General features: G+C 38.7%; 1 protein-coding gene across 1 annotated transcript; it reads left to right on the top strand.

The window, feature by feature from the left end:
• The first annotated feature begins 804 nt into the window (after positions 1–804).
• On the top strand, positions 805–63,052 carry LOC126484305 (probable ATP-dependent DNA helicase HFM1). The gene is made up of 5 exons (XM_050107779.1): positions 805–808; positions 894–977; positions 29,343–29,468; positions 29,599–29,831; positions 59,978–63,052. Exons 1-5 carry the CDS (start codon positions 805–807, stop codon positions 63,050–63,052), a joined length of 3,522 nt encoding a protein of 1,173 aa, XP_049963736.1.
• The last annotated feature ends 52,926 nt before the right edge of the window (positions 63,053–115,978 follow it).

Genomic DNA, 115,978 nt, shown 5'->3' with positions numbered 1-115,978 from the left:
AGACATGTACCTGAAAACATGCTCAGAGTTAATTATGCAACTTCATTTTTTGAAAGTGGTAATAAAACTTCATGACTTTATTTATTCATATAGAGTAATGTTTCATATATTTCATGCATTCACTGGGTGGATAATGGAGTAAAAGAGATCCAAACAAAAATCAGTGAGTCAATGAAAATGGTTAAAAAACAATAGGGCATCAATAACAACAATACATCTATCAGTATTATATCAACATTGCCAAGCTTCCAGTTACGATTACAAAGTCTTTATTATGCACAGCAACTAGCAAACAACACATATTGAGCAGATACAAAACATAGTTCAAAATAAGATCAAAAGTTCACCATATTCGAAGATAGAGCAGTGCTCATTCTATCATCAATGGTGATCTATGGTTGTCACACATCCATTGTTATCTATGCATCAAAGAGCTTGTGTTTTGTTTTCAGTGAGGATTCACCATCTGATCAGACACTAACAGTAACCTCCATGACTCCACCATAAGGTGTACAGAAACATGTCACATGGCCTGCAGGAAGAAGAGGATAAATTTATGAAATGGACATAAAAAAGGAAAAATGATAAATTTTAGAGCCAAAGTCTCTCTATTTCTAGCAAAATAGAGGAAAGAATTGTAAGCAACTGGAGTATAATATCCTCACAACTGATGAAAAGTTTCATTTTTTTCAACTTTTTCCATCTGTTTTCTGGTTGTGAAAGCCTCTATTTCCAAAATCTATAATTTTTTACCATATTTCTTTCTCTTGTCAGCTTGTTAGTATATTTTTTTTGTTAATTGAGATGTGTAAATACATTCCATGATAAGATACTCTGTAGGAAGTCTGTTTGAAATTAACCAATTATATAATCCATTCCTTAACAATATTCAGCTGAACAATATCAACAAATATTTTCATCATACCCTTCCTTCAATGTAATGCAATCAAAGCTCCTGGAAGATGTCCTATATACAGGTAAGTAATATAAAATGCTCTGAAAATCCAAATTAAATTTCATATATTTGCTTTGCAAATTCTGTAATCAAGGATGTTACTATGTGACACATACCTCATTTGGAAGTGAGAAATCACATATTGAGGAAAACTGACCTTTCTCAGATAGAACTAAGGTGAATAGCTCAAGCCTATGAAACTGCTCACACAGCCTGAAATGTGTTTACAACATAAGAAGATGAAGTGGCAGTCAGATCTCTGGCGCCAGTCACATGGGCTTTATGCCATCTCTGTCAAGGCCTTCATCTGCTCCCCGGTTATGGCAGTCCCATTAAGAACCTCACCAGTGATGATTAGCAACACCAGGAATAATGACATTGCCTCACTGTAAATATTGCTGCCTTCACCACATACACAGCATAAAGTCCCACTCATGTGCAATTTCCCACAGGGCAACAAAAAGAGATACTTGCAAAGAGCTATGTTTTAGTGGTTCTGCAGCAAACACATCCCAAGTTGCAGAAGTTAATGAGCAGTTTATGGAATTTCTGACTTCTCAAGCCACAACCCAGAAAATTTAGTTGAATACATTCGCTAGCAAACACCCATTGAGGTTCCTTTTGGACACCAGTGTTTCTGCATGATTGCTAAACAATCTTCTTACTAAAGTTTAGGTTCACCACCATTGCAGGCAGCCAAGACAAATCTTTGGGCTTATGAATGAAACCATGTGCCTTTGTGGGGAAAGTTTCCAGTATTAGTCCCTTATCTATCTGACCCCAAAGTGGACCATGTTCTTGGGATAAACTCTTTCAAGACTTTTGAATTCATGGTTCATGAGGTAGCATGTGCTGTGCAATATCAAGGGTCTTGTACTACCTTAAGTTAGTTAGTTAGTTACGTGTTCCATTGATCAATAGCATGGAAAAACTATTGTGATGTGGAACATGTCAAACGCACAAGAAAGGCACACAGGAAACAAGTTTTTTCCTTTCTTTTTTGCATTATAGTGTTATATCTAAATATTTCTATTATCTATCTCATTCCCTCAAATGGCACAAAATGCATGTATTATAACTCCAGATTTATTTACTCATATTCAAGAATTCATCTATGGTGTGAAAGGAGTTGTCAAGGAGGTATGATTTCAATTTACTTTTGCAACTGTTACTGCTTTCTGTCAGACATTTTATTTCATCTGGTAATTTATCAAAAAGTTTTATAGCAGCATATTTTACCCCTTTCTGTGCCAAAGATAAGTTAAGTAAAGGATAGTGTAGGTCTTTCTTTTTTCTGGTATTGTAATCATGAATGTCACTGTTGATTTTAAACTGGTCCATGTTGTTGAGAAATAATTTCATTACTGTGAAGCAGTTGTAAGAATTCCTAACCTTTTAAACAGATGCCTACAAGATGTGCGACTATGAACCCCACACATTATTCTAACTACTTCCTTTTGAGCAGTGAATACCTTTTGCCTAAGTGTTGAGTTGCCCCAGAATATTATTCCTTATGACATCAGAGAGTGGAAATATGCAAAGTATGTTAGCTTACTAATTTCTACATCCTCAAAATTGGCAATTATTCTGATTGCAAAGTTGCTGAACCTAGTCACTTTAGGAGATCCAAAATATGACTTTTCCAATTAAGATTCTCATCTATATGTACAACCAAAAACTTAGTATGCTCTACCCTGGCTATTGACTTCTTTTGATGTGTTATGTTTATTGAAAGAATCATACTTTTTGCAGCCAAAAATTGGATGTACTGTGTTTTTTCAAAGTTCAGAGCAAGCCCATTTGCAGAAAACCAATTAATAACATTTCCAAAGACCTTATTTCTATCATTTTCTATCAGACTTTCTTTTACTGGATTAATAATTATACTTGTATCATCACCAAACATTGTCAGTTCAGCATCTTGTTTCACATGAGAAGGGAGGTCATTCATATATATCAAGAACAGGAGGGGACCCATGATCAGACCTTGTGGAACACTTAATGTAATTTCACCCCAGTTAGATGAAGTGGCAAATTCCTTTGAATCACTTGAAGCATATAAAGAGACTTATTGCTTCCTGTTCTGTAGATATGACTTAAACCACTCATATGCTGTTCCATTTATACCATAGAATTGTAATTTCTCTAACATAATGTCATGGTTCACACAATCAAATGCTTTGGGTAAGTCACAGAATATTCCTACTGGTGACATTTTATTATTTAAAGACTCTATCATGTGGACAGTGAAATTGTATATTGCTGTCTCAGTGGAACAGTATTTCTGAAATCCAAACTGTGATTTATTAAGTATCCCATTACTGTTGAGATGGCTAACCACTCTTGAGTACATTACTTTCTCAAAGATTTTTGAAAATGCTGTAAGCAAGGATACTGGCCAGTAATTACTGACATCTATGGTTTCCCCCTTTTTGTAGAGAGGCCTGACAATGGCAGATTTTAACCTGTCTGGATAAATACCCTGAGTCAGTGATACATTACATATGTGACTCAAAACATCAGCTGTAATTGCTCCACATTGTTTTAATAAATTGTTAGAGATGTCATCTACTCCAACAGAAAATTTATTTTTCAAAGATTAAATAATTTTCCTTATTTCACAAGAGGTTGTTAGATGAAACTTAATCTGCCTAAAAATTTTCAAAACTGACTCTTCCATGTACTGCCTGGCTTTTTCTTGTGAACTATTCTCACCAATTTTTTCTCTTACACTTAAGAAGTGATGGTTAAATACATTGGCTACCTGTGTACTGTTGGTGAAGATGGTCTCATTCACTTTAACGGTAATACTACCTACCCCAGTGGTTGCTTTTCCTGTCTCCCTTCTAAAAACATTTCATATTGATATGATTTTATGGCTGGAGTTGTTAATTTCTTTTCTAACATACATATTTCTTGATTTCCTTACAACTTTTCTAAGTATGTTACAATAATCTTTATAGTGTAAAATTACTCCTGGATCTTTACTAGTTCTTGCTGTCTCATACAGTTTTCTTTTTCTTTTTGAAGACACTTTAATACCTGTAGTAATACAAGGTTTCTTTCAAAAGACTGTCTATGCTAATTTGTGAAACCTGATATTATCAGGAAAAGAGACAGCAGTCTTACAGAAATTTATTAAAATACAAAAAAAAGTTGTACAAAAATCCTTTAGTGTCTAGAGCACATTTTATATTAGACAACTAAAATATGATAAGTATTTTTGGTTCTGTATAACTACATTCATATCTGTAAACAGGCAGAAAAAGAAATTGCCTTAGAGAAATTCTTAACATTCTAATATATGGTCTGTGGGGATCGAGATGTTATGTGCGGTAATATTGAGCCTAACATTAAGTATTCACTCGTTTATAATGAATTAACTTTATTTTGATAACGTTGGAACAAACACATCCACTCAAATACAGAGTTTGGAACATACTGAGATCAACAGTTTTCAAAGAAGTTCATTCTCAAAGATGAGGCAGTTGGCTCTTGCAGTCGATAACCACCACAGAGCCCCCACCAGTAGTGCGGAGCACGGTAAGAATGATGAGAGGCGTGTGTGCACTCGGCCGGCTGATGGCGCAGGTGCGCGTGACCGATCGTGTCACAGCAGGCACTAATGTGAGGCGTGATTGGACCATTTCTCAATGTCTTGGTAGGCATGACCAGCAGAGGGAAGGAGGTATGGAAGGTGTCCACAGGTTGACCGTGTCATGCTGCTGATGGCACGGTGGAAGCAGAAAGCGGCGGCGTGTTGGTGGGGAGAACATCGTCATGCTGAGGCCATATGGCACAGCAGGGTTTTGATCCGATCAAAGGCACGGAGTGCGTCAAAGATGCAATGCGATGTATTGCCAAAGTATTTGCCAGCAAGTGCCACGGTAAGTGCAACGTGTCCGGTGACAGTTTGTTATTGGCCGTATGACATAAAGGAGCAAGCATCCTGTGGCTTAACAGGTTACGTAAGAGATGCCAGATGAGCAACACTCGCAGTAATGACGGAGTTATAGAGGCACTTGATGTTGCAGCACGGGAGAAAACAGCAAGCTGCACATGACTGACCTTGGCGGTGGATGACTTTGGTGTAGACAGAAGTGTCACCTCAGAGTCCATGGACGGTGAGTCTGTTACAGCGTTAGATGGCAGGATGTTCCAAGCGGAGTTGACAGTGTTGGTGTTTTGATGTGCGAAACAGCCATGAACGAAGGCTTGGGGGTGTGGCCGTGAGCCCTGTGCATGAGGCATGGTGATGGCGAGAGGTGGTGGAAGGCGGACATGGTCGGCGAAACCATGGTCGGAGCAGGAAGGCAATGAGACGTAATGTGAACGTGAAGACGTCGAATTGGTGGATGAACTACTGGTCCGTGGCGGAGAGGCGACACAGTTTGATGGAACTGGAGCTGGGTGTGTGCTGTCGCTGTCGGCACTGTGGTCGAGTCGTAAGGCTGCAAGCTGCTCGCATGAAACTGCTGCACAGTCGTGTGTCGGAGCAGAAAGATGCTCACTCGTCGAAGTAGAAACGGCAGATGTGTTGGTCGTACATTGCGGAGGTAGTGAAGAGGGCAGCAAAGGAAGCGGCACTGGAATTCAGCTGGTTGTGCTGTGGCAGAGAAATGAAGTGTCTGGAACTACCAAGGAAAGGTGGCAGCAGTGTAAATAAGTTGCTTGCATCACATCAGTAACGTAGAATTTCCACTTGAGGCGGCATGATGATGACAGGTGTGACATCTTGGACATAGATCCATGTAGCATGATTGTCAGGGTTTTAGTTGCAGCTGGTAGCAACTGCAAAGGATCGCCAGCAGTCAAAGGCGGAACAATGTCAGGAGCATCTCGTTGCATGTCGTGCTCGGTCGGTGTCAGCTGCAGCATGTGTAACTGATCTTATACCAACAAGTTGTATGTCACAATTTGCTCACGTAGCTGTTGCAGTTGTTCAGGGAAAAATGTATGTCGTGAAACAGTCTGCTGTGTATCACTGAATAAGATGGGGTCAAAATCATAATCTATCTCTATCAAAGGTAACCTGGCGCACAAGACAAGGTTGGCGGCACAGTATAGACGTAACAGTTTGAGTAGAAGAGATCTTGTGTGCAATTGCGAATGTGAAACTCAGTACTCAGCGGCAGCGGAGTGAGAGCACGTTCAATGCTGTATGTAGCATTGATATGGCTGAAATTGTCTTCTGGGGTGGGTGAACAAGTTGCGGGCGTGACCCAGTAGTGAATGGCCGGGCGGTAAGCGTGCTTAGTCTCAGCGAGTTGTTGACAAGATGCGGGTGCGGTAGCCATGGCGGGATTATATGTCATGTAGCTGTTTGTTTTGACTGGGTCGAGGTGAGTGAGCCAGCAGGCGGCGGCCTTGATGTCGCTGTTGGTAGTGGTCAAGCAGAGTCGGTGCGGCTCAGGTGCTGTGTAGAGGGAGGCGTGGAACATCCAGTGTTGCACTGAGAAACAGCTGGCATTGTCGTCAGTGTAATTGGTGCATTGTTGTTGATCGGTAGGATGTACTTGATGAAATTGTTCCTGTGAATTCGACCAGGCCTGCAATTTAGCCGTAGTTTGGTGTTCGTGTGAACTGGGACTTGCAACATAGTCCCCGTTTGTTGCAGTCCATTGTCTGGCATGATTGTCTGATGTTGAAGCACTGCACAAAGTTAACTCATTGCACAAAAGCAAGTCAAAATTGTCCAAATTAATCAGCGAAGGAGCACTGCACTGTAAGGAAGTGAAATTATCGACACGTTGAGCGGGTTTCGATGGACGACGTGTGTGCCTCGGTTGCATTGTCGATGTGTGAGAAGGTGAAGAAAGTTACCAAAAAGCACGATTCACACAAAGTCAGGAATTTACACACTAATTACACTTCCTGTACACTGCATCCAGATGCGGCACGATGCAAAGTCGATGGACGTAGAAATGCGACAAAGGGTTGCTGCATTGTTTGTCCATGGCGATGTTCCAGTACACATTTCGGGCGTCATTAGCATCATTTATGAGCGTCGGGGTCACCAGTGTGGGGATTGAGATGTTATGTGCGGTAATATTGAACCTAACATTGAGTATTTGCTCGTTTATAATGAATTAACTTTATTTTCATCATGTTGGAACAAACACATCCGCTCGAATACAGAGTTTGGAACACACTGAGATCAACTGTTTTCAAAGAAGTTCATTCTCAAAGATGAGGCGGTCAACTCTTGCAGTCGATAACCGCCACAAGTCTAAAAATGTTAAGCCGACGCAATACATACAGGGAGAGCCTACTCCATTAGTAAAATGAATAGACATCAAAACTAACTTTATAGCATTTTATGAATAACAATTTACTTCTTTCAAAGTAACATATGGCTCAAATTGTAAATGCAGATGAATATGCACTGAACAGTATCAAGAGTGAACATCATGCAAAAACAAGCATTTGTACTAAAAAACAACCACACTAATACAATTTTAATATTCAAAGCATCATGATGGTTGAGCCAGGTCATTACCCTGCAGATATAAACAACAATTATCTTACCAACAAAAATATTGTACATGAACCCAAATAATCTTGAAATTTCAAAATAACAGAAGGAAATATAATTAAAAGAGTGGGACTCTATCTTTATGACGATATGCTACATATAAAAGACATATGCTATGTAACTGTCAAATGACGTGAATGCATTAAAATTCTAGTGTAACACCAAAAATATGGACACATATTGCAATTTTGTGACACAGTTAAGAAAGAGGTGAGATAGTTGCACAGGTGAAACTGCATCACTCATCCATTATACACATTTGTAAAACAGGTAATACAATTGGAAAGCATAATGCAATGGAAACAAGAATTACAAACTGTTCCACACTTGTAAAACAATACACAACAATATTAAAATACAAACTATGTTAACACCATTAATAAAAGAAGGGAGAAAACCATACCGTAAATGACACAAGAGTAATCCATCGCAACATATAGAATAGTCATCGTTACCTTATATGTACTTATTGTTTACAGAAATTAAATAAAACCAGCACAGCCAGACTGGCAAGACGTTCCCATTTTAAGAATGACTGAACTACTCAAGTAATCACACTGGCCTGATAACAGTAATCAACAAATGGCACATGAGTACACACATTTACATAGATTGAGATGAATGAATAAAGAATTTTAATGCATGTTCTGCAGTTACACATTGCAGGATAATGAGTGATTAATAAGAAAAAATTAATTTTTATTTTTTCTTATTGAAATTAACTTTATTCTTATTAATGAAGTACGCAATTCCTTGCATAATACAGTTAAAGTGCGTATGACTTGCCAATCTGGTAGCGCTGATTTTGTGTGATTTCTGTCAGTAACAAGTACATATGGCTATTTTGTATGTTATTATGGATTGCTCCCATCTCAACCAGTGTATTGTTTTCTCCTTTTTTTTGGTGACTGTTGTTAACATAGGTTCAACTCTCACTATTACTACATACCATTTTACAGGTGTGGAACAGTTTGTAACTCTTGCTGCCATTGCATAAATCTTTATCATTGCATTAACTGCTTTACAAATGCTTATGATTAATGCAACTTTACTTATGCAACTAACCCTGCTTTTTTATATCTGTGTCTCTCAAGATTATGGTATGCATTTATATTTATTAACTGTTTTACAAATGCTTATGATTAATGCAACTTTACTTATGCAACTAACCCTCCTCTTTTATATCTGTGTCTCTCAAGATTATGGTCTGTGTTTATATTTTATACATTACACTAAAATTTTAATGCTTTCATGTCATTTGACAGTTACATAGGATATATTTTTTAAACATGGTATGTTGTTGTAAAGGATAGGTTCTCAGTCATATAATTGTGTTTCCTCCTGTTATTTTAAAATTTCATGATTATCTGGATTAATGTGCAACATTTTTGTTGCTAAGATAGTTGTTGTTTGTTACTGTGGAGTTATAAGTACATTACTTTGAAAGATTTAAATTGTTATTCATAGAGTGCTATAAAGTCAATTGTGATATATTATAAGAGTGCATGGTTTTGATATGCATTGATAAAATTCACTTGAGCTTCCAGCTGCACCAAATGGTTTAAAATCCGTAAGCTTTTGCTGGAGTACTCCCTGGTCATTGTCAAATGGTGACTGTCTTTTGATTGCTGTTACTGTCCTTATATAGCCGCACTGACGTCTGTGATGTCATAGCTGCTTGTTCCAGCGCCAGTGACACCATGTAAGGAAGGGCAGCTACATAAGGGTGATAGCAGCAACCAAAAGACGTCACCACTTGACAATGGTCGAGGAGTACCCTGTCGAAAGCTCATTGACTTTAAATCATTTGTCATGGCTGGTAGCTCAAGACAATTTTATCAAATTGTGTTGTATGTTCATTTTACTAAAGCTGTAGGCTCTCCCTCCATACACTGTGTAGGCTGTAACAGTTTTAAACTACATATTATTATGGTAAGAATTTTTCTGTGGTGATTCCTTTTTCTGCTTGCTTATAAATATGAAGAGGGTTGTTATACGGAACCAAAACTGGTCATCATGATTTAACTGTCTGATGTTTTATGTATAATTTTCTTTTAATTTTAATTAATCTCTGTGATAAAAATGCCCAAATTTTCTCACCTGGACTAGGGAAGAGAATTGATTTTAGTGTTCATGTCATTCTTAAAGGAATGAAGACTCCACATTTTTTTCAAAGCCCGTCTGGTTCCCTTGGCTCTTAAAGATGCCCTCAAACTAGAGTTGGAAAGACTATCTCATGAAAATATGTTAATGTCTATTTAATACAGACAATGTGCCTCCTCCCTGGTAACAGTAGTTACATATTAAATCATCTGAATGATCCTTATATCACAGTGATGAGGAATGAATCAGTTTACAGTATACGTCTATATGTTGTCTGTAAAAAATTAATGAACACATTATTTATTAAGTCCTAATCATGTAACTATACTAAAAATCTACTTAAAAAAAGGAAAAGGATACCAGTTAAATAGAAATTCACCCCCTGAATAGAAGGAGTTGTCTGGGGACAGTGATTATGGGCTTAGATTTAAAATGTGCTTTGCTACCTGTCAGACATTTTATGTTATTGGGTACACAATCAAAAATTTTTGTCACCACATACTGAACTTCTTTCTGAGCCATTGACAGCTTTAACAATAGGTAACAAAGGTCATTTTTCCTCTAGAGTTGTGGGTGTGGACATCGCATTCTTCATAAATTGTGATGGATTCTTTATGAAAAATTTCACTAGCAAATGTGCTGCTGCAGTTAATATGCTTTGATGCGTTACCTACATGATGACTGCAGATAAACTACACATATTATTCTTGCTCGTTTCTTCTGTGCAATCAATGCTCTTTTTCTAAGTGATGAAGTACTCTGGAAAATTATTTCACAAGATATTATTGACTGGAAATGTGTAGAATATGTCAGGATATTGATTTGTTTTTTTCCAAGACAGCAATTCTATGAAGAGCAAAAGTAGCTGAACTTAGTTGTTTGAGAAGCTCAGTAATATGCTTCTTCCAGTTCAAGTTTTCATCAATGAGTACACTAAAAAATTTAGAGCATTCTACCCTATTATTGACTCCTGTTCATGTGATACATCAATTGTCAGTATGAACCTATGTGTTGTTCAGAGCTGAATACAATCTGGTTTCTCAAAATTAAGGGAGAGTCCACTTTCAGATAACCATTTAATCACCTGAAAAACAACATTAAAAATTTATTCAGTTTTGAAACCCAATACGTTAAGGGCACAGATAATGTAGTTGCTAATGCTTTGTCTAGGCTATCTTTAGGAAGTGAATCATCTAACAACTTTGGGAAAGGAGAAAAAGAATTTAAAATTATGTACATGAGAGGTGTGAAAGAGGAAAAAGAGATCTTGAAAATTTGAAAAGACATCTTTAGGTGTCAAAATCATGATAAAAATTGGAAATTGGTTAAGACCATGTTGGGTAAGAATGGAGGAGAAAAGACAGGACAGTATTATAAGGTACACAAGGGTATTTCATTTAGGAGATATAAGACTGACTCAGAGGATTGTAAATTATGTTAGCCAGAACAGTGTATTGATACTTTAGTTACTTATTCACATGAGAGTTTTGGTCATTGTTAATCAACCAAATGCTCAGAAAAGATTCTGGAAAACATCTATTTTTATAACACAGGTAGGAGAGTCAAGAAGAAGATTGCCAGCTGTGATAGATGGGGGATTCCATTGTCACGGGTGGGACAGTTGCACTACGTTTTTCAACAGTCAGGTGCTGATATAACATAAAGTATAAATAGAAATAAAGTAAAAATTGACTGGTTGCCTTACAAATAATTGTTTTACCTTCCCTTTAAATCTGAATGTCAGAAGTTTACAAATTGAGCTGTTATTCATCTTTAAAACTTTGTCACGGGTGGGACAGCAAATAGACGCAGCATTGAATAACCACCAACATTTTAGAAGAATTCTGTGATTTATGCACTTATTTTCTTTTTAAAATATTGAATTCACATTAATAAAACAATTCTCTACATAACATAATATCAATAAATATTAGATTAGTAATACTTACGTACAATAATTGCAATCAAAGACTGTCACGGGTGGGACAAGGAATTGTCACGGGTGGGACTCATGTGAAGTACAATCTTTTTTTTAATTTAAACTGATTTTATTATGTCAGTTAGCTATGAATCGGTAGGTAACATATACTTAGAGGGCACGTTAAGTTTTAATAACTTTGTAGAACATTTTTGTTGCTTATAAATAATATAAATTTTGGTATAGTATTGGTTTACAGTTCTGAGTACTTAATTATTTCACTTGAAGAATGTACCACTTTGAAAAAATACGCTTGACCTCTCACCCACTTTCGAAAATGTCTAAATTGCCGGGAAACTCATAATATAAGGTGTCCCTAACATGTTTGACATTTGGATTCGGGAGAATAGCAAGAACTTGTTTAAACTCTACGTAGGATACATTCTGCTTGTCAGCTTTAAATACCTTTGCTGGGTCCCCAACAGATCGCATACACATAATCTGTATTTCCCCATTGTCTTCTACACTTCTCTGTGCAATTGCATCATATCTGTATGTAGTGGATTTCTTTCTTGCAGTTTGGAACTCGACTAAAATAAATGTTCCTGGCATGATTTGTTCCACAGCTGGTTCTGAACCTGTAACTTCTTGGGAATTGGGTGTCAACAGGACATCAGGATATGATTCCTCATCACTCATCTCAGAATCTGTGTAGATTAGTGAATGTATGTTGGGCGAAAGTGGGAAAACCTCCACTTTCTCTAAATCTGATTTTAGGAAAGTTCTACCACATACTAGGTTACAGGTATTGTAACCATTGAAGTAATGCTTGCTGCGAATATCTTTTATTTTTTTAACAGCTTTCCAGCGACCATCCAGAAGGTCTCTGTTTTCATCAATATGATCTTTTGTCAGAAGAAGAAAGTTTATTCCAGAAACAGATGATTTGGCACAGTCTAAAAATTCCTGTGTATTGCTGATGATGACTTTTCTTTGCTTAACTTTATTCCAAACAGACCTTTTTGTTACAGCTCCAATGCCATTCGCTGCACCTTTCCCATGTGATGTTGCCAAAAAAAAAAAAAAAAAAAAAAAAAAAACTCCAGACACTCCAAAGTCTTGCATCATGTAGCAAAGGTTGGAAATGGTGAATTTGTTCTTAAATTGACCTGCACAACCATCAGAAAAAATTCGTATCGAGGTCAAATTGGGAAGCTCTTGTTTCAGGTTACTTATTATGCTCTTCAAACATGCATAAACTGAGTACTTGTCGTGACACAGTTCATCGCTCACAATTGCAAATGACTGTAGGCCTGTTTTCATCCAAACACAAATAGTGACCACTGTAATCTGTGTATGACTCCAGTGGGCACTTTGTATCTCATCTTGTGCCAGTGCTACATAGCTTTCTGCAAAATCTATTTGCAATATCACTTCATCATCACTAACTGATGCTTTCACAGTCTTGAAAGCTCCAGATTGCATCCTTTTGACAAAGAAGTGCTCCTTGAATGTTTTTAGTTGAGACTGAAGTTCAGAGAGAGCTTCACAGTGTTCCACTGGTAGTAGTCTGTTTAGGGAGACACTCATGTTCGGTCCATTTTCTCCAAGATATTATGTCACACAAATCAAACTTTCCATCTATTAATGTGTATAAATTCATGATGCATTTCTTGCATTGACTTGTCATGCATATTTCACTTTCTACATCACAGCAAACAAGATTCCTAAGGTGAGTGTGAGTAGCAGGGAAACTAGCTATTTCTTTGTGAATGGCTTCAATGATGGAGTTGAAGCTAGCATGATATCTGCACACACATACATTGTGAGGCATTTGAGACGTTAGAACAACATTTTTAGGCCGCAACTCGTAGAATTTTGAAATCTTGATATCAATATCTGGATTGTCTTGCTTAAAAAGAAAAAATGCTTCCTTAACTGTCATATTCATGTGACGTTTCTGCAAGCTAACTATTTTCCCAGTTTCATGGTCTACAATAGACTTTACATCCTTTATACCAGGTGTCTGCCTGCTGATTTCATCATTTGTGAAAAAATTTTGTATTTTGAGCAGATTATCACCTGTAAGTTTACGAGATGTTTTCTTCACTACTGGGAAAATCTGCTTTACTACCTTTTTAGGTAAGCTTTCACTTACAAACTTTTTTACTGCTGCTGATTTTTTTGAGGGGCTTGAAGGAAGCACCTTCTTTACCCGAGAAACAGCTTTGCCAAGAGACTGAGGACAGTGATATGATCCTAACTGGGAAATACAGGTCTCAGACTGATCTTTAATTAATACGGATTTTAGTTTAAGTCTGTACTTCCTTTTTCTTTCAGCTTCCTTCTTTCGATATTCTAATAAAGATTTTTCACTGGAGGATACCTTCATCTTCATATTTTCCCTTCTTCTTTTATCCCGCTCTCTTTCTTTTTCTTTATGGACATTGTACTTGCTGGTATCTTTCTTCAGTTTTTCGCGAAGTTTTCTCATACACTCTGCTGATGTTTTCCCCGTTTTCTGAATAAACAGTAAGTTTTTATTTATTGTAAACCATCAAAGCACTTGTTATATCAACCAATTTAACTTAACAATAACAAGAAGTGTCAAATGGTTTAGATTTGAGTAACATCAAAAACCTGCCACTGGTGGGACACAATTTCTTTTAACATTTATAAATGATCATTTACAACTTAGAAGGTGCCTTGTGGTTCATTGGATGTTTTTATTTGTTTTTCTTACTTCTAACCTAAAATGCATAGAATTACTATAAATACTGAGTTAGAAGGTAAACTTTTTCATGTTTTTTGTCACGGGTGGGACACTAAATACATAGTAACTTTTGTGAATTAGCTGCATACTTAATAACTTACCTTTCTTTAAAAACTGAAGTTTGTCAGAAAGATAAGATTCTGATCTTGAAATTTAACAATTAAAACATCAACAATCACTGCAACCCAAATTTAAACAGCTGCCAACACAAAAAGCAAACCTTTTCTTTTCCATCCTCATCTGTAGAATCACCAACTTTGTTTAACTATATTTCCTCAGCTAATCATGTAATTTTTATAATTTGTTCAGGACAGTAAAATTCAACTTTTGTAGATTCAAAAAACTATAACATTGTTAAATTTGGCATTTTTTCAAAAAATAAGCCTCAGGCTCAGTTTGGCATGGAATGACCCAGATGTCAAAAGGCGATGGTAAGTAACCAAACAAGGAGAGACCAAATGCAAAACATACTGCCTAATAGTAACCTTGATCTAGTGTCTGTGGAGGTTTATGAACCTTCACCTAAGTCTAAGAATGGATTTTGTTATGCTTTTGTGGTGGTTGATGTATTTTCGAAGTTCGTGAAGCTGTTTCCTTTTAAGAAAGCTACCAGTAAGCAAATCATCTTTAAGTTTGAAAACACATATTTTCATTGGGTAGGTATTCCTAAAACAATTTTATCTGATAATGATCCTCAGTCTACATCACAAGCTTGGAAATATTTTGGTGATCACACAAAAATAAGGCATATTCTAACCTTGGCATACCATCCTTCAAGAAAACCTACAGAAAGATATATGAGACAGATTGGAAGAGTGTTTAGAACATGCTGTAGAAAGTATCATATCAGTTGGATAGATTAGGTCGGTGATTTTGAGGATATTATGAACACCTTACAACATTCTTCAGCGGGTTTTTCACCATTAAAAATCATATTTAATTACAGACGAGCTAGCTTTATTTCTGAAAATGTTGAATTTCCACCATGTGAAATTATGCCACTGCAAGAGAGGGAAGAATGTGTTGGGGAGTTGATGAAAAAATGGGGGGATAGGAAAAAGCAGAGACATGATGGTGAAGATAGGTTTTCTAAGTTTGAAGCAGAATAGGAGATGTTGTGTTGGTGAAAGCTAAATAGAAGTCTAAAGTGCTGACATCTCAAATAAAGAAATTTTTCGATATTTGTATTTGACCATTCAAAATTCTTGAAAATCCATATCCTAATGCATACAGACTTGTGTATCCTAAATCTAAGAAGTTGTCTGGATTGTGCAATATCACTGAACTGAAAGCATATAGAGGTGATCCATAAGTATCTAATTTTTGCTTTTTTGTTCTTTTTCCATTGTCATGAATTTAGTATATAGGAACATATGATTTCTAGAGCTCTATCTTATCCATTGACTGAAATGAAATTACATAATTTTATTTTAATTGTCTGGAATTTAGTATGTAAGATGAACTGATTTATAAAGCTTTGTCTTATCTGTTGACTGAATTAAAATCTATGATACACAATATAGTTGTGTTCTGTAATAGATTTGTGCTTTAGAATTTGATACATATTTGCCATGGGAATAAATTAGTGCTTTTTGCAATTTTGAAGTGGACAATGTTCATAATACGTACTGCAAAGATTAGGAATAGTATGTGAGCATATCTGTGTGTATTACCTTATGATATGATTATGAACTTTATTCATTTTTTGTATTGAAACTTTTTTGCTGCTCTTGGTGTGGTTTGGATTCAGGGGTTGATCCCTACATCGTAAACTTAGGCCCTAATATTTTTCCATTATTTTGTTCATTCATGATTCAACATATCCTTGAATACTCTGGTTTATGTGGCTGATTGATTCCTACTCATGGTTGAGTATGTTCTTCTGGTTTGTACCTGATGTGAAAATTTTGAAGGTTTTGTTGTATGATTAAACTTAAAATTTATAATTCTAGTAATTAACCATGTGTCTGTAATTATTTCTATAGTTTAGGGGTGTAATGTTGTAGTTTTGATTTTGTAGTATTTTCTTTTGACAGTATGTTCCACAGTTCTGAAAATGTGAATGCCATATCCTGATATATGTATACATTATGATTTGTATAGTAGATATGTTTCTTATGTTTTCTTTAGTATGGTATGTATCAGATACTTCTATACATCCATATGCAATCCTGGGCACCATTTCGTTCACTGTTTGGCAAACCTTATAGTCTGACACAAAATATTGTAAACACCCTGTTTCCAAATTTTGTGATCAGGATATTAAAATGGGAAACCCTCCCCGACAGTACCTTTTTTTTTATATAGAAATAACCGATACCATTTATACTGTTGATTCTTGTTTAGGTGAACATTCTTGTATGTTTCAGGCTAAAATGTATAAAAAGAAATTAATTTGTTACACTCTATGTGTACTAATGTTTAGAATTATTCTTGTTTTAGAAATATTTGGAATTAGAAATTTTGGCATACTTAAAATTCATCTTATTCGTTGCACAGTCTAACACTAATTATTAAATATATTTCTGGATTCATTTATAAAATAATGATATGGCTAAATAAAGATTCTTCTTTTGTGAAGAATGTATGTAAACTCTGTTGCTATGTAAAACTCTTTGGAATACTGTTAGCACCACAGAATCTATTACTAGTGGGCATGCCCTTGATGGAAATGCATGTATTTTTTAATTTTGTCTACAACGATGTATTTGATGGCTTTATGAAAATGGTGATTGTGAAGTCAGTGTGATATTTAATAATGTAACAAAGAACAAAATTCAAGAAATATACAGGAAAACATTCATCAGTTATTTAGTCATCAGGAACCCACAACTTTAAATAAAAATTTCAGCCACAAGAATGTATTTCTAGACTTAAGTCTTGAAGCCAACAACAAGAGAAAATGAAGATAAGTAAAAAGTTTTTCTTTTGCATATGTTATGCCTCTCAAAGCTTTTGAAGTTAATGAAGGCACTAAGATAAATTTAATGGTGATGTGTGGGAGGGTGAGATTACAAATGCAAGACATCTATAACAAGATATTAAAACAATGTGGAGCAGTTACAGTAGATGTTCTGAGCCACATCTGTAATGCATCACTAACTCAAGGTTTTTTCCCACACAGTTTAAAATATGTCATTGTTGAGCCTCTCTACAAAAAAGGGGACACCACAGATGTCAATAATTACCAGCCAGTATCCTTGCTTACCACATTTTTCAAAAATCATTGAGAAAGTAATGTACCCAAGAGTGGTTAGCCATCTCAACAGTAATGGGATACTTAGTAAATCCCAGTTTGGATTTCAAAAATGCTGTGCTACTTAAACAGCAATATATAATTTCACAGCCCCAATAATAGAATCTTTAAATAGTAAAATATTACCAATAAGTATTTTCTGTGACTTATACAAAGCATTTGATTATGTGAACCACGACATTATGTTAGAGAAATTTCTGTTCCATGGTATAAATGAAACAGCATATGAGTGGTTTAAGTCATATCTACAGAACGGAAGCAAAAAATTTCTTTATATGGTTTAAGTGATTTAACGTAGTTTCCCACTTCATCTAACTGGGGTGAAAAATACATTATGGGTCCCCTTCTGTTCTTGATATATGTGGATGACCTCTCTTCTTATTGGAAACAAGAAGATAAACTGATACTGTTTGCTAATGGTACAAGCATCACTATTAGTCCCGTAAAAGAAACTCCAATAGAAAATGACGCAAATAATGTCTTTGGAAAAGTTATTGATTGGTTTTCTGCAAAAGTAGTTGCCCTGAACTTTTCAAAAAATACAGTACATTCAATTTTCTACTGGTAGGACTACAGTTCCTTCAATAAATATAAAACATCAACAGAAGTCAGTAGCCTGGGTAGAGCATACTAGGTTTTAGGATGTATGTATAGATGAGAATCTTAAATGGAAATTTCATATTTTGAGTCTCCTAAAGTGACTAGGTTCAGCAACTTTTGCAATCAGAATAATTGATAATTTTGAGGATATAGAAATTAGCAAGCTAACATACTTTGTATACTTTCACTCTCTGATGTAATATGGAATAATATTTTGTGGTAACTCAACTCTTAAGCGAAAAGTATTCACTGCTCGAAATAAAGTGGTTAGAATAATGTGTGGGGCTCATAGTCCCACATCTTGTAGGCATCTGTTTAACAGATTAGGAATTCTTACAACAGTGCACAGTACATTTACTCAGTAAAGAAATTTGTTCTCAACAACATGGACCAGTTTAAAAACAAAAGTGACATTCATGATTACAATACCAGATGAAAGAAAGGTTACACTATCCTCTACTTAACCTATCTTTGGCACAGAAAGGGGGTAAAATTTTCTGATGTAAAACTTTTCGATAAATTACCATAAGAAATAAAATATCTGACAGACAGTACTAATAGATTCAAAAACAAACTGAAATCATGTATCCTTGACAACTCCTTCTGTACCATAGATGAATTCTTCAATAGGAATAAATAAATCTGTAGGTAAAATATCTAAATTTTGTGCCATTTAAGGGAATATGGTAGGTAATAAAAATTTTAAGCTTTAAAAAAGAAAAAAACCTTGAGTCATGTGTGCATTTCTTATGCACTTGTCATGTTTCACATCATAATGGTTACCATGAGTTTGATTAATGGAACATGTAACTAACTAACTAACAACTTCACAAATTATTCTTACTTTAGACTTCTGTAAATTAAATCCTTTTTTGACTTAGCTGCATTGTAACCAAGGATTATGCCATAGGGCAGTACTGTAAGCCAACACAATTAAAAAGATTGTTAATTACAAAATAGTCAGAGTTCAGGTTTTTGGTTAACTTATTTCCATACTGATACTATAAGAGATCTACACTTCTGATTAATTAAGATTTTTAAATGACATATGTACCTAATATTGTCTGCTGTTTGGGAAAGTTCCCTATTCCGAAGAATAATGCATATGCAGATAAGTGCAGGTACAGTTATAGCCAAATTGTTATTGCATAACTACTTTCACGCAATAACAATTGAAAGAAATATCTACAAAAACAATGTCAAAATAGGAAATAGTTAGTGAAATTTGGAATAAATAAGCTAAATCTGCCAAAATTTTAGACTGCAAATTATTTAAGAACAGTTGCTGGCTTACTGTGTGAGTAAAAATTGCAGTATGGTTATTACATTTTTAGAGCTTGTAATTACAAACTAATCACTGAACTGTAATCTGGTGAGAACAGAACCAAAGCCACTGACTTGAGTTCAGATGTAAAAACTCAGTTAATACCATGAATTTAAGTCTATCAGAGAATCAGCAGAATTAATAGAGGGAAACATTCCACATGGGAAAAATATACCTAAAAACAAAGATGATGTGACTTACCAGACGAAAGCGCTGGCATGTCGATAGACACACAAACACAAACACACACACAAAATTCAAGCTTTCGCAACAAACTATTGCCTCATCAGGAAAGAGGGAAGGAGAGGGAAAGACGAAAGGATGTGGGTTTTAAGGGAGAGGGTAAGGAGTCATTCCAATCCCGGGAGCGAAAAGACTTACCTTAGGGGGAAAAAAGGACAGGTATACACTCGCACACACCCTCATATCCATCCGCACATACACAGACACAAGCAGACATTTGTAAAGGCAAAGAGTTTGGGCAGAGATCAGAGAATCGGCAGAATATTTTTACTAAACACGTGCACGTAAAAGTTAACTGTTTGCAAAACAGTTCACATAATGAATAGCTTTGTATCTCTGATTGTAATGTTAGCTGTTACTTATCTTTCATAAATACTTATTTTCTATTATAATAAGTTATTTTTGGAATGTTCATAATATTTTGTTTACTGAAGAGTAAGTAATTTTATACTGCACAATTACGTAATTACGTAATTTGCAAATGAGAAGAAGAGTTTGAAATATATACAAAAAACATTAAATGTATTATTCTTAAGTAATATTTTGTCATCCCTCATTTAACTGATGCTTTTACTCTTTCACTGTTAGTCATTATTCCTTAATTAGTAGTTCTATCAAGCAACAAAGTTCACAGATGTTAAATGACAGTTTTATATAGTCCCCAGTATCTTAGCTACCAAAATTAAATAAGCTCATTACTTTCAATATTTTACTTTTCTTTCACTAATGGTATCCTTGGAGTCAAGGATAGGATCCTGTTAGGTACAAATTGAGGTGAAGTTCATTTACACTGTAGCAGTTGCTGCACTAAACATTTTGTTATTTAATTGACTCCAAGAATACCATTAGTGAATGAAAAGTAAAATATTGAAAGTAATGAGCTTATTTAATTTTGGTAGCTAAGATACTGAGAACTATATAAAACTTTCATTTAACATCTGTGAACTTTGTTGCTTGATAGAACTACTAATTAAGGAATAATGACTAACAGTGAAAGAGTAAAAGCATCAGTTAAATGAAGGATGACAAAATATTACTTAAGAATAATACATTTAATGTTTTTTGTATATATTTCAAACTCTTCTTCTCATTTGCAAATTATGTAATTGTGCAGAGTAAAATTACTTATCCTTCAATAAACAAAATATTATGAACATTCCAAAAATAACTTATTATAATAGAAAATAAGTATTTATGAAAGATAAGTAACAGTTAACATTACAATCAGAGATACAAAGCTATTCGTTATGTGAACTGTTTTGCAAACAGTTAACTTTTATGTGCACGTGTTTAGTAAAAATATTCTGCAGATTCTCTGATAGACTTAAATTCATAAAGAGCCCCAACACACCCGTACTAGACACTGCTAGGAGAACAATGGAATTGTTTATGAATTTACATGTCACAGCAAACATTGCAGTTTTCATTTTAAGAAACCTCCAAAGTCCCAGATAAATCATTTATATAGGTCAAGAACAGGAGTAAGCCAAGCACTGAACCTTGTGGAATATCTAATTTAATGTTTCCCCATATACAATTTGCACTTCTTCCTGTCACAACATTTGCTAATGTGACCCTCTGTTTTCTGCTGCTAAGATAAGTTTCCATCCATTCAATAGTAATGATCCACACAACTGAAGACCTTGGAAAAATAACAGTAGATGTCAATAGGGTAATTTTTCTTTCAGTTCTAAAAGAACCATGTCTGTAATCATTAAAAAATCTTTACTGAAGTCAACGTCAGCTTCCGTTAAAATGTTATTTCCATAAATGTGATACAAAATTTTATTGTATGTTACCTCCTCAAACCTTTTTGAGAATAATGTATAGAGAAAGATGAGTCTACAATTACAGGTCATTTGCCTATCACAACTTTTGTAAAAGGGTGTTACAACTGCACACTTCATTATTTCAGGAGATACACTTTGACCCATCAACTGAATACAAAGGTATTAAAAGGGGGAACTACCTAGTAGCACAAGATTTAGGTACTTTGGTTGAAATACCATCATAACCAGAAGATTTTCTCGTGTTTACTTACCTAATGATTTTTATGATGATTTGTCAAAAATGATATCTAGTGGCAGAATGTGGAATGCCTGTCTAAGTAGGTCAAATAGATTGCCTTTCAATGCTACTGTGGGGAATTAACCAATGATGGACATCAGTAACTGTGGATGGCCTCAACAATAACTTTTAGTGATGAAATCAGTACTGAAATCTCCACATACAGTCTGTTCCTAGTTATTTATTTTAAATGTTATTAAGATCCTTAATGAGGTTTATAAAATTTCCTGTTGGATGCATGTATACTGTCAGAACTGCTATCTTGTGTGTTTACCAGTCCTTTAATGACGTGCAGCAATCAAAGAACTATCAATGGAGTACTCACTGAAGTCTATGATCTCACCCTTTGTCCTACTTTTTATGTACAGTGCCACTCTCCCCATCCTGTTGTTATGGCTACCATGTGGTGCTAGCTTTTATCCATTTAGGAGCATTTACTTAATATCTGTGGCTTCCAAGAGATGTTTGCCATGCACAGCGTATCTGCAGAAATAACTTTAGGTTTTTCTGTGGCCTCTACTGACAAAAGAAGCCCATCTTTCTTATTTAACTAGCTTTTTATATTTTGATGGAAATTTCCAAAGGCGTCACGACTGTTACCTTTCTTATTATCCAAGCTGACATTTTTGTTTCTCCATTGCCAATTGTAATTATATCCATAGTCATTAGGGATCTCTGTATTTTGGAAGTATTTACCCTAAAGAAGGTCCTAGTGAATATCTTTGAAATAACAGTGACTGGGCAGACAGTATTCTGTTTCACTGAATGTTTCTGTAAATTTGTTGTGCTCTTGCTAGAAACATTCAGCAGTAGGCCATGAGTGTGTGATGTTACTGTGTAAGGATCAACACATTAAACACACCCAAGTGTGGTTGTATCTCTCTATTGAGTGACTCCTGAAGCTTTGCATTTACACGTTCAATAGAACACTTCATCCAGTGTTTGTCATATCATTCAAAGATGACACTATCTTCAAATTTGTGTCATTAGCATTCCCAGAAATGTGTCTGATGTCAACCCTCAATTGCACAGTGGTCCAAGCTGTTCCCATCCCCATATGATGTCTTTACCAAGATATTTTATCAGGAAGCTTATATCGCTATTGACATAATTGAGTCCTCCACTTGGCTTAAAAATATTAGATCCCATTTATTACCTAGATATAGAATTCTGTATTTGTTCAAGCATTCCCCTCCAATGACTACTCCCTAACAGAAGAATCTTCTTGGCTTTTTAACACTCTGATTAATATTAGAATTACCTTCGAACCTACTCCATGTATTGCTAGAGTGTGTATGAATTCCTTGGGTTATCTGCACATTTTTCTTCAGAGTCTCCAGGGCAGTGAATCTGTTTGAGATTTTTTGACTAAATCTAGCAAATAACTTGTTCTTGGGCTTTTTCCTCCAAAGTGACACAAACCTACATCTCTTCAGGCATATCATCAATGAAGGCTCTAAGCATGTGCTTGTCTTTTTGCCCAAAACAGTGATGGGCTATATCCTTCATGCATCTCTTCAGTCACACATGTGGAGGTTCATGTATCTATGTAAAAAAAGGTATGTCATTTAAAGTAAGATATAATCTTTTAGATCTAGGTGTGGACAAACATTTCAAACTTTCCGCTGTTGAAATAATAGGACCTGGCATAGCAAAAAAATTAGTCATATTTTGTGTGTACCGCTCTCCCGCTCTCCCAGTGGAGACATTGATATATTCTTCTCAAAACTGAATCAAAGCTTAGACAAGGTTTCTGGACCAAAAGCAAATGTAATTATCTGTGGTGACTTAAACATTAATATGATGAAGCCTGATAAGGGTAGCAACATATGTGTGAATATTCTAAGCTGTTATGGAATATCCTCCCTTGTTAATTGTCCAACTAGAATAATGAAAGAATCCTACTCATCTATGGATCATGTAGCTACAGATATTGATAGTAAAAATGTCCTATTGTTGTCCAAAACCTGGGCCTAGCAGACCACCTCTGCCAGATCTTAAAAACTAACATTCATGTAGAAACTCCTCCTAAACTTTGTACATACAAAAGAATGTTTTCCAAATCAGTCCTGCATCAGTTTAAATCCCAGCTAGAATATGAAGATTGGAGGGAAGTCTATGCAGAAACCAACGCAAATCAAAAATTTATCAAGTTCGTGTCAATTTTTAAACTCAGATTTGAAGAGATGTTTCCCAAAACTCTTTATCAAATTAAAACTACAGAGAAATCAGTGGGTGACTACAGGTATCAAAAAATTCTCAGAAACTCTTAGATATCTCAACTCCATAAAAAATAATCAATCTAACCCAGAAGTTCTGCAATCCTACAAAAAGTACAGGAAAATTTACAGAAAGGTGTAGCTAGCCGCAAAAAAACTTTCAAACAACAAAATATTACTTGAAGCTGAAAACAAGAGCAAAGCAGCCTGGAACATCGTCAAACAGGAAACATCTAACTCTGCTAAAAAGGACCTCAATTCACATATTAAAAACAAAGATGTAACAGTAGGCAACCCTAAAAAATTAGCTCATTTTGTAAACTCATATTTCAGTAGTATTGCAAAAAAATTACAGTAGAAATTTCCAGATACATATGATTTACCTACTCAGAACCAGCCAACAAACTCAATGGTGCTCTTGCCAACTATAGAAAGGGAAGTGGCACTAGTAGTACACCAACTAAAAAATAAAACTTCAGTAGGACTTGATGAAATCCCAGTCTGCGTAATTAAAGATTGTATAGACTCCATAAAGGGCCCATTAACAGACATAATTAATGAATCTTTCGAATCTGGATACTTTCCAGAGTACCTAAAACAAGCAAAAGTTTTACCTATCCTTAAAAACGAAGATGTGGAAAATGTAGAGAACTACAGGCCGATCTCTATACTGTCTATCATTTCTAAAATAATAGAAATACTAGTCAAAAAGAGACTGCTAAATTACCTGAATAAATATAATCTTCTTTCCAATGACCAATTTGGTTTTAGGCCCGGAAAAGGCACACAATATGCTATAGCACAGTTCACTAAAGTAATTTTAGAAGCACCGGGCAAAGGTGAAAATGTAAGTGGTATCTTTTTAGACTTGTCCAAGGCCTTTGATACAGTTGACCACAAAATCTTACTTCATAAATTAGGGCAAATAGGAATAAGAGGTGTGACAAAGAAGTGGTTCAAATCATACTTGGAAAACAGAGTTCAACGAGTTGAGATATCACAAGTTTCAAACAATTCCCTTATAAAACACCTGTCTGACCCAGAAAATGTGAATATAGGCGTCCCACAGGGAAGTGTATTAGGCCCAATATTGTTTCTTATATACATTAACGACTTCCCACAAAGTATCAGACATGGCGAAAAAATACTTTTTGCTGATGACAGCAACATAGTAATAACAGGTGAAAATCCAACACAACTGTCAGAAAGAGCAAACGAGGCACTCAATGATGTCCACAACTGGTCATTAAAAAATAAAGTAGCCCTAAATGTAAAGAAAACTAACTATATTAACTTCCAATTGAACAAAAAACACAATGCCACTAGAATAAAAATTAATAATAATGAATTAGAATGTGTAACAAGTACCAAATTCTTAGGGATGAATGTAGACAGCCAACTGAAATGGACAAACCATGTCAACATTTTGGCAAAGAAATTATCCACAGCATGCTATGCTCTTAGAATCCTTGCACCGGTATGCAATAATACCTGTCTTAAAATAACATATTACGGATATCTACACTCAGTCCTCAGCTATGGGATCATGTTTTGGGGAACAAGTGCCAGTAACATACAAACTGTGTTCAAAGTACAAAAAAGAGCCATAAGGATAATAACAAATAGCAACAACAGGGCCCACTGTCTAGAATTATTTAGAAAGCTAGGAATTCTAACTGTTTCTTGTGAGTATATCTTTCAGAACATAATGTTCATTAAGAAAAATCTCAACATGTACAACACAAACAGCCTAATACACGACCATGAAACAAGAGCTTGTCACCACCTCCATCTAGATAGAAAGAACAAGGCAAAGACGCAAAAAAGTATATTTTATAATGGGATAAAACTGTATAACAAATTACCACAAGAAATTAAAGAAACAAATGAGCCCCTCACTTTCAGACAAAAGCTTAAAACCTTTTTAGTAAGTAAAAGTTGTTATACTGTAAAAGAATATTTAACATAGATGTAGATTATTAGCAACGTATGACATTATCACCAAAATATTATGTAATTATAAATATGTGTATGACTAGTTATAAAAACTACACAAAATATGAGAAACCTGTTTAACTGTAAATGTATGTGTGCTCATGTGTTGTAATCTGACGACATCCATACAATATTTATTGTTCCACGGATGAATAAATAAATAAATAAATACTATTCTGGAACAGAATAATCAATGTTTGATAAAAAGTTTACCTGTAATCTTGACTAAAATGTGAGAGATGCATAAAGTCATCATTTCAAAATAACAGTTTTACAACTGTGGTAGCTGTTAATCTGTGAACCAACTTTTCCTTGTACAATCTCTTTCTGTAAAAAACGAACAATCTGTCTGAAGCTGGAAATGCCTATCCCTCATTTGCTTCTTCAGTAAACTTAAACATTATTCATTCCCTATTATGTAAGACTCAAGACTATGTAATACACAAAGTACTTCAGTCATCTTGCCAGCTAGCTCCATGTATTCTGTTTTTAGATGTACTGATTTTCACAGAAGCCATTTACAATGTGCAGTGAGTAGTACTGGCTCAATCCAATTGTCATTGATTAATTTTTCACTATACCTCCCAACAACCACATGTTTTTCTTAGATGTGTTCCTCTAATGAGCAATGTTGATACATTACTTAAATGATATATTTAAGTTATTTACTTAAACCACTTCTAAGTTCTTGTTTTACACCTTATACACTGCCTCTCTACTGCAAATGAAAGACAAAAGAACCAGTTTCTTACACAGTTGTATTTGTATATGCTTCTATTTTTCATACAAAGGTGGTACAGTTAATGAAACATGAAACACCAGTTTCTTGCGAGTAAGGGTATAATATGAGTTACAGCACAAAGTAAGTACATTTTGAAAGTAGTTCACTTCAAATACTTTCGTTCTGTAGTGTCATTTGGGGTAATGTCTGACATAAGTCAGCACAGACAGAATGTGACTGATAATAATAACATGTTTTAAAGCAACAACAGAGCCCCTACACTGAACGTAAGAGAGAGAAATAATCTTTATGTTGCAAGCACATCCTTAACCATTGCTCAAAGAAGTATAGTTAAATAATGGAAAATCTTACTCCAGTCTGGTCACAAACATCATATATCCAATCAAAAGCAGGGCTACCTGTGAAACCCATCATGTGATCTACAAGCTAAGCTGCAGTCTCTGTGGCATTGAAAAACAACAAGCTGTCTGTCCACGTGAATAGCCATTGACAAACTGTGGCTAGCAAAACAGCTGGACCACCCCATTGCTGAGCACACTGCCCAACACAAAGTTCCTCAATTCAATGGCTGGTTCACACCCTGTGCCATGTGGATCCTTCCCACCAACACCAGCTTTTCTGATCTGCGCAGGTGGGAAGTCTCCCTATAATACATCCTACATTCCTGTAACCCTCCTGGCCTCAACCTTCGTTACCCACCTATTCTCTTCTGTGCTCCCATTCCCACACTGCACAGCCCTGTATTCCACCAATACACCCGCTGTCTTTTACTTCTCTCCTTTTCCCCGCTACCTCCCCCCTCACCCCCCACCCCCCAACCCCCCACCCCTCCCTGCACTTCACTCTCCGTCAAACCTCCTGACTGCACCAACTGCTCTATGCTGTCTCCTCCCCATCCCTGTATGCTCCCAGAAGTGGCACTTTACTGTCCTCCACCCCAACCCATCTATCCCTCCCCTTCCATGCCCCAGCCTTCTCCTTACCACCATCACCCAGGTTGCCTCTCTCATCATGCACTGCTGCTTGCAGTTTGGCTCCAGCTTCCAGAGACTGTGATTATGTGCATGTGAGTTGCATTTGCATAAGTATGTGTGCATATGTTGTCTGTTTAGACAAAGGCCTTCTTGGCTGAAAGCTCACTTTCTGATTGTCTTTTTGATGTGCCTATCTGTGACCCAGTATCTCTACCACATGGTGAGTAATAATATTATTATGCTCGAAGAGGTATAGGAGAGTCTAGGTAGAAGTGTTTATAGCACTCTGCAACATACATTTTTAACAGGCATCCAGAAGAGTTGAAGCCCTTCCTCTTGGAAAACTTCATTCTGGATTAATACTTTACACACAGTTAATGAATAATATGATTGACAACAACCTGCCCAAATATCTGACCACATTAAAGTACCCATTTCTGAAACATAGGGAGGAATCCGGACAGATCAAATCCTCCTCGTGAATTAATACTGGGAGCCTGTGTGCTGGCCAGCCTAGATGTGGCTTCAGGTGGTTTTTCACATACATCTAGATAAATATTCAACAAGTTCCCATGTCCTACTTTAGATATATGATGTAGAAACAGTTTGAAAAATGATATGACATTTTATGCTAGATATAAACAAAAGGCGGGTGGGGGAGGGGGTGGGAGGAGAGGTGGCAGTAGCTGTAAAATGCCTTTGCAAGTGGAGAACTAATTGTAATAATAGCCCATATATGGCATAGTTAGTTCTCTGTGAAACTGTAACAGTACCATGCCAGTCCAAACATGGCTTTGGCCAGATAAAAGGCACCAGAAAGGAAGGAAGGATAGTTGACAAAAATGTTCACACATGAGTGCTTAAGGTCTTTAATCAACAGTGGTACCTGTTAGTCCTTAAACTGCACAGGAATGAACAAAAGCTGTTCATGGAAACTTATCTGTTTACTTGATCCGATGTCTTTTAATTTGATTTTACATGTTTTCCTCAAATCATTATGAGTGAATTTCAAGATACTAAAAGATAAAGTTCACATTCTACCCCTAGATCTGCCTATCAGACCTGACTGCCTGCCATGTCATCTTCTACCAATGGCATCATTAGGTGTAGTCTGCAGGACCATGTGGGAAGCACACCACTATCCTAGTTATTGTTGGGGTTCTTGATCTTGAAATCCTTACTGACCAGTCAACTAGCTTCCCAGCTGGCCTCAAGAGACCGAGTGCATCCCATACCAGTCCTTGTAGCAAGTAAAAATCCTTGTTAACACTGGGAATTGAACCCCTCACTCCCATAAGGCAGTTACTACTTTTCTTGATCATCTTTAAGTTTTCTTAAATGAAATAAATTCTTACATTGTGTGTTTATTGTTGTTGTTGTCTTCACTTTCATTCCTTAAAATTATACTTCCAGATTTCAGTACTCTCTTTTGTTTTCTTTCAGTAAGTTCTGTGAATGTTATGATGTGTTCAAGGTGTTGTGTCATGAACACAGATGTTCAGTTGAATTAAAATTAAATAAACAAATCCTATCCACATTAGGTTCATACTCATGTTTCACTGGGTTACTATGTCAACAGTTCCATTAAAACAGCTCATGGCAACATCAGGAAGACCATAACAACCTTTTTTTTTCCAGACAGATCTATTGTAGTTGCAGCTCCTACTGGCTCTGGAAAAACAGTTATATTTGAGCTAGGCATAATATGGTTATTAATGAAGATAAAAGAACAGACCCGTGACGCAAATTTCAAGATAGTGTACAGTAAGTATGTTTCATACAATTCTCACCTTTAATTACTATAGAAAAGTGTAACAATGTAAGCATTGTAGTTTATTTCCTAATACTTGCTCTTCATAAGATCATTTACTATAATTTTAAACTCATATTCTAGTGGCTCCTATTAAGGCATTATGTAGAGAAAGGGTTCAAGACTGGACCTCAAAGTTTTCCTACCTGGGCCTGAAGTGTCAAGAGGTCACTGGGGACTCAGATGCCACTGATTTATACCATTTATTAGATTATCATATATTATTTACAACACCAGAGAAATGGGATTCACTGACAAGAAAATGGAGAGATAATCACATGCTTGTAGAAGTTGTTAAACTATTTTTGATTGATGAGGTAGGTATTTAATTTTCATTTCAATTTAGCAAACTGTAGAGCGACAGAAAACATGTTTATAAATCAGATTTGTGGCTTTAAGCCCCCAATTCAACAACCAATGTCTTAAAATGGTTCTCATACATTACTATTTCTTACATCTAATTAGTGCTTTATTTGGTATGGTGCTAAGATGGAGTATACCTTTCAGAAACAATGCTGCATTAGTCTGCTCTGTTGTACGTTATTTGTTTGTATACCACTGTGTAGGGATACATTATGAAAGGTGCAGTGACTATTGTTCATGAATTTCTGTTTTCCAATAATAAAATATTTTAACATGTATATAAGTGGAAGTGGTGGAATTTTATTTTCTCTAAATAGATGTCTGCGCAGTGTTATTTAACTTACTCCTTCAATTAGTATGATTATCTTGTTCTATAATCTAAATGATTTCTAATTTACTTCACAATTTTCCCAAAATATTACATCACATTTCAATAAAGACTGACCACATGCAAAATATGAGCCCTGATATTATTATATGAGATACAGTTCATTAGTATTCAGATTATGAAACTTGCTGTGCTCATTGTTCTATATATTTAGTCTATAAGTGTATCCCAGTTCACATTTAGTTGTATCCAAATATAGATAAAATTTGCGCCCTCAGTTGTGCCAATACTTTCTCAAACTTCATATGGACAGATTTATGATTAAGTTGTTTGTGTGAAAGTACTCTACTATTTACTTAGTGAGAACATAAATATTCCTTTGCCTCTTGCTGCTACTAAAACATTAGCATCACATGCAGGCTGATACATTTCACTATTACTGTTATGTATGTTTAACTCATTTACCTACAATAAAAACATTACTTGGCTCAATATGGAAACTTCAAAGACCTCATCTTTTTACCTACTTGATCCTCTGCTGCCTTCACTGTTTCATGTCTCTAAGCTACCCATTCTTCTTCTAGTGTATTTCTTTCTTCTGTACTTGTCAGTCATTCCCTAATGTCTCTGTGAAACTCTCTACAACCTCTGGTCCTTTCAGTTTACCTAGGTTTCACCAAAATACACCACCAAATTTCAATATTAAGAGAATGCAACCAAGTGTATGGTCCTGAGATTATTATGTGATACACTACTACTTGATAGTTGTGTTATGAAACATGTTTTGTTCAGTTTTCTGTTTATGTAGTATAGTGTGCACATGTATTTAACAAAAGCATAGCAACAGATGTTATAAATGCCTGCCCTATCTGATGGTACAGAGCAAACAGGGAAAATAATTCTTTTGTAAATTTTTGAAAAAATAGATAATAACTTAACTGAAGGCTACACATTCATTTTTTTCCACTGTGATCAATCTGAGCATTTATCATCTCAAGTAACTGCCAATCCAGATAAAAGTCAATACAAAGCACACTATAAACAGTTTAAAAGTATTTTCAGTTATTTGATTTTCAAACTCTTTTGCTTTGTTTGATAAATGTTACACAGTGTGGAAGAGTATGAGAATGCAGTATGCACATATAACTTTTAACACAATTATGATTTATTACTTTGAACATACTTGTACCTTTCCCCAATAACAGAAGTAAAATGAGAATTTAAGATGGCCATACACACTTTTGTTAATACTTTTCTGGGACCAGCAAGTCATGTCCAAACATGACAGAAATTCATAATTCACCCTTCAAGGTCTTATGCTTATATGCATGATCTCTGACCAAATCCAGAGGCAACCTGAATTACAAACATTGTGTGATGTGTACTACAGCAGTCAATGTGTGTATCCTCTTTTATTTTCTGTTGAACCATATACTAAGTAGTTTAGTATTCTTTGTTTTTCCAATGTTTGTCCATTTGTTTCAGTATGAAGATTAGTTGGTGTCCTACTCTGGGTGGTGAACAAGACCACTGCACCAGTTTATCCCAGATTCATAATCAAAGTGTTTGCATCAAAGTACTCTACTATATTCTGTGTGATTTGTTTGGTACTTTCCGTAATTAATATGCTCACATCATCTGTAAATTGGCATAGTTTTGTGTCACCATTTCTTATATCTAAATCATTCACATTGCTCCTGCCGTTTGCCCATAGGTGTCAACAACGAATGGTAAGTAGTACTCGAAAGAAACAGACTGCAGATGTCAGGCAGTTAGCTTGGACCTCAGTCAACATAACCTCACTCAAACATTAGTTGATTTGTGTCTCCATCGTAATGCTGTTCTTGATTGAAAATGGCAGTTTACGAGCCTAATTCTCGTCGTTTGTGGGAAGTGTTACTGTTTTGATTTAATATGAAGAAAATAGCAGCTGAATCACATCAAATGCTCTTAAGTACATACGGTAAGGATGCTACTAGTGAAAGAATGTGTCGTGAGTGGTTTCAATGCTTCAATATCCTAGACCGGCATAGCGGTGGAAGAGAGGATGTTTTCAAAGATGCAGAATTAGAGACGTTGCTGAGTGAAGACTCGCATCAAACTCATGAAGAATTGGCATGATTAGTGCGAGTGACACAGCAAGCCATTTCAAAATGTCTCAAGTCTGTGGGTATGATTCAGAAAGAAGGAACTTGGGTCCCGTGTGAGCTGAAACCAAGAGACATTGAACGGCGTTTTTGTTTGTGAACAGTTGCTTCAGAGGCAAATATAGAAGGGATTTCTGCATCAAATTGTGACCAGGGACAAAAAATGCATTCATTACAATAATCCTAAATGCAAAAAATCATGGGGATATCCTGGCCATGCTTCCACATCAACAGCCAAACCGAATATTCACGGTTCCAAGATCATGCTCTGCATTTGGCGGGACCAGCTCGGCGTTGTGTACTATGAGGTATTAAAACCAAGTGAAACAATCACAGGTGCTCATTATCGAACACAGTTAATCTGTTTGACCAGAGCATTAAAAGACAAACGGCCGCAATACAGTGAGAGGCACGACAAAGTGATTTTGCAGCATGACAACACTCGACCCCACATTGAAAAAGAGGTCAAAACGTTCTTGGAAATGTTAAAATGGGAAGTCCTACCCAACACGCCGTATTCTCCAGACATTGCTCCCTCTGACTATCACCTGTTTAGATCAATGGCGCATGGCCTGTCTGACCAACACTTCTGATCTCATGAAGAAGTCACAAATTGGATCAATTCGTAGATTGCTTCAAAAGGTGAACAATTTTTTTGACGTGGGATTCTTACACTGCCCAAAAGATGGGAGAAAGTTGTGGCCAACAATGGAAAATACTTTGAATGACAAATGTGTAACCAATTTGTTTCATTAAATCCTCAAATGTTGGGGAAGAAATGGTGGAAGCGAAGTTGTACACCTTGTAAAATAAGACTGGATCCAATTTGGAACCTTGAGGAACTCCTTGTTTGACCACAAACAAATCTAACTGATGAGTACCAACTGAGCCATTTACTTCATGTGTTGTCTCTCCTCTTTTGTGGATTTATGATATAATCCAGTTTCATGTTTCTCCACTGACACACCAATTCTGAATGTTAATACGTAATTTATCATGAATATGGTGGAGGTATGTCCTACCTATCAACAGCCTGTAGTATTTCAAAACAGAAGCTCTTGTCACTGTAAAGAAACAACTAAAGAAACAGAGATTACTGAATAATAGATGTAAAACAAAGTATAGGGCTATACAAAGAGAAATGCTGAATGAAACGCATTTGGCTGTCAAGAGAGCAATGCGAGATGCTATCAATGACTACCATAGCAGAATACTATCAACTGATCTTTCACAGAGCCCAAAGAAATTCTGGTAATATGTAAATACTGTTATTGGCTCCGAAGTTAGTGTCCAGTCCTTAGCAAATGAGACAAGAACTAAAACTAAGGGCACCAAAGCAAAAGTAGGAATGCTACACTCCATCTTCAAATGTTCCTTTGCAAAGGAAAAACAACGGAATTGCACCAATTTAATCCTCAGACCACTGAAAATATGAACGAAATAAGTATTAGTGTCAGTAGTATTGAGAAACAGCTAAAATTGTTAAAACTGAACAAAGTTCCAGGCCCCAGAGGAATCCCTATCAGATTCTATTCTGAATTTGCGGATAAGGTAGCCCTCTTCTAACTCTAATCTGTTGTTGAACCCCCAAACAAAACACCATGACCAGTTCTTGAAAAAGGCATAGATCACACCTGTCTGCAAGAATGGTAGTAGAAGTGATCCCCCAATTTCTGTCCAATATTGTTGACATCAATTTGTTGTAGAATCTTATAACATATTCTGAGCTAGCTCAAACATAATGATGTACCTAGCACAATTTGACCTCCTCAATGCCAGCCAGCACGGATTTTGAAAGCATCGATCATTTGAAACTCAACTCACAATTTTTTCGCAACATACTGAAAGCTTTGGATCAAGACAACCAAGCACATGCAATATTCCTTGATTCCAAAAAGTATTTGACATAGTACCACACCTCGGCTTATTGTCAAAATTATGATCGTATGGGGTATCAAGTGAAATTTGTGACTGGATTGAGAATTTTTGGTAGGGAGGACACAGCATGTTATCTTGGAGAGTCATCGTCAGACGTAGAAGTAACTTTTGGTGTGCCACAGGGGAATGTGTTGGGACCCTTGCTATTTGTGTTGTATGTTAATGACTAAAATTGAACTGCTGATGGTGAAGAAGTCAGCATGGATGTGTATAAAATATCTGCAGACTCACAAACGTGGTACGTTTGTGCCAAAAGTTTCACAGCCGCAATAACAACATAAACCACTAGAATATAAAAAAATTGGCCTCCACCAGCTGAGATGCAACTATCTCAACAAATTGGCTGAACTGAAAAATACAGAACTATTCATTAATTTAGAGAGAGTTTGTCTTTTAATGCTCTGGTCAAACAGATTAACTGTGTTCGATAATGAGCACCTGTGATTGTTTCACTTGGTTTTAATACCTCATAGTACACAACGCTGAGCTGGTCCCGCCAAATGCAGAGCATGATCTTGGAACCGTGAATATTTGGTTTGACCGTCGATGTGGAAGCATGGCCAGGATATTCCCATGATTTTTTGCATTTAGGATTATTGTAATGAACGCATTTTTCGTCCCTGGTCACAATTTGATGCAGAAATCCCTTCTATTTTTGCCTCTGAAGCAACTCTTCACAAACAAAAACGCCGTTCAATGTCTCTTGGTTTCAGCTCACATGGGACCCAAGTTCCTTCTTTCTAAATCATACCCATAGCCTCGAGACATTTTGAAATGGCTTGCTGTGTCACTCACACTAATCATGCCAATTCTTCACGAGTTTGATGTGAGTCTTCACTCAGCAATGTCTCTAATTCAGCATCTTCGAAAACATCCTCTCTTCCACCGCTATGCCGGTCTATGACGTTGAAGCATTGATACCACTCACGACACATTCTTTCACTAATAGCATCCTTACCGTATGTACTTAAGAGCATTTGATGTGATTCAGCTGCTGTTTTCTTCATATTGAATCAAAACAGTAACTCCTCCCACAAACGAAGAGAATTAGGCTCATAGTGACGAGCATGATCATCGTTTTCTTTGATACCAAGGGAATTGTCCACAAAGAATTCATCCCACCCAACCAAACAGTGAATTCCATGTACTACTGTGATGTTTGGCGACAGCTCTGTGAAAACATGTGGTGATGATGGCCCAGACTTTGGCATCAAGGGAACTGACTGCTGTATCACGACAGCACAGCCTGTCACACGTCCTTGCTCACCAGAACCTTTTTGGCAAAAAACAACATGGCAGATGTACTCACCAGATTTGGCACCTTGTGACTTTGTGCTATTCCCAAAACTGAAACTCAAGTTAAAAAGCTGTCGGTTCATCACTCTAGAAGGGGTTCAACAAGTATCACTGGCGGTGATAAACACCCTCAAAGAACAGGACTTAAAGACAATGTTTGACGAGTGGCAGAAGTGCTGGGACTGGTACGGATTGGAGCTACTTCGAGGGTGATGGTGACCATTAGACCAAAGGTAAGGTTTTCAACTGATGGCAGCACCAGTCTCGAAAATTTTGGATAGCAACTCCTATACAATAAATGTACATTTGTATGAATGTCAGCTTCACTCTCTGGATCTCAACACTGAAAGAATTAATAAAAAAACAGGAGATTCGTGTATAATTTATTCTGAAAGCTAAACAACTCCGCTACTACCACATCAACAAAAATAATCATTTTTTGAAAATATAATGTATTTTTGAAAACTTTTTGTTACAATAAATTACAAGTATGTATCAAATCAACATGAAGCTCCAAATCACGTCTTTCAGCCACACACTTTGAATCAGGACTGTCAACTGCAGGCTCTTACTTCTTCTCCCAATTGCGACTACAAACTATATCTGCAATAATATGCAGTGGCATTTTCTCTAATGCAGATGTTGCTGACAATTAATTACTGTACCATAAGCAATTAAGAGGACTAAAAAAACTTCATTTCTCTTGTCCTTGCTCAAAATTAACAGTATAAGAAGCAAATTACTTTGTTCAATGGCAGGTAATTCCCATTTTTATCAAGTTTTAGCAATTTATCAATCCCAAATGACTTCGTGAATATACCTTACTACAGTTCAAGACAGCATTGCTATTTCTATAATTTCATTCTCTCATATCTCATAAAATAGTAGTACTTCTTTCAAAATTGTTGCTAGCACATCATCATCATCACATTTTACATCATTAACTTCAGCATTACAACAATAAATTCACAAATAAACCTTAACATATTATTATATTTAAAAACAAAGATGATGTGACTTACCATACGAAAGCAATGGCAGGTCAATAGAAACACAAACAAACACATACATACACACAAAGTTCTAGCTTTCGCAACCAATGGTTGCTTCGTCAGGAAAGAGGGAAGGAGAGAGAAAGATGAAAGGATGTGGATTTTAAGAGAGAGGGTAAGGAGTCATTCCAATCCCGGGAGCGGAAACACTTACCTTAGGGGGAAAAAAGGACAGGCATACACTCGCACACACACACATATCCATCCGCACATACACCGACACAAGCAGACTGCTTGTGTCTGTGTATGTGCGGATGGATAAAAGGACAGGTATACACTCGCACACACACACACACACACATATCCATCCGCACATACACAGACACAAATAATCTGCTTGTGTCTGTGTATGTGCGGATGGATATGTGTGTGTGTGCGAGTGTATACCTGTCCTTTTTTCCCCCTAAGGTAAGTCTTTCCGCTCCCGGGATTGGAATGACTCCTTACCCTCTCCCTTAAAACCCACATCCTTTCGTCTTCCCCTCTCCTTCCCTCTCTCCTGACGAAGCAACCACTGGTTGCGAAGGCTAGAATTTTGTGTGTATGTATGTGTTTGTTTGTGTTTCTATTGACCTGCCAGCGCTTTTGTGTGGTAAGTTACATCATCTTTGTTTTTAAATATATTTTTCCCACGTGGAATGTTTCCCTCTATTATATTAACATATTATTATTATTATTATTATTATTATTATTACAATAATAATACAATAATAACATTTTATTCAACACCAAATGATACACTGCATATGTACAACAACAGGTTACAATTCTTGCTACATAACACAATAATACATTCTTCTGAATATGTCATTGATTAACAAAATGGTCAGAGTACAAGTAATATGATTTGCTTAACACAATTTACATATTTTTTCAAAGCTCTTCTTGTTCTACATTTAAGTATGATATTCTTCTAATGTCTAAAAGGGATTTTGTAACAGGACTTTCTTTAGCTTAATTAAGCTTCTATTGTGGGAAGGATCATAACTGTACTGGGCAGTGCATTAACTAATTTTAAACCTCAATATTGTAGACTCTTTCAACAGAGTGCTATTCTGTGGCTGCTGTGCAAAATTTTGCTTTATTTCTTGTATTGTACTGGGGCAAATCATAACAAATGTTGGGCTGCAGTCTTTTAAGGAGTAATACAGCTTTCAGAAGGTACGCATTTATTATAGTTAGCACCCCAGTTTTTGGAAAGAAGCTTTCCTTTGGTTGTTGCTCCCCAAATTTCTATTCTGTAATTCATATGAGCGGAAGATAAAGTATGGTATGCTGTCTTTAGGACAACAATGTGTTTGCAGAATTTGCTAACTGTATTAACTGCAAATATGACTCACATGGAAGGGTGTCAACATGTGTGGCCAATTTTAGATTGCTTTGAATTGTTAGACCAAGGAATTTTATACTAAACTCTTTGTTTAATGATTCATTGCTTGGTATAGTTCAATTTTATCATTAAAACTACTGTTGTGGAACTCCTTGATAGATGTTTTACTGGTGTTTACATTTAACTAGCTTCATCAAAGCACTGAACAGTTTCATTTGTCACACTATTAAAGTAAGTCATTAGTTTGTTATATGATTCCTTTTTCCATATTATGACTATATCATCTGCATACAGGACTACTTAGGAACTTTGAGTTCAATATTTTATATCATTTAAAAAATTCAAAAACAGAAAAGGACCCAGTACCGAGCCTCGGGGCGTTCGATATTTTATATTAGTGATTTTGGATTTGTGAATATCACTTTCAGATTTAAGCAGTTCAAACTGTATCCAGCTCCTCATGTATGACTTTATTATGTCATAAGCAGTGCCTCTGATGTCAATGATCCCTAGCTTATCTAATACAATAACAGCATTCACATAGTCAAAAACTTTCTCAAGGTAGGAGTATATACCTGCAACATGTTGTTTGTTCTTGATGCCACTTATTACCTCTTCAATTAATTGAGCAGCTGCTGTGCTAGTTGATTTATATTTTAGAATCCATTTTGATTTTCAAACATTAAGTTGTCTTTGTTGAGAAAATTTATAATTCTGTTTGATGCAATTTTTTTTAACTATTTTGGAAAAGACAGGAAGTATTGAGATTGGCCTTTACTTTTCAAATTTCCATTTGTCACATTTTTTAAAGATCAATGTTACTAGAGTTAGTTTTAGTCTGTCTGGGAGTCTGTCTGATTCTGTTTTATTATTTATTGCTACAGATAGAAGTACAGACACATTTTGTCTATACCCTTTTAATACATTAATACTGATGTGATCATGCCCTGCAGAACTGGAAGATCAAAGAATGAATGATGTTCATTATTTCTTTTCATTATTTGTAGGGGCTAGATAGGTGCTATGCTCAGATGGATTGCCTTTAAAATTGTGGTGCAGGCTATTATGTTTGTCACTGACAGCCGAAGAAAAATGTTCATTGAAAATATATGCAATTTCAAGTGGGTCTTTTATGACAATCCCACTGTGGGCAATAATAGAGTACATACGTGATTTGTATTTTCCTGTTCTAAAACTGTTTATTATTTCCCAAACACCAGTTGTTACATTGTGTGAAGGCTGAAGCTTGTTTGAAACATAGTTGCTTGTGGTCTATATTAATAAATCTTTATAGTATTCTCGAAAAATGTTGAACGCCTCCTTTAGCTTGATATTGTCTTTGTTACTCAAGATTGCTGTTTCACAGAGGAAGACCACACTGCAGTTCCTTCTCTAAATCCTTGCACAAACGGAAAAATGGCTGACATTGAAATAAGTGTCCAAGGAATAGAAAAGCAACTGAAATCACTCAACACAGGAAAGTCCACTGGACCTGGTGGGATACCAGTTTGATTCTACACAGAGTACGCAAAAGAACTTTCCCCCCTTCTAACAGCTGTGTACCGCAAGTCTCTATAGGAATGGAAGGTTCCAAATGATTTGAAAAGAGCAGAGGCAGTTCCAGTTTTCAAGAAGGGTTGTCGAGCAGATGCATAAAACTATAGGCCTATATCTCTGACATCGATCTGTTGTTGAATTTTAGAACATGTTTTTTGCTCATGTATCATGTCATTTCTGGAAACCCAGAATCTACTCTGTAGGAATCAACATGGATTCCGGAAACAGCGATCGTGTGAGACCCAACTCGCTTTATTTGTTCATGAGACTCAGAAAATATTAGATACAGGCTCCAAGGTAGATGCCATTTTCCTTGACTTCTGGAAGGAATTCGATACAGTTCCGCACTGTTGCCTGATAAACAAAGTAAGAGCCTATGGAATATCAGACCAGCTGTGTGGCTTGATTGAAGAGTTTTTAGCAAATAGAACACAGCATGTTGTTCTCAATGGAGAGACGTCTATAGACATTAAAGTAACCTCTGGTGTGCCACAGGGGAGTGTTATGAGACCATTGCTTTTCACAATATATATAAATGACCTAGTAGATAGTGTCGGAAGTTCCATGCGGCTTATCACGGATGATGCTGTAGAATACAGAGAAGTTGCAGCATTAGAAAATTGTAGTGAAATGCAGGAAGATCTGCAGCGGATAGGCACATAGACATATATAATGTATTGCAAATACATAGAAAGAAGGATCCTTTATTGTATGATTATATGATAGCAGAACAAACACTGGTAGCAGTTACTTCTGTAAAATATCTGGGAGTATGCGTGCACAACGATTTGAAGTGGAATGATCACATAAAATTAATTGTTGGTAAGGCGGGTGCCAAATTGAGATTCATTGGGAGAGTCCTTAGAAAATGTAGTCCACCAACGAAGGAGGTGGCTTACAAAACACTCGTTCGACCTATACTTGAGTATTGCTCATCAGTGTGGGATCCGTACCAGGTTGGGTTGACAGAGCAGATAGATAAGATCCAAAGAAGAGCAGCGCGTTTTGTTGCAGGGTTATTTGGTAAGCATAATAGCGTTATGGAAATGTTTAGTGAACCCAAGTGGCAGACTCTGCAAGAGAGGTGCTCTGGTGTAGCTTGCTGTCCAGGTTTCGATAGGGTGCGTTTCTGGATGAGGTATTGAATATATTGCTTTCCCCTACTTATACCTCCCAAGGAGATCAAGAATGTAAAATTAGAGAGATTCAAGTGCACACAGAGGCTTTCCGGCAGTCCTTCCCACGAACTATACGCGACTGGAACAGGAAAGGGAGGTAACGACAGTGGCACGTAAAGTGCCCTCTATCACACACCATTGGTGTAGCTTGCTGTCCAGGTTTTGCGAGGGTGCGATTCTGGATGAGGTATTGAATATATTGCTTTCCCCTACTTATACCTCCCAAGGAGATCAAGAATGTAAAATTAGAGAGATTCGAGCCCACACAGGGGCTTTCCGGCAGTCCTTCCCACGAACTATACGCGACTGGAACAGGAAAGGGAAGTAATGACAGTGGCACGTAAAGTGCCCTCTGCCACACACCATTGGGTGGCTTGTGGAGTATAAATGTAAATGTAGATGTAGATGCACTATGGAATAATTTTAATTTTTCCCTTGCTTCAATGACACCATTATTTTTCCAGATACTGTTGTTTATACTTGTTGTTTGTTTAACTTTTGTGGCTAAATCGGGGTGTGTGACATAAAAACAGTACACTATCACAGGAAAAACTATCATTCTCAGGCCATGGTATGTGTGCTAAGATGCAGTTCTCAATTTGTTGATGTTATCATTATACATCATTCATCTGCTTACATACAGTTTCTTTTTATGGACAGAGGGTATCTCATTTGCCTCCTGCTGAAGTTGTAGTGCATGGTGATTAGAGATGGCTTGTTTTAGAACAGATGTACTGTAGGAAAGATGGGTAATGTTTGTTATTTTGTTGTCCAGATATGTTTTGCTGTTGCCAATTTCTCTAGATGGGCCATGGATGAGTGGGGTCAGACTGAATTCATCGAATAGGTGGTGTAGCTTTTTGGGGTAGGCGTCACTGGTTAATAAGTCTGTATTTATATCCCAATTTATTATAATATTTACATGGCCATTTAACCCAGAAAATTTATAAAATCAGCAAGAGTTTGACAGATTTTAAAAAAGGCATCCACACATCAGGTGACCTGTACACGGCAATAATTGCTATATATTCTCTGTCCCATTTTAGATATACTGCAGTAAATGCTGTGACTCCTTCTATGCAAAATGCACACTCACAAAGCATCCTCACTTCTTTCTAACAGTAACAGTATTTCATCTTAATCATCTCTCACCCAATTGGAATATTCATTACATCATAGCTCCACTAAATTAACACAATAGTTCTTTTGATAAGCTAATTAGCTCTCAACAACTTTACACTTTCATATTGTTTGTACTTTATTAACATGAACGTACTTCTTTCTTTCATATACAATAACTTTTTCAAAGACAAAGTGAAATATTTAAACACAAGATGCAAAGAAAAAATGCATCACGGGCAGTGACATATCTGATTCATAAGAAATATGACCAATGAATTGCTGTTGCAGTTAGAGACAGACCACTGAAAGCTTTCAAATTCATCCCTCTTGTTCATTCTTACATGTACCATTAATTATAGCTTTGCTGTTCCCAAAGTAAATATGCAATCAACATAATTGCCACAAGACACATTCCCTTCTCAGTGACAGAAAATGTAGTATAATATCCAATGTATGGGCAGTTATTTACAAAAACACAAATGTACTTAATACATAAAATGGAAAGATTATGTTGACGTATTTTGGTTTGTGCTTTTCACATTTTATTCCTTCCTCTGATTTATTCTTTTCCTTAAGCAACCAGATATCCTAATCAACTCAGCAAGAAAATTATAATAATAAAAATACAAAATATGATTGTAAGTATGAAAATTACTCACAAATAGTGTAAAGCTTTCCTAACTTCAGATTAACGTCCTCTGCAGGTAACATTAGCTTCCTTTCCACAGTCACTATCAAATCATTATCTTTAATGAATTTGGCATTTTCATTTTTCTTTAATGTAAGTTTCACTTGGTCTTGATTTAGTGGAAGTTTGATTAATTAATGACACTATCAGTGAATAGTAATACACTTTCCTAAATGTCAATCATCACATAGTTGAAGTCATCACTGTGACAATATAATGCTATAAAATCCCTAACACTAACAATTGCAGCAAAAATCATCACCTATATGTTACCGTAACAAGTATCACAGTCTTGTACAAATCATAATATTAATGCCAATTTAATATCATAGTAAATCATCAAGTCAACAATATGTACATTAAAGAGTCCCTTACTCTACCTGTAACCTACCATAATCACTAAGTACAGTAAAAGAATAAATTCTTCAGACTGCATATCTAAAATACTCTCTAACATAAAATCCTTCACCTTTCTCAGCATAATTTACAAGTAACACAAAAGTGCAAGGCACTCAATGTTTATATCTCTACTTTACCTGCATCACAAAATACTGAAAACCAGTAAAGCAGGAATTAGTAATAAATCATTAGCATTCACAATATACAAACGTAAATGTTATGCTGCAGAGCAGTAAGGAGACTTTTCTCAACAAGACATAGTATGTCTTTCTTGACAACTTGTTGGTCTGAATAGTCACAGATCAGGAAAAATTGCCTGCATAGCCTTCATGTAATTAGCCTCACATTTCATAAAGAACTTCCAAAATGGCATCCTGAGTAACAGTAATATCAGTAAAACAATGTTCTGAAAACATCTTTAAGTCGTGTCTGGGTACATTAATATGAATCATATGATCAGAAGAATAGTTACTCAAGGCTGATAACTAAGAACAGATGGCTGGAATGATAGTAGAAGGTAACTTTAACAGGTTGACAGAAGAAAAGAGGATGCAGCACGAAAGACAAAAGTGGAAACAGTGCTACAAAAGCTCAAGACTGCGTATGACATACAAAGAACGTATGTCCCTCTGGCAGTTAGCAAAAAAGTGTAACCTGTGAATAAAGCAATCACAAAATAGTTAACGCCAAATCCTAGCTAAATATGTCATGTAGCCTGGTTTTTAAATTATAAAATCATCATAACACGACCTAATTCTGACATTAATCACTACACAGTGTAATATCAAAGGCATTCTGCAACTTCAAATCATATTTCCAGTATTGAATATTAAGTAAGGCAACAAGCATTCAGGAGACAGATGCTCAACATATAATTGTACTAGACAACAAGCAAAACATATGAAATAATTAAAATAGAGTACAATAATTAATCAGCTAAACAACAAAACCAAAAATATTTTCATAAAGTCTAGAAATTTATTTCAGTTCTTCACTAAACATCACTTTTATTTTCTGTGCAATAACAACTCATCTAAAACTTTAAATTTTACAAAAAATAACATACCTTTCTGACTTTTGATTTTAATAGCCCTTCGAAGAGTATACTAATGTTTGTAGTAGAATGCTGCTTATCTTAGATGTTAATCAAACAAGGAAACTCCAGATAGGAAGATCAGCAATGTAGCAAAAGATAGATTTCTTCTTATCATAAAGAAGACATGTCAAGATGCAGACAGGCATGATTGAAACCGGCCCAAGATTATGGAGTTGGTGGTTGTGTGTGCGTGATGTATGTGTGGGAATGTTGTGTATGTGTCTCTGTTTACTGATGAAGGCCATGGCCAAAAGCTATATGTGAGTGTCTTTTAATCATGCCTGTCTGGAACTTGACATGTCTCCTTTATGGTAAGTAGCAGTCTATCTTTTCCTACATTGTTGCTATCTTAGATGTTTGTCATTGTTGTAGGGGTGAGTATTGATGATCTTGCTTCACTGCAATGCAATTATTTAATTGGGTTCATTATGCAAGTAGGAACAGGAAAAGTGCCACTCTGAATACTAACAATGTGTACTAACAACTTTGAAAATCATTTCCATTATATTGACAAAATCCAATAAAGTATATTGATTTTAACATATCCTGCTGTACTGAATGCAGCTTAACTCCAACAACTTTCCACGAGGCCTAGCTCCATAACAACTCTCCACAAGAACTAACCTGTGGGGTCACTGCCATGCCACATTAAATAATACAACACAATTACAGGCACCAAATTTCATTCTTGTCAGTGTCACATTATAAAATTACAATCAAAAATTTATGAAAAGTAAAGTTGCTACTCATCATACGGGGAGATGCTGAGTCATAGAGAGACACAACAAAAGGACTGTCACAAATAAGCTTTTAGTCAGTAAGGCCTTCGTCAAAACTAGATAACATACACACACACACACACACACACACACACACACACACACACACACACACATGCAAACGCAGTTCACACACACGACTGCAGTCTCTGGCAACTGAAGCCACACTGTGAGCAGCAGCACCAGTGCATGGTGGAGTAGCAACTGGTTGGGGGTAAGGAGGAGGCTGGGCAGAAAGGAGGAGGAATAGTAGGGTAGTAGTGACTGACAGTGAAGTGCTGCTGGAGAGTGTGCAGGGACGAGTTGGAGAGAGGGTAGAGCAGCTATGTGCAGTTGGGAGGTTAGATGGAGTGCAGGGGACAGATGAGAAGAGGAGTGGGGGTGAGGGGGAGGGGGGATAGCAGTAAAGGAAAGAAGTAAAAAGACTATGTGTGACAGTGGAATGAGGGCTGTGTACTGCTGGAATGGCAACAGGGAAGGGACTGGATGGGTGAGGACAGTGACCAACAAAGGTTGAGGCCGGGAGGGTTATGGAAACATGAGATATATTGCAGCCAAAGTTCCCACCTGCACAATTCAGAAAAGCTGGTGTTTGTGGAAAGGATAAATATGGCACAGGCAGTGAACCAGACATTGAAATGAAGGATGACGTGTTGGGCAGCATGCTCAGCAAAAGAGTAGTCCACTTGTTTCTTGACCACAGTTTGTCGGTGGCCATTCATGTGGACAGTCAGCTTGTTGGTTGTCTGTCCATGTACAATGCAGCACAGTCTCTGCAGCTTAGCTTTTGATCACATGTCTGGTTTCACAGATAGTTCTGCCTCTGAAGGGGTAGGTGATGTTTGTAACCGGTCTGGACTAGGTGGTGGTGGGAGGATGTATGGGACAGGTCTTGGATCTAGGTCTATTACAGGGATATGAGCCATGAGGTAAGGTGGTGGGAGCAGTGGCTGCGTAGAGATGGATGAGTATATTGTGTAGATTTGGCAGATGGTGGAATACCACTGTGGGCAGAACACTTCTTATTTCAGGGCATGATGAGAGGTAGTCAAAAATCTGATGGAAAGTGTAATTTAGTTGAGTAAATCAGAGTGTAATTCAAGGTTGGGAGGGTAATTATGTTCTGTGAAGGCTTCAGTGAGACCCTTAGTATATTTTGAGAGGGACTGCTTGTCACTGCAGATGCGACAACCACAAGTGGCTAGGCTGTATGGAAGGGACTTCTTGTTATGGAATGGGGGACAGCTGTCGAAGTGGAGATACTGCTGGTGGTTAGTAGGTTTGATATGGACAGAGGTACTGATGTAGCCATCTTTGAGGTCAAGGTCAACTTCTAAGAAGGTGGCTTGTTGGGTTGAGTAGGACCAGGTGAAGCAAATGGGGAGAAGCTATTGAGGTTTTGGAGGAATGTGGATTTGATGCCCTCGCCCTTGATCCACATCGCAAAGGTTTCATCAATGAATCTGAACCAGGTGATGGGTTTATGATTATGGGTGTTTAGGAGAGATTCCTCTAGATGGCCCATGAACAGGTTGGCATAGGATGGTGCCATGTGGGTGCCCACAGCCATACCCCAGATTTGTTTGTAGGTAATGCTTTCAAAGGAGAAGTATTTGTGGGTGAAGATGTAGTTGGTCATGGCGACAAAGAAGAAGGTTGTTGGTTTGGAATCCACTGGGCATTTGGAAAGGTAGTGTTCAATAGCAGTAATGCCATGCACATTAGGGATGTTAGTGTAAAGGGAGGTGGCATCAATAGTGATGAGCTGGTACCATGTGGTAAAGGGACAGGAACTGTGGAGCATCAGTGGAGGAAATGGTTGGAATCTTTCATATAGGAGGGTGTTTGGGATTATGGACTTTAGAAAGCTTGTAGAAGGTAAGAGTGCAGGGAGTGATAGGGGTGAGAAGAGAAATGGAGTCTGGGGGGAGATCTTGGGATGGGCCTGAGGTTCTGGGATGGACTTAAGGATGTGAGGAGTGACTGGAGGTCTTGCTGGATTTCTGGAATGGGGTCATTGTGGCAAGGTTTTATATGAAGGTGTCTGACAGCTGGCAGAGTCCTTCTGCCAGGTAATCCTCATGATTCAAGACAATAGTGGTGGAGCCTTTGTCTTGAGATAGAATTATAAGGTCAGGATCAGTTTTTAGCTGTTGGACTGTGGTTCTTTCTGCAGATGTAAGGTTAGTTTGCATTTTGAGGGATTTGGGGAATGATCATGAGGCAAGGTTTGAAGATAAGAAATTCTGAAAAGTCAACAGGGGGTGATTTGGGGAAAGTGGGGCACAATTGGATGGAGGAGTGAACTGAGTTAGACTGGGTTCAACATTGGTCTTTGGTTGAGTCTGAGTGGTAGGTTTGGTGGCAAAAAAGTGTTTCTACTGTAGGGTCCAGGAGAAGGAGAGAAGGTCATTTACAAGTGATGCATGATTGAATTTGGGAGTGGGGAAAAAGTTGAGACCTTTGGAAAGAACTGATATTTCTGTGGGGCTAAGGCTTCTGGAGAAAGGTTCATGACCATTTTCTGGGTCTGTTTAGGTTCTGGATTCTTTGTGGTTGTGGGAGGAAGCTTTCTGAGGGTGGGATAAATGTAGTAGGTTTACAAGACAGGGTTTATCGGCTAAGTGGGCATGTGGTGGAGGTTTAGAGTTTGTTATTGAGGTGGCGGAGAGTGATACGTGAAGGTGGGAGTAGGAAGTGTGCAGGGTGGAGAGTTTTTTTGAGTTGGCATTGTGCATGTTGCTCTAGTTCCTGGAGGGCAAGAATTTCAATGTGTGTTATGGGTTCCAGGAATTTGGGATTGAATAGCAGGAGAATCTTGCAGATGGAGAGAAGATATTGCACGGAGATTTGGGCTTGGTTGATGTGGTTTTACAGGACTATGTAGGTGAGGGCTAAGGATTGGCAGAATCTGAACATATGGAGGTCATTTTGGAAGGAGGGATGACAGCTGGAGATGGCTAACTTGGTGAGGCCATATGGGGGATTCCATGAACCAAGCAATAATGCAGGAACAGTATGTTGAACACTACCTTTGCAGCACATAATTATCCTACCAACCCTGACAAAAACAAATCTCCCATGCCTAACCCTTCTGATCTCCCACCACCTTCCAAAGTCTCACCGTCTAGCCACAGAGGAGCAAACCCCATATAACTCAGTAGCACCCAGGTCTGGAGCAACTGAACTACAGTCTCCACCAGGGTTTTGACACCTCTCATTGTGCGCTGAAATGAGAAATGTCCTGCCCATCATCCTTCCCACCCCTCTTACCTATGTAATATACTCATCCATCCCTACACAACCACTGTTCCCAAACCCTTACTTCATGGCTCATATCCCTGTAATAGGCCTAGATGCAAGACCTGTCTCATACATCCTCCCACTACCACCTACTCCAGACCAATTACAAACATCACCTATCCCATCAAAGACAGGTCATGTGATCTAAAAACTGAGCTGCAACCACTATGCTGCATTCTATGTGGACATGACAACCAACAAGCTGTCTGTCCACATGAATGGCCACCGACAAACTGTGTCCAAGAAGCAACTGGGTCACCGTGTTGTTGAACACACTGCCCAACATGATATCCTTCATTTCAATGACTGCTTCACAGCCTGTGCCAAATGGATCCTTCCCACCAAGCTCAGTTTTTCCGAACTGCGCAGATAGGAACTTTCCGTGCAATATGTCCTACCTTCCTGTAATCCTCCTGGTCTCAACCATTGTTAGTCATTGTCTTCAACCATCCAGCCCCTTCCCTGTTCCCATTGCAGCAGTACACAGCCCTCATTCCACAATCACACACATTCTTTTTACTTCTTTCCTTTTCTGCTATCCCCCTCCACCCCCTCTCCCCTGACCTGTCCCCTGTGTTCCGTCTAACCTCCAAACTGCACAAAGCTGCCTTACACTCTCTCCACCTTGTCCCTGCATGCTCTCCAGCAGCACTTCACTGTCCCCCACCGCTAACCTACTATCTTTCTTCCTCCCTGCCCAACCTCCTCCTTACCCCTACCCAGTCACCACTCCATCATGCACTGGTGCTGCTGCTCACAGTGTGGCTTCAGTTGCCAGACACTGCAGTCGTGTGTGTGAAATTCTTTTGTGTGTGTGTGTGTGTGTGTGTGTGTGTGTGTGTGTGTGTGTGTGTGTGTGTGTGTGTGTGTGTGCGTGCGAGCACATGTGTGTGTGTGTGTGTGTGTGTGTGTGTGTGTGTGTGTGTGTGTGTGTTGCCTAGATTTGACAAAGGGCTTACTGGCCGAAAGCTTATTTGTGACAGTCTTTTTGTTGTGTCTATCTGCGACTCAGCATCTCTGCTATATGGTGAGTAGCAACTTTCCTTTTCATAATATTGGTACATTCCATCCTGGATTTTCCATTGTTTGCGTCAAAAATGTATGTTTTATAATAGATTTTTTTTTGCCTTATGTAATAAAACAAATTGCAACAGATCTTCTGTCATTGATACAATTCTGATTGTGCAAGTTTTCATACAAACTGAATTAAATGTTTATCTTTGAACAAAGATGTTTGTGTGGATGTGTGTTACTGCATAAAAAACTTCTGAGGTGAACAGGTTTTTAATTTCTGATCCCAGAGCTATTGAGAAGGCAATTATACTACAATGTTGTAAGGAAAGTAAATTTGCATGAATTAATAGTCGAAAGGTACATTTACATGGCGCAGAAGTGTAAATAATGTCCTCAACAAAGTAGACAAAGTTACTCAAAATGTGTGAGGAAAATATATTGATTGTTTATAGAAACTGGTCTGGGTGGTAAAAATCTCTTTAATTCTTCAAATGCACTCTTCTGTCCACATGAATTTCACACTTTTCCTTAACAACTATGTGAGTACTTGTGCTATTTCACCAAACCCTTTCACAAATTTCCTGCTGCAATTTGAGATCCCCAAAGAAGATTGTAGTTCCTTAAATGGCTTAGGCACTGGGACCTCCCATGTAGCTAGCACAAGACTCAGATCTGTCATTACTCTGTCTTTACTAATTACAGGGCCCAAGTACCCTACCTCTCCTAATGCAAAATGGACCTTCTCTGTGCTCAACAACAGATGCACAGCCCTCAATCTCTTTCTTCAGATGCTGTTTATTGTGCTCCATGTCTTTTGTGAATTCAGTGGTACTGTCTAAGTAAAGTAGATACTGGCTTGGTTTCAAACCTCCAAACTCACCACCTAAAACTGAAATGTTGTAGGTGCATTTTTCAATCCAAAGGTCATTCTCTTGAGCTGATAGTGCCCCATGGTACCAAAAATGCTCTTTGGTGTGTCTTCAGAAACAACATCCAATTGACAGTAACCACTGTTTAAATCCATGATCAAAAAGAAATTACATTGTCCCAGATTATTGATGGCTATGGTAATGTTGGGGATGGGGTATGAATCTGTTATGGTCTTGCTGTTCAAGTGATGGTAATCATAGCAGGACCTGTATTGTCTAGAACAATCCACAGAGTTTTTGGTACAACCATGACTCCTGCATCCCACATACTACTACTCTCTTCTATTATCCCATCAGTTAACTACTTGTTAGTAAAATCTTCCATAATCAGCTGAAAATGCCTTTGTATGCAATATGGTTTCTGATACATTGGTGCCATTTGGTATCAAGTCACAGGCATTTCTTACAACAGACACTATGGGGAAAAAATTCAAAAGACAATTCTTCCATTCACCCTCTCTCTCTCTACTCCCTTGAGATGCTCCACTTTCATACTATTGGAGTCTTAACTGTGGTTCAGGGTTGCTTGTGGTCCACACTCCTTGTGCACCACCCATCCTCATCTGGATCATCCAAACTTGTTATCAACATCCCCCTCTTTATCTTCACTTCTCCATCTATCTTGCTGGATCTAATACATCATTCTTTTCTAGAAGTTTTAGAACATGTAACTTACACACAAGTAGATATAGCTTCACAGTCACTAATGTGCCTTCCCGGTACCACCTGGCACTTAATCATTTGAATCAAGTATTAGTGCAATTGTATGTGGTTCAACTGGTTTGTCTAATATGCTAGACAACCCTCACAACATTTCTATACTGGCAACAGCTTCCCCTAGCTGGTATGTCATTCTACAAAGTTCTACTGTATGTTGACAAAAGTCAGTTACAGCACAATGTTGATACAAAAAGACAAATCCCAGGATTATACTACAGTCTTCGCTTACATGCAGTAATCTCTCTACACCACTTAAAGCAAACAGTCCCTACATGAAAATCTATGTCCATTGGAGGCAGTCACTTCAGCCTTCATGCTCAATCATAGCACATTACTGCCGTGAACCATACTAACGGCCACGAGGAGCAATAGACCTGTGCGAGCCTGCCACGGTTTGCCTGTTACAAGTTTTCACTGTACTTGTGAGACTTGTGTGAGTCACAGACAATCCAGTGGTGTTTCTTACAGAGCTATAATGATGAAAGAGGACATTCTGTGAATGTTAGTAGATGTGATGTATGTTCTCTGGATGGACCTGGATCAAGCCAGGGTATTTCCTGCTAGAAGAAGTTACACGTACTAGCTGAATTTTGTTAGGAATTTGTGTACATTTCATTTTAGATGAACAAGGTCCGCATGATAATGTTATCTGATTTTCCTGAAGTGTACTCATGTAGCCATGTCACACAATAGTGCTCAAGATATATTTTCAGGCCTCTATTATTTTCTGAACAGTCATGGGTTAAAGCTAGTGGTATATTATGAGAGTAAGCAGTTTATTTGCAAATGTTATTATGAATGCGGTCTTTTGTGTGCTCATAACAAATATGCTTAGGGAGTAAGTGAGCCAGAAATGCTCTGCTTTGTCTGTTTAAGACTTCCTAGGAAATGTATGATCTGTATTTGTTAGTGTAAATAAATCATTGTCTACCAGATATTGTGAACGCCTGATTTAAATTATTAAGTCATTACATAAGTTGAATTAATAAGTAATGCATTTTTTGAAGAGCCATCAGGTCCACTGATTGAAAGTTTATCAAAGAGCCTCTAGCTATTAAAGTCTTAATTTGCGAAAGTGCCTTCTTCTCTAATGGACAAACAATATTACGATGGTGCACTGTAATTTTTCATTATCTATGCTTTGTTTTTATGTGTCTGATGCCAAATTTATTAACATTTAATTCAAAGTTTTAGAAAACACAATTAATGACAGATAGCCAAGACATGGGATGTGCTCATTGCAAACTATAAAAACTGTTACATATCTTTTGCTCACAGTATAATTTAAGTTAACTCAGCTCAAAATAAATTTGAAAAGCTCAGTCATAGACAAAGGTCACTTTAAAAAATTAAATAAAATGGACGATATTTTTTTTTTAATGGAATTAGAAAATGTGTTCCTTCGACTTTATTGAGATCTGAATGATATTTATAATGTACTGAAGGTACTGTCTACCCGATTTCAACTGTGGACATTGTGGAAACAATAATCATAATATTTTGCACTTTATGTTATCTTATATTTTCAAAAAAAAATTGCTTAATTATGTTAAAAAGATATGAGAAAAAAACAGGAAATGTATTTGACAGAAAAGATGTTTATTACTGCTATTTTTAATTACAGATAGTGGCTGAAACAGATATGTGTGATCCTCTGATCTAACTCAGTGTGAAAGAGAGGGATGCAAAGTGCTACTCATATACAAGAGAAGCACAACACGCATGAAAATACTATGTGCAAAAGTGTCACACATTCAAAATCTACAACAGTTTCAAACAGCAATAAAGACACAATCAGGGACAAGTGCGTGAAAATGCGTGCGTTGGAACTATGGCTGTTCAACAATGTTAGTGGGGAAGACTTTATTAGCCTTTCACATGTTTTTACTTCTTGACACTTGCCCAACTCATATGACTATTCCCTGCTTCTGCAATGTTTCTGAACAAGACAGCATGGAAATGCAAAGCTCAAAATATTATGAAGATGAAATAATGAATTCATCAAATCAATACTGGTGCCAAGTATGGGACAGTGAGAGTACAAGAGAGTTTGCCTTCTTTGAGAACTGTCTCTCATCATATACGAGGTATATTGAATGAGAAGTGTGGTCTTACCTCAAGTAAAGAAAGCTATTGTCCTAAAAGAGTGTTCTATGATGTGCGATCTTTGGACTGACAATTATCGCATGTACATTATCTGACTGTCACATCCTAGTATTATTTTAGACTCTGAGGACAGGTCTGAACTGAGAATTAATGTGCTCCTGAAAATGAAGTTTCTCGCCATTTCAAAAACAAGTGAAAATATTCTTAGAGAGTTACGAGAAAAATTGCCTGAGACAGATATATCTCCTCTGGAACTAAACAAATGAAATTTGTGGTGGATCATGGGCTGAACATGAGAAAGCTCTTCAACACCATAAATGTGTGCCATGCAGAGTGCACTGTATACACACAGCATTAAGATACTGAATGACAAGTTCCTTAGTGAAGAATTGCCTGATGTTTATGAATCCATCCAGGCAGTGCGCAGAACTGAACGATATGTATGAAATCCTCTGATTTGATGGCAAGTTTGGAAAAAACATTACATCAAGATGTTGAACTGATGAAACAGCATCTACCTGTTGTTAGATTCATTTCATTCACCAAAAAATGAATTTGAGAATTGTTGTTAGATTCATTTCATTCACCAAAAAATGAATTTGAGAATTTTGAGAATTTGCTGCTGTAAAAAAAAAAAAAAAAAAAAAAAAAAAAAAAAAAAAAATCCTATGCATTCCCACTAGTAGTGCTGCAAGGAAAAGAAATTTTAGCAGTACAGACTTAATTGTATGAAACAAGCATTGCTTGTATCAATCCAAAATGTATCAACGACATTTTATTAATTCATAATAATAAGAGGGACAAAGAAACTGTTTAATAAAAACAGTCAGATCATAGGAGATGGAACACACCTAATATGTGTAAACGATCTCCACTTGTATACTATAAATATAACATACAGGTTTGTATTCAGAAGTTTCTGTTACCAATAGATGTTTGCTTTCTAGACATATAGATATATTATATTCCGTATTACATTATCTTCAACCTATACTTCATTTACTGATTTCATTTGATCATTTACTACTCAAGTAGTTTTAATCTTATTTTTCATTTAAGTATAAAGAATGTTATTTCTTCCATTAAACAGCCATGAAATAACTTCATAAATTGAGTTTGATTATAGCAGAGAAAATTTTTACTTCTTGGCACTTGCTCAACTCATATGACTATTCCTTGCTTCTGCAATGTTTCTGAACAAGACAGCATGGAAATGCAAAGCTCAAAATATTATGAAGATGAAATAATGAATTCATCAAATCTGTACACATCATACATGCAGTTCTCATTGCAGACCTTTGATTACCACACCTGGCCGATTTCCCCATCCACTATCAATATGACTCAGCTGCCTCACTCATGAGTACCTGCGCTCGATCCATGAGTTACTTGCTGTCCCATTCCCAAGCAGCTGCCATTCTCATGAGTAACGAGCGAGCTTAAAGCACATACTGACCAACATCCATCAACCCTAACAGTGTCACATCATTATCCACATGACAGGTGCCACTGCCTCTGACCCACCAAGACTCTCCTGACAACCCACACACACATCCCTATGTCCCATAAAAGCTTGTACTCCTTACCTCTTACAACAGCTGTTACTGCATGCTCCATCTCACCTCAAGTATTTGTTGCAGCTAAGTAAATGGGAATGCCTTTAGATGGTCTTTGTGTTTCCCCTTCTGTTTAATGACTGCTTATCGCCTCCTCATCCACCCCTACACCCATTACCAAAATTCTGCTAGTGATACCTTCAATTCCCTTTGTTTTCCTGTGGCTGGCGACACTGCCTCTATAATTGCCCCTTCCACTCATGCCTGTAACACTTAATTTTCACCAAAAATATCCCACGTCTATCTCATATCCATGTTGATATGTCAATTTCATTGCATTCCAGGCTTCTTGAAATTACTGCAACCAGTCATCTGGATGCAGTAGTTTCAAGAAACCTTTATTCATCGCAGTCGCAGTGTTCCCCAGCCATAATGGATAAATGTTTCATTGCTTTCCATCACTAACCTAACAGCAGATCTTTTGGTGCACTGTGTGCACCCCATGATATGTCCAATGGCAACACCTTCATAAGAGCATTGAGCACCCTCTGCTCAGCTTCTTGCAACAAAATTGCATTTGTTGCATTACTCTGCCCCAACTTGTTCATGCGTTCATTTCATTTCCTTATCCTTTCTGGAAAATCTTTCACAATTTCCGCATGCCTTTTTGTAGTAATGTTCAACTGCTTCCAAGAATGCCTCACACTCTTCTGTTTCTTGCATCTTTATAAAGCCCTTCTCCAGTGATTCCAAGTTTGCTGCATTCTTTAATGCGTCTGTAAGCCTCACATACATTTTCACTTCTCCCACTAGTCACTATCTGTTACAACTGACTTTTGGTCCAATCAGCCATTTCTGACAATGTTTTAAGGAATTATAAGAATGACCACACTTCCTCAGATGATGTTCCAGTAAAGGGAACAACTAATCCTGCATAAGCTGGATCCACCTCATGGTGTGGTACTTGAAACAATGCTAACTATTCATCCTGAGCTGTCAACTGCTCATGTTACTGCATATTATCTGATGTCAGTTGCCTACCTTTTCTAACAATATCTGTACTAATGTAATCCTTCTGTACTGCTTCTGGCTCTGGGACATCTTGTGTCTCTCAGTCTGCCAATGCAACACCCTTATTTTCCATTACACAAAATAATACAACAAGGAATCACAACTCCAAAAAATCATCATAAACTACTCTGTATGTTGTTTCTTGAAACACATAGACTCTCTACAGTGCCGTACAATATGACCATAAAAATGACCTGTACAACAGGTTAGAGGCACTGACTCAGTATGGCTCAGTATGTCCAAGCAAGTTACAGTGTGTACACCTTATAGACACTAAATACTGCTCTCTACAATTACCCTTAAAATTTAGAATTTATTCACCTTCAAGCATTTTGCTTGTTATTGGTAAATATTCACATATAAATCTAAGAGACATGAGGTGCATAAAATTTCATTGTATTTCCATCAATGTCAGATAAGGCAATCCTAAAAAAAATGTAATCTTTAAATTATGAAGACAGTCATGCCTCCCTTCCATGTCTGTTACAACCTCCAAAACACTACCAAATGTTTTCTCACTTACCATATTGTGTTGGTACTTTAGGTTGTGGTCCAGACATTGTGCTGAGTGAAGATTATGACAAAAATTCTAAAACCAAATTATGGTATCCCAGTGCAGGGAGGGGTGGCTATGAGCCAGGATGGTGTGAGTGGGTGATGGAGAAGAGATGGGAGTGCAGGAGGCTCCAGAGAAAACAGCTACAAATGAAACAAGTTCTTTATTGAAGCATCTGTGCTACATAGTGCACCAGGCCAGTGGCCAGCTAGCCACTGAAATCTGCTACGCTGGCTGCTTGCATGCCGCTCAATGCTGACACAGGTTCTCCACTGAACACTGGCGGCCTTGTTACTCAGCTCAGCAGCATGGTCCTAATGCCAACTGTGTGTGTACCAAATGATGGTGTATCTACTCCACAGTAGTGGATGCCCATCATGATAAGACATCCATCCTGTGATAGTGAATGACGACTGGTGTGCCCAGGTAGTGAACTGCTGCCCCCTGGGCAGGAGGCAGCCACATTGCTCTAGTTATTCTGGGATGGCCAGTTGCATCATAGCACTAAGTCTGGGGGGAACATAGTGTGTTGTGCTGTTACCCTGCCATGGCCTTGAACTTATGACTTCTGCTGGCAGGTCCATGTGACAGCCTCATCCAGTACAGACCCATCACCAACTGGTTAGGCTGTGAGACTGAGAATAATATCATTACAAATCATCCAGTACTTTCAGTCGGCATCTGTTGTGTATAAGCACCACTACTCATGTTGTATCCTAAACCACCACTTCCACTGTTAGTGAGGAATCTGCCTTGCCGCTTGCTGCACAAGTCTGTGCAGCACTAGCTAGCCTGCCTTGCAACATTGTGTCGGCCTTTCTGAGTTATTACAATGAGAACATCCTCCTCTCACCTGCTGTCAGTGGTGCTGCAATTCATCATTCAGGCTCACGCCAATATGCGTATATATGGTTGGTACATTGCAGTATTAAGTCTTGTCTTAACTAAACAAACTAGCAACACCCCTAACTTTGCATTGTAGCCCCACATATCTACGTGTTGGCAACTTGGCTCACACAGTGCTAAATTAGTTTGTGGGCTACTGCATATGATTAAAGTTTGGAAACAATGTTAAGTTATTGAATATTAACTCCAAATTTTAGTATAGCTGACATAATTCAGGCAGCACATGCCGGGAAAGTTCTCAGGAAGCATAACTTAATTGACAATCATCATCATAGTTCAGCCAACTTGCATGAAATATTAATAAGTGATATACACAAACCTTCCTCATGAATCAGTTTATCTGTTAGTGAAGATCATATCAAAATCCCTACAGTAGTTCCTGGGATTAAACTTCATAAACAGACAGACAAGGCAGGGGCTTTAATTTATAATTTGTAGTCACATATTTGAAATGTATATTGTTTGGTTGAGTCCCCATCAAATTAGCATTGAATTTCAATCATGGTCCAAGATGTGGGTATGAGGTTCATTAATGATGGGGCACCAGCACATTTTGTTGCTGATATACAATGACATGTAACATGGCAATATGGTCAAAAATTGATAGGGTGAGCAGGATCTGTACCTCGGCCTCCAAGGTAACATGACCACAAATCACTAGAGTTTTGTGTTTGGAGTCATCTCACAAGTGAAGGATACAGTACTCAAGCTGATACTGTTGAAGAAATGGAGCAGTGAATTTTACAGTCTTGTCAATATTTATGAGATAATCCAAGGCCATTTAAAAGAATCTGTAACTCACTGATAGACAAGTGTAGTATTGCATCCAAATGTGAGGAGGACATGTGGGACACTTTCTTAAACAGATGCAAGTCTACAGTAAACTGTAACATATCATGTGCTGAAGAAGTATTGTATTTCTTGTTAAAGTAAGTCATGGGTGAAATTTGAACCTAATTAGGTGGGGACCTAATCAAAACATTTACATTTCAAATACATTTCACCAACTAGTGCAAAATTTATACTTAAGTCCGTAGGAGCTTGCAACAGCACATTAGCAATTATCTTGCAAATGGCTCATCTGCAGACTAATGTTTACTTAAATGTTTTTAGTTCAATTATCCCTATACTTTCACCTAATTAACTCTCATTATTATATATCCTCTGTAGAATAAATAACTTTTCATAATGGATGTCACAATGTTTAAAATGTGACACTGGCACAAATATAAATTAAGAGCACTCCTTCCCCCTCATGTTATGAGATTTAGACCCCCCTGGGTGCACCATGAAGTTATTTATGTTCTAAACTAAAAACAGGTTTTCCTTACCCATAATTTCCTACACATACAGGAAGTCCAGAACAGCTGATGAACAAGTTGAGGGAACTGCTTCTCTATCAGGCATAAATAATCAGCCTTTGCAACAGATCAGTCAAAAACAGGAATACCAAATTTTGGATTCAGTGACTTACTTGCAATTTTTTTTACTGAATGAGTACTTATTTGTGTGAAAAAAGGACCAGAAAAGGAGGGGATTGATAAAGAAAAGGCGTTCAGTGGGTAATTTATGGCCTGATGAGAATTATCACTTATCATTGCTGGTATAAGAATAAAGGAAAGTGCAGTTTACTATATAATACTAGTAAAGTTTCCTGTATTCTGACTTGAGGTGTTGCATTTTGAAAGATGCGTAAACAGAGGAAACAAATAAAGTTCTGAACTGTTGTGCTTTGAGAGTCTATTTTCCCTTCAGCTTCTGATATCCCATATACAACACATTATCATGCTCTACGAAGACACAAAATTCTTCATTCCTTTCAGAAGGTTTTTCAGATGAGATCTGGAGATTAACATGCAGTTCATTCCTTATCATTCCCTCCACAAAACATTTCAGCTTTACATGACATTGGAGTTGAATGGCTATAACTGACAAAGTTGCATAAATCTAGGTACAGAAAACAGATTGATTCAAAATTAGGATATTCAAGCAGAACTACAGAATTAAATCGCACAAAAGTTTCTATCTTTTCCAATTTTTAACTTATCTTTTTAGTAATAAGTACCATTAAATTATTTTATGCCTTCTTCCTTGAATTATTGAACATATATCAGAGTTCTACATGTGACGACAGCACTACTGAATTTAAAAGTGCCATTCTATTCTGCCTTAAAATACTTCTCATAAAGACATTTTATGTATATTCAAAATAGTAAAATTATTGTAAAAACAGCAATATTCCAGAATGAGATTTTCACTCTGCAGCAGAGTGTGTGCTGATATGAAACTTCCTGGCAGATTAAAACTGTGTGCCGGACCGAGACTCGAACTCGGGACCTTTGAAAATGTCCCGAGTTCAAGTCTCACTCCGGCACACAGTTTTAATCTGCCAGGAAGTTTCAACAGCAATATTGTTCATTGAATTTTCACTATTATCTAATGACAGTGCAACTTTTAGAAATGACATCATTTGACACTTTAAGCTACTGCTCAGTTTATTCTTTATTGTTAACATCAAGAGTTACGTATACATTGTCAAAAATAAAATATTTATAAATAACGGTAAGATATGTAGATGTAGATATGTGGAGGGATACTAAATATTATATTTTTGACATTGTTCAGTTAAGAAAAATCTGTGCTAGGTAATGCTCTTTGGCCAAAACTGGTCACAGAATGACAAATAAATTGAACAGCAGTTTAAGGTGCTATTTCATGTCATTTCTACAAATTATAGAAGCTGCATAATACTATCAACAAAAAAAGGAAATACAACTGTTTTTGCAATACTGATAAATCTATCCAGCAAGGCTGTGCTCTAAAAATTTTTCGACTGTCAGTGCACATCTCAAGTTACTAATGATCATTTTATCCATGGAGGACATTGTGAACCCCATACTCCTTAATGATTGTTGGTGAAATATACAATGAGTCACAAATTGTTATTCTGTTACTGTGGCTATTTGCATTATTCATCAACAGTAATGTTTATGTTAATTTTATCTAAAAGTATATAATTCAAATTTTAGGTCCATGTTCTAAGTGAAGAAAGAAGAGGACCCATCATAGAAGCAGTGATAAGCCGTATGAAAATAATAGAAGAAACACTTAATTATAAGAAACCTGAGATCAGTCACAAATGTCTCCCATTTCCTGTTCGTTTCATAGCAGTATCTGCTACGCTCCCCAATATTGAAGACATTGCTACATGGCTTGGCAAGTTTGAGAATCCTGCAAAATATTTCAAAATAAGTGAAGAACATCGTCCAGTAAAATTACATAAAATTGTGCTAGGCTATAACTGTCCTCAAAATATGTCCCAGTTTCGATTCGATATATCACTAAGCTACAAGTTAAAGCCACTTCTGCTCCAGTACTCAGATGGTAAGCCTACACTCATCTTTTGTAGCACAAGGAAAGGAGTCATTCAGACAACAGACACACTTTGTCAGCAGTTAACATTTCATTTTAATGTTAGTCAAAGAGAGCATATAATTAAAGCAATTTCAAATATAAGAGAAAATAAATTAAAAGAATGTGTTAACTGTGGAGTGGGCTTCCATCATGCGGGCATGGATCTTAATGATCGTTATGTCATAGAAACACTATTTCGAAGTGGTTACCTTCCTGTATTAGTTGCTACATCAACATTAGCACTTGGCGTAAACTTACCAGCCCATCTAGTGATTGTCAAGTCAACACAGCATTATATGGGAGGAGTGTATGCAAATTATTCAGACAGCCAAGTACTTCAAATGATTGGCCGTGCTGGAAGGCCACAGTATGATACAGAAGCAACAGCAATAATAATGACAAAAGAAAATGAAAAAGAGAAATATGAAAAACTTATTGAAGGCAAGGATTTAATAGAAAGCAACCTACACCGACATTTAAAAGAACATATTAATTCAGAAGTAGTTCTTCGTACAATTACAGAGACAGCTGTTGCTATGAATTGGATGCGTTCCACTTTCCTTTATGTACGTGCAATAAGAAACCCACAGTATTATGGAATCCCTACACACTTTACAAAAAAAGGCATAGAAAACAAACTGCAGGAAATGTGTCTGCGAGAACTTAATGCACTAGCAACAAATCACCTGGTGAAAATGGATGTTTTTGATGTACAACCAACAGAAACAGGACGCCTAATGGCACGTTATTACATAGCATTTGAAACAATGAAGATCTTTAGCACAATGACAGGAGAAGAAAACTTATCACTGATGCTTCAGCATGTGACAAGCTGTTCAGAATTTTCAGTGTTCCAGTTGCGGACAAGTGACAAAAAATGTTTGAATTCCCTCAATAAAGTGGGTTTACGCTATCCTCTAAAAGGCCGTATAAAGACAAAAGAAATGAAAGTAAATTGTCTTATACAGGCAGCTTTTGGATGTCTCACGGTAGAAGACCCATCTCTGCACCAAGAAATGATTCATATTATACGAATTGGTCAACGTATAACTAAATGCCTGGTACATTGTATGTTGCTAAAATCTTGCTACAGAGGTGTTCTAAATTCTATAGTTTTAGCAAAATGTTTCCACTGTCGCTTATGGGAAAACTCCCCTTATGTCTCTAGGCAGTTAGATCGAATTGGTCCTGTTTTATCGGAATTATTGGTGGTGACTGGGAAAAAATCTTTCAAAGATATTGCTGATTCCAATCCAAGAGATTTGGAGAGAATATTAAATCGGCCACCACCAATGGGAAACAAACTTCAGGAATCTGCAATGCATTTACCAGAATATCAAATAAAAATAAAATCAACTGTCTTCAACTACACTTATTATATTGAAATAGAGCTTTCAATTTGTAACAGTGAAGCGATAAGGACTGCAAATACAGCAGGTCCTAATCATGGTCCTTGTGTGATAATAGGCGATTCAAACAACAAACTTCACATTTTTAGGAGACTCAAAGATGTGCATATCATTGACAGTGAACAAAGATGGACATTAAAGATAGAAGAAAAAGTTAAAGATGTGTTTGTACATGTTATTAGTGAATACTGGGTGGGTATAGATGTACGTACAACCATACAACTGTTAAAGATTTCAGAAACCCCATCAGCTGAACCAGATCTGACAGTTAATAAAGAAAGAAATAGTGATTATAAGTGCACTAAAAATATTCCTGAAACAGTACAAGAAAACATGGCACAAGAAAGTAAGAAACGGCGTCCTTCATTCTTAGATTTCAAAGCAGCTACAGATCATTTTTTGCAGACAACTGGTGGCAAAAGATTTCGGCTCGAAAATGACAAGCCTAACTGTTCTCTAGAACTGTTTCTGCATACTCCTCTGAAAGAGAAACAACTATTCCCAACTAACTCTAAGAAAGAGCCAGAGAAAACAATACAGATTTATGAAACTGATAAGCCATGTTGTAGACCAATAAAATTGAGTCAAACAATTTCTAATCAAGCATTTTTACAATTGCAGAAGCAGTTCAGAAAACCTGCACTTAATTACAGCAAAAAGGCTCGCATGGTCCATGAAATACTTTTTAACAACAATACACATTTACGTGCTTCTGATCAAGGACAACAATATTCCATAGACAGTTGCTCTTCCACGGCACAGCAAGAACCCATGATAGTCAAAATCAATCCCAAAAAGTATGGTAATCAGTTGATAAACAGTAACATGTCCGAAGGTTCTTCAGTGAGTCAAGCTAGCTGCAAGGAAGACTCCAGCATTGTTCCTGTTGTAACAAATAACGTTAAAATGCTAAATTGCTTCTACAGAGGGAGTGGTTCAACTGATGATACGCCAAAAAAAATAGTGGAAAAAATATTTCAGTTACCAGAAAGAGAACATTCACACTGCATTATACATCAAAACCAAATTAACACTCATGAAAAGCCATTGCAGGAGAAAGTAACTGCAGCAGCACCAAAAGATGATGCAAAAGAAATAACTGCCCTGAATCAAGTCTACAACCAGTCTCTCAAAATAAAAAATAACAACTGCAATTCTAGCAAATACTGCTCTTCAGTGGACAGCTCACTTCAAATTTCTTTTGATTTAGGCATTGAACAGATTCTAGACAGTAATTTTGAAATTTTGATGGCTGAAACAATTGCCAATAATGAAAATTAATAAAATCACATGCATTAACTTTTATCCCTATGTAAACTAGCAATGAGTAAGAGCAATACACTTTCTACTGGGTAGAATTACATAATGTTTGCATTGGAAACCTGTGCATCACAAGAATATGTAAGGAAGAAACTCAGAGAAACACATGTTGTATGCAAATTAGTCATGCCCAAGCAAATCAGAAAAGGGTACTTCTTATCAGACAGTTCAGAATCAACTGATGAACAAATTATATCAGCTACGCAAACCACTGGGAAAAATTAGGTATGTAGAATAAGTTGACAAGAATGATTATTAAGAGCAACTGATTATATGATGAGAGTACCATTACATAATCAATTGAAAATGTGAATACTCTAGGTCTTTCCAAGATGTTTGAATTACTTTACAGCACATCTGAAGATCACCAATGTAGAAATAGCAGTTATGAAAATACTTTACCTGAATTATCAGGAGAGTTAAGCAGATGCTAGTAATATGAAACATTTTCAGTATTAGTTCATAACAGAATCTTTTGAAACTAAATCAAGTTTCTGCTTGCCATGTGCCAACAGATGTCATATTTATAGTAGTTGTGTGTGTATTTAATGTAATACAATCCTATTAAATGCTATTATCACAGATTCAGCTGTACAGTTCTTTTAAATAAAATGATAATATTAATTTTAAAAACAGATTTTTTGGCAACACTGCCATTTTTACCTCTGCCAATAGAAGAGTTACATATATTCTATGCTAAACTTCAAATCTTTTATTAGGAAATATTGTAGCTTCTTTTGTTGGTGTAGAATTTGTACTTAACAGAATAACAGAAATTTTTGAGCCCTGAAAGATTGTTTCTTTAAACAAAAGAAGAAGCTATGGAATTACTGAATTAATTACTTACTTACTTCTTAAATTTGGGAAACTAACAAGCAGTCTGCTGACAAGTTTGCTTATTAAGAGCATAAATGTGAATGTTTACTTGATGTGTTATGGGGACTGTTAAATACAGAAGGATTTTGAAAAGAAATGGTTATGTGATTTCATTATCACAGTGCTTTCCTGCAGGTGGTGAAGAAATTAGATATAGCTGTGAGTGGCACTGCATAGCAGGACCACAAGTTGAAGGAGAGGCATGAGTGAAGAAAGAGACGATTTAAAGGTGAAGGTAATTACAAACATGCCACTGCAGATCACATTCACTGCATTGGTGCACTGTTTACATACTATCCAGCAATGAATATCAGTGGTAACATTCCAAGCTGCAGAAATATATAAAAATATATACATATAATCCAGATAAATTCAGTGAGCACTCTCCTAAACTGAAACTATCCAAATTCAAATTCATTTACTCATTTCTATCAATATCTCACTATTTTTATCAAGTGGTAATTTTGCAATGCTTCTTTCACTGTGTTACTGGGTCTGTACCACTCTCATACACCACATGTTCTTTAGAAACTCCAAAGAGTGATACAGTAATCTACTATTATACTTTCCATACAATTTGAATGGAAAACACACTATCAAGTCACCTTCTTATGGCTATCTATTAGATGTTATCTCTACAGTATCCAGCTCATTAGCAGCATGTATCTGGAGAAGTAGTTCCCAAAGATAATTAAGTGGTTATCTGTATGCTTTGGTGGATCAGTGGTGAATCCAAAGGTCTCAAGTTCAATCTTCAGTCAGTCCTAGAATATTTACCTGTCCCTTGTCACTTCTTTCACCTTTGGCAATGTTTGTAAATGTGAAAAAATAGCTAGGTGCCCCTATAACAGACAAGGTAAGTCAGGTCAAAGGTTGGAAGGAAGACAATATAATGTGGCACACCAAGAAAGACTACTGAAGTGATGGATACCATATTCAGTAAACCACCCAATTCACATTCTGTACCTTAACATGTATGTTCAAACTCATGAATTTGTTGATTCATTTCTGTTGATTACTAGCAAACCTATCACCATTTGCTGCTCTCTAAGTTAATTCTTTTGTCAGATGTGTAAAAGCTCATTTAATCAGACGTGTAATGTTACTATATTTGTCGTTCAAAGATTATCTCAGACAAAAACAAACAGACAACTTAAAAATGGCCACTGCTGTAACAAAAAAAAAAAAAAAAAAAAAAATGGTTCAAATGGCTCTGAGCACTATGGGACTCAACTGCTGAGGTCATTAGTCCCCTAGAACTTAGAACTAGTTAAACCTAACTAACCTAAGGACATCACAAACATCCATGCCCGAGGCGGGATTCGAACCTGCGACCGTAGCGGTCTTGCGGTTCCAGACTGCAGCGCCTTTAACCGCACGGCCACTTCGGCCGGCTGCTGTAACACCTTGTAAATGTTAGTAAAACTAGAAATGGATTAGTTATGTTATTAACTAAGACTTATAGTCTACACAATGTTAAAACTGCTTATTTTATAAGTTTCAGACATAATTATCAAATGCTTTGTTATTTTTTAGCGATCAAACTGTTAGCATTTCATCATGCGTGCCACAATGTGACCTAACTGAAACAGAATTAATTTTTGTGTGATTTCAAATTTGTTAACATAATAACAGAGTTTCAGGGAGAGCATAAGGGAACAACTGACAGGAATGGGGGAAAGAAATACAGTAGAAGACGAATGGGTAGCTTTGAGGGATGAAGTAGTGAAGGCAGCAGAGGATCAAGTAGGTAAAAAGATGATGGCTAGTAGAAATCCTTGGGTAACAGAAGAAATATTGAATTTAATTGATGAAAGGAGAAAATACAAAAATGCAGTAAAAGAAGCAGGCAAAAAGGAATACAAACGTCTCAAAAATGAGATCGACAGGAAGTGCAAAATGGCTAAGCAGGAATGGCTAGAGGACAAATGTAAAGACGTAGAGGCTTATCTCACTAGGGTTAAGATAGATACTGCCTACAGGAAAATTAACGAGACCTTTGGAGAAAAGAGAACCACTTGTATGAATATCAAGAGCTCAGATGGAAACCCAGTTCCACGCAAAGAAGGAAAAGCAGAAAGGTGGAAGGTGTATATAGAGGGCCTATACAAGGGCAATGTACTTGAGAACAATATTATGGAAATGGAAGAGGATGTAGATGAAGATGAAATGGGAGATATGATACTGCGTGAAGAGTTTGACAGAGCACTGATAGACCTAAGTCAAAACAAGGCCCCAGCAGTAGACAACATTCCGTTAAAACTACTGACAGCCTTGGGAGAGCCAGTCCTGACAGGTCTGGTGAGCAAGATGTGAAATACCCACAGACGTCAAGAAGAATATAATAATTCCAATCCCAAAGAAAGCAGGTGTTGACAGATGTGAAAATTACTGAACTATCAGTTTAATAAGTCACAGCTGCAAAATACTAACGCAAATTCTTTACAGACAATGGAAAAACTGGTAGAAGCTGACCTCGGGGAAGATCAGTTTGGATTCCATAGAAATATTGGAACACATGAGGCAATACTGACCCTAAGACTTATCTTAGAAGATAGATTAAGGACAGGCAAACCTATGTTTCTAGCATTTGTAGACTTAGAGAAAGCTTTTGACAATGTTGACTGGAATACTCTCTTTCAAATTCTGAAGGTCGCAGGGGTAAAATACAGGGAGCAAAAGGCTATTTACAATTTGTACAAAAACCAGGTGGCAGTTATAAAAGTCGGGGGACATGAAAGGGAAGCAGTGGTTGGGAAGGCAGTGAGACAGGGTTGTAGCCTCTCCCTGATGTTCTTCAATCTGTATATTGAGCAATCAGTAAAGGAAACAAAAAACAAAAAAACAAAAAAAAAACCAAAAAAATCGGAGTAGGTATTAAAATCTATGGAGGAGAAATAAAAACTTTGAGGTTCACCAGAGACATTGTAATTCTGTCAGAGACTTGGAAGAGCAGTTGATTGGAATGGACAGTGTCTTGAAAAGAGGATATAAGATGAATGTCAGCAAAAGCAAAATGAGGATAATGGAATGTAGTCGAATTAAGTCGGGTGATGCTAAGGGAATTAGATTAGGAAATGAGACACTTAAAGTAGTAAAGGAGTTTTGCTATTTGGAGAGCAAAATAACTGATGATGATCAAAGTAGAGAGGATATAAAATGGAGACTGGCAATGGCAAGGGAAGTGTTTCTGAAGAAGAGAAATTTGTTAACATTGAGTATAGATTTAAGTGTCAGGAAGTCATTTCTGAAAGTATTTGTATGGAGTGTAGCAATGTACGGAAGTGAAACATGGACGATAAATAGTTAGGACAAGAAGAGAATAGAAGCTTTTGAAATGTGGTGCTACAGAATAATGCTGAAGATTAGATGGCTACATCACATAACTAATGAGGAGGTATTGAATAGAATTGGGAAGAAGAGGAGTTTGCAGCACAATGAAAAAATTACCAAATATTCATTAAAATGCAAGTGAACATTAAATTACTGTGCTTATCATTCCATTAGTTTCTTGCAAAAAGCACCTCACATAACAAAAACCTGGAAAATGATATTCTGTCATGAAAAGTTGCTCGCCACTATTGTTGATATCTGAACAACAAATGAAAGGGAAGTGTTATTACTTATTATTCTAACTTAACTGCTGCTATACTTCATTTACAGCATTACATGCTCTGTATAGATTATGCAAAAGGAGTGCATACAGAGTTATAATTTTGTGTTTTCTAAGTGAACTGGAAGCAAGTAAAATGTTGCATGTACCACCTCCAGCAAGACAATGCCCAATAAGGCACTGCGGTGTTCAGACCAACCCACCAGTTGATGATGGGTTCATTACATTCTTTTTACCTGTATGCATTAACTGGTCACTGTCATTGCAAAGGAGAATAATTTTTCAAAGTCTGTGAACCATTTAGTGTGTCTTCATTGTCTGACTGGAGGAAACAACCTAGAATCAGTCATCAGCAGTCAACTTTGATATTAATCTACAAATCCAAGTATTTTTCTTCAAAGTCCTGTTTTTAGCAAGGGTCATGGCTAAGAAACCATGAATTTGCTGAAGTTCCATATATAACAAGCTTCTTTGAACTGTTGTAGTAGACATGAGGCTGATAGCTCCCTGCATCTTTTGGACAGTGAGCTTGTTCTGTTGTAGCAGTCTGATTTGCCACTGTAATTAACTTTTGTCTTGGGTTTTATTGGTACACAGAACTTCAGTTATTGTCAATGCTGCATTACAATCGCAAACCAGACTGCTACAACAGAACAAGCTCACTGTCCGAAAGATGCAGGGAAATATCAGCCTTATGTCAATGACAACAGTTCAAAGAACCTTATTATAGATGGAACTTCAGGAAATTCATGGTTTCTTAGCCACGACCCATCCTAAAAACAGGGCTTTGAAGAAAAATACCTGGATTTGTACATTAATATCAAAGTTGACTGCTGATGATTGATGTTGGGTTGTCTCCTCCAGTCAGTCATGTATACTGCTTCAAAAAACAGATAGATGTCAATGGATCTCAAGAAACATAAATGATACTTTGCAATCACTGCCTGAGAACATGAATGATAAGGGCAGTATTATAATCTGGGCAATATTCTTCTGGCAGTTTATAGAAACATTAATCCATACAGAAGGTATTATAGATAATTTTCATAAGAAATCTATCCTCTGACATCATGACCAACTGTTCATTAAGAGTGTCTTTCCCTGGAAGGGATATATATTTGAGTTGTTGTCATGTGAGTAGAAAAAAATGGTTCAAATGGCTCTGAGCACTATGGGACTTAACAGCTGTGGTCATCAGTCCCCTAGAACTTAGAACTACTTAAACCTAACTAACCTAAGGACATCACACACATCCATGCCCGAGGCAGGATTCGAACCTGTGACCGTAGCAGTCGCACGGTTCCGGACTGCACGCCTAGAACTGCGAGACCACCGCGGCCAGCCATGTGCGTAGAGATTTCCCCAAATGGCTTGAAGTGTATTACTGCTTTTCTAAAGCTAAGGGGATGAATGCATACAATATAGCTGCAGGTAACTAGAAGATTGAAATTCTCTAGATAACTATCTTTTTTAAAAAATAAATTTTAGCTTTGCCAAATCTGGGGGGGGGGGGGGGGGGGGGGGTGTCTTTCACCATGTACCTACACAATTGCCCCACACTGTACATTGACACGGTATGGAGAGACGTACAGTGTTTTTGCTTGTACCTATTTATATTTGCATTTGCCGATAGGGGTCTATGCCCTTTATTTGTTGGCTTCTCCCTTATTTAATGGAATGGGTATGTCAGCTTATCCTATGTATGCTAAAGTTCTACAAGAAATTGGAAGATTATATACATAATAGGATAGTTCTTTACATATTTTAATTTAGCATTCTGACAATAATGTTCAGTTTAATTCATCCTTGCTGCCAGATTTTGCACTTGTGGAGTAGTAGCTTTGATGGCTAAGCATGAGTCGCTAACAGTCAACATTCTAGTTGCTACCGATGCATGTCTGTGCACTTGTTTTCTTAGTGTCAATTTCATATTGAGTGTCACACCTTCACCTGAGTATTGCATATTAAAGAATTGCCATGGCATTTGTCTTCATTCTGGGCACAGTGGGTGGGTGTTTATTGTTCAAAATCTGATGCTTTGGCAGAAGATCTCCCTTCTTACAGCCCAGGTGTCTTTATTACCCATCATACTTGCATTTCAGCAGAGAGAATCCTGGCCAACATCATCCATTGATGAGGTAAGTATTGTCTCAAACAACTGTAGTTCACTTATTAATGTATCAGGCATTGTGAAACACAATATTCAGAGATTACTTTGCTGCACATGTATGTTAATGTCACCACACTTCACCGTTCACTTTGCTGAAAGACACATATAGCCATCCAAATATTGTACAAATTGCTTGTCTTAAAGTTCATCCCTTTACATGGAGTTTGGTTTCCAATGAAAATTCGTATAAGTATTGAATTACAACAATATACATAACATGACAACTTATATACCTATGGCTGATATTCCATCCATTGCTTACATTACGAACATAAATTTCTTAAATTTTAAAACATTATAAATTTTTCATTAGCTGTGTTCTGATACTACAGTTTGTTTGTTAGTTTTTTTTTTAACTTATCTTTGTTCATATCACATATACAAATTAATTACATAACATATTATTGTGATACAATTCAAGCATATGATACATTTATACTTCATTTTATAGAATCTTTTTGTTGTGCCTATCGCTACTCAGCATCTCCACTATATGGTGAGTAGCAACTTTCCTTCTCTGGTATTGTTACATTCCATCCTGGATTTTCCATTGTTTCATTTTATAGACAGGCTTTTATCATTTATTGGAGCTCATTTCTTCCTTATGTAGAGGAGGGAAAAAAACATTCAAAATAGGACTAAAGCATTACGTATTGCTGGCCTAACTATGCTTGGCACCACCTCCTTTGTTTGGGAGGGAAGGAAAGAAGTACTCATCTGCTGGTTCAAGGATTTATGAGGAAATGTTACTCGTACAGTCATGGGCTAGTTGCTAAGGAGCTTTTATTTCATGGAAATGATGTGCACTGACTCATTCATGTACTTTCATGTTGTTTCTTCCTGTGCTAGTGCTGTTTCTTCAGTTTACTGGTAGCTTAGTGTTAAGTATGAAGAAGTTTCAGCCATCATAGACTTATCTTTCGCAAATACCTGGAAATGTCATTATCTAAGCTTTCATGTGACATGATAAAAATTAACTGGCTTTTGTAAAATCACATGCTTAAATGTTTATGTGTACTCTGCAGTGAATAGGTACTGGTAAATGTCAAAGAGATACACTGCAACGATTCATATTTTCATTTTTCAGTTGCCTCATGACCTTTGTATAAATATCTATATAACTAAATTGTTTATTCAAGGTACGGCCATTTCTTCATTTGGTACGTGCTACTCTTGACATAATTCTCTTCTTCTGTGCAGCGACAATGCACTGGTCAATAAAAGAAAAAAAACTTAAAACTAACTTAAAACTAATTGCACTGCATAGCTCAGTGGCCACTGATACATCTGGTCATTACATTCACCTGCAGATATTTCCATATTATGTTTAAATTTATAGACATTCATTTATTCTGTTACCCCTCATGATTACTTACCCTGAAAAGAAAATTATTTGACATTTCTTATGGCATTTTGTCATTATTTCTTAGCTTACACATCACATATATTTTTTCATAATGCTTCCTTTTGCTTGTAAATATGTTGTATATAGCTTAGTATTTAATTAAATCTCTGTGTACATATATCAATAGGTTCCGTAGTTCTTATACACAGGTCAATGCCTCCTCTTCTCCTACTGACATCAGCGCATATTGTTGAGCACACACAGCTGAACCATAAGCTAATTTTGTTTATACTTTTGCTTCACATGAAGCAGTGTATTACTTCCCATTCCTGTTGATTTTATGCTTACATTTACAAATCAAAAGAATTACATACACATATACACATTACTTTATCTTAAAATTCACTCCAGAAGAAAAAAATTACACTTAGAGTTATGTACACTATGTACATTTATTTTGTGATAGAAAGAAAAAAATGCTACCTAACTTCATCTTTCTATAAAAGCTGTTATATCTTTGTGAGGTTGGAGACCCTTGCCTCTCCCTGTTTTATCAAAGGCTAATCAGTACATCCCAGGGTATAGTATTTTGAAAATTATATATGGTCCTGAAAGAGTAATTGCCACTTCTTATTCAGTTTACCAAAGTTTGTCAATTTAGGGAGTGTCCCTAAGAGGACTTGTTGCCCTTCAAAAAATTGTGTAACATGTTTCAGTTTCTTATTTTTAATTTTCTTCCTATATTCAGCCCTGTTTTCTAGTGTAATTATGGCTTGCTTGATTTTGTCTTGTAGTGCCATTTCGGTAATGTGTACTTTTGGCATGGGCGACTCCTACTCATTCCGTTTGTCTGGAACATCAAATCATTAGGTGTGAAAGCTGTTGAAGAATGTGGAATGTTATTGACAACTTGCATGAAAGGAGTTATGCACTTATATATTTTGACACATTGGACTATTTTCAGTTATTCAAAACGACAGTCACAATTGCATTAGTTTATTTTGCCGACAACCGGTTTCAACCCACGATGGGGTCATCTTCAGGGCATTTAACACTGTAAAGTTATAATATTAGTAAGTAATCATGTACATAATCTACAAGCAATTAGTCAAAGTTACATAAATAAATAAATTTTTATACTCATTTGATCGCTCGCTGGAGTCATCACCCTGCCTGTGCACGTTTGGTAACTACGCATGGTTGGCTCTCTGCACAAGCTTAAATAACGGCCAATAACATGTGGGCAGATGGTAACACCCTCCATGGTGACCAATGGTAATTACATGCTTAAGCAAGAAATTGTAAACTTTAAAGTTCGTTCCCGTTGTAATGTGAAATATAACAAATAACTAATTAAACCTCGAGAAATTTACAATTAGTTAAAACTGAGGTGACTGTTGTTCCATTCATTTTTCACATCATTTGTGGATAGAGCAGAGCCCTCCATCTTTTGTGGTAGGGACGCTGTTGCCATGGGCAATAGTATATATCAAGCGCCCTCTAGCCTGTGTGGTTGGGACGTTGTTGCCATGATAGCCGCTTCGTATAAGTTCTCTGCTGTAATACCGTCTTTGCGTGGTGTTCATTGTTATGGTTATGGCATACCATAACTATTCTTCCGACATGTTATTGTCAATCCATGCGGTCTTGTGCTGCGGCATTATCTTTGTACAGCTTGTGTTGTCGTGGTGTGTTCTGGCTGCTATCCATAAAAGTTGTTCCTAGTAATTAGTAAAACACTTCAAAATCAGTGTATTCTCCATTATAAAATTAACATATTAGAAAAAGAAGTATGTCAAGTGCCTCTTAGCCTATTTGGCTAGGATTCCGTCGTCATAGTAGCCTCCTCATATATGTTGTCTGCTGTAGCACGGCATTCTACATCATAGCATTGGTGTACCACAATCCTCCCTTCATCATGCTGCTGTCGAGCGACATAAGTTGTTGTATTATGGATACTCACCCAAAAAGTTGTTTCTGAATTATATATTAATATTTTAGGACTTATGTAAGGAAATCTTTAAAACTTTGTAGGTCTTCATTATCAAATTAAAACACTATAGTAAAAAGTAGTATCCATATACATCGTCATACACTATTAACATAACTGAGAAGGATAAGCAGTTTCGTCATGAACTAATACAGCAGATGACTTATACAAAGCAGCTACCATGACGACAGCATCCCAACCACACAGGCTAGAGGGCGCTTGATATATACTATCGCCCATGGCAACGGTGTCCCTACCACAAAAGATAAGAGGGCGCTGCTCTATCCACAAATGATGCAAAAAATGAATGGGACAACAGTCACCTCAATTTTAACTAATTGTAAATATCTCGAGGTTTACTTAGTTATTTATTATTTATTATATTTTACATTACAACAGGAACAAACTTTAAAGTTTACGATTTCTTGCTTAAGCATGTAACTACCGTTGGTCACCGTGGAGGGTGTTACCATCTGCCCACGAGTTGTTGGCCATTATTTAAGCTCATTCAGAGAGCCAACCATGCATCTAGAGGGTTGGATCCACTCCTTCGAAAACATCTGATTGCAAAGCCTGGGCTACTCTCAGGGTGGAATCTCCGTCTTCAAAGATTGTTGCTGTTGCTGTGTCTGTCTGTCTGTCTGTCTGTCTGTCCGCCTGTCCGCCAATCGCTGCTGTAGCTGTTCATCCATCCGCCTGCCTGCCTGCCTGCTTGCCGCCCATCGTTGTTGTTGCTGCCTGCTGTCCATCCGTCTGTTTGTTGTCATCCATCACCGCCGCCGCTGCCTGCCTGCTGTCCGTCCGTCGCTGTCCGACCGACATCGTCCATCGCTACCACTGCCTGCCGTCCATCCATCGCCGTCCAACATCCATCGCCACTGCTGCTGCCACCTCCGCCTGCTGGCCATCCCTCCATCCATCGCTGTTTGTCCACCATGAGTACTCCCACCTCCACTGTCATCTACACCTCCCCCTCCCCCTCTTCCACAGTCACTTCCTGGAGTGCCGCCCCTGGCCTTCCTCCTTACACCTCACGTCCCCTTCCCCCACTTACACATTCCCCTATCTCCTCCCCTGCTGTATACCCCCACCTCTACACCCTTCCTCCAGCCTCCACACCCTCAATAACTCCCACTCCTACCCCCCTCCCCCTCCCATACGCCTCTGTTGCTGCCTCTGCTGCAACCCCTCAGGTGGTCGGCTTCCCCTCTCTCACCCACCCCGTCACTTCATCGTCTGCATCCCCAGCATGCATCACGTCATGCCGAGCCACCATCGCCACCACTGAACTGACTGCTTCTCCTGGCACCTCCACTATGCCTCAGGGATCTATCACCCGCCATCTCCCTCTCCTCCCCATCCCTCTCCCCAACTCTCAGCCTCCAGTCTCCAAAAGACCCCAAAAGCGCGTCATTACCGACTCTGCTCCTGTCACTTCCCCCAAAAAGTCAACACCACCTCCCCCTCTTCCTGTCATCTCCATGGACACCACCCCTCCTCCTGCCACCCATGCCACGGCCCCCACCCGCCACACCTTTGTCCTGTCAACTCCCTATCCTAAGGTCCTTGATCCCCGTACCCTCACCATGGAGATACGGAAGTATTTACCTGGTGCTCCCATCTCCCAACTCATTCCTCACAGGGACTCAATCCTTATCAAGTCCCTGTCCCCCTCCTTTCACACAGACCTCCTCCTCCGTAAACTCCTCTACGAGCTATGTTTGGCCCCTGTGCATCTCTGACACCCTTCCTTTCCTCTTCCACTCCTCGTCGGCCCCAGCCTCCCCATCGGCCCCCCTCCCCCCCCCCCCCCCCCCCCCGCACCTACACTGCCCGGTGATCACGGAGGATGAAGTGTTGGCAGAACTAAACTCCCACCCAGACCTGGAAATCCACTCTGCCCGCCGTATCCACAATGCCTCTAGTTCCACCTACCTCATGCGAGTCTTCTCTGAGTCCGCCCTCTCCACTGACAATCTCCTCACCCAAGGTGCCCTGATATACCACCGTTGCCACCCTGTTGAATCCTCCAAATCCCCTTCCCAATCTTACCAATGTCAGTGGTGCCTGATGTAAAATGACTATCTGACTCCCAACTGCAAAGCCCCCCCCCCCCCACCTGTCTCCATTGCAAGGCCTCCCACTTTCTTAGGAACTGCCCCAACCTCACTGCTCCTCCTTCCTGTAACACCTGCAATGGCCCCCATCCCACCTACTCCCACAAGTGTAAAGCCAAACCTCCTCCAGCCACCCCTGAGCTTATGATCCCTGTTCATCCCGTTGATCCCCCTGTCCACCCCAACAATTCTCTCCGTCCACCCCCCACAGCAGAGGACATCATCCGGTTCCCTACCGTTGTACTCCAAAACATTCACCCTTTTCAGCGCCCCCACACCTTCCAACAAATCTCCCTTGCCGCTTGCTCCGTTTTCTACCTGAACAGCTTTGCCACTTACTCCCACAACCAAGTCTACTTCACCTTCACCCGCCTCGACACCGTAGTTTAAGCCTCTTCCTTTCCCTCTCTTCCCCCCTCTCTTCCTGCCATGGCGCGGCACAAGTATCGCATCCTCTTCCAGAACATTCGCTCCTTCCGCTCCAACAAATACCTACTCATGCGCACCCTCTCCCACCACCAGGTCCACACCTTCATCTTGAATGAAACCTATCTCCAGCCCCACCATTCTATTCACACCTCTCCCTATATCCTCCACCGCACTGATGCTCCTGGTCCTCGTGCACAGGGTGGAGTCGCGATTGGCCACCTTAAGCATATCCCTGTCTGGCCACAACCTCTCCTCAATGACCCCACTGAACACCTTATCCGCAGCGTCTTCTTCCCCTCCCTCACCATTACCTGTGCCACCATCTATGTCAGCTCCAATGCTCCTCTTCCTTATGACTTCATCTCACACATTGACCGCACCTTCTCCACCTATGTGATTACCGCTGACCGCAACATCCATAGCCGCACTCCTACCGCCCTTTGGAGGTGGCATCAGTTCCTCTCCACAATCCAAAGTGACCTTGTTCCCCTTCCCCAACACACCCGACCCAAAAGTGACATCACCCCAGATGTTGTCATTACCTGCGCCAACCTCCTTGGGCATATCGCCGTCGCCATCCTTGACCCCACAGGTAGCGATCGCCTCTACATCTACATTTATACTCCGCAAGCCACCCAACGGTGTGTGGCGGAGGGCACTTTACGTGCCACTGTCATTACCTCCCTTTCCTGTTCCAGTCGCGTATGGTTCGTGAGAAGAACGACTGTCTGTAAGCCTCTGTGCACGCTCTAATCTTTCTAATTTTACATTTGTGATCTCCTCGGGAGGTATAAGTAGGGGGAAGCAATATATTCGATACCTCATCCAGAAACGCACCCTTTCAAAACCTGGTGAGCAAGCTACACCGCGATGCAGAGCGCATCTCTTGCAGAGTCTGCCACTTGAGTTTGTTAAACATCTCCGTAACGCTATCACGGTTACCAAATAACCCTGTGACAAAACGCGCCGCTCTTCTTTGGATCTTCTCTATCTCCTCCGTCAACCCAATCTGGTACGGATCCTACACTGATGAGCAATACTCAAGTATAGGTCGAACAAGTGTTTTGAAAGCCACCTCCTTTGTTGATGGACTACATTTTCTAAGGACTCTCCCAATGAATCTCAACCTGGTACCCGCCTTACCAACAATTAATTTTATGTGATCATTCCACTTCAAACTGTTCCACACGCATACTCCCAGATATTTTACAGAAGTAACTGCTACCAGTGTTTGTTCCGCTATCATATAATCATACAATAAAGGATCCTTCTTTCTATGTATTCACATTACATTTGTCTATGTTAAGGGTCAGTTGCCACTCCCTGCACCAAGTGCCTATCCGCTGCAGATCTTCCTGCATTTCGCTACAATTTTCTAATGCTGCAACTTCTCTGTATACTACAGCATCATCCGCGAAAAGCCGCATGGAACTTCCGACACTATCTACTAGGTCATTTATATATATTGTGAAAAGCAATGGTCCCATAACACTCCCCTGTGGCATGCCAGAGGTTACTTTAATGTCTGTAGACGTCTCTCCATTGATAACAACATGCTGTGTTCTGTTTTCTAAAAACTCTTCAATCCAGCAACACGGCTGGTCTGATATTCCGTAGGCTCTTACTTTGTTTATCAGGCGACAGTGCGGAACTGTATCGAACGCCTTCCGGAAGTCAAGAAAAATAGCATCTACCTGGGAGCCTGTATCTAATATTTTCTAGGTCTCGTGAACAAATAAAGCGAGTTGGGTCTCACACGATCGCTGTTTCCGGAATCCATGTTGATTCCTACATAGTAGATTCTGGGTTTCCAAAAACGACATGATACTCGAGCAAAAAACATTCTAAAATTCTACAACAGATCGACATCAGAGATATAGGTCTATAGTTTTGTGCACCTGCTCGACGAACCTTCTTGAAGACTGGGACTACCTGTGCTCTTTTCCAATCATTTGGAACCCTCCGTTCCTCTGGAGACTTGCGGTACACAGCTGTTAGAAGCGGGGCAAGTTCTTTCGCATTCTCTGTGTAGAATAGAATTGGTATCCCATCAGGTCCAGTGGACTTTCCTCTGTTGAGTGATTCCAGTTGCTTTTCTATTCCTTGGACACTTATTTTGATGTCAGCCATTTTTTCGTTTGTGCGAGGATTTAGAGAAGGAACTGCAGTGCGGTCTTCCTTTGTAAACAGCTTTGGAAAAAGGTGTTTAGTATTTCAGCTTTACGCGTGTCATCCTCTGTTTCAATGCCATCATCATCCCGGAGTGTCTGGATATGCTGTTTCGAGCCACTTACTGATTTAACGTAAGACCAGAACTTCCTAGGATTTTCTGTCAAGTCGGTACATAGAATTTTACTTTCGAATTCACTGAACGCTTCACGCATAGCCCTCCTTACGCTAACTTTGACATCGTTTAGCTTCTGTTTGTCTGGGAGGTTTTGGTTGCGTTTAAACTTGGAGTTAAGCTCTCTTTGCTTTTGCAGTAGTTTCCTAACTTTGTTGTTGTACCACGGTGGGTTTTTCCCGTCCCTCACAGTTTTACTCGGCACGTACCTGTCTAAAACGCATTTTACGATTGCCTTGAACTTTTTCCATAAACACTCAACATTGTCAGTGTCGGAACAGAAATTTTCATTTTGATCTGTTAGGTAGTCTGAAATCTGCCTTCTATTACTCTTGCTAAACAGATAAACCTTCCTCCCTTTTTTTATATTCCTATTAACTTCCATATTCAGGGATGCTGCAACGTCCTTATGATCACTGATTCCCTGTTCTGCACTTACAGAGTCGAAAAGTTCAGGTCTGTTTGTTAATAGTAGGTCCAAGATGTTAGCTCCACGAGTCGGTTCTCTGTTTAATTGCTCAAGGTAATTTTCGGATAATGCACTCAGTATAATGTCACTCGATGCTCTGTCCCTACCATCCGTCCTAAACATCTGAGTGTCCCAGTCTATATCTGGTAAATTGAAATCTCCACCTAAGACTATAACATGCTGAGAAAATTTATGTGAAATGTATTCCAAATTTTCTTTCAGTTGTTCTGCCACTAATGCTGCTGAGTCAGGAGGTCGGTAAAAGGAGCCAATTATTAACCTAGCTCGGTTGTTGAGTGTAACCTCCACCCATAATAATTCACAGGAACTATCCACTTCTACTTCACTACAGGATAAACTACTACTAACAGCGACGAACACTCCACCACCGGTTGCATGCAATCTATCCTTTCTAAACACCATCTGTACCTTTGTAAAAATTTTGGCAGAATTTATCTCTGGCTTCAACCAGCTTTCTGTACCTATAACGATTTCAGCTTCGGTGCTTTCTATCAGTGCTTGAAGTTCCGGTACTTTACCAACGCAGCTTCGACAGTTTACAATTACAATACTGATTGCTGCTTGGTCCCCGCATGTCCTGACTTTGCCCTGCACCCGTTGAGGCTGTTGCCCTTTCTGTACTTGCCCAAGGCCATCTAACCTAAAAAACCGCCCAGCCCATGACACACAACCCCTGCTACCCGTGTAGCCGCTTGTTGCGTGTAGTGGACTCCTGACCTATCCAGCGGAACCCGAAACCCCACCACCCTATGGTGCAAGTCGAGGAATCTGCAGCCCACACGGTCGCAGAACCGTCTCAGCCTCTGATTCAGACCCTCCTCTCGGCTCTGTACCAAAGGTCTGAAGTCAGTTCTGTCGATGATGCTGTAGATGGTGAGCTCTGCTTTCATCCCACTAGCGAGACTGGCAGTCTTCACCAAATCAGATAACCACCGGAAGCCAGAGAGGATTTCCTCCGATCCATAGCAACACACGTCATTGGTGCCGACATGAGCGACCACCTGCAGATGGGTGCACCCTGTACCCTTCATGGCATCCGGAAGGACCCTTTCCACATCTGGAATGACTCCCCCCGGTATGCACACGGAGTGCACATTGGTTTTCTTCCCCTCTCTTGCTGCCATATCCCTAAGGGGCCCCATTACGCGCCTGACGTTGGAGCTCCCAACTACCAGTAAGCCCACCCTCTGCGACCGCCCGGGTCTTGCAGACTGAGGGGCAACCTCTGGAACAGGACAAGCAGCTATGTGAGGCCGAAGATCAGTATCAGCCTGAGACAGAGCCTGAAACCGGTTCGTCAGACAAACTGGAGAGGCCTTCTGTTCAGCCCTCCGGAATGTCTTTTGCCCCCTGCCACACCTTGAGGTGACCTCCCACTCTACCACAGGTGAGGGATCAGCCTCAATGCGGGCAGTTTCCCGGGCAACCACAGTCGTAGTCCGATCGGGGGATGCGTGGCACGAGCTGGCCGTCCCCGACAAACCCCCATCCGGACCCCCACAGTGATGCCCATTGGCAACAGCCTCAAGCTGTGTGACTGAAGCCAACACTGCCTGAAGCTGGGAGCAAAGGGATGCCAACTCAGCCTGCATCCAAACACAGCAGTTGCCTCCCCGTCCTTCTCACCATAACGTCTGCTCACCGGCCCCCCTCCGGCTCCCCACCCTGCACCCCCTCCCAAGGTCGTCCATGACTACCACCATACCAACTGGGATGTCTACCGGGAATCCATCACCACCCAGGTCGAAAGCCACCCTCTTACCTATTGCCATCCTGACGGCATCGTCCACGCCTCATCCTTCCTTCAGAAGGTAATTACTGATGCTGTGGAGGCCCATGTTCCTACTAAAACAATCCATCCCCACCGTCCCACTCTCCCTCCACATGCTGTCCTCCTCCTCCATGAATCCCGCCACCTCTATCGCTCCTTCCTGCGCTTTCATGACAGGGATACACTCCAACGCCACCGGCAAATACAGCGACACATATGGAACCTTATTACAGCAACGAAATGCCGAGACTGGTGCCAGACCTTCACACGACTCAACGCCACCCTCCCTATCAACTCCTCCAAGTACTGGTTTGCCTTCCATTGCCTTACTGGTTCCCTTTCCGCTCCCCACTACCCCCTTCTCCATAATGATTGCCCCCTTCCTTACAACCTCAGTAAGGCCAACCACTTCGCTTCCCACCTTTCTGAGGTCTTCTCCATCCCAGATGATCCCCACTTTGATTACTCTCTTTTCCCCACCGTCATGGAACATGCCAATACCTTGGTCACTCCACTTGCTCCTAGTCTCCAGTACGTTAAACACTAGCCACCACCACCACCTAGTCTCCAGTATTTGGGGCAGTTGCCCCCTTCCAACATAAACACTCCCATCACAGCACAAGACATTAAATTCATCCTCCAGTCCAAATACAACATGGCCCCTGGTCACGACTGTGTCACCTACCGCCACCTTCGAGATAGCCCCTATTCCTTCCTGACTGCCCTCGCCCATCTCTATAATGTCATCCTCTCTACCGGCTTCTACCCTGACCTGTCCTCTCATTCCTCAGGTGGGTACCAGGTTGAGATTCATTGGGAGAGTCCTTAGAAAATGTAGTCCATCAACAAAGGAGGTGGCTTACAAAACACTCGTTCAACCTATACTTGAGTATTGCTCATCAGTGTGGGATCCATACCAGATCGGGTTGACGGAGGAGATAGAGACGATCCAAAGAAGAGCGGTGCGTTTCGTCACAGGGTTATTTGGTAACCGTGATAGCGTTACGGAGATGTTTAACAAACTCAAGTGGCAGACTCTACAAGAGAGGCGCTCTGCATCGCGGTGTAGCTTGCTCGCCAGGTTTCGAGAGGGTGCGTTTCTGGATGAGGTATCGAATATATTGCCTCTCCCTACTTATACCTCCCGAGGAGATCACGAACGTAAAATTAGAGAGATTAGAGTGCACACGGAGGCTTTCAGACAGTCGTCCTTCCCGCGAACCATACGCGATTGCAACAGGAAAGGGAGGTAATGACAGTGGCACGTAAAGTGCCCTCCGCCACTCACCGTTGGGTGGCTTGTGGAGTATAAATGTAGATGTAGATGTCCTAAAAATTTGGCTTGCTCCTTACCAAAATTAGACTTTTTTTAAATTAGCTGTTACTCTGTAATCTGCAAATCATTAAAGTACCTGTTCAATCAGCATGATGTGTTCTAACCAAGTGGGTATGGCTATTAGCATGTAGTTTAGTCGTTTACATAAACAGTGACTTTGCTAAGCAATTCTGGTCCTAAGAACTTGTCCAGTGCAGATATAAACACACCTGCACTAATGTTCAGTCCAAAGGGTAGAAAACGGAGTTCATAACTTCTGCCATCACAAACAAATGTAGTATATTTTCAACTCTCTTCATGGAGCTTTATTTGCCAGTAGGATGCCTTAAGATTGAGTATACTGAAGTAATTTGTATTGTAAAACTTTAAAAGCTGTTCATCCAAGTTGTCTGGTCTTTCGCATACTGGTACCAATGTCTTATTAACACCTCTAGCATTGAGAACTAATCTTACAGAACTGTCTGGTTTACTTACTGGTAATATAGGACTACAACAGGGTGAAAATGCAGGTCGTATAATTCCCCTTTTAATCATATGATTGATATCTTCCCTTACTGACTCTCATTTTCTCCATGGAATAGGATATGACATTACACAAAATGTTTCATGTGGATAAACTCCAAAATTATATTCATAAACTACTGGTTCCTTACTGAAAACATTTGCATACTTAAATAACAAGTTAGAAAGCTCTTGCCATTGCATATCATTTAACATCTATGTTTCACTTAGTTTCTGCTCTACTATTTTGTAACTAACCAGCCTTTTCTTCATGTTCAGTATCAAATTTGTTTGTAAAATATACAGTTGGAAAGGAAGATTGTACTATTACAGTTGACTCTGGTATGTATTTGTTACTTTCATCAGGTGTTTTGACTAAATCAATAGACAAAATCTGATCCTTTACACAAAAGTGGCATTTACCATTACCTATGTCAATCTGTAACACCATCTCCCTCACCAGCAGTAACAGCACAAACTACTTCACAAGAAATAGCAGAAGAAACACCATCAGCAACAGGAGAAGCAACTCCTCCAGCAGTGGAACTAGTTCCTATAGCAGCAGCACCATCTCCCACACCAGCAGTAGTAGAACCAACTCCTTTACCAGTAATAGCAGAAACAACTCCTCCACCAACAGCAGAAACAGTACAAGCTCCTCCTCCATCACCTTCAAGAGTAGCAGAAAAGAATAGACCAGTCACAGTAAGTAAAGTATCATCTTTGTCTCGTGATGAAGTGATACCAAATGATTTGGGAAAACATGTTCCTATAAAACTTGTGGACAGTAAAGTGAAACAAACTTCCAACCGTGTTTCAAACAGACCCAAAAAATTACCTAAGAGAAATGAAGATTTTTTATGGTTTATCCCAAGGAAGTCCAACCGCCACCTAACGTAGATTCCAGGGCTGAAAAAACAATTAAATGTTCTCCTCCCCTCCTGTGACAGTAACTCTATCTTATTTCTGCACTTAAATGTCAGGTCTCTGAAAAATAAAGCTGATGAGCTTGGTATACTACTAAAAAGTAACAAAAGAATGATTTTATGTATAAACGAACATTGGTTAAAGGAAGAGGATATAAAATTGTATGTACCATCAGGTTTCAGATTAGCTACATACTTCTGCAGACCCAGTGAATCCTATGGGGGTTCATCCATATATATTAGCAATGATCTAGACCTAAAGTTTTCTGTTCTTGAAGTTAGTGACCTATGCACTAAAGGTGTTTTTGAAGCAGCTGCTTTTATTATACCTAGTATACAGCTCATAACTGTGTCTTTATATCAGACTCCTGAAAGTAATGTAGAACAATTTATAGAACATTTAGAAAAACTTGTGATCAGTATACAAAAATATACTAAATACAAAATTTTAATCTTTGGGGATCTAAACATAGACATTAGGAAAATGACAGCCAGAAATGTTAATTTAGTAAATATGTTAAGATCCTATAATCTCTTTTGTGCTAATGAAAGTCCTACAAGGCACTCCTCCTGTCTTGACAATCTAATAACAAATGTATACAAATGTGATTTTGAGCTAGGCTTACTTAATGTCGATTACCTGTCAGACCATAGAGGTATATGGGTGAAACTAATTACTAAAAAACCAAAAGAAGATGAGTAACAAACTCAGTGTGTCAGACTATCTACAGATACAAATATTAGCAAGTATAGAGAAGAACTTAAGTCTATAGATTGGAATACTGTTATACATTCCTCCAGAAATGTTGATGAAGCCTTCAGCACATTCCTCAAAATCATTTCTGAAATCTTTCACACATGCTGTCCACTGGTTAAAAAACAAAAAAACAAAAATGTTAGGAAACCTAGCCACTCAACTTTACAGAAGTGGTTTTCACCCCAATTACAAAAACTGAGACTATTGGTAATTACTTGTCACGATAAGGTCAAAAAGGGAGCAGTAGATAAAGAAACTTACAATAACCTGAAGAGAAAATATAGATCTGAAATTAAAATAGCCAAGTGTAAGGCAAATGGTGATTTCATTAAAAAATCACACAATAAATGTAAGGCTGCATGGAAAGTAATAAAAGCAGAGCTAGGTATGGATATAAACTACAAAGACAACACAAATGCTGCTAACGTCACTGCTGATGATTTCAATCACTTTTTTGTCAACTCTGCCAATCTTAGCCTTCCAACCCATAGCAACCAGAATTCCAATTCAACACATACACCTATTTCTCACCCCATATCTGGCAGAAATTTTCAACAAAACATTACAAACATAGTGTCAGCTTGTAAATGGAGAGAAGTACAAGTAACTGATATAATTAAAGCAACCTCTAAATTAGGATACTCTAGATCTGAAGATGTGTATGGCCTGTCAAACTATGTAATTAAAAATGTTGTAGATCTCATAACATACCCCCTTTGCATACTGATAAACTGGATGCTCTCGAGTGGACACTTTCCAGAATGTCTCAAAAAAACAGTTGTCATACCATTATACAAAAAGGGTGACAAGTCCTGTATCAATAATTATAGACCAATTTCACTTGTGCCTATTCTTTCAAAAATAATAGAACATTGCATAATGCAGCAAATATGCATACACCTATCAGACAATAATATATTAAATGATTCTCAGTATGGATTCAGGTCAAACTTATCAACAGTCAAAGCAGTTGAAAACCTTATCTCTTTTGTACTAAGTGCATTTGAGTCAGAATTATCTGCTGAAGCCATTCTAATTGACTTGAGTAAGGCTTTCGACTCAGTTAACCACAAATTATTATTAGATAAACTGTGTTGCTATGGAATCAAACACCTGGAACTCTCACTAATTGAATCATACCTCAGCAATAGAAAACAAATAGTAAAGCATAATGAGCAACAGTCACAGAGTTTAAGTATAAAACGAGGTGTTCCTCAGGGCTCAGTGCCTGGCCCTCTACTATTTATATTGTTTGTAAATGACTTTCCGAACAACTTACCCTGTAAATCTATCCTCTATGCTGATGACACAACATTAGCTAATTCTGGAAAGGATATAAACATATTGAAGGAGGAAAGTGAAGAGTGTCTCAAAATATCTAATATCTGGTTTAAAGCTAATGACTTATCTATGAACCATGAACAGACTGTCAAGATAATCTTCAGTTTATCAAACAGTAACGTGGAGTTATCATCTGTTAAAGTACTAGGAATACACATTGACTCAAAATTAACTTGGGACACACATACAGATTATGTATGTCGAAAGCTATCACGAGTTATCTACCTACTAGCCAAACTACACACATGTGTTACACAAGATTTATTGCTTCAGTCATACTATGCCTTCGTTCATTGCCATCTACAATATGGCATTCTTTTATGGAGTAACTCTCCAGGAGCCAAAAAAATTTTCACTTGGCAGAAGAAAGCAATTAGACGTTTGTACGGAATTACTGACAACAAGACCTCATGTAGACCTTATTTTAGAGACTTAAAAACTCTCACAGTCCCATCTCTTTACATATATTGTTGCCTATTAAACATAAAAGAAAACTTAAACCACTACACTATAAGGAAATCAGTTCATCAACACAATACTCGACAAACAAATATGATTGATATACCCACAACCAGGCTTAAGAAAACCTAATGTAGCTATGAATACATAGGCATAAAATTATTCTACACTTTACCCGTACAGGCTCAATTGGTTTCAATGGATATTTTCAAAACTAAAACCAAAGTGTAGAAGAATTTCAGAATAGTTGTAAAAATGATCTAATTTATTGATAAACTAAGGCTTACTATTATGTATAGTTACGGATGTAGAGGCAGCTAGCTATAAGCTAATAGGGTACAACACTATCTTTTTTTTCCATGTAATATTTTTGCTATATGAAACATAATGTACAAATAGCTATAATACTTCCGACAATTTTGATTGCATGTTAATGCTGATAAATTATGGCTTACTGTTATGTATGGATCTAGGTGTAGAGGCTGTTGTAAGCTAATAGTTTACAACATTGCTATATTTTTACTATGTAATATTTTGGTATGTAAAACATAATGTACAAATAGCTGTAACTCTTCTGACGACATCGATTGCATGTAGGTGCTGAAAGATGGATAAAATAAATAAATAAAAAAATTTGCTTTCCTGTGTTTTGTATGTTCTAAATGTGTCTATGCAAATAAGACAATTAACTATGAGATTGTCAATTATAATAAAATTACACATCACTAAAAAAGTTCAATTTGTAATGGAATAAGTGCCTGATGTCAAACTAGTTTAGTCTTACTGCCTGTAGCAGTTTGCACCTTGAAATTTTGGACAGGAAATGTTGGAAATTTTCCTCTTTTCTTCAATTAACAGAAAAATGCATTTGACATTAGGCTGGTAGATGAACCTGTATCTAAAATTAACTGTGTGTCAATATTAAATATTTTCACTTTAATGTTTGCTCGTACTTGTTCTTCCTGGATATCATTTGTTGTATCTAATTCATGCTGATACAGATCATCCTTGATGTCATCTTGTTTGTCAAATCTTATGAAACATATTTGTAGTTTCGCTTTGCCCCCTTGCCCCCAATACCAGAGAGGTCAATAGCCTGGGGGTGAGCTACGACCAGTTGGTGTTTCCGATGCCATAGTGTGACTCAATTCATTACCTGGAGTAATTTCAGTTAGTTGCACAGTGTGGGTTTTTTACAAATTTGTATTGTTGGCTGCTATGCTGTTACTTTGCTGCCCAAAGGTTGGCTGCAGTATAGTGTAAGGCATGGCATTGTTGTCATGCGTCGGCTGCTGCTGCAGCTGACTGTCTCTGTCTATATTTGGTATTTGGCAGTGTGATGCTGGATTGTAATTTGATTGTGTATAGAAATTACTCCTGTTGTTTCAAAAATTTCTTTTGAATCATTTGTTTTTTCCGTTCCTGTTGCCATACTCATTACCTCTGGGTATGTTTTTGTGTGTACCATCCCTGCTGTGTGTTTAGATCACTTTTCATTGACTGATTTACATAACTATGTTGTTGTTATGCCTGATTTTCTGTTGTTCTATTTGGCACTGTCTTTCCTCATAGATTAAGTCAATAGGATCAAGCACTGACAGAAAATATTCAGTGTCATGCTCTGGTGTTGTGACTAATTTTTCTCTAATGTGCAATGGTAAACGACTTTTCAAAATTTTTAACAGTTCTACCTGTAATATTGGGTTCTTCCAGTAATGTGTTTTGTTTAGTTATTTTTCAAAGTATCTGCATAGACTACTGTTGGTTGGTTGGTTGGTTTGGGGAAGCAGACCAGACAGCGTGGTCATCGGTCTCATCGGATTAGGGAAGGATGGGGAAGGAAGTCGGCCGTGCCCTTTCAGAGGAACCATCCCGGCATTTGCCTGGATATAGACTACTGTATTTGCCATTGAATGGTGCTGAGTTGAAAACCTTGCTCCTGAGTCTTTCTTGTACTATCTCAGACCAGTTTTTGTTGAGGAAAGTGGATATAATTGCTGCAACATTTGGCCACTTCAATTGCCCATAAAAGAATGTCACCTTGCGTATATCCCACAACAAATCTGGTTTTCTGTGCTTCCATCCAGTTGTGTGGAAATACATGCTGAAAAGCACTGATAAATACTACTGGGTTCATTCTTTTACCTTCAGTAATTAATGTAGTAAACTGTCGATGCCACAGCAAACCTTCGTCTGCAAAAATGTTTGATAGACACATAGCTTTTTTGGTCATATTTATGTTGTTACTGTAGTTACCTGTAATCCTGGTTGGCAATTGCTCAGGTGTTGGTGTTGTGGGTAAGTTTACATTTTCCACTCTGCAACTGTCACTGATACCTGCTGTAGGACTTGTAACAATTTGTGGATAAATACCGACAGTTGTGGTTTGTTCACTGTAGCCTATGTATTATTTATACGCATATTTCAAGATCCAGTAATATTTTCTTCAAAAAGATTGCGGATGCTATCTTCCGCGGCTTATAGATTAATGTTTATCTTGTTCACTGTTTCATTTTCTTTTTTCTGAATAGCCTTTTCTACTACAACTGTGTATAACTTACAATCAGTTACTAATTTCTCTCTTATCTAATGTACCTGCTTCAGCTTGACTAATGATATCACTTAGATTTTCATTGATCTTCTCTCACTCCTTCTTAGCACATGCTGAGTCAACTTCTCATGTTGCTACCCTTAAAGTAAACTCTTCTACAGCTAGAGGTTCACCTTCATAGTCTTTAGTTTAACGACAGTGGTTACTGTTATAACTTCAAGTTGAACAAATATCTTTCAAGGAAGACGCAATACATGAAAGTTGCAGATCAAGTAAACAGAGTAAGATGTGTACACTTTAACAGTCAAATCATAACTGAATCTGAGTCTAGCGACCACTGGCTGGCTGGCCGCTTAGGTGGCGCTGCTGCTGCATGGCTGGCAGATAGCGCTGCATGTACAGGACACGCGTAACTGCGCGGCAGCATTTTGAAAGATTGGCGAGTCACAACACTTTTACCCCCTTTGAAGTTTTTGCACAGGTCTTGATGGAGGTGGCCTGTAGATTGCTAACGTCCATAGGTGTTGTTTGACTGGCTGTAAAGTCTCGAGTAGGAGGCTTCCCATACGGACGGAAGTGTCCCCGATGATAATGGGTCGAGATGACAGGAGACATGGGGGTCGAATCTGCTGGGGCCCCGTCCACCAATCTGCCCATTGCGGCAAGTCTGGTTGTTATAACAGGAGACATGGGCGATGTGTCTGCGTCCGTAGGAGAAGGAGGCGAGTAGAGCTGCTCCGACAGATGATGGTCATCCGGTTCCTGCATGGGCACGTCTCCTGGTGGCATAAGTTCTTGTGCTGGCACTGATATGATGGTGAGAGGACTTCAATGTGAGTAATGAGACATGCCAGTATCCCGAGTACCAGGCAGAGCCGAAGGTGGTGTAGCGGCATCCGGAACAGGCATTGCCAGCACATGAGGCCGAAGCTGGTCCGAATGACGCACTGCAACACCTATGTCCATCTGGATTTCATACAGGCGTTGGTCACGGTGTCGTAAGATATGGCCAGGACTCCATTTTGGCCACCTGCCATATACCCGTACTCATACAAGGTCATTGGCAGTGAACCGGCCAAGCGAAGGCACCCGCGGCCGTGAGGTGGAAGGCCGCAGAAGATGAAGTAGCGTGCGGGGCTGTCGGCTGTTTAAGAGTTCAACCGGGCTGTGGTCGCCTATGGGGGTGAAATGGTAAAAAGCCAGAAATTGGAGAAGCACATCATCAGCAGCAGAAGAAGTCAGGAGTTTCCTCATCTGAGCCTTAAATGTGCAGCCCAGTCGTTCAGCCTCACCGATTGACTGTGGATGGAACGGAGGGGCTGTGACATGCATGATGCTGTGATGGGCACAAAAATCCTCAAAATCAGAAGAGGAAAATTGCAGACCATTATCAGTAACAAGAGTAGAGGGAAGGCCTTCCAAAGAGAAAATGCGAGCTAGAGCGTTGGTGGTTGCCACGGTGGTAGGCGACGTGCAGCGGACAATGAAAGGAAAGTTAGAGTAGGCGTCAATAATGAGAAGTCAATAAGTACCTAAAAAAGGTCCCATGAAGTCAGCATGAATACGCTCCCAGGGCTTCTCAGGCGAAGGTCATGGTGACAAAGATGACTTCGGGGTGGCGGCCTGTGACGACAAGGGCCGCAGGCAGCGACCATGTGTGCGATTTCAGAGTCGATGCCGGGCCAGTACACATGACGGCGCACCAGAGATTTTGTGTGAGAGACACCCCAGTGCCCTTGGTGAAGGAGGCACAAGACCGAAGCATGCAAAGACGCAGGTACCACAACACGTAGTGAAGCATTTTCGGTGGAAAGGAGGATAACACCATCCCTAGCCGTGAGGCGGTAACGCAAAGCGTAGTAGTTCCACAATGGATCAGAAGTCTTAGCAGACGGACAATCTGGCCAACCCTTCTGAATACAGTGTAAAACCCAGGAGACAGTAGGCTCAGAACTCGTAGCAGCCGCCAGCCCATCCCCAGTGATGGGGAACCCGTCCACAACCCGCTGCTCGGCATCATCCAGGTGGAAACACATAAGTTCGTCCCTATCGAATGCCAGGTCAGGACCCATGGGAAGGTGAGACAGTGCATCAGCATTCACATGTTGAGCTGTCGGCCAGAAATGAATCTTATAATTGAAACGAGACAAGTAAAGAGCCCAACGCTGGAAGCGGTGTGCAGCCTTGTCGGGAAGTGATGTTGATGGATGAAACAAGGAAACAAGTGGTTTGTGATCCAAACAAGATGAAATTTGGATCCATAGAGAAAAACACCAAACTTATGAAGAGCATAAATAATGGCCAAAGCTTCTTTTTCAATTTGAGAGTACCTTTGTTGGGCATCCGTGAGTGTTTTGGAGGCATAAGCATTGGGTTGTTCAGAACCGTCAGAAAAACGGTGCGCAAGGACTGCACCGACCCCATATTGAGAGGTGTCCATGGCAAGAACAAGATGTTGGCCAGGTCAATAAGTAGCCAGGCATGGGGCCTGTTTCAGCATAGTCTTCAATTTCCAGAAAGCTGCACTGCATGACGCAGACCAAAGAAAAGGCACGTTTTTATGTAACAGGCGATGCAACGGCTGAGCCACCGAAGCAGCAGACAGTTAAACTTGTGATAGTATGCTATTTTCCCCAAGAAGGCTTGCAGTCCCTGAAAAGATGTAGGGCGAGAAAGGGCATTGATCACAGTGACAGTTTGATGAAGTGGTCGAATACCATCCTGAGAGAGTTGAAACCCCAAGTATGTGATACACGCCTGAAAAAATTTTGATTTCTGAAGATTACACTTAAGACCGGCAGTCTATAAGACATGAAAAAGTATGCAGAGATTTTGAAGATGTTTGTCAGTGGTGGAGCCAGTGACAACAATGTTGTCCTGGTAATTTATACACCCAGGGACAGTGAGCAATAATTGTTCCAAGAATCGCTGAAAGAGAGCAGGGGCGCTGGTAACCCCAAATGGCAATCGTTGGTACTGATAGAGGCCGAAAGGCGTGTTAAGGACCAGAAACTGCCGGGAAGCAGCATCGAGAGGAAGTTGATGATAAGCTTCTGACAGGTCAAGTTTAGAAAAATACTGGTCTCCAGCAAGTTTAGTGAACAGTTCTTCAGGTCGAGGCATAGGGTAGGTGTCGATAAGGCATTGAGCATTTACAGTGGCTTTTAAATCACCACAGAGATGAATATCACCATTTGGCTTAGCTACGCCAAGGACAGGAGAGGACCACTCACTGGAAGTGACAGGAAGCAAGACCCCTGAAGCAGTGAGACGATCCAGCTCTCATTTGACTTGATCACAAAGGGCCATAGGAATGGGCCAAGACCGAAAAAACTTAGGCCGAGCAGTGGGTTTGAGCATGATATGAGCTTCAAAGTCGTTTGCACGGCCTAACCCAGGAGAAAAAAGGGTCGAAAATGTCGTCAACAAGGAATCCAATTGAGCATGAGGAATAGCATCAGAGACGATATTGACAGAGTCATCTATGGAGAACCCAAAAACGCGAAAGGCATCAAAACCAAAAAGATTCTCCGCGTTACTATGGTCGACCACAAATATGGAAACAGTGCGAACAACAGATTTGTAAGATGCCTCAGCATCAAATTGTCCCAAGAGAGAAATCTTCTGTTTATTGTAGGTCTGTAATTGCCTAGTGACAGGTGACAGGATTGGAGAACCCAACTGAAGATACGTCTGAGAATTGATGATAGTGGCAGCAGAACCAGTATCCACCTGCATGCGAAGTATTTGGACAGTGAGGAATAACTTCCCTGAAAGGGAAGAAGTACAATTGACAGACAACACAGAATCAGAATCAGTGTCATGTTCATGAACATCATGTATTTGCAAACATGACCCTGTTTTTTGCATTTGTGACAAACGACCCAATGTTGCGGACAATCTTCTCATGAATGTTTCGTAAAACACTGCGGACATGAAGGAAGATGGCGTGGGTTTTGCTGCAGTTTCTTAGAGGTTTGTTTACGGTTAGGCCAAGGGTGCGCTTGGGAGTGTACTGCGGCCACGTCAGCCGGCGGGGACACACCACACGCTTCATCAACATCGCACAGAGGTTGTATTTCCCCGACGTCGCCCTATGCCTCTATTTGCGTTCCAGTGGTGCGAAAAATTTCAAAAGACTGAGCGATGGATAGGACTTCATCTAGAGTCAGATTTGCCAACTGAAGGGCACATTGCCTAACTTCTTTGTCGCGCACCGATAGGATAATAGCATCCCATACCACGGAATCGGCGTAGGATTCTTTGTGAACTTCAGAAAGAAATTGACACTTTCTACTGAGGCCGTGAAGCTCAGCAGCCAAACCGCGATAGGATTGATTTCGTTGTTTTTGACAACAATAAAAGGCAACACAAGAGGCTACCACATTCATTTGCTTTTGAAAATAGACGGACAGAAGTGAGCACGTTTCAGCAAAGGACAAAGACGCAGGATCTTTCAAAGGAGCCAATTGTGACAACAACCGATACATTTGAGGTGAAATCCATGAAAGGAACAGAGACTTACATGTTTGTTCGTCCGCGACATGAAATGCCAAGAAGTGCTGTCGAAGACGTTTTTCGTAATCAGACCAGTCTTCCACTGTCTCATCGTAAGGAGGAAAAGGAGGTAGAGACAATGAGGAGAGATGCCCCGCATTTGATGCTGAAACAAAATCACGAATCGCATTTGTGAGAAGCGTTTGCTGTTCTATGAGACGTTTCAATAGTTGCTCTAAAGTAGCCATGGAAACATGTGGGTCAACGATGGAAAAGAAAAATGCCATCCTCGTCGCCCATTGTTATAACTTCAAGTTGAACAAATATCTTTCAAGGAAGATGCAATACATGAAAGTCACAGATCAAGTAAACAGAGTACGATGTGTGTACACTTTAACAGTCAAATCATAACTGAGTCTGAGTCTAGCAGCCGCTGGCTGGCTGGCCGCTTAGGTGGTGCTGGTGCTGCATGGATGGCAGACAGCGCCCGCTGCATGTAGAGGACACGCGTAACTGCGCGGCGGCACTTTGAAAGATCGGCAAGTCACAACAGTTACCTTTTTTACTGTCAAACACAGCTGTGTTGTGAACAAGTGTCTTGTCAAGATTCATATTTGTATCACTCTATATTATTTCATTCATGAGCGGTATATCACTCTGGGAGATGCATGACATTGTCTCATGAATTGTTAACATTGTGTCATCAAGGCTATTGTGGTGTGAAGCATCACTGTCATTTGTCACACTTACAACACTCATCTCTGACCTACTTAAACTTTCTGTGATAGGCATGCATGGCACCTGAACTTCAATTGTTCAATCACACAATTCTATGCCATCTTGGATGATTGCATTTTCATTATTGCTATCAACAATGGACATATATATCCATCTGCCATGTTGCATGAATATGCAAAAATAAAAATTTCATAAAAAATGTCAAAATTTCATATGCTAATTATTACACTTGATAATTGTAATTTACATGATGTCAAAGCCTGTTTTCTGTCTATAAGGATATGCAAACTTAAGTGTCGCAGTCCTTCATGTTTCGCTGACAATGCATATCACATATCTCAGTGAAAAATTTCTATAAATTTCCCACCATAAAATTCAAGGAAGGGAATAATGAGGAAAAGGTTTCTATCTACATCGAAAGAGGTGCTACCAAGCATAACCATGCAAGCAACTTGGATAGCCGTCCTGCCTTTGCTGCACCAAACAAATTTTACGTAACCTGCGCCCAATTCTTAATTCTTTCCGAAATTTCTTCTCAATTTTTGCCTTTTTGCTTTACTTGTTCTCCATTATGATTCATGCAAACAGAAAATACACACAATTAGTTTTTATGACCAATAACAATGCCATAGAAATTTCTTACTATAAGAACAGTTAACAAACCATACTTATAACCGGTGCTCTGAAGTCGTGGAAAAAAAAATTTAAAGTATAGTATAATTGCATTATTAGTAAATGTTTCGCGTGTGGGAAGTTGTGCTATTCAGACTTCCTCTCTTACATTTCAATTGAAGATGCAGGCAGCCCACTCCAAGGACACCAGTGCATCTCAAAAATGAAGAAAATCCTCCCAACTTGGCTCCATTTCACTTCAATAATAATACTTAATACTATTGTTAAGTATTCTCTTATTGAGAATCACGTATAATACATAACACTCGTAGCACATCATACTTTGAGCAATACATCTTAACCACCCTTCTTCTTACGAGAGAAAGAAACAAAATCATGTACAAAGAAAAGTGAATGATGTTTTTTGTTCATTTGTCTGTGCCTTACCGCACATCCATAATTAATGTCTTTGCCGATGTTTATGGTCAATTGCTGTTTTTTTTTTTTTTTTTTTTTTTTTTTAATAAATTTTAACTTTGCCATATCCGGGTGTTTTCACCATGTACTCAAACATATAAATATAATTTTAACGTTCACTGCATCAACACTCAGGCATTCAATAACTTATTTGTAAAGTGTTGAGGAGTATTTATACCTCTCATTGAACTCATATTTTACTACTAGTCCACCTGTATAGTGTCTTCCATGAAAAAGTGCATTAAGGCTCTCTCAAACAGGGAGCATGCAACTTGCACAGGCGTCTGCCACGGTCTCAGTGTTGCATGCCTTGGCATCATCATCTTCAAACAGAAAGTGGGTACATGTGGTACACTGCCCCTTCCTGTGGCTTGCAGCTGGCAGGTTGGGGTTTTTTGTGGGTGCACGCAATTGTATTTTTGTACAATATATGACATTGTTATTACAAAAATGTGATGCAAAAGACAGCAACAAAGAAGAAAGTTGACGCATGTGTATTCATCCAGCTGGTTTCCATTGTTTATAAAGAAATGAGCAGTTACAGATATAGTACCAGATGAATATTTTAATGTACAACACCCATCAATTGAAACAATAATATGCTCACTCAAACTAGTGGTGCTATTGTAGTACAATTTAAGCTACTTTGATAGTAGCTTCTGCAGTATCAATTGTAATATCACGTTAGGGCATAAAGTGACTGAGTATACCAAAGGCATTTTACACCACAAGAAGGCACCTCCATATTTGAAAATTGATTATGACTGCTCTTCCAAGAAAGGGGTACCAGTTATGTTTGTAATTTAAACCCTTCAACACCTTTCAGCTCATGAGTGACAGGCCCGTTTATGCCTGGCAATGGTTTTGCAGGCAGAATACATTTTCCTTGTCTGAATTCGCAGAAAGATGCAGATTTTTCAAAAATTGTGCTGTAATGGTGTATATCATAGCTGGCCACATGAATAATCACAGAGTTGTAATCATGATCAGTAACTGTTAGCAGAACAATCAAAAATAAGCTTTTGTAACAAAAATAATTTGAGCCACTGTTTTTAGGAGACTTCATTCTAACATGCTTCCCATCTATCTGACAGTGCAGTTATGAAACTAGCACCATTCCATCAATCCCATGTCAACTTGCTTCCAGAGTTCCTCTTATGGTTGAGGTAAACACAGTGGTTGACACACATGTTTGACTAAGCTGGAGGCAGTTGTCCTTCCCATGTGGAATTAAAAAGTGATGGAATGGTGTGAAACACCAATGGCCAAATATTTGGAACATAATGTGCTATTTGTTTGTAATAAATACATCATATGATATAAAATAATTTGCATACAGTTTGACTAACAGGTGACGCTGATTGAGCAAAATGGAAGAACCTAAGAGACTCCTAAGGCAAAGGCAAATACTTAATATTCATAAAGCAAAGCACAGGTTCAACCAAGAAGTATCATAAATGGCCATGGGCAGGACATTTGTAGTTTCTTCCTGACACACTGTCGCCACTTCAAGCACCATGAAACATTGAAGAGTCCGAGGAACCATTTCTTGAGAATGGAGATTGAGAGGAAGAAGCATAATTGAATCTGTAATGTCAATTCAGCCAGCAAAAAAGCCAAAAAGAAAAGAAATAACTGAAGATGTAGCTGCAGTCACAAATTATCGACACACTACAGACAATGAGAGAGAAAGAGATCGCGAGCTCGACCATATGGCAACTTATTTTTTAGTTATGCACACTCTTTCAAGACATTCATAGCTCAAACACAAATTCATTCAAAATGCAGCTGGCATCTTATTTGAAGAGACTGAATTTGTGATATTAAATGATGAAAAACAACCATATCTATCCCCCACAGACTTTGCATCACCTAGCTCAGTGGTGTCACAATGTAGTGCTGATAGTGTATCATAAAACGAAATCACCATTGCAATTTTGGAGCCAGGAAAAACTTCCAATGACTTTTCTACTACCAGAGAAATGTACGAGAAAGCCAAAGTTTCAGTGTACATCACAGACAATTAACCTGTAGCTTACACTCATTTGTGCACAGTGTTGACAATGTCTTTCTGTTTGTATTTTACTTGCATAGTTCCAAGTTTTACAATTATTACTGTTTTTAAAAATATATAGTTACAGTAAATAACAAACTAAAGTAAATGGTTCTAACATAAACAATGTTCTACCAAGCAGTGACATCAGCTTCAGTTAGCATCATGTGCTTGCCTCAAACAAATTGGAATGTCCTTCCTCTAAACCTACGAGCTATCTCTAGTTTTCGAGATTTTGGGTTAAATGATCTTGTGTAACATTTCTAACTGTTTGTGAGACGCTCAAAAATAAGTGAAAAAACTGTCTTCACAAGACCACAGTTCCTTGCAAAAACAGTGAAATTTCCCGTCATCTTGTCATTTAGTGTTAATTTCATATTTCCCTCTTTCTACATTTCCACAAAACTAGTGCAAGTATAGGCAACAGTTGTTCATTGTGAGAACTGTTGCTCACGTTAGCTGTCTTGCTCCCAATGAGCGCCATTTTACAACTGTATCACTGCGTAGTGCCTGCAATCTGTTTGACAAGAGGCAACCATGCCGGTTAACAGACCTTTCTGAGCTCATGACTTATGAGAAAAGTGTGAGTTGAGTTTAACACAATCATTGTTTTCAGAATCATTGCTGGTCTACATGGAGGAGGTCACACAGTTTTATGCTCCACACAATCATGTAGCCAACAAGTTCTTGCGCGTGGCATGTTGTTCAATTCTTCATCCATTCATGGGTTACCGTCATACACAACACAATGTTTTACATGGTTCTTATCATAAAATTAAGGTATGTAATTTGAGTAATTTGTAATGTGGCAATTTGAGTATGTAATTTGAGTGAATTTGATTCTGTCATATTTAATATACAGTAGTCAAAGTACAGTGGATTCCCAACTATCCTGCTCATGACTATGCAGCCTCTGGACTGTCTGACCTACTTAATAAATATCAGGGCCATTTGTACCATTAGCTAAGACTAGATGGCTGCCTAGGACGGCAAAATTTTATTGGCAGCAAAGGATGGAAAAAGTTAATTGTGAATCAAACAGCAAAAAAATTAAACAAAATGTAAAACAGGAGAAACCAAAACACGGAACTGTTTTGAAAAGCTTACAGAACAGTTACTTAATAAGTCTTAATTTGCTTTGACGAAAGCAGATGCTGAAAAAAGATGAGATTAGTGGTGGGGTGACCTGCACATCTCCCCATGTTTCATTGTTGATAAATTTATTCAAGATGGCGAATTCAAAACGACGGCCATAAATGTGGCAATGTCACAGTGACATCATGGCGGGAAGTTCAAATTTTCATAACAAAATCGGTCAATTGAGCTACCTCCACTAAACTAAACCCCCTCCCCTCCCCCCCCCCCTCTCCTACACTCCCCTCCCCAATCCCAAAATCATTGGTAAAGGACTCAGTCTGTAATGGACTGCTGAATAGGATGGACATAGGTCTTAATTTTGCACGTGTTGCACCCATGTGTCAATAGCAATGAAATTTGGTGAAGACGAATACTCTTCTTGAAATAATGAAGATGGGCTGAGTTACACTTCACAAATCATATTAATAAATGCTTGTCCTATAATCATATATCATTTGATCTAAATCCAGTCAGTCAGTCTTACAAAGTGCAAGAGGCGAGACGTTCACCCAGAGTTCATCTGTCACATTGGAAATACTCGTGGCCTTTCTCCCCCTCCTCATCCCCAGCACACAGATACCCTTTGTTGTTGAACATGAACTGCTTCAGGAGTTATTACATCTGGTGTTACAGAATATTGTCACAGACATAAGTTGAAGATATCACAGGAACTAAATGTACCACCACACACACACACACACACACACACACACACACACACACACACAGAGAGAGAGAGAGAGAGAGAGAGAGAGAGAGAGAGAGAGAGAGAGTGCCTTGCAGATGTCACAAGAAAATTTACACAATTACACATTTTTTTCTGAGGAATACCACCACTGCCACACTTGAACGCAGACTCTAGAAAGATCGCTACTCACTTGTGAAACCGCCACTGAGGCATTATGCGTGGCCGTGCGGAGTGACCATGCAGTTTGAGGTGCCATGTCACAGACTTCATGCCCCTCGCCAGAGGTGTGAGACCTCCCTCGGGCATGGGTGTGTGTGTTGTTCTTAGCATAAGTTAGTTTCGGTTAGTTTAAGTAGTACGTAAGTCTATGGTCCAGTGATCTCAGCAGTTTGGTCCCTTAGAAATTCACACACATATTTTGTGCAGTTTTGTGGGAAATACCCTTGACTTTGAGCATGGGTTGTTTTAGGAGTTACTAAATCTAACTGAATATGTCTCTAAACACACTTTCAGAAAGATCACTACACAACAGTTTGCTTCAGTTTTGCAAGTATACTGCCACACTTTAACATAGATTGTAAAAAAAGATCGTGGCACACTTGTGAAACCTCCCTGAGAGATTTCACATACTTTTGTGAGAAACAGATCCTGAAACCTATATCAGCTGCAATATCTTGTTTTACACACCAAAACAACGATATTTGGCAGTCTAAATAAAAATCTCTGGAACTCTAAAGAGGTCGCTCACCACTTTTCGAGTTTTATCTGCTTGTTTGAAGGCACTGCCAGAGAGAGAGAACAACTTCTGAGTCCTACAGCTGCTGCAGTGTTCATCACGTTTTTTAAACAGGGGTTGGGCTTAGTTTTATATCTCCTGCTGTTGGAGCCAGGACGTTATTTTTCACATTTCTTGAAGCACACCCTAGAGCCTAAGCACAGACAGGAAAATCAGAACAATTACACAAACAGAATTCGCAAGAAACTAATGAAACTTTTGGGGTATTTGTTACATTTCTGAGAGATTGGGAATAAGAAAAACATTGAAGGAGCAAATTAAAATTAAATTCTGCTCTTCACTGAGATGCGCTGGGAATGCTGGTTTCTATGGTAAAGCTGGTATTCTGTATGTTTTTATGGCCACCCTTGGCGCCATCTTTCTGGCAGTAGGTAATCTCTTTTCCTTCCAAATAATATCCTATATGGAAAGTGCATTTCTACAGAAAAGATGAAAACTTGTGGAAAGTCATAATTAAAGTGCAAGATAAGTAATTAAATTATATATGACTATGTCAGATAATAATCAGGTTCATTGGTGAGTATGCAGATAAATATACTTTAGTTGAAAAGTACTAATACAGACAAAATTTCATTTTTGAACTTTTTTTTCATAATTTTGTTAAACACTATTCACAATGGAGTCAAATGAAATGGCCATAGTTGGAAATTCATTACAAAATGCAATATGTCATGATGTTGGAAATCGGAGCTCGGCAACAGTTGAAGGTAATGCGCCAACTCATGAACTGACTGACAGCTACCAAAACAAAGAGGTTGGTGTCCCATTATCAAAAAATGATGACACTGGTAATATAACTTATCATGTCACTTTTATGATGCTTGATGTGACAATTTCTCATTTCTCACCAGGAAACATTTTTTCATATAGTGAAACTGAAGTGCACAACAGCAAAACTTTCTTTGATTATTTGCTCACAATGTTGCAAAAGCAAAAACAGGAAACAGTTCATAAAAGCAATGTAAATATTAGGGAAACACACAATTTGACACAACTTGTGTAACTAATAACACAACAGTTTACAGAACAACAGGAATTTCAAGAAAGTGTAAAACAACAACTAAAGGGTGTGACACAGCAGTTCACAAAACATCAGGAAAATATAGGAAAAAAGCTAACACAGCAAAAGCAGGCATTTAACAATTTCAAGAACAGTATTAGTAAACAGTTCAAAGAGGTGAGCTAAACTATATGCCCTGAATTATCTGACGATCTATCAGGAAAGTTTTCTGAGCTAGGTAAACAACTAAAACAGGAAATAATTACCAACATGTCCTGCAATATAAATACGTTAACAGAAAATGTATGATCCATAGACGGTAAATAGAAACAACTTGCAGGTGATTTACAAAACTCTAGTGAAGCATACTCTCAAACTCAGGAGACGCAAGTGGATGCCTTGGTAAAAACTGTGATGGGCACAGTCACAGAGCTGCAAGACATATGCAAAAACTTACCTGGAGAAGTACAAAAGTTAAGTCTAAGAGTAGACCAGTTAAGTTAGAGTCAAAAATTTGCCAAAAAACCGAGAGATAATATATGTGCAAATGTAAAGAAAATATAACTGAAAAAGTTGAAGCCAGGATACATACAGGTTTAAAGGAAGCAGAGGAAATGTTATGAGGCAGTATTGCTAAAACTACTGACATTCCACAACAACATTTGACAGGAAACAAATCCATGCTTTTAGAGAGGTTAGATACTTTCACTGGTTACCCACAACACGGGGCTAGCCATCAAAGGAAAATAGCGAAGGTTGCAGAATACAAGAACACTTGCCAGCAGTTATACCTGTCGAGCAAGCGTAATTGCCATGTGCTATGCCATAAGCAAACACAAACATGCCTGTCACTGACATCGCGGCATGTTTGTCAACATTACTTGCAGATGAAAGGATGTGTTGGAGCGCAAGTTCCCATCTCCACAGTTCTGAGGGACTGGTGTTGGGTGGGAGAAGCCAAATGGCACATACGGTGTAGCAGGTTCCAAGGTCCCTAGAATTATGCTGGAGGGCATGCTCTGCTATTGGGTACTGAACATCTCCTAGGCGGACAGATCGCCTGTGTCCATTCATGCTCTCAGCCAGTTTAGTTGTTGTCATCCCGATGTAAAAGGCTGTGCAGTGCAGGCATGTCAGCTGATAAATGACATGTGTTGTTTCACATGTGGCCCTGCCTTGAACTGTGTATAGGTTTATAGATGACATCTTTGTGGTCTGGACTCAGGGTGAAGAAACACTCCTTAATTTCTTCCATAACCTCAACTCCTTTTCGAATCTGAATTTCACCTGGTCCTTCTCCAAAACCCAAAACTCCAACACATCCTTTCATCCCGCCATCCCCATGGACTGAACCTACGTTAAACAACCTCACTCCCATTTACTCTTCAGTCTCCTCCTCTTTCCCTTTCCTCTTTAGCCATTCACGCATCTTTTCATCCTACATAGTTGTGTTTATCTTTATACTATATACCTCTTTACATCTGTATGCATCCACTTTGGTTTGAAGCTCACACAGTAGTTACAGTAGAATATCTTTGGCTTCCCTCTGACAGCCGTGCCTCCATACTTGCTAGGGTAGCATTCATCTCACGCTAGGTGAGGAGAGCCCTACGTCATAGTGACGTAGGCACGCATCATCCTACGACTGTTGTGTGCGTCTTGAATCTGCATTGTTATTTGTTTATGTGCTTTCATTGTCCTATTGTCCGGTGTTGCTAGCGTGTACGTCGTTCTGAACATGGGCTCTAACGAGCAGATCCATGAAGAGGGTCTGAAAGATTTCATTATCTTTCTTAGTTGATTTACAATACAAAGGCAAAATTAAATGGAACTAGATGGTTTAATGTTTCTAGCAACATTCGGAATTATCTTCAGAACCACTTCAATTTCTCAGTTCAACGTTTCTGCCCACATGAATAATGTACAAAGAATTGGATTTTATAAAAATGCGAAACACTTTAATTTCTTCCTATTTCACGTTTTTACCCACATTATTTATTCAGTATTAACTGGATTGAAAATATGACTAGACACTTTTTTAACTTTCGTTATGGTTATGATTCCTTCATTCAGCTATTCGTTATGGTCACAAAACACACAATAACATCCCACATTCTTTGGATTGCAGCTTAATAATTAATTATTTCACTTTTCTGTCCACACGATTTATCCACGATTCGTCGGATTTAAAAATAATGACAAGCTTTTTTTATTTCGTTATGGCTCCTTCGCTCAGACATTAATTATGTTCATGAAGTACACAATAACATTGCAAATTGTAGGCATTACATTCAATAATTCAATCAGCTGGGATGAGCATATCACACAAATTCTGCCACTTCGTTTGTACACATGAATTTACATTTAGCTTTTACGTTACCGCTACAACTGCAAAGATCGATATACGTACTCATTTAGTCGATTTAGGTTATTTACGTCACGATGACGTAGCATTACGTAGACTACCCTACTTGCTACCGTACCCTCCCTGTTTTCCTTTCCCTGTTGCTTCATAACCTGGGTTTTGAGTAACTGAATCCACTTTCCCTTCTTCCCTTTCTTTCCCCTCTCTCCTCCCTGATGAAGGAACAAAGTTCTGAAAGCTAGGAACATAAATTTTCTGTTCTGTTTTGTGTATCTATCGGCTGTACTGAGCTGAGGTAAGTACTGGCCATCCCCTCTATCTCTTTGTTAGGATTTGTTTCACATCTTTAAATGAAATTTTCCATTAATCATTTAGATCACCTATATGGTCCACATCCTTCATTGTTTTGTCCTTTTTGTGAGCTATCACTTACATCTGTCATCTAATCACTTTCTCTTCTTCAGTATATATATGTATATTCGTCACCAACTGTGCTAGTTTCATTTCCCCTATCATCTTGTTCCGTTTATGGTTCACTTCTCTTTATTTATTTATTTATTTAGCATTCCATAGTTTTAACGTTCGTTATTCTCTGTTTTCCAGCCAACAATCACAGCCAACAATCTCTTCCACAACTACCAGTGTCATCCATTTCCGTCGATTTCGTGTTGCTGGCGATCTTTTTGTGCCATTGGCTATCTTTTATCTGCCACAGGAAATTTTTTTTTTTTTTTTTTGTGGGACATTTCTGCGCCACCCGCGAACATTTTTGCGTCACGCGCGATCTTTTTTTGCGGCACGCGCGATCTTTTTTTGCAGCATGCGCGATCTTTTTTTGCGGCACACGCGATCTTTTCTGCGGCACCCGCGATCTTTTCTACGACACGCGCGATCTTCATTTTCGCCACTCGCTATCTCTTTTTTTGAGCAACGTGTGTTCTCTTCCCCTCATCTGGACATACTTGCTTGGTCTGGTCAACCTTTATCCATACTTTTCTTATTTAGTGGTCTTCCTTTGGTACTGAACATTACCAACACAATTTCTTTCTTTTTCGTCCTTCCCTCTCTGTTTTATTCCTTCTTATTATTACTATTTTATCTTTAGTTATTTATTTTCCCTACCCACCAGTTACCCACTATGTACCCTAATCCTATACCACATTATTTACATTCATTCCGGAAACATGCATTCACCATAGCCAAACTGCAATCCCACATACTTTTCCTCCGGTCCTGCTTAACCTTTGGAATTACCCCTAAAGGACTTACCTTAAAAGTTCCCATCTCTGGATGCAATTCCTCCTTTCACCAGTCTCTCCTGGACTTCGAGAACCTTCAATCCTTAGGCCTTACCCAACTTGTCCTGAATCTCTACACTACTTCATGTAACTAGCACTCCCAACAGCTCCTATCTCTCTTCAAAGTCCTCCACCTCTCAAACCCTTGCTTGGAGAACACACTCAGGAACATCATCCTAGAACCCAGCTGTAAACTTGAGTTCCATGCCACACACCACCTGAAAAAACTATCCACAGTGCTAGTGCAACACCTAAGAAGTGGGGTCCCTCTCCCTATCCCTCACAAACACCAACCACAACAGAACCTTCAACAAACCCCCTCATAGCCAACAAACCTAGCCTAGCCACCCTACTCAATCTCCCAATCCCAGCACATACCCCACACAGACCAAATCACAACTATAACCACAGTCAAATGCCACCTATCACCAGTCCCAGTTCAGTTCTAAACCTCTCATCCAGATCCCTCTCTCCTCCAGAGACATCTGTTCTATCAAAAGGCTTAACCTTTAGCCCCACGCCTAAATTCAACCACACTGCCCTGGTTAAAGATCTCCTCTCATTCACCCGGAACCTCAACTGGAAATATCACTTCACTACCCAAACACAGCCCCCCAAATGCTAGACCCAGTGTTGAACCCTGTCTAGAACAGTTCCGACTGCCTTCTCAAAGGGATCCTCCTCCCCTCCCCCAAAACCATCCCTTGCAGACATTGCAGGAATTCCTCACATCCAGTGTTGCCTCCCAGTCCTTCTTGAAGAACATCTCGACAACCCCCAACATCACTCCAGCTGAATCCCATGCCATTAAGGAGCTGAAAACAGACCCCTATATTGTCATCCTCCCAGCAGATAAAGGCTCCACAACTGTGGTACTTGACCGTGTGGAGTATGTGGCAGAAGGACTGCGTCAACTCTCCGACACCTCAACCTACAAAGCTGTTACCCAGGATCACATTCCCTCCATCCAGACTGAGCTGCAGAAAATCCTAAAAATCCAAGGTCCCTCACAAGGCCTCACAACGGCTTCCATAGACCTACTCACTCCACCTGAGCCACGTACCCCTACCTTCTACCTATTACCCAAAATCCACAAAGAGAACCATCCCGGCCGTCCCATTGCAGCAGGCTTCAAAGCCCCAACAGTACGCATCTCAGCTCTGGTAGACCAACACCTCCAACCTCCAACCTTTCTTGTCACCATAGATGCTACATCCCTTTACACAAACATCCCACATACCCATGGTCTCTCTGCCCTTGAGCACTACCTCTCCCAACGCCCACCTGAAGATCTTCCAAAAACCTCGTTCCTTATCACACTTACTAACTTCATCCTCACCCATAATTACTTCACTTTTGAAGGCCAGACCTACAAACAAATCAGGGGAATGGCCATGGGAACCAGGATGGCTCCATCCTATGCCAACATCTTCATGGGCCGCATGGAGGAGGCTTTCCTGAAGACCCAACAGCTGCTTCCCCTGGCCTGGAATAGGTTTATAGATGACATCGTTGTGGTCTGGACTCAGGGTGAAGAAACACTCCCTAATTTCCTCCATAACCTCAACTCCTTTTCGAATCTGAATTTCACCTGGTCCTTCTCCAAAACCCAAGCCACCTTCCTGGATGTTGACCTTAATGTTGTTGAAGCTCACATCCACACCTCTGTCCATATCAAACCCACAAACAAACAACAGTACCTTCACTTTGATAGCTGCCATCCATTCCACATCAAACGCTCCCTTCCCTATAGCCTAGGTATTCGTGGCAAACATATCTGCACCAGTGACGAATCCCTCAACAATTACACCAATAACCTGACCAGTGCTTTCCTCTCACACAACTATCCTGCAGACCTTGTCCACAAACAGATCCCCCAAGCAATACATTCCTCCCCGTCCAACAACAATGTTCCTATCCCCAGACCACACAGAAGCATCCCCCTTGTCCCCCAATATTATCCTGGCCTCGATACATCAACAAATTACTCCGCCAGGGATATGACTTTCTCAAGTCAACCCCTGAAATGAGATCATCCCTTGACAAAATTCTCCCCACACCACCCAGAGTTGCCTTTCGTCGCCCCCCAGACCTCTGTAACATCCTTGTCAAACCCTACAATATTCTCAGACTACCTTCTCTACCCAGCGGTTCCTACCCCTGTAACGACCCCGCTGCAAAACTTGCGCCATGCATCCCCCCACAACCACCTACTCCAGCCCTGCTACTGGTAAAATATACACAATTCAAGGCAGGGCCACATGTGAAACAACACATGTCATTTATCAGCTGACATGCCTGCACTGCACACTCTTTTACATCGGGATGACAACAACTAAACTGGCTGAGCGCATGAACAGACACAGACGAACTGTCCGCCTAGGAGATGTCCAGTACCCAGTAGCAGAGCATGCCCTCCAGCATAATTCTAGGGACCTAGGAACCTGCTACACCATATGTGCCATTTGGCTTCTCCCACCCAACACCAGTCCCTCGGAACTGCAGAGATGGGAACTTGCACTCCAACACATCCTTTCATCCCGCCATCCCCATGGACTGAACCTACGTTAAACAACCTCACTCCCATTTACTCTTTAGTCTTCTCCTCTTTCCCTTTCCTCTTTAGCCAATCATGCATGTTTTCATCCTATATAGTTGTGTTTATCTTTATACTATATACCTCTTTACATCTGTATGCATCCTCTTTGGTTTGAAGCTGGCACAGTACTTACAGTAGAATATCTTTGGCTTCCCTCTGACAACCATGCCTCTATCCTTGCTACCCTCCCTGTTTTCCTTTCCCTGTTGCTTCATAACCTGGGTTATGAGTAACTGAATCCACTTTCCCTTCTTCCCTTTCTTTCCCCTGTCTCTTCCCTGATAAAGTAACAAAGTTCGGAAAGCTAGGAACGTAAATTTTCTGTTCTGTTTTGTGTATCTATCGGCTGTACTGAGCTGAGTAAGTACTGGCCATTTCGAAATGTTTTACCTCATACCTGGACTGAAGCCCACAAAATTAGATTTGTTGTTTGATGCACCCAAGTGACTTGTGCTATGGGCTATGGACATGGAGGAACATTGCCTGTGCTATGACTAGTTTGAGAGAGCCTTTCTTGATAATTATTAGTCTGATGCCATACAAGAGAGGCTAAGACATGAAGAATTCAACCCAGCTCCATTCAATAGTAAATATGGAAGCTTAAGGGGCTATTTTGAAATATATTTGAATAAACCAGATACTGGACCAACCTGGTATCTCAAGTAGATGTGCTGAAAATTTTAAAGTCGTCTTCCTGCCCACATAAGGGGAAAAATTAATTACCATTCCAGAACATGACACCGAATACTTTGTATCTGTATTGGATTCAATAGATCTTATATACAAAGAGAGGCCAGTACAACCCATGCATATTAATACACATATAGTGCCACATAGATTTATGGACCAACAAGTAGACAACGGATTCGTAGTACAACATGGATGGCAACCTTACCCTACACAGACGTACGGTAATGGTAACGATAATCACAATAGCAATGGACAAAGCCATAAATTCATGGGTGGATACAAAAGAAATGGGAAAAAATTTAACAAAAAGCAACTACAATGGGCAAGTAGCGTATGACCAGCCTGTACAATATGTACAGACTCAAGCTACTGGCAATAATAAGCTGATCACCTGGCAAACACAAAACAATAGCAGACAGCCAAATAACCCACAGAAGCAGGATTCAGAGAGCAAAATAACACATATATGCCAAATAATGCGCAAAAACAAAGAGAATTTCAGCTGAGAGCCACACAGGCAGTGACATAACCGATATGGTAGAAGTTACACCTAAGCCAGAGACCAATGCCACTGCGATGCTGGAAAACTTGAACAGTCACAGTAGGCCCCCGTTCTGTGACTGTGGAGGAGAGTAGGGGCACAAGCTTGTTTGACAGTTGCTTTATCAGATACGATTATGGTAGTGATGTGAAAGATGATCTGTATCAAAGTAATGAGTGTACACAGAAAAGCTTGACAGAGAGCAAGGTACAAGCTACAATTAAAGCCAAAATATTTGATCTTGATGTACCCCTGGTGCTTCACACAGGTGCTATGACTAATTTGATGTCACAGGGATTCTTTCAAGAGCTGAAGAAATGTGTGCGTATACCCATACTGCCAGTGCAAAATTGCAAGGTACAAAGTGCCGCTGGTCAGAAATTGAAAGGAGTCAAAATACAAGCCTTAATTCTTGTACAATTAGAACAGTTTTCCGCACGATGCCATATGTTGATAGTAGAGAAATTAAAAGTTGATTGTTTAATCGGTATGGATACAGTGGGGACATATCAAGTATAAATTGATATAGGAAAAGGCCAGCGTCATTCCACTGTGAATAGCCAATTATTTGTAATAGACTTAATCAGGGGAAGTACTAATAGACATAAAACTGAAGTTACTCACGACTTGGAAGTTCAGTTAGCAAATCCAATAGTTATGTTTGCCAACACATACAATAACGAACAATTGGCACCAGAAGAAGTAAATTTTGATACAATAATCACAAAGGTAAGTGAATCAAAGTGTTTGTCTCAAGAACATTGGGTGGAAATTAGGGAACTATATATATATATATATATATATATATATATATATATATATATATATATATATATATATATATATATATATAAACAAAGATGATGTGACTTACCAAATGAAAGTGTGGCAGGTCGACAGACACACGAACAAACACAAACATACACACAAAATTCAAGCTTTCGCAACAAACTGTTGCCTCATCAGGAAAGAGGGAAGGAGAGGGAAAGACGAAAGGATGTGGGTTTTAAGGGAGAGGGTAAGGAGTCATTCCAATCCCGGGAGCGGAAAGACTTACCTTAGGGGGAAAAGAGGATGGGTATACGAGGTGCAGCTAGAAAAAAACCGGACTGATGCTGGAAAAAACATTTATTTACAATTATTTACAATTTCATGTTATCTCCTTCAATGTACTCTCCTCCTCGGTCTCTACACCGCTCCATACGAATTTTCCACTGTTCATAGCAATGCTGCAGATCATTTTCGGTAAGTCCATACATTACTTCCGTCGCTTTTTCTTTTACTGCTTCAACAGTCTCAAATCTAGTTCCTTTCAAAGTTGATTTGACTTTAGGGAAAAGAAAAAAGTCACAGGGGGCCAAATCAGGTGAGTAGGGTGGATGATCTAAGATGGGAATGTTGTGTTCTGCCAAAAACGTCTTCACTGACAACGCACTGTGAGCTGGGGCATTGTCTTGATGAAGGATCCATGATTTTTTTCTCCACAAATCGTTCCGTTTTCTCCGTACTCGCTCACATAGGGTAGCCAGGACGCTAATGTAGTAATGCTGATTCACTGTTTGTCCCTCTGGTACCCAATCAATGTGCACAATCCCTTTGATGTCAAAAAAAAAACAATCATCATTGCCTTGAATTTCGATTTTGACATTCGTGCTTTTTTTTGTCGTGGAGAACCAGGAGTTTTCCAATGCATCGATTGGCGTTTAGTTTCGGGATTGTAAGTAAAAAACCACGATTCATCGCAAGTAATAACATATTGTAAGAAGGTGGGGTCACTTTCAATGTTTTCCAGGATGTCAGAACAAATCATTCTTCGGCGTTCCTTCTGTTAAATTGTGAGACACTTTGGAACCATTTTTGAACACACTTTGTTCATGTTGAAACTTTCATGAAGAATCTGCCTAACACTTTCCTTGTCAACTCCTGTTAACTCAGACACTGCTCTGATTGTTAAACGGCGATCTTGTCGAACAAGTTTACCGATTTTTTCAATGTTTGCATCAGTTTTTGCTGACAATGGTCTGCCAGTGCGAGTGTCATCACTGGTGTCTTCGCGGCCATCTTTAAATCGTTTAAACCACTCAAACACTTGTGTTCGCGATAAACAATCATCGCCGTACACTTGTTGTAACATTACAAACATTTCACTTGCAGATTTTCCTAGTTTGAAACAAAATTTGATGTTAACACGCTGTTCTTTCTGTACACTCAACATTTTCCGACGCACAGACAAAACGTCAACTACTTAAAACAGACGCCACGGGCAGACTGAGTGCAGGAGGCAGATGAAACTCGAGCAGTAGGCGGAGCGAGAGTCACGTGACAGGCCACGCGACTTTCAGCCTTATTGCATTCGTTTTATTGTTTCACCAGTACTAGTCCGGTTTTTTTCTAGCCACACCTCGTACACTCGCACACACACACATATCCATCCACACATATACAGACACAAGCAGACATATTCTTTAAATATGTCTGCTTGTGTCTGTATATGTGTGGATGGATATGTGTGTGTGTGCGAGTGTATACCTGTCCTTTTTTTCCCCCTAAGGTAAGTCTTTCCGCTCCCGGGATTGGAATGACTCCTTACCCTCTCCCTTAAAACCCACATCCTTTCGTCTTTCCCTCTCCTTCCCTCTTTCCTGATGAGGCAACAGTTTGTTGCGAAAGCTTGAATTTTGTGTGTATGTTTGAGTTTGTTCGTGTGTCTGTCGACCTGCCACACTTTCATTTGGTAAGTCACATCATCTTTGTTTTTAGATATATATTTCCTACGTGGAATGTTTCCCTCTATTATATATATATATATATATATATATATATATATATATGAATTAATAGAGGGAAACATTCCACATGGGAAAAATATATCTAATATATTGAGGCCTCAATCTCCACTAATTTCAAGTTGCCGCCACTCACACCTCACCTGTCATTCAACATCATCTTTGCCTCTGCACTTCCGCCTCGACTGACATCTCTGCCCAAACTCTTTGTCTTTAAATAAGTCTATATATATATATATATATATATATATATATATATATATATATATATATATAAACAAAGATGATGTGACTTACCAAACGAAAGCGCTGGCACGTCGATAGACACACGAACAAACTCAAACATACACACAAAATTCAAGCTTTCGCAACAAACTGTTGCCTCATCAGGAAAGAGGGAAGGAGAGGGAAAGACGAAAGGATGTGGGTTTTAAGGGAGAGGGTAAGGAGTCATTCCAATCCCGGGAGCGGAAAGACTTACCTTAGGGGGAAAAAAGGACGGGTATACACTCGCACACACACACATATCCATCCACACATATACAGACACAAGCAGACTTATTTAAAGACAAAGAGTTTGGGCAGAGATGTCAGTCGAGGCAGAAGTGCAGAGGCAAAGATGTTGTTGATTATATATATATATATATATATATATATATATATATATATATATATATATATATATAATAGAGGGAAACGTTCCACGTAGGAAATATATATCTAAAAACAAAGATGATGTGACTTACCAAATGAAAGTGCTGGCCACATTCCACACATGCAATCACATGGCCACATGGAAGAAACACCAGTCCACGTTCTCTTTCAGCACAGATTTTACAGAAATGTATGCGAGATTCCTTGGATGAACCAATAATGGCATTTTCTTCTACTTCAGACATCTGCCTCCCAAGGTTAGCTTGACCCTCAGCATTTTCATTTGGTAAGTCACTATATATATATATATATATATATATATATATATATATATATATATATAATGAACAATGAGGGAAGAAGTAAGCAAAGAGATTAACAGGATGCTTGAATGGGTCATAACACAACCATCATTTTCCCCTTATTGTAGTCCTATTTTGGCTGTGGGTAAGCCAGATAGCAAAGTGTGCTTAGTCCTCGATGCACATAACATTAATAAGATTATTCTACCAGTCCAAAGACATCCAGACCATATAGAGAAACAGCTTATGAAATTCCATAATGCTACATTTCTTACTATAATCAACCTCCGGTCTTCATATTGGCAAATAAAACTGCATGAAGAAAGTCAGAAGTATACTACCTTTGTATGTGGGGGCAGGAGCTTCAAACTTCAAGTATTACCATTTGGATTAAATGTAAGTGCAGGTGAATTTATCTTTGCACTGGACAGAGTGCTAGTGCCCGAACTTTTGAGTAAGGTAACAGTATACATGGATGACCTTTTAGTCACTACACCCACTTACGATTAATTGGACAAGTATTGAGCCGCTTTTCCACATGTGGAGTAACAGCACATCTCAAGAAATCTTATTTTGTACAAGAAAAGGTTAAATTTTTAGAACACATAATCTCTTCGTAAGGTATACTGCCAGATCCTAAAAAACTCGATGCCATTAGGAATTGCCCTGTTCCTAAAACAAGAGATAAGTAAAGGCAATCCTTTGGCCTAGTCACATTTTTCAGGAAATTCATTCCTAACCAGTTTATGAACAGTGATGCTTTACTCAATCTTCTCTGGAAAAACAGACCTGGTTTATGGGACAAGCAATGTCAAACTGGTTTGGAGAACATCAAGCACACCTTATAAAATGCTAATATTTTGCCTCAATCAAACATGAAGAAGGATTTTTGTTTATGCACCAACATGTCTACTCAAATGGTAGAAGAGGGAAATCTCATCCCTAAAGTAATTAGCTTCACCAGATGCACCTTATCCAAAGCTGAACATTCATATTCAGTTACGAGGCTGGAGGGTTTGGCTGTAATTTGGTCCTTTCAAAAGTTTGAATATATTACACACAAAAGTATACTGTGACCATCAGTCCCTACCTTTTTGTTAACTTGTAAATTACTGCACCAATGGATAGCCAGGTCATGTACGTATCTTCAAGAATATGATTTTGAAATAGTGTACATAAAAAGACATCAAAACATAATAGCCTATGCTCTTTCTTGATTACTACAAGGCTTAGAGGAATTCAACGATCTTTTAGAGCAGTAAAATGAAATAAGAGCTATGTTGATGGAGGACAAAACACTCCGACCATACTAGTTCACATGTGTAAAAACATGGAACAATTACAGCAGGAAGACACACGCTGGAGTAAAGTAAGAGCGAAACTTATGCAAGACAGTGATGAAAAGTTAAAATGGTTTATCACTGTTCAAAAAGGCATTCTGTTCCATGGGAACTATCCTGAACAACAACAATGGCACGTGTGTTTGCCATAGGAATATTGGATCATTTTATCTTTTACACACACTATGCTTGGAGTCATTATGGCACTGCAAAATGCACTGACATAATAGGTAAATACTGTTATTTCCCCAACCTTAGATGGAGAGTGCTACAGATGGTAAGAAAGTGTATTGTTTGCCAGAAATCAAAACATTCCAATATCTCCAAACAGGTAGAACTACATCCCACTGTGGCTAAAAAAACATCAAGAAAAGGTATTGTTAGATGTGGCTGGACCTTATCCCAGAGGTAAGGGGGGAGTAAAATTTATAGTAGGTCTACATGATATTTTCATCAAGTACATAATATTGTATGCTGTACAGAACATCACAGCCAGTTCAATTATAAGACAAATCAAAGAGGATTATTTTGCAAGAGTAGGAAAACCAGAAGTCATATTAACAGATAATGCCTCATGTTTTGTTGGATGTAAATGGAAAGAATTTGTAGATTCCAATCAAATCAAAGACATTTCAGTTTTCAAGTTTCATCAGAAGCATCCCCTGTAGAGAGGGTGTTTAAGGTATTCAACAGGTTTGTGAGGATCTATATACCTCGTAAATATACCAAGTGGATTGAATATGTCTCTCCCTTCATACAGGCAGTTAACAACCTTCCCCATACATCAACTGTATTTACACCAAATGAGCTGATGTTCAAGAGCAAACAAGTTGACGAGCGGGAAAAACCTTTGTCCAAGATACCAATACCGAAATTATCACTGGATGATAAATTACGACAAGCAATAATCAACCTTGAAACCTGGGCTAAAGCTATTTATGACAGAAACCTGGAATGTACAACACTGTTTTATATACGACAAAAGGTGTTACTTAGCACACAGCCCAAATCCCAAAAACTGGAAAACTGAGGCATAAGTGGCAACTACTATTCACCGGACCATACATAATTACTAAAATCCCCTACCCGGGAGCATACAGATTGGTACACATGAACATGGGTAAAGACAATGGCCTTTACCCACACAAAGACTTGAGAACATTTATATATTGAAGAAGAGTGGTATACCCTCTAAGTTGTATATGTGTATAATAATATTAGATTTAGGATGCTGGAAAATCATATTCTAGAGTTTATGCTGTTAGTTGTTTTTTTTTTGTGTGTGTTTTTACTTATATGTCAAATGAGTAAACGGTAAGATATTGTGGATGTAACAAAGAAGAATTTTTCTTTTATGTGTCTAGAGATGATGATACTCTAAATACAGCACTTTGCCTTGCGTGTGGCCCAGTTGTAAACAAATAAACGAACCTGTGAAACGCACAGTAGCATGCAATGCAATACACAACTCGCCATGATGTAAGTGTATAGAGTGGCATAGCGCATGTGCATCGGGGAGCAAGCTAGTCAAACTGCAGCCGCATGTGTGCCAGACAGACACAACTGGGAGTGTTGGGGCACCCAAAACAAACTAACCATATGAGCTACAGCCTGCACTGGCATTTGTAAGGCCTGTTGCTTAAACAGGGACATAGAAAATTAAGGCAATATCTATACTACAAGTATCTACACAATAAACACATACAAAGAAAAGCTAACGGATTTTATACATGGAAAGAAACACTAAACTACAATATATTTACTTAAGTTATGCTACTGTATATGGTTCAAATGGCTCTGAGCACTATGGGACTTAACATCTGAGGTCATCAGTCCCCTAGAACTTAGAACTACTTAAACCTAACTAACCTAAGGACAACACAGACAGCCATGCCCGAGGCAGGATCCGAACCTGTGACTGTAGCGGTCGCGCAGTTCCAGACTGAAGCACCTAGAACTGCTCAGCCACACCGGCCGGCTGCTGCTGTATACATTGTATATATATATATATACTTTTTTTTTAAGTGTTAAAAGTACATGCACTGATTATATTTGATGGACGTGAAAAGTCTTGGTGCAGATAAACAAGCAAGTACAGTATAACTGGCAAACTGAAGAAGAGGTCACACCACGCCTATAATAGTCTCTATCTTTCAGATTTATAAAGTAAGTAGAGACACAAACATGACATTAAATAAGTTTTGTGATAGCACAACTGCACACTGAAGTGAATGAATAAATGTTTGGTATGAATGGTTGGTATGGAATGAATAAATGGTTGAAAATATGAAAAAGGCAATTGTAGCCATCAAGCCACTATACACTCATCTATGAAGATTTAGTTTTAAGTTAATTTTAAGTTTTCCTTCCAGGAAACAATGCATCAAGACACCCTAAAGTGAAAAAAGATAAATGCTTGTACAATGTTCGGTACTATATAAAAATAGTAAAGAACTGCACCACAAGATAAATATAGTTATAAGTTTATGATAGGCATGAATGTGATAGTGTGTAAGTACGTGAAGAACAAAACGGATGCAGTGTGTCACATACCACGCTGCTGAACTAAGGTTGAGCGCTACCAAATAATCAAGGGGTTGAAACCTAACTACTGTGAGTGTCAACTACCCATGAAAGTGTCAAACACCTTATTTACATTAAAATTTTTATGCACATTTGTTATTTATGTAAACACTCTTTTACGCTCATTGTACGTAACATGTCATATTGATGATACAACTCTGTATACCTCAGCACATGAAATGATTATACTTCATACAATGAACATGACAAGTAAATACTGAGCTGCACTTTTAAACACTGAATAAGTATTTGATACAATTGGTATCATCAGATTTGAGTTGCGTTTATAAGCAACAAACTATTTTGTTCTTGGGATCACAGTTAAGTCTAGTAACAAGATGTAACTGAGCACATAAATGGCTTTCCGTGGAGTTTCCTCAACCCTATAGTGTGTAGATCCTTCCTGAAGAAAGCTAGAGAGGCGATGCCATGTGTAGTTATCTGAGTGGTGTGTAATATTGTAATTTAAGAAAATGTACTAATAGAAAACAACAAGCAATGAAAGTATATACTTAAAAAAGGGAGAGAATATGTTACAGACTATAATTTATATAACCTAAGATAATGATATATCAGCAAATGAATAGGAAATGTGTATTTTGTAATTGTATTTGTAGTTTTTTAATGTTATGTGTATAATATGTGGAAAGGACACTCTAGAAACTTCATGTAATGCAACTGTATGAACAATGCTCAAAAACAAAGAGCAAAAATA

This window comes from Schistocerca serialis, chromosome 1, assembly GCF_023864345.2.
Source record: "Schistocerca serialis cubense isolate TAMUIC-IGC-003099 chromosome 1, iqSchSeri2.2, whole genome shotgun sequence".
Taxonomy (NCBI): domain Eukaryota; kingdom Metazoa; phylum Arthropoda; class Insecta; order Orthoptera; family Acrididae; genus Schistocerca; species Schistocerca serialis.
This window is presented reverse-complemented; position numbering and strand designations above follow the sequence as displayed.

Excerpts from the sequence above, each read along its gene's own strand:
- LOC126484305 (XM_050107779.1), top strand. Across the intron at positions 978-29,342 it reads GGAAGATGTCCTATATACAG|ACAGATCTATTGTAGTTGCA; the intron begins GTAAGTAATATA and ends TTTTTTTTCCAG. Across the intron at positions 29,832-59,977 it reads AACTATTTTTGATTGATGAG|GTCCATGTTCTAAGTGAAGA; the intron begins GTAGGTATTTAA and ends TTCAAATTTTAG.